General features: G+C 42.9%; 1 protein-coding gene across 1 annotated transcript; it reads right to left on the bottom strand.

Annotated features, from left to right (window-relative positions):
• Positions 1–61,374: 61,374 nt before the first annotated feature.
• On the bottom strand, positions 61,375–121,032 carry LOC126252402 (uncharacterized). The gene is made up of 3 exons (XM_049953293.1): positions 120,742–121,032; positions 64,110–64,509; positions 61,375–61,421 (listed from the first exon to the last, which is right to left on the bottom strand). Exons 1-3 carry the CDS (start codon positions 121,030–121,032, stop codon positions 61,375–61,377), a joined length of 738 nt encoding a protein of 245 aa, XP_049809250.1.
• Between the last annotated feature and the right edge of the window lie 11,615 nt (positions 121,033–132,647).

The following is a 132,647-nucleotide window of genomic DNA, read 5'->3' as shown; positions in this document are numbered from 1 at the left end:
TGAAGTAGGACATCGAAAAGACATCTTAGCACATTGTGATTGAGGATGTAGAGCTAGGATCATCAGTTAATAAAAACTGACGCCTAGGCAGTCGTAACGCTGAAATGGTGGTCATATTGTTTCGTAATTAATGTATTCCATTTGGACATGAAATTGTATAGAATGCAATGTGAACATGTATAACAGTATGGAACTGTCGATCTATATGTAACAAAATTAGCTCTTTGAAATGGTAGCGAAACCCAAACGTTCAACTCTGGTAAGATTTTTCCTTTTCTTTCTTTTTTATTGTTATTTCGTCCCCCAAACCTCTTATGGGGTGGGTGGTGGGCTGTCAATGGTACAATACTCCGCTCTTCAGCTAAGAGTATTTATAAAGAGATATCAAAGACGACAGAAAAATAAAAATATGAGGACTGTTTACATTTTAAGTTAAAATGATGAAGACGAAATATAACATACAATTTAAAAATACAGTCGTGATGAGGTGATATTCTTCTACATAAAACACCACAGAGGTTGCAGGTGGGTGGTTGTGAGTAAAGAGATGGAGATGACGGGTATAAGGTGAAGCAGATAGTGGAGATTCAGACAGTTGGAAGGACAGAGGATGAAAAGGAGTAATGGTTTGAGAGTAGGGTAGTGGTACGAGAAGAAAGGGATAGGGGTGGTTGTAGAGGGAATGTAGAGAGAAGCCCTGATGTAGAGTGGTATAGGTGGAGAAGGGTTAAAGTTGGTAGGAGGGATAAATATCTGGGCAGATGTTATTGACTGAGAGAAGAAGTTGGATGAAGTTGCAGTGAGATAGGGTATGTAGGTGTATGGATGGATGAATGTGTTCGTGAAGCACGGCAGCATACCAGGGTCAGTGATCAGAGGCGAGACACTGGGGTCATTGGAGTATAGTTTACGGACAGTATAGGAGATGCAGAAGTGTTTGATGTGGGTGACAATGGGTGGGAATTTGGTAAGATGATAGAGGATCCTTGGAAGGTAAGCAGATGCAGAAAGCGAGACAGAGTGCATGGCGTTCGAGGATCTGGAGGGACTGATAGTACTTTGGCAGGGCAGATATTCATGCAACATTGGCATAACCAAGTATGGGCTGGATCAGGATGAGTGTAATCCCCAAGTTTGGCCTGTTAGTAGTTTTAGTAGTTCTAGTCTATTGGAGGCTTTCTGTTGGATGGTTAGTAGATCAGGTTTCCATGTTAGTTACAAGTCAGTGACTAGTGCAAGGTAGGATAGGGCAGTTGAAAATGGGAAGCTAGAAGTTATGGAGGTGGAAGATGTGGGTGGCTGATCCTATAATTATTGCCAGGGTTTTGGAGGGGTTGGTCTTCAGGAACCATTGGTTACACCAGGAGGTAAACTGACTGAGATGGATTTGCGGAGATCATTGGGATTTCTAGGGTGTAGGATCGAGGGAAGGAAAGCGGTATCATCATACTGAAGGAGATGGACTGGTGGGAGTGGTTTGGGAATATCAGAAGTGTAGAGGAGATAAAGTAGAGGAGAGAGAACGGAGCCTTGGGGCATCCCTCCAGTGGGATGCAAGGTATTGTTAATAATGACAAAGGATGGGAGATTAGATAGGAAAGATGCAATAAGGTGGACATAGTTAATCGGAAGTGCGCATGTCTGGAGTCTGAAAATGAGACCAGAATGCCATACATGGTCAAAGGCTTTCCACGCACCTTCTGTAGTTACAGGAGCTACATAATGAGGCAGGTACAACGTGATGGCAGAATGTGAGAACAGTGGTTCCATCTAATGAGGTCGAGCGAATTTGTAAAAGAAGATTGGCAAGATAGACAAATCATATCGGCCCACGAAAATGTTGGCACCATCTAACAGGGTGGAAGATACTAATACACATGCAGCTATAATGGTTGCATCATATATAGCTCAAGAATTCCAGATGAGTATGGCTAATCTAAGCAGTTTTAGAGCAGTTGGGTCATATCTGAGATACATTTTATATAGTGTCTTGAAATAGATCTGAATGGTCGCCTGCCTTTACCATAGATGTATTTCTCCATCACGGATATTTTGGCTAAACACAACCAAGTTGTTGAGAAGAATGCCACTAAAGTTCACGACGCGGAATTGACTAAAAAGTGACGGAATCGATAGATAATTCAAAATTGATCATTTTAGTCACATTTATGGGGTCAATAAATGCATATCCATAAAAATTATAGAAATAGATGTATGTATATATGTAAGATATACGACATGATAAACGTTAATCTGTGTGAAAATATTGGGCGAAATTCGCTGGACTTACAGGTAAATATCTGTGCAGATACTTGTGAAATACATTAAATACGAGTGAAATATATTTGACATATGCTTATGCGAGCTAGGTCATGCGTAAAACGCTCACTCCAAACACATGCAACGATTTCAATCAAACTGGTTCATACTTTAGTTAAAATCTCAAAAAAATGCTGTAATGGTAGTAACCACCAACATCCTTTAAAGTGAGCGTGATAACATGGAGAGAGAAGGGAGGACTAGGAGATGGTCGGACAGCGAGGGGGAAAGAGCAGACAGGCTCCGGGAAATGGACAGATAAAGGAAAAAGATTAACAGCGAGAAGCAAGATGAGGAGATGGACGCAGAAAAGAATAGGGAGGAGATGTAAAGGGAGGGGGGAGGAGGAGATAGACAGAAGAAGGGGGAACAGGAGATGGACGGATAGAGGGGCAGGAGGAGCTGGAGGAGGTGGACTGAGAGAGGGTGTAGTGGAGATGGACAGAGAGGGGGAGGGTTGGAGGTGATGGACAAGGACAGAGGGGATGGTTAGAGAGAGGAGGTGGGAGGGGTGCAGAGAAAAGAGAGGGGATTTGTGGAGAGAGGAGGAGGAGGAGGAGGAGGAGGAGGAGGAGGAGGAATAGGATGGACACATAGAGGCGGCAAGAGCAGAAGAACCGATTGAGACGGGAGGCAGGAGAAGATGGACTAATAGAAGATTGGAAAAAAAATACGCGGACAATGCCGGGTTTTTCAGCTAGTTTTCCTATAAATCAAGGAAAGAAACATTTATGACTGCCCCTTATGTTCCTGTAAGGTAAGCGTCATTCAACATGAGAGACGCTGTTGTAGCGACCAGAGCATCTGGCTGGGGAGCAGACGACCCGTGTTCATGTACTACATGGATTCTGCAATTTTTATTTCATTTGTATTTTTAGTCGTTTCGAAATTGGTAGTAATAGAGGGGTTAATTAGGTAGGTATTCAGTGAGAAATACAAGGTAAAGGGATAAATTTCTCAAACGACTTGAATTTGTAGAGAATAAAAAATTCAACCATAACCCCATTACAATGGCTCCTTCACTCGCTCTTTTACGTGGTCACGGTGTTCTTCGGACAGCAAGATGCGTCGTACTTGCACATAAACATTCGAACTAATCACGAAACACAACACCAAGTACATCTAATGAATACAATCTTCGTGCAACTAGATCATTCTTTCCAAAGATTGGGCAGGAAGTAGAGTGTGTTTACTTTTCCTGATAATTAATTTTGATGTGTATCACACATAAGATGACATTGCCTGGAAAATCGGAGGTGAAAGTTGATCATGAATTATACTGCGAATCGTTATTGCATCCGTGCGGGTTTGCAATTCCCGCTGGGTTTCCGGAATCAGACAGCAATTTTAAAGTCCCTAAATGAAGTTTTAAACTTGATGATAAAAATAAATGTCACGTGGCTGGCATCTGCTGTTCAGTTTGGCGGTTCTGCTTCTACCGTGCAAGTCAGCTGACCCTCGCCACCTCATAAGCATACTGTCATAAACGACAGTGTTAGATTGTTCACTCGAGGAACCTAATATCAGATAAAACTCGTTATCAGCAACTTTGGGTTTACGATGTCCTCAAGATATGTTTGGTACATAACAGAATTCGTCGATTTCCCTGATTTGGTGAAGGTGACGTAAACATTTTAACGATTCGATTATACGATTGATCTACTCTATACGCTGGGAGCCAAATTAATCATTAGTTCATGATAATCACGGGAAAACTGCAAATAAAAATTTTTCAGATGCTGTGAATTACTGTTGAGCCATGTACGATTGCGTTATTTTATTTTGCTACCAACAGCGACAAGCGTTCGTTTTCTCCCTTATGTTATAGCGCTCAAAGAACGTTCGTCTTCGCAGCAGTGTTACTCGGAATTGTTTTCATGTAGCAAGGCTTAAAATTTCAATTATTTACTAATCCAAGCCGTTTGATAAATTTATTTGTCTACTTTGTTATTATTCAAAAATGGTTCAAATGGCTCTGAGCACTATGGGACTTAACACCTAAGGTAATCACACACATCCATACCGGAGGCAGGATTCGAACCTGCGACCCTAGCGACCGCGTGGTTCCAGACTGAAGCGCCTAGAACCGCTCGACCACTGCGGCCGGCGTGTTATTATTCATTAGTGCTTTTGTTACATTATCAATCTCCCTCCCCCATGAACCATGGACCTTGCCGTTGATGGGGAGGCTTGCGTGCCTCAGCGCCACAGATAGCCGTACCGTAGGTGCAACCACAACGGAGGGGTGAGAAGCCAGACAAACGTGTGGTTCCTGAAGAGGATCAGCAGCCTTTTCAGTAATTGCAGAGGCAACAGTCTGAATGACTGACTGATCTGGCCTTGTAACACTAACCAAAACAGCCTTGCTGTGCTGGTACTGCGAACGGCTGAAAGCAAGGGGAAACTACAGCCGTAATTTTTCCCGAGGGCATGCAGCTCTCTATGGTTTAATGATGATGGCGTCCTCTTGGCTAAAATATTCCGGAGGTAAAATAGTCCCCCATTCGGATCTCCGGGCGGGGACTACTCAAGAGGATGTCATTATCAGGAGAATGGAAACTGGCGTTCTACGGATCGGAGCGTGGAATGTCAGATCCCTTAATCGGGCAGGTAGGTTGGAAAATTTAAAAAGGGAAATGGATAGGTTAAAGTTAGATATAGTGGGAATTAGTGAAGTTCGGTGGCAGGAGGAACAAGACTTCTGGTAATGTGACTACAGGGTTATAAACACAAAATCAAATAGGGGTAATGCAGGAGTAGGTTTAATAATGAATAGCAAAATAGGAATGCGGGTAAGCTACTACAAACAGCACAGTGAACGCATTATTGTGGCCAAGATAGATACGAAGTCCACGCCTACCACAGTAGTGCAAGTTTATATGCCGACTAGCTCTGCAGATGACGAAGAAATTGAAGATATGTATGATGAAATAAAAGAAATTATTCAGATAGTGAAGGGAGACAAAAATTTAATAGTCATGGGTGACTGGAATTCGTCAGTAGGAAAAGGGAGAGAAGTAAACGTAGTAGGTGAATATGGATTGGGGGTAAGAAATGAAAGAGGAAGCCGTTTGGTAGAATTTTGCACAGAGCACAACTTAATCATAGCTAACACTTGGTTCAAGAATCATGAAAGAAGGTTGTATACATGGAAGAAGCCTGGAGATACTGACAGGTTTCAGATAGATTACATAATGGTAAGACAGAGGTGTAGGAACTAGGTTTTAAATTGTAAGACATTTCCAGCGGCAGATGTGGACTCTGACCACAATCTATTGGTTATGAACTGTAGATCAAAACTGAAGAAACTGCAAAAAGGTGGGAAATCAAGGAGATAGGACCTTGATGAACTGACTAAACCAGAGGTTGTACAGTGTTTCAGGTAGAGCATAAGGGAAAAATTGACAAGAATGGTGGAAATAAATACAGTAGAAGAAGAATGGGTAGCTTTGAGGGATGAAGTAGTGAAGGCAGCAGAGGATCAAGTAGGTAAAAAGATGATGGCTAGTAGAAATCCTTGAGTGACAGAAGAAATATTGAACTTAATTGACGAAAGGAGAAAATATAAAAATGCAGTAAATGAAGCAGGAAAAAAGGAATACAAACTTCTCAAAAATGAGATCGACAGGAAGTGCAAAATGGCTAAGCAGGCATGGCTAGAAGACAAATGTATGACTTTAGAGGATTATCTCACGAGGGGTAAGATAGATACTGCCTACAGGAAAATTAAAGATACCTTTGGAGAAAAGAGAACTACTTGTACGAATATCAAGAGCTCAGATGGAAACCCAGTTCTAAGCAAAGAAGGGAAAGCAGAAAGGTGGAAGAAGTATGTAGAGGGTCTATACAAGGGCGATGTACTTGAGGACAATATTATGGAAATGGAAGAGGATGTAGACGAAGATGAAATGGGAGATATGATACTGCGTGAAGAGTTTGACAGAGCACTGAAACACCTGAGTCGAAAAAAGAGCCCCGGGAGTAGACAACATTCCATTAGAACTACTGACAGCCTTGGGAGAGCCAGTCCTGACAAAATTCTACCATCTGGTGAGCAAGATGTATGAGACAGGCGAAATACCCTCAGACCCTCAAGAAGAATATAATAATTCTAATCCCAAAGAAAGCAGGTGTTGACAGATGTGAAAATTACCGAACTATCAGTTTAATAAGTCACGGCTGCAAAGTACTTACGCGAATTCTTTACAGACGAATGGAAAAACTGGTAGAAGCCGACCTCGGGGAAGATCAGTTTGGATTCCGTAGAAATATCGGAACACGTGAGGCAATACTCACCCTACGACTTATCTTAGAAGAAAGATTAAGGAAAGGCAAACCTACATTTCTAGCATTTGTAGCCTTACAGAAAGCTTTTGAAAATGTTGAGTGGAATACTCTCTTGCAAATTCTAAAGAAGGCAGGGGTAAAATACAGGGAGCGAAAAGCTATTTACAATTTGTACAGAAACCAGATGGCATTTATAAGAGTCGAGGGACACGAAAGGGAAGCAGTGGTTGGGAAGGGAGTGAGACAGGGTTGTAGCCTCTCCCCGATGTTATTCAATCTCTATATTGACCAAGCAGTGAAGGAAACAAAAGAAAAATTCGGAGTAGGTAATAAAATCCATGGAGAAGAAATAAGAACTTTGAGGTTCACCGATGACATTGTAATTCTGTCAGAGACAGTAAAGGACTTCGCAGAGCAGTTGAACTGAATGGGTAGTGTCTTGAATGGAGGATATAAGATGAACTTCAACTAAAGCAAAACAATGATAATGGAATGTAATCGAATTAAGTCGGGTGATGCTGAGGGAATTAGATTAGGAAATGAGACACTTATAGTAGTAAAGGAGTTTTGCTATTTGGGGAGCCAAATAAATGATTGTCGATGTAGAGAGGATATAAAATGTAGACTGGCAATGGCAAGGAAATCATTTCTGAAGAAGACAAATTTGTTAACATCGAGTATACATTTAAGTGTCAGGAAGTCGTTTCTGAAAGTATTTGTATGGAGTGTAGCCATGTATGGAAGTGAAACATGGACGATAAATGGTTTGGACAAGAAGAGAATAGAAGCTTTCGAAATGTGGAGCTACAGAAGAATGCTGAAGATTAGATGGGTAGATCACATAACTAATGAGGAAGTACTGAATAGGATTGGGGAGAAGAGAAGTTTGTGGCACAACTTGACTAGAAGAAGGGATCGGTTGGTAGGACATGTTCTGAGACATCAGGGGATCACAAATTTAGCACTGGAGGGTAGCGTGGGGGTAAAAATCGTAGAGGGAGACCAAAAGATTAATACACTAAACAGATTCAGAAGGATGTAGGTTGCAGTAGGCACTGGGCGATGAAGAAGCTTGCACAGGATAGAGTAGCATGGAGAGCTTCATCAAACCAGTCTCAGGACTGAAGACCACAACAACAACAACAACAACATTATCAGCACTCTTTGTTGTTGTTATGTGATCTACCCATCTAATCTTCAGCATTCTTCTGTAGCACCACATTTCGAAAGCTTCTATTCTCTTCTTGTCTAAACTATTTATCGTCCATGTTTCACTTCCAGACAAGGCTACACTCCATACAAATACTTTCAGAAACGACTTCCTGACACTTAAAACTATACTCGATGTTAACAAATTTTTCTTCTTCACAAACACTTTCCTTGCCATTGCCAGTCTACATTTTATATCCTCTCTACTTCGACCATCATAGCAAAAGTCATTTACTACTTTAAGCGTCTCATTTCCTAATATAATTCCCTCAGCATTACCCGATTTAATTCGACTACATTCCGTTATCAGCACTATTACGACAAATTTCGATACGGAAAAATACAAATGAAACAATGAAGCTGCTAAATACATTTGGGAACTGAACACAGATTCTCTGCTCCCCGGCCGGTGGCGCTTTCCTTGAACGTTGTATTCCTCATGCGTAAATGGGCGACAGTCATAGTACTTTCTTTTCTCGATTTTTAGGACCTTCAGTATGATGTTGAGGAAGGTTCAGTTTTTAATTCTCAATCTATCGCAAGGGGAGGGCAGGATAACGATCTTAAAAATGGAAGACTGTTCAGAAAAAAAAATCTTAGCGTCTTTCATTTCAGGCTGTACGAAAGCGCTCAACCAAATTTGAGCCACATCGTTTTACCAAGTCTGAGACCTTCCCCTTGTTAGTGAAAGACAGCGCTTCCGAAACTCAGTCATGCCTGTACCACTTTCCGAAAAAATAGCTCTTGTGAGTTGCCAGCTCATTTAAAAACGTTGTGGCGGTATGTAATAAAATTCGTACAGATATTGTCGTTCCTTAATAAGAGTTATTCTGGGACCAAACAGAAACGCACAAAATTCAGTTGAGGCAGCGAAGACAGGCCATCTCAAATATATCCATAACGAGTAGTCGAAATATATCTGCAGGCGTTTCTTCCCTAAGTTGTAGCGGACGATGTATCAAATTTTCTGACCACACAATAAACTTTTTACGTTTGTAAATGTAGAATTACGACACCGACAGGTTTTAAAAGAAATGGACCCATATACTTTCCTCTGTGCCACTGTAAACAGCATTCGAAAAGAACTTCATCCCATAACGTGTCTGGAACTTCATCGAACAGTAAAAATAGAACACCGCAAATCATTGTCCCGCTGAATGAAAAAGCTAAGCCTCAAACTTTTTTACTAATGACTTCTATCTTACTGTAGGCTACCGAATGTAAGCGAACATTCAAATCAGGTACGGATACCGTTATGACTCTCATATCAATGTCTCAAATTGTTGATCTCGAGCACTGATAAATGCTGTAAAGTTTTCCCGGACAGAGAATACGGCCCTTAGAATATCATCTGGACTTATGACAGCACAGTCACATCTTATTCAGCATTCTGGAGTTTTCTGTGTTTCTTGCAGGATACCTTGTGGCGTGTGGTGTAATTGTGTGTGTTTTGTGTTGTACAATTTCACTTAGATTACAGTAAAACTAGTTTCTTATTATTAATGTGACATGAGATTGTATTTAATCACTGCTTTTCCCAGGGAACGTGTAGCAATGTTGTCTGTCAAGCAGTGAAAATGTCACTAGGTTCATTCACAAGACTGATCATTTATAACCAACAAACAAGCTAAATACACTCCTGGAAACTGAAATAAGAACACCGTGAATTCATTGTCCCAGGAAGGGGAAACTTTATTGACACATTCCTGGGGTCAGATACATCACATGATCACACTGACAGAACCACAGGCACATAGACACAGGCAACAGAGCATGCACAATGTCGGCACTAGTACAGTGTATATCCACCTTTCGCAGCAATGCAGGCTGCTATTCTCCCATGGAGACGATCGTAGAGATGCTGGATGTAGTCCTGTGGAACGGCTTGCCATGCCATTTCCACCTGGCGCCTCAGTTGGACCAGCGTTCGTGCTGGACGTGCAGACCGCGTGAGACGACGCTTCATCCAGTCCCAAACATGCTCAATGGGGGACAGATCCGGAGATCTTGCTGGCCAGGGTAGTTGACTTACACCTTATAGAGCACGTTGGGTGGCACAGGATACATGCGGACGTGCATTGTCCTGTTGGAACAGCAAGTTCCCTTGCCGTCTAGGAATGGTAGAACGATGTGTTCGATGACGGTTTGGATGTACCGTGCACTATTCAGTGTCCCCTCGACGATCACCAGTGGTGTACGGCCAGTATAGGAGATCGCTCCCCACACCATGATGCCGGGTGTTGGCCCTGTGTGCCTCGGTCGTATGCAGTCCTGATTGTGGCGCTCACCTGCACGGCGCCAAACACGCATACGACCATCATTGGCACCAAGGCAGAAGCGACTCTCATCGCTGAAGACGACACGTCTCCATTCGTCCCTCCATTCACGCCTGTCGCGACACCACTGGAGGCGGGCTGCACGATGTTGGGGCGTGAGCGGAAGACGGCCTAACGGTGTGCGGGACCGTGGCCCAGCTTCATGGAGACGGTTGCGAATGGTCCTCGCCGATACCCCAGGAGCAACAGTGTCCCTAACTTGCTGGGAAGTGGCGGTGCGGTCCCCTACGGCACTGCGTAGGATCCTACGGTCTTGGCGTGCATCCGTGCGTCGCTGCGGTCCGGTCCCAGGTCGACGGGCACGTGCACCTTCCGCCGACCACTGGCGACAACATCGATGTACTGTGGAGACCTCACGCCCCACGTGTTGAGCAATTCGGCGGTACGTCCACCCGGCCTCCCGCATGCCCACTATACGCCCTCGCTCAAAGTCCGTCAACTGCACATACGGTTCACGTCCACGCTGTCGCGGCATGCTACCAGTGTTAAAGACTGCGATGGAGCTCCGTATGCCACGGCAAACTGGCTGACACTGACGGCGGCGGTGCACAAATGCTGCGCAGCTAGCGCCATTCGACGGCCAACACCGCGGTTCCTGGTGTGTCCGCTGTGCCGTGCGTGTGATCATTGCTTGTACAGCCCTCTCGCAGTGTCCGGAGCAAGTATGGTGGGTCTGACACACCGGTTTCAATGTGTTCTTTTTTCCATTTCCAGGAGTGTATATCATAAGTAATCTGAACTAAACAAGAGTAACGATTTTTAGTAATTTCAGTGCTGTTGTTTAAAAGACTCTTTGCTAGTTACAGATCGCTTGTCTCGAGGTGGTAACACTTTTCTTTACGCAAAATGAACAGTTTTGTCACACTGTACCACACGTCCACAGCACTAATGTATTTTCCCGTCGAAATATTTCATAAAAGTTGTTAGGAAATTACCAGGCTTCATACATCAGCAGAAAAGAATGTATATCACGTAAGATGCTGTCTGCATTCATAGAGGTTCGATATGTTCACGGTCCAGCTGGAATTTATTATCTCAGAGTGGGTCCTCGGCCACTAGTACACAATTGTTATTGCAATTATAACCAACAACATTTAAGTCTGTATAGAAAATCATTTTAAAACTGCCGCTGCAATATTTCACTAAGATGGACTAACGTAAGACAATCCCTTATCGATTCTGATTCAGGCTGTATTTCACTCGTAAAAAATACTATATATTAAATATTTTTCAACTTATCACTATATGCATTAACAATGAAAATATTTCTCAATGTTTCGTGACACATTAATATTCACTGTTAACCAATATAATGCGCTGTAGATCAATAGCGCTTATGGCTGCGCTCTTTGGTAGCTGAGCCGAATACTTAGCATTTATATAGGACAATAATTACAAGGAAATAAAGTTCCAAACAAAGAAAACTCATTTCGATAACACATAATCTCTATTTTCAAATATCAGTTATCAGCATAACAATACTTTAGTACAGTTTTTTACTGACGTCTGTGTTACGAGACAGCCGGCCGGTGTGGCCGTGCGGTTAAAGGCGCTTCAGTCTGGAACCGCGTGACCGCTACGGTCGCAGGTTCGAATCCTGCCTCGGGCATGGATGTGTGTGAAGTTCTTAGGTTAGTTAGGTTTAATTAGTTCTAAGTTCTAGGCGACTGATGACCTCAGAAGTTAAGTCGCATAGTGCTCAGAGCCATTTGAACCATTTTTTTGTTACGAGACATCAGTCACATCCTATCAGTACAACAGTTCGCACAAGAAGAAAGATTTTCTACAAAAATCATGGATAGCAAAACATTTAGATTTTCAGTACCTTTTTACATCGGTATTGTCTGAGATTTAATTTTTCAAAATAAAAAATGATGTTGTTGACAATTACTTATTATTTTATAAACGATGAGGTCCCTTTTATCAGTATCACGAGAATACTATCAAAGTTTAGTCGCAGTCACATACAATGCTGTCGTAAATATTATTTTGAAGAAAATATAGGGGTGGATATTACAACCTCTTTTAATTTTTCCTATAGACCAAAGTCCTGAGGTTTTAACTCTGGAGAGCATGCAGCCCAAAAGATAAATCCAGTGACCACCACATGTTCTGTTGGGAAGGCCTAAAATTATGTTCTGTTACTCAAAAACCAAAGCAATTAGTAAGCCAGTTTGACATAATCTTTGCTTTTTCTGTATTGCTGACGTAATTTGCAGACATTTTAGATGCGGAAACAACATTGCGATACTTAAGAACCATCATAGAACAACTTAGACGAGAAAAATATTTAATTTAAGGTCTCTCGTGCCTTACACCAACTGTGGTACAGTAATCAAACTTTGGACGTTCAAAAATACTCCATAAACATTGTATATACACTCCTGGAAATGGAAAAAAGAACACATTGACACCGGTGTGTCAGACCCACCATACTTGCTCCGGACACTGCGAGAGGGCTGTAAAAGCAATGATCACACGCACGGCACAGCGGACACACCAGGAACCGCGGTGTTGGCCATCGAATGGCGCTAGCTGCGCAGCATTTGTGCACCGCCGCCGTCAATGTCAGCCAAATTGCCGTGGCATACGGAGCTCCATCGCAGTCTTTAACACTGGTAGCATGCCGCGACAGCGTGGACGTGAACCGTATGTGCAGTTGACGGACTTTGAGCGAGGGCGTATAGTGGGCATGCGGGAGGCCGGGTGGACGTACCGCCGAATTGCTCAACACGTGGGGCGTGAGGTCTCCACAGTACATCGATGTTGTCGCCAGTGGTCGGCGGAAGGTGCACGTGCCCGTCGACCTGGGACCGGACCGCAGCGACGCACGGATGCACGCCAAGACCGTAGGATCCTACGCAGTGCCGTAGGGGACCGCACCGCCACTTCCCAGCAAATTAGGGACACTGTTGCTCCTGGGGTATCGGCGAGGACCATTCGCAACTGTCTCCATGAAGCTGGGCTACGGTCCCGCACACCGTTAGGCCGTCTTCCGCTCACGCCCCAACATCGTGCAGCCCGCCTCCAGTGGTGTCGCGACAGGCGTGAATGGAGGGACGAATGGAGACGTGTCGTCTTCAGCGATGAGAGTCGCTTCTGCCTTGGTGCCAATGATGGTCGTATGCGTGTTTGGCGCCGTGCAGGTGAGCGCCACAATCAGGACTGCATACGACCGAGGCACACAGGGCCAACACCCAGCATCATGGTGTGGGGAGCGATCTCCTACACTGGCCGTACACCACTGGTGATCGTCGAGGGGACACTGAATAGTGCACGGTACATCCAAACCGTCATCGAACACATCGTTCTACCATTCCTAGACCGGCAAGGGAACTTGCTGTTCCAACAGGACAATGCACGTCCGCATGTATCCCGTGCCACCCAACGTGCTCTAGAAGGTGTAAGTCAACTACCCTGGCCAGCAAGATCTCCGGATCTGTCCCCCATTGAGCATGTTTGGGACTGGATGAAGCGTCGTCTCACGCGGTCTGCACGTCCAGCACGAACGCTGGTCCAACTGAGGCGCCAGGTGGAAATGGCATGGCAAGCCGTTCCACAGGACTACATCCAGCATCTCTACGATCGTCTCCATGGGAGAATAGCAGCGTGCATTGCTGCGAAAGGTGGATATACACTGTACTAGTGCCGACATTGTGCATGCTCTGTTGCCTGTGTCTATGTGCCTGTGGTTCTGTCAGTGTGATCATGTGATGTATCTGACCCCAGGAATGTGTCAATAAAGTTTCCCCTTCCTGGGACAATGAATTCACGGTGTTCTTATTTCAATTTCCAGGAATATGTGTGTGTGTGTGTGTTTCGCTGATAAAGATTTATCTGTGGAAATGTGTAATTTTTTGGATAATTAACTCTGAAAATGATGAAAAAAGTTCAGATCGTTCAGAGCCGTTTTAGCACGGCCAAGATGGCTGCACTGAAGCTGCATTGTGTTCTGACTGTTTCATTTTCATGGCCGTTAAAATATTACCCTGTGTTCAGCTGTTTCGTTTTAGTACTGGAGGGGAAAAGGAGAGGAGGAGTGTGATGGGAGGGAAGCGAATCATGGGAGAGGTGGTGAGAGATGATGATGAAGACAGTTTCATTGATAAAGAGAAAAACGTCACCAATAAAAGTGATTTCATGGGTGGGGCACTGACCCGTTCAAGTGCCGTCACAAGTGTATACAAAGTGTGCAGGAGAGTATCTTGCTATATTGTTGTTACTGTACTATCTTCTTCGCTCCAACAGACTCATTGCAGTGCTGACATGAATGTCCACTGCACCATTACCAGACATCTCTACAAAAGAGTACTGTTACGCTGTTACGTCGTTCAGTCGTTAAACACCCACCATCAGTAGTTCTAATAGCGTCACATCACGAAGTCGGACTATCAGAGTGAGGTGTCCAGATGCAACAGCAGGTGACAAGCGAACCCTTTCCTCGAACAACGAAAATGTTTATTAAAGGCACATGCTGATAATAAGATTCGATGATGACAGTGCTGTGTTCAGTGAACGTGAAGAAGAATTGCAAAATCTGTTGAATGCAGTGGAACTTGTAATGAACACAAAATAGGAAGCGATTATGGGAGTAAACCCTAGGAAGATCAAAGTAATGAAATGAAATGTCGTGTGGCGAGGGCCTCCCTGCGGGTAACCCTGATCGTCTGGTGCAAGTCTTTCGAGGTGACACCACTTCGGAAACTTGCGCGGCGATGAGGTTGAAATGATGATGATGAATACGACACAAACACCCAGTTCCTGAGCGGAGAAAATCTCCAACCCAGTCGGTAATCGAACCTGGGGTCCCCGGCATAACAAGCCGCCACGCTGAACACTCAGGTACGGTGGCGGACATCAAAGTAATGAGGAGCAGTGGAAACGTGACTAACGATAAACTTAACATCGATATTGTACTAGAAGTGAAAGAATTCTAGCTTGGAAGCAAAATAAAGTACGCGAATGAAGCATGGAGGCTGTAAGAGGCTGACTACCATGAGCAAAGATGGTATTCATCGCTTTACAGAGGTCTAGTAGGATCAAACTTAGGTCTCGTTTGGAGAAATAATTTTCTGAAATGTACGTCCACAGGGCAACGTTCTGTGGCAATGACTAAAACAAAATCAAAAAATAAGGGAATAGAAGCATCTTAGATGTGGCATTACAAACGAATGCTGAACATTAAATACACTGCTGAGACAAGAAATGAAGTTCTTCATAGAGTCGGTGAGGAGAAAAATGTTTATGAAAACACTGACTGCCGGCCGGAGTGGCCGAGCGCTTCTAGGCGCTACAGTCTGACACCGCGCGACTGCGACGGTCGCAGGTTCGAATCCTGCCTCGGGCATGGATGTGTGTGATGTCCTTAGGTTAGTTAGGTTTAAGTAGTCCTAAGTTCTAGGGGACTGATGACCTCAGAAGTTAAGTCCCATAGTGCTCAGAGCCATTTGAACCATTTTGAAAACACTGACTAGAAGAACGGACTGGATCACAGGAAATGTGTTAAGAAATCGGGTAACAGCTTCAATGGCACTAGACGGAGTGTAGCGGCAAAAAGCTATAGGTGAAGGATAAGACTGGAATATAAGCTACAAAAATAGCGGCCGTTGGTTGTAAGTGTTTCTCCGAAGTACAGCGTCTGGCACAATGGAGAAACTCATTGTCGGCCTCAATAATACCATTCAGAAAACTGATGACTCATGAAAAGAATTCTCATAATATGGTAAGTTTGCTCAAATCGTACGCCTTAAGGAAGAATTACTGAATTTGGTAGGGTAATTCAAATAACCAATTCGTCTTGCGTAGACTGAAATTTTTTTATAATGCATCAACCAACTTTCTCACAGATACAAAAATCTTATCGCAGAATCCTTTTTCAACATTTTTCAGATATGTACATTCAGTACGATTAAGCGTCCGCAGCTCGTGGTCGTGCGGTAGCGTTCTCGCTTCCCACGCCCGGGTTCCCGGGTTCGATTCCCGGCGGGGTCAGGGATTTTCTCTACCTCGTGATGACTGGGTGTTGTGTGATGTAGTTAGGTTTAAGTAGTTCTAAGTTCTAGGGGACTGATGACCATAGCTGTTAAGTCCCATAGTGCTCAGAGCCAAGTACGATTAAGCGCCTGATTTCATAATCCATACTCCCTATGGTCTAAGTCGTACTTACGGTAAGAAGTCAATGATGAATAATGGAACAAAATGTGACAATAAGAAATTATAAACCACAAACGTAACGTTATTTCCATATTTACGCGTAATGAAATTACACGTAGGAAACAAATTACAAATTCGTAACAAATTAAATCGGTTAAATTAGTATATCGAAAATCAGTAATCTGAATATATTTATCACAGAAATAATTGTTAATTTTACTTTCAATGGCAGCGAATATTTCATGCACTCAACCTTTATATCTCAAACGCTGAATCATGTAGTCAGCTCGATCTTCATTTCACATTTGTCATAACTAATTCACGTTGTCATGTGTTTTGATATGTTTGTGCATAGGTTTTTCTTTTCTTTACCTTTTCTTTGGGTCTGCTTCCTTTCTGTAAGACTCTGATAGTTAATTCCATTGTCGGTTCAGGTCGTTTCGTATTTGTCTTTATAACTGTCACTATACAAGGTATACGAGATACAGTATTCAAGTTAGACTTTATTCGTAGACTGTTAATTTCGGCAACTGCTGCAATATTGTTTAGCGATCCACATTCTTGAGACATCGTAGAACGTCCAGGCCGAGCATTGAGTGATATTGCAACGTTGGGCGGCCTTCCAGATTTTCGCGTAGTTGCTTCAGTTCAATCATCCGATTCTTGATCTAACTAATCAGCAATACGTGTAGTAGTAGCTACGAAGTACTCTTTTTTGACGCCATTTCTGTCACATGGCCATAGGCCTGTTGCCTTAAGGCCGTTCAGTGCTTTTTGTTTTCATACTAACTGATCTAGGGTATTCATTACAAGGGAGTTCTGTGATGTTAGCTTCATTTATGACACTCAGGATTTGAATGTAGCTACGAAGGAATCTCTTCATTATAGCTGCTTTCTAGAGTTTTAAAGGACTATCTGTCCTACGGCTGTAGACGATGATTCGTATGTACAGGAAATAATAACATGATTATACCATAATCACGAATCAGCTGAACTGTCTCTAAATTTTTTGTGTGTATGCTGAGTCCATCCAGTAAAAACAAAATCTGTGACTGGTTTCTTTTTTGTACTTTTAAGAAATTTTCTAGCCATCGGACAAACTGTTTTCGTAATATCCGTCCATTTGTGGAGCATCCAAGAGCTGTGCCTGCTGGAGCTCCCCTTTTTAAGGCATCACACATTACGCTGCATTCATTGCACATACACATATCGTTGTAAGATCACTTTCTTCACTTGTGATTGCGCCCACTTCCTTTTTGTCTTTTCGTGCAGTTACGTTAGTTGGTTTGTGAACTGTGGATAATACGGTTTCATCAAAGTTATGTATTTGGTAAGTACTAAATTTACGTTCATCTAGCATTTTTTCTTATTTAGCAAAACACTAATACCCTCCTTGTCAGGCTCCTTCTTTCGTGCCATCGATATTGCTTCGGGAACTTGCACGATCAAAATGAGACGGTCTTTCATAAACCCGTAATACAATATCGTTTCTTTGTTATTGAAACGTTAGGTGCTATTTCTGGAATTGTTGGTAGGCAAGTTTAGGTACTTTAGTAATAGTTACCCTAAGAAACTAGACTCTAAATTAATTATATGTAGTGCTAATCCACCTTGCATGTCTGCTGTCATGTCACTATGTCTTCAAAGTTATGATATTGCATTGAAACCCGTCAAACGACAACCCAGCATAGGCTACGGCATATCTTCTACACTCTTCGTTAAATCCAATGTCATTATTCCTATGTTTCAGTAAAGCTTCGTCCATATCCTCCTGCTTCCACTTACTATGCGCTTCCTTGCCATATTTATTAGCTGAAACAATTTCAATCAACGCCTGTGTCGTACCGGTACGATTAACGAATTCTCGACCGGTACGACTTAGGCCTTAGGCAGTAAGACCTCTACAGTTTCAAACCAGAACCACAGGCATAATCACGACGTTTCCTACCGTTTTATTATGCTTAAATGAATGGAAAAGTACCACCAAAAGAGACGTGATACAAAAAAATTACTTTATCATCATATTGTGATTCTTGAGTTTCTCCCGGCGTATTTGATAATCAAAATATCCACGGGTGTACTGCCGGTCTACAGTGTCCAACGGGCACAATATTTCGGCGATCATACATGTCGCCATCATCAGGTGAACTGGCGGACTGAGCTCCTGTGAACGTGCCGGCACGGAGATCCGTACACTATGGCTGCTCAGGGTGAACTGGGTTCGGTCGCGGCGGCTGCCGATTTAAATACCCTCCGCCCGCGGCGCGCTCACTCCGCCGTCCGCGACCCGCGCCACGGTCGCGCGGTGGAACAGATTGCGACGGCGTCTGAGATGACGTCGGTGTGATGGCTCTGTCCGCCGTGGTCGTCACAACTATACATTTGCTCGATCTACTCCTGATTAACCCAATCGCTGGTTCCCAAGCCTTGCTAAGATTATAGCCACAGTCACGGTTTATGAGGTCGTCATTGGTGCGAATTTCGATTGCCTCTCTAACAACGCTGTCCCAGTATCTCGACGTCTGTACCAGAATCCTCGTGCGTTCATACTCCATAGCGTGATTTTCCTACAAACAATGTTCAGCGACCGCCGACTTGTTCGGATACATCAGTCGAGTGTGCCTCTGGTGTTCACGGCATCGATCCTCGATGGTACGCATCGTCTGACCAATATACGACTTGCCACATTGACACGGAATCTGGTAGACGCCGGCCTTCCTCAAACCGAGGTCATCTTTGGCGCTCCCCACCAGTGCACGAGTTTTATTCGGAGGACAAAACACAGTTCCGACCCGGTGTTTCTTCAAAATGCGGGCGATTTTCCCCGAGAGTGCGCCTGTATATGGGATAAACGCAGTGCCTACCTCCTCCCTCGTGATTTCATCCATCTCCACAGGTTGTGCTGTAGTGGTTGGGCGGAGAGCACGTTGAATCTGCCACTCTGAGTACCCATTTTTTTCAAAATACAGTTCTCAGATGTTCCAATTCCTGGGGTAGACTCTCTGCGTCAGAGATAGTGCGCGCCCTATGTACTAGAGTTTTAAGTGCCCCATTCCTCTGTGAAGGGTGGTGGCAGCTGTCTGCGTGCAAATACAGATCAGTGTGCGTTGTCTTCCGATACACATCATGACCTAGGGTGCCGTCAGGCCTTCTCTTGACCAAGACGTCAAGGAAAGGTAGTTTACCCTCCGTTTCAGTCTCCATAGTGAATTTGATGTTGGGGTGTATGGAGTTTAGATGTGTAAGGAAGTCAAGGAGTTTATCCATACCATGTGGCCAGATGACGAACGTGTCGTCCACGTAACGGAAAAAGCAAGTAGGTTTCCATTCGGATGACGACAGGGATTCCTCCTCGAAGTTCTCCATGTACAAATTCTCTACCACCGGTGAGAGTAGGCTACCCATGGCGACTCCCTCCGTTTGTTCGTAGTATTCTCCATTAAAAAGAAAATACGTGGAAGTCAAGACATGCTTAAAAAGTTCAGTGGTCTTCTCGTCAAACTTCTGACTAATCAATTCTAGTGACTCTCGCTGGGGTACCCTCGTGAACAAGGAAACGACGTCAAAACTCACCATGATATCTGGCTCACCCAACGTGAAGCTATCAAGGCGTTTAACAAAATCCACGGAATTACGGATATGATGAGGACATTTACCCACATAAGGACTTAATATTCCCGTCAGGTATTTGGCCAACAGATATGTAGGTGCCCTGATGTTGCTGACAATGGGGCGTAATGGTACCCCCTCTTTGTGAACCTTCGGGAGTCCATATAGTCTAGGCGGTACCGGACCTTGAGGTAACAATTTCTTAGCGTCACCCTCCGGTAAATCTGCGTCCTTGAGAAGCGACCTCGTCTTGTTGTCCACCTTCTTTGTAGGGTCAACGCTGATCTTCCGGTAGGAATCGTCATTTAGCAGGCTGTGCATCTTATCAGAGTAGTCCTTACGGGAGACAACAACTGTAGCATTGCCTTTGTCAGCCGGTAAGACAACAATTTCAGAGCGCTCCCTCAGATCACGAATGGCCGCCCTCTCTTTACTGCTGATATTTGAATTCATCAGCTTGGATTTCGTCAACGCACGACAAGTTTCACGACGTATTTCCTCAGCTGATTCAGGCGGAAGTCGAGCTGCAACCTGTTCAACAGCACTAACAATTTCTGCGACCGGAGTGAACTTGGGGGTGGAAGCGAAGTTGAGACCTTTCTGCGAAACCGAGACCGCATCAGCACTCAACACCATGCCACTCAAACTGATGACAGTCTTGCCCGGAACCTGCAGTGATGGTTTGTCAAGGAGACGTGAGAACTTAGCTGTTTTACGTCCCATTGCCTTCTTATGGGCGGAATCAGCTGCAACCCAGGTGACACCATCAATCCAATCCCAGGAAAAAGAGGTGAAATTACTAGCCAGTTGCAAATGTAGTTTGACTAATTCCTGTGAGATAAACTCAAGGCTCCGGCGGGTGAATTGCACTCTCTCACGTACCAATGCGAGGCTGGCTCGTTTCTTGATTCTCTTAGCTGCTGCAGCATCGATGTGATGCATAACCTTAGCAAAATTTGGAACAACATTCTCGGAACGACATCTCTTTAGAAAGGCAAGAGTACTTAGCAAACGACATCTACGGTGGCGCAACTTTTCAAATTTCTTCATGCTGCGGTACATCTCCTCCCCGTAAAGTTGTATGATGTGATTCTTGAGTTTCTCCCGGCGTATTTGATAATCAAAATATCCACGGGTGTACTGCCGGTCTACAGTGTCCAACGGGCACAATATTTCGGCAATCATACATGTCGCCATCATCAGGTGAACTGACGCACTGAGCTCCTGTGAACGTGCCGGCACGGAGATCCGTACACTATGGCTGCTCAGGGGAAACTCCGCCGTCCGCGCCCCGCGCCACGGTCGCGCGGTGGAAAAGATTGCGACGGCGTCTGAGATGACGTCGGTGTGATGGCTCTGTCCGCCGTGGTGCATGAATGCAGATGATAAACGGGTATTCATTGGACAAATATATTATAATAGAACTGACATGTGATTACATTTTCACGCAATTTGGGTGCACAGATCCTGAGAAAGTACCCAAACCAACCACCTCTGGCCGTATAAGGGCCTTGATAGGCCTGGTTCTCTGCCTCGTGATGACTGGGTGTTGTGTGATGTCATTGGGTTAGTTAGGTTTAAGTAGTTCTAAGTTCTATGGGACTGATGACCATAGATGTTAAGTCCCATAGTGCTCAGAGCCATTTCAACCATTTTTGATAGGCCTGGGCACTGAGTCAAACAGAGCTTGGATGGCGTGTACAGGTACAGCTGCCATGCAGCTTCAACACGATACCACAGTACATCAAAAGAAGTGACTGGCGTATTGTGACGAGCCAGTTGCTCGGCCACCATTGACCAGACGTTCTCATTTGGTAGGAGATCTGGAGAATGTTCTGGCCAGGGCAGCAGTCGAACATTTTCGGTATCCAGAAAGGCCGGTGCAGGACCTGCAACATGCTGTCGTGCATTATCCTGCTGAAATGTAGGGTTTCGGAGGGATCGAATGAAGGGTAGAGCCACGGGTCGTAACACATCTGAAATGTTACGTCCACTGTTCAAAGTGACGTCACTGCGAACAAGAGGTGACCGAGACGTGTAACCAATGGCACACTATACCATCAAGCTGTGTGATACGCCAGTATGGCGATGCCGAATACATGCTTCCAATGTGCGTTCAGCGCGATGTCGCCAAACACGGATGCGACCATCATGATGCTGTAAACAGAACCTGGATTCATCCGAAAAAGTGAAGTTTTCCCATTTGTGCACCCACCATCGCAGGCGCTCCTGTCTGTGATGCAGCGTCAAGGGTAACCGCAGCCATGGTCTCCGAGCTGATAGTCCATGCTGCTGCAAACTTCGTCGAACTGTTCGTGCAGATCGTTGTTGTCTTGCAAACGTCCCCATCTGTTGACTCAGGGATCGAGACGTGGCTGCACGATCCGTTACAGCCATGCGGATAAGATGCCTGTCATCTCGACTACTAGTGATACGAGGCCGTTGGGATCCAGCACGGCGTTCCGTATTACCTTCCTGAACCCACCAATTCCATATTCTGCTAACGGTCATTGGATCTCGACCAACGTGAGCAGAAATGTCGCGATACGATAAACCGCAATCGCGATAGGCTACAATCCGACCTTTATCAACGTAGGAAACGTGATGGTACGCATTTTTCGTCCTTACACGATGCATCACAACGACGTTTCACCAGGCAATGTCGGTCAACTGCTGTTGGTGTATGAGAAATCGATTGGAAACTTTCCTCATTTCATCACGTTGTAGGTGTCGCCACCGGCGCCAACCTTGTGTGAAAACTCTGAAAAGCTAATCATTTGCATATCACAGCATCTTCTTCCTGTCGGTTAAATTTCGCGTCTGTAGCACGTCATCTTCGTGGTTTAGCAAGTTTAATGGCCAGTAGTGTACATATGCAGGGTGTCCCGGCTAAACTTCCTCCACTTCATACATTTCCGAACGAAAAAAAAAATGTGAAAAATGCAGTTCATAATGGATGTCAGGGCCTCGCACAATGGGTAGGAATGAATAATCCATAAATGAAACACACTACTTTCAACACAAAGTTCAGATTCTTTAGGGCACATCTATGTTTTTTCTACAGAAACGTAAACTAAAGGCATAAATAGTGCTCGCAGACTTCTATTCATTTTTCTAAACGTCACATCTTCTAAAATACGTGGACCTTAAAGGGTGACAAAGGCGCACAGTATTTGCAGCAACGCACAGAGTGTTATCGTTTCTGTAGGAAAACATACATATATCTTTAAAGAAATGATAGAATTAAATTTGTCTTGGAAGTGATATTGGTTTACTCATAGGGAGTGTGCATTCCGGCCCATTTTGTGAGTTCCTGACATTGTGCATCTCGAGTAATTTCTATTTTTCACATTTTGTTTCATTTCGGAATATATATGAGGTGACAACGTTAGGTGGGACTCCCTATACAATGCTTTACAAACAAGAACAGAGAAAATTCTTAGGTTTTCTAACCAAGATGCCAAGGAACTAATATTTTTATTAATATACACTCCTGGAAATGGAAAAAAGAACACATTGATACCGGTGTGTCAGACCCACCATACTTGCTCCGGACACTGCGAGAGGGCTGTACAAGCAATGATCACACGCACGGCACAGCGGACACACCAGGAACCGCGGTGTTGGCCGTCGAATGGCGCTAGCTGCGCAGCATTTGTGCACCGCCGCCGTCAGTGTCAGCCAGTTTGCCGTGGCATACGGAGCTCCATCGCAGTCTTTAACACTGGTAGCATGCCGCGACAGCGTGGACGTGAACCGTATGTGCAGTTGACGGACTTTGAGCGAGGGCGTATAGTGGGCATGCGGGAGGCCGGGTGGACGTACCGCCGAATTGCTCAACACGTGGGGCGTGAGGTCTCCACAGTACATCGATGTTGTCGCCAGTGGTCGGCGGAAGGTGCACTTGCCCGTCGACCTGGGACCGGACCGCAGCGACGCACGGATGCACACCAAGACCGTAGGATCCTACGCAGTGCCGTAGGGGACCGCACCGCCACTTCCCAGCAAATTAGGGACACTGTTGCTCCTGGGGTATCGGCGAGGACCATTCGCAACTGTCTCCATGAAGCTGGGCTACGGTCCCGCACACCGTTAGGCCGTCTTCCGCTCACGCCCCAACATCGTGCAGCCCGTCTCCAGTGGTGTCGCGACAGGCGTGAATGGAGGGACGAATGGAGACGTGTCGTCTTCAGCGATGAGAGTCGCTTCTGCCTTGGTGCCAATGATGGTCGTATGCGTGTTTGGCTCCGTGCAGGTGAGTGCCACAATCAGGACTGCATACGACCGAGGCACACAGGGCCAACACCCAGCATCATGGTGTGGGGAGCGATCTCCTACACTGGCCGTACACCACTGGTGATCGTCGAGGGGACACTGAATAGTGCACGGTACATCCAAACCGTCATCGAACCCATCGTTCTACCATTCCTAGACCGGCAAGGGAACTTGCTGTTCCAACAGGACAATGCACGTCCGCATGTATCCCGTGCCACCCAACGTGCTCTAGAAGGTGTAAGTCAACTGCCCTGGCCAGCAAGATCTCCGGATCTGTCCCCCATTGAGCATGTTTGGGACTGGATGAAGCGTCGTCTCACGCGGTCTGCACGTCCAGCACGAACGCTGGTCCAACTGAGGTGCCAGGTGGAAACGGCATGGCAAGCCGTTCCACAGGACTACATCCAGCATCTCTACGATCGTCTCCATGGGAGAATAGCAGCGTGCATTGCTGCGAAAGGTGGATATACACTGTACTAGTGCCGACATTGTGCATGCTCTGTTGCCTGTGTCTATGTGCCTGTGGTTCTGTCAGTGTGATCATGTGATGTATCTGACCCCAGGAATGTGTCAATAAAGTTTCCCCTTCCTGGGACAATGAATTCACGGTGTTCTTATTTCAATTTCCAGGAGTGTATTTCGTTAGTTTCCTTCCGTTATTTTATAAGAATAATTTTTATTTTTTGTAATGAATGCACGAATACAAGAAAATCGCCACAGTAATGAAAGAAAGCATTACAGACAGAAAAATCATTCAGTTCGTCAAAAAAGAAGTCCATCCATAATTGGCCAGGAAAATTCCATTGCATTGTTACTTAATGATTCTCTGAAATCGTGACTGTACTGGAATTCGAAGCCTGTGTCTCCCACACCCGAGTTCAGCGCATTATCCTTTGCCTAGCATCACCAATTACGATTTCGAAATTGGCTGGTGTACCGTATTGCGCTTCAGTAGGTAGATATGACACCCGGCTATTACGTCTCACTTCCGAGTATCTGCACATCAGAAAGCTGAGTGGAATGCTAATTACTCAATGAAAATCACTAAAGGACTTCGGTTATAGATTTTTATGAAACCTGACTGCAGAAGTGCTATAGTTTTACCAGTACTACTGCAGACTTAAGTGACATGTAATGTTGATAGTAATTGCAGTGTATTTACTTCATATCCCAGAAATAAATACAAATAGATTATTCAGTTTGAGGGAAAAAGAAAGAACCGCCAAAGGACGATCAAAATCGCCAGCAGCTGTGCTGCTCTGTGGAACTATCTAGTTTTAGATGGGCCCCTGATGGCACCCAGCGTCACTCCACGAAGCAATATGGCGGGGTATGAGACAAAAAGTGGTGGTCAGCCCTCTGCTCGCGGGACCGTTATTAAAGCCGCGACCCAAGCTCCACGCAAGGCGGCGGAAGTGAAATTCTTACCAGCATCTCGAAGGCAGTTGTTTATACGTCGGCTGTCTGCAACGGAAAAATCACAAAACACAAGATGTTGATGATTACATTTTGCGTGAATGTAGCGCACTTATGCACTACATATTTGTAGAGTTAATTGCCGGCCGCTGGTGGCCGATTGGTTTTGGCGCTACAGTCTGGAACCGCGCGACCGCTACGGTCGCAGGTTCGAATCCTGCCTCGGGCATGGATGTGTGTGTTATCCTTAGGTTAGTTAGGTTGAAGTAGTTCTAAGTTCTAGGGGAATTATGACCTCAGCAGTTGAGTCATATAGTGCTCAGAGCTATTTGAACCATTTGTAGAGTTAATTATTAAGATTGGGTACACCAGGTTCGAAAATGAACCTGTGAGATTTGAAAGTAGTTGGCTAATATAAAGACAGCAACTGTTGACAGATTCGTTAATAAACAGTTTATGAAATTTGAGTTGCTGATTCCCCATCAACAAAATGTTGGAACTGAAAAAAAGTATTCACATGTTACTTTCTTCACCGATTCTACAGTGAACCTCCTCATTCCGTATCAGTTATCCTAATTTTCAACATTCATCGGTAGCACTACGTCTTATATGCTTCGATTCTCTTCTGGTCCGGTTTTCCCACCGTCCGATATTCGCTACAAAACAACGCTATGCCCCAAACTTACATTGTCAGGAATTTCTCCCTCAAATTAAGTCCTTTGTTTGATACCAATAGACTTCTCTTGGCCAGGAGTGGCCTCTTCACCTGTGCTAGTTTGCTTTTTATGTCCTCCTTGCTTCGTCCGATATGGGTTATTTTGCTTCCAAGGTAGCAGAATTTCTTAACTTCGTCCAATTCATGGTCACCAGTTTTGATGTTAAGTTTCTCACTACGCTCACATCTACCGCTTTTCATCACTTTCGTCTTTTCCCATTTTACTATCAATTCATATTCTGTACTAATTAAACTGTTGATTTCAACCAACAGATTCTTCTGTACTTTCACTGACGGTAGCACTCATCAGTGATTCTTGATTGACATACTTTCACCCTGAATTTTGTTCCACTCTTGAACCTTTCTTCTTATTTTCTTCATTGCTTCTTCAGTGTACATGTTGAACAGCAGGTGTGAAAGTTTGCATCCCTGTGTTACACCCTTTTGAATCTGAAGACTTCGTTCCTGGTCATCAAATCTTATTGTTCCCTCTTGGTTCTTGTACCTACTGTACATTTCCCATTTTCCCCTACAGTTTAATCCTGTTTTTCTCAGAATTTCATTTATGTTGCCCATTTCACATTATTCTTTCAAGAAACGTAAACTCAGTTAAATAACTATGCATGACATGTCTTGACAGCATCACCCTTATGCATGTCACACTCTAATCTGTACATAACATGACAATCAGGCTGTAGCTCTGACATGACATTCACAATTTGTTGGCCGACATTATGGCCAAAAGACCGGTAAGAAGTATTAGCCTACTACAGTACAGGATTTGAAACACTTACCAGCATCGGCATTCGTCAAATGGCGGAGAAACGAAATCGCTCTATTGTAAAGATGTAAGCAAGAATATTTTGCTGCTACAAGAAATAGCAATCAAAATCTGGCAGGCAGGGTAGCAGAGATAGAGGCATACAGTGTTCGATCTAAAGTTCAGAAAAAAATCACCTTACTTTAAAGAGCATTATCTCTGTAGTGTCTTACGAATTTAGGCCGACCGCGATGGCCACGCGGTTCTAGGCGCTGTAGTCCGGAACCGCGCGACTGCTACGGTCGCAGGTTCGAATTTTGCCTCGGGCATGGATGTGGGTGATGTCCTTAGGTTAGTTAGGTTTAAGTAGTTCTAAGTTATAGGGGACTGATGACCTCAGATGTTAAGTCCCATAGTGCTCAGAGCCATTTCTTCCGAATTTAAAGCTGAAAATACGACTGACATCATTCAGAAGTCAAGAGACAGAATCACCCAGGCTGCTTGACTGATGCATTTGGCAATGGCTCCCAAAGCTTCTCTTACCTCGTTCCATATTCATCCAATCAACACAAGCACAATATTTCACTATATTGCTTTCTCTATTATGTTATCCATCTGATACGATAATACAGGGCGGCTATTTGGTGTTCACAGAAAATCATTCAACGTATATATCATACTGACATAAACTGACAAGTTTTCATCCATTTTACTCCCAAACCAGTACTTGACGACCTGTCACTTATTTTGTGTGGCTCACAAACAAAAATTCGCTACACATCGCTATGTAAAATGCTCATCTTGTAGAGAGTGTTCCGAAATTCACATTACAAACTTCTCTTTCTCGTGTAGAGGAGAGAGTACATAATATTTTAATAAGAACTCAGGTCCATAAACGTCATCCAACGATGATACTTAGCGTCAAAGTTATAGACGCCGGTGCCTGTAAATGTACGTAGATACAGTCTGGTTCCATGAAGACGTTGCAAACTTTCTAGGGTGATGGAGACGGATAAATGTATCAATTTGAGATAATGCTCCCTGGCTCAAAACGAAATAGTTAAAAGTAAACAACCGAAAATCGTTCTGATTCCTCTAACAGTGTGGAGTGATCTAGCTACACACAGCCAACAAAATAAAGACTTAACCTGCTACGTTATCTAGTTCAGTTACGAATCAAGTCATTGGTACTGATCGTGACTCAGCCCTACCACAAAATTTTCACCAATCTACTATAAAACACTTAGTCAATGCTGTTCGTTGCAGATCTGATGCAGTCTGAAAAAAAACACTGATTTCTACTGACAAAAGTTTGACCGTTTTCCTTAACATTACTCTCTTCATACACAGTTAAAGTATGGTACAGCTGCAGGCGTATGTGGTTATGATGATGTGGCAATAGGACATTTACTTCCAAGTGAACATACATTGCTCAGTCTGACACTTGGTATCATGTTTTATTCCATCTGCGTACATTGCGTCAATCGGTTATAAGCAACTCTGCTGTCGTTGACTGTAGAATTCATCTTAATGGTGGACACCACAATTCGAACAAATACAATGCCTTAATAACTGCACATTAAACTACTCACAGAAATTACGGTGCTGCAGATGAATAATCTCATGTGGAAGTTCTACTTTCCACTCGGCGACGACTTCATCAATGGCGTATTATAGGCCACTGGATAGTTCGACGTTTTTACAGTTGCTGCCAACATTCAGCTTTGTGCGAGCGATTTGTTGTGTCTCTCATGCACCACGCTGAAGTAACACAGTTCAGTAGAGGGTTTTAAATTCATTTGGATCGCTGAATTACAGTCTGTTCGTTTACCTTGCGAATAACGCCGCCGCTAACTCACCACTGATGCACACTCATAATAAATAATTTCTGTTTGCGTGTGGCACCATTAACTGTTCATGCACATGGTAGTCAGCGAAGGCGCGAATATGCATTGAAATTATAAAGTGTTTAAAATGCACATGCTTCAATCACGGCGAACACAATTCCCTGCAGAACACCGTAACTACAGTGTCGTCTGTCCATAGCTATACTGTCGTAATTACGTAACACAATAGTTAAGCCGTTTTACGCAGTCCAACTTCTCTGTCAATTTTAATCGTTTTTACATTCCATTATAGGAAGGAGCAGAAATGTATCTCGTCGTTAGTCAGTTTCGTTCGCACCTACTGTTTCACGACACGACATAGTCAGCCCACTTTTTAAACAGGTACAAACATGCATGCAACACACGCTCTACTCACACTGTTAGACTCTCACATCGATATTCTGATCGCTCTCGCTCTGCTTGTACAATATGTCAGTACATATTTAACTTAACGAAGTCATTTCATTCAAAATTAATGCAAGTGTAAAAGTCGTGTGACTAGGGCCTCCCGTCGGGTAGACCGGTCGCCGGGTGCGAGTCTTTCGATATAACGAGACTTCGGCGACTTGAACGTCGATGGGGATGGAATGATGATGATTAGGACAACACAACACCCAGTCCCTCAGCGGAGAAAGTCTCCAACCCAGCCAGGAATCGAACCCTCGCTCTTAGGACTGACATTCTGTCGCGCTGGCCACTCAGCTACCAGGGGCCGACAAAATTAATGCAATAAATGATAAACGAAGAACCAAAATATTTTTCATCTTCAATAGACAAGAAAATGTAATTACTTATTTCCGAAAGGGAAATAATACAGTTGCATATTTTTTGTTTTCAACGAACAGTTACTCATTACATTAAAGATCAAAATAAACACTATGCTATATCAGCAGAAATTCATGTACAACTACGAAAACAGAAACAAAGCAAGAAAGAAAGCAGAGAAAAACCTCTTGTATAGGTCACAACTAGCGAAGTGTCAAAGTTCCAGTAAACATCGGCTCTAAAGAGCATACCTGAGGAGCTATGAGCACATACTCATATTCACTACAGTGAATACCGTGAAACACATCGCCTCTGTTGAATAAATGCTCGTAGCTCTTAAGGTATACATTTTAGAGTCCATGTTCACTAGACGTTGTTTCTTATTTTTCTCCGTAACGGCACATTCTTATCAACAGCTGTAGCGGAACATCTAAACCACTGTCAAAGGTATCAGAACGATATTAGCTTGGGACTTTCAACTCGTTGGTTTCCGAACCAGGGACCCTTACCTCAAACAGATACATTTATCCTTTCCCATGGTCATAGTAAGTTTGTAACATCATCACGGAATCATCCTAGCTGCTTCGTTTAAATGTAGTTCTTCGGTCGCGGAATACACCAAAAGCTGTCAGTGAACCGAGCCAAAAGGGGGGTCGTTATTTTTGAATACTGTACGAATGTCGGCATGTTGTCAGTTTCTTCTTTCGGCGTGTCCATGCATACAATTATGATCTGGTTTTCGGAGAGTAGTACAAGTCATTTGATGACCTGCAGCTGTCTAGAATAAAATTAGAGTTATATACTAACACCATCAGCTGCTGAAGGGGGTTGATATAAATCAACGGAGACAGATGAAAATGTGTGCACGGACCGGGACACGAACCCGGGGTCTACGGCCTACGTGGCAGACATTCTATCCATCTGAGGTACCGAGGACACAGAGGATAGCTCGACTACAGGGACTATCTTGCGCACGCCTCCCGCGAGACCCGCATTCTCACCTTGTATGTCCACACACTACAATCGTACTGTCCCATCTCAACACACAAATTACTCGTGGAAGACATTCTTTCCAAGTCCCGTAAGAGTTCGGGAAATACACTACTGGCCATTAAAATTGCTAAACCACAAAGATGACGTTCTACAGACGCGAAATTTAACCGACAGGAAGAAGATGCTGTGGTATGCAAACGATAAGCTTTTCAGAGCATTCACACAAGGCTGGCGCCGGTGGCGACGCCTACAACGTGCTGACATGAGGAAAGTTTCCAATCGATTTCTCATACACAAACAGCAGTTGACCGGCATTGCCTGGTGAAAAGTTGTTGTGATGCCTCGTGTAAGGATGAGAAAAAAGTACCATCACGTTTCCGACTTTATAAAAGGTCGGATTGTAGCCTATCGCGATTGCGGTTAATCGGAGCGCGACATTGCTGCTCGCGTTGGTGGAGGCCCAATGACCGTTAGCAGAATATGGAATCGGTGGGTTCAGGAGGGTAATACGGAACGCCGTGCTGGATCCCAACGGCCTCGTATCACTAGCAGTCCAGATGACAGGCATCTTATCCGCATTGCTGTAACGGATCGTGCAGCCACGTCTCGATCCCTGAGTCAACAGATGCGGACGTTTGCAAGACAACAACGATCTGCACGAACAGTTCGACGAAGTTTGCAGCAGCATGGACTATCAGCTTGGAGACCATGGCTGCGGTTACCCTTGACGCTGCATCACAGACACGAGCGCCTGCATGGTGTACTCAACGACGACCCTGGGTGCAGGAATGCCAAAACGTCATTTTTCCGGATGAATCCAGGTTCTGTTTACAGCATCATGATGGTCGCATCCGTATTTGGCGACATTGCGCTGAACGCACATTGGAAGAGTGTATTCGTCATCGCCATACTGGTGTAGCATCCGGCGTGATGGTATGGGGTGCCATTGGTTACACGTCTCGGTCACCTCTTGTTCGCACTGACGGCACTTTGAACAGTGGACGTTACATTTCAGATGTGTTACGACCCGTGGCTCTACCCTTCATTTGTTCCCAGCGAAACCCTACATTTCAGCAGGATAATGCACGACCGCATGTTGCAGGTCCTGTACGGGCCTTTCTGGATACCGAAAATGTTAGACTGCTGCCCTGGCCAGCACATTCTCCCGATCTCTCACCAACTGAAAACGTCTGTTCAATGGTGGCCGATCAACTGGCTCGTCACAATACGCCGATCACTACCCTTGATGAACCGTGGTATCGTGTTGAAGCTGCATGGGCAGCTGTACTTGTACACGCCATCCAAGCGCTGTTTGACTCAATGCCCAGGCGTACCAAGGCCGTTATTACGGCCAGAGGTGGTTGTTCTGGGTACTGATTTCTCAGGACCTATGCACCCAAATTGCGTGAAAATGTAATCACATGTCAGTTCTAGTATAATTTATTTGTCCAATGAATATTTCTTTGTGTAGCAATTTTAATGGCCAGTAGTGTACGTGTGCATCTACACAGAAGATGAAGTTCATGGTCGGTATTGCCAGAACTATATACTTATATGGACATGGTGTCTGTTATTTCGGACATGCCGTCAGTGGCTCAGATGGATAGAGCGTCTCCCATGTAAGCAGGAGACCCTGGGTTCGAGTCCCGCGCGGGGTACACATTTTCACTTGTCCCCGTTGATATATATCAACGCCCTTCAGCAGCTGAAGGTATTATTATATAATCATGAAGAAAATGTGTCAAATGGATTACGTCTGAAAACAAAATGTAACTGCCTGACAAAAAAAGTGATGCAGGCAGAAGACATCGTCGGATGTCAATGTAACATCGTACACGTAACCACCATTGGCGAGTATGTAAATGACGAGACTTTCAATTCTCTGCGACACGTAGAACAGCCATCAGAGTGAATTAGCGCTGTTCTTGTTTAGTGTCGTTACAGGGACTGATAAGATGTACACTGAGGTGACAAAAGCCATGGGATACATCCTGATATCGTGTCGGACTTCCTTTAGGCCATCGTAGTGCAGCAACTCATAGTGGCATCGACTCAACAAGTCATTGGATGTCCCCTGCAGAAATATTGAGCCACGATGCCTCTATCCCGAAAAAGGTTCGTGTGAAAATTTTTGTACTCGAACTGATCTCTCAATTATGTCCCATAAATGTTCGATGGGATTCATGTCGGGCGGTGTGGATGGCGAAATTATTCGCATGAATCGTCCAGAATGTTCTTCAAACCAATCGAGAACCATCTTGGTCCAGTGACATGGAGCATTGTCGTCTATAAAAATCCCATCGTTGTTAGGGAACATGAAGTTCATTAATGTCTGAAAATGATCTCCAAGTAGCCGAACATAACCATTTCCAGTCATTCGTCGGTTCAGTTGGATCAGAGAACCCAATACGTTCCATGTAAACAGAGCCTACACCATTATGGAACTACCACTAGCCTGCACAGGGCCTTGTTGACAACTTGGTCCATGGCGTCGTGCGGTTTGAACCACACTCTATACGTACAATCAGCTCTTACCAACTAAAACCCGGAATCATCTGACTAGGCCATGGTTTTCCAGTCGTCAAGACTCCAACCGATATGGTCACGAACCCAGGAGAGGCTCTGCAGGCGATGCTGTGCTGTTGGTAAAGCAGTCGTCTGCTGCCATAGCCCATTAATGCCAAATTTCGAAGTACTCTCCTAACTTTCGTCGTACATTATACATTGCTTTCTACGGTTATTTCAAGCAGTTTTATTTGTCCGTTACCACTGACAACTCTAAGCAAACACCGATGCTCTTGGCCGTTGGCAGCTGAATGAAGGTTGTCAGCCACTGTGTTGTCCGTGGTGACAGGTAATGCCTGAAATTTGGTATTCTCGGCACACTCTTGACACTGTGGATCTCGCAATACTTAATTTCCTAACGATTTCCGAAATGGAAGGTCCCATGACTCTAGCTCCAACCACTATTCCGCTTTCAAAGTCGATTAATTCCTGAAGTGCGGCCATAATCACGTCGGAAATCTTTTCACTTGAATCATCTGCGTACAAATGACAGCTCTGCCATTGGACTGGCGTGTTATATCTTGTGCTCGCGATACTACCGTCCTCTGTATATCTGCATCTCTCTATCCCATGACTTTTGTCACCTCAGTGTGGAAGGTGCGTGAACAACTCTGGTGTTGAGTGGTGACACTGAAAGCATGGAAATGCTGCCTGTTCTAGCAGACAGCGTTACTAGCTCCTGACTGATTTTGACAGGTGTCTCAGTCTGGGTCTTTCATTGACCCGTGGGTCGAATCGTTGAGTACTAAGATTTGTGGCGCATTTGGATTTGACAGTGGCCCGGTGTTCGACTGCATGGGGACGTGACGGCAGCAACACACGTCGTCAACGTTTTGAACGACCAAGTCTCAGAACCTCAAGATTTCCATATTGAGCATGCGGGCCCTCAAACAGCTACGCACCCTCCGACTCAGAGTTGAGGTATTAAATGTTTTGGCTTTTTTCGTTGTCTAGGGGCTGGGATACGTAGTTGCCGCGTTACAGGCCAAATACTGCTGAGTCTACAGTATACAATATGAATATACACGTGAATCGAATGATCGAAGGTTCCTATCACTCGGCAATTGTGAATTTAGAACGTAACAATGACGTTTATAAATAAAAGATTACAATTAAATAAAATCTGCAGGTACTATCATAACGACTTTAAATGATGAGTACGACAGTAGAAGTACTTTTGAGAATGCGGCATATTTCTGCAGAACACTTATTGGTGTAGGTGGTCCAGCAATTAAATAAAATATAAGTTTAATAACAGGGAAACTATAGATTCCTACTGCACGTAATTAGTTATGAACAACATAGCTCGCGAGACATTCACTTCTAAACGCATACTGTGTCTCCACTGTAGAAACCTCAGAAATTTATCAAGTCCACACCCCGAAGTATTTCTATGTCTCGCGACCACGCGCAGACCGCTCCACACACCCAAGTCTTTCGCATACTGTGCGTCCGTCGCGCCGTCACGTCCAGCCCTCTCCGTGTCCTGTGCCGTCCTCCTGGCACTCTTCACCCGAACTACCTCTTGTGTCCTCTCTCGAAACGATCCTCCTCCCCTACTTCCATACAGTGTCACCATTAACGAGAGCGCCGGCCGCGGTGGTCTAGCGGTTCTAGGCGCGCAGTCCGGAACCGCGCGACTGCTACGGTCGCAGGTTCGAATCCTGCCTCGGGCGTGGGTGTGTGTGATGTCCTTAGGTTAGTTAGGTTTAAGTAGTTCTAAGTTCTAGGGGACTGATGACCACAGATGTTAAGTCCCATAGTGCTCAGAGCCATTTGACCCATTAACGAGAGCTGTGATTGGCTAGAGCGCTCCCTCCATGTCTCCAAGCGAACGTACACTCACAAACATATTTAAGCACATACCAAATACTGGATTTACATTTAAATATCTGAAATGAAATAAATATTCCTACGGCTGGACCATAAACACGCTCTAACACACATTATTAAATACATAAAGTAATAGAAAAAGAGTCGAAGGCTTCCATCCGGTCACTCACTGATCAGTCTGGCCTGGCAACGGAAGACAGCAAAACGAAAACTGAAATTTTAAATTTAGCATTTGAGAAATATTTCACGCAGGAGGATGGTACAAACATACCGCCGTTTGAGTCTCGTACAGATTCCAGTATGGAGGACATAGTGATAGACATCCCCTGGGGTTGTGAAGCAGCTGAATGGGTTGAAAATAAATAAATCGCCAGTCCTGATGGGATTCCAATTCGGTTTTACAGAGAGTACTCTAATGCATTGGCTCCTTACTTAGCTTGCATTTATCGCGAATCTCTTGCCCAACGTAAAATCCCGAGTGACTGGAAAAAGCGCATGTGGTGCCTGTATATAAGAAGGGTAGAAGGATGGATCCTCAAAATTACAGACCAATATCCTTAACATCGGTTTGTTGCAGGATTCTCGAACATATTCTCAGTTCGAATATAATGAATTTCCTTGATACAGAGAAGCTGCTGTCCATGCATCAGCACGGCTTTAGAAAGCATCGCTCCTGCGAAACGCAACTCGCCCTTTTCCCACATGATATCTTGCGAACCATGGATGAAGGGTACCAGACGGATGCCATATTCCTTGACTTCCGGAAAGCGTTTGACTCGGTTCCGCACTGCAGACTCCTAATTAAGGTACGAGCATATGGGATTGGCTCCCAAATATGTGAGTGGCTCGAAGACTTATTAAGTAATAGAACCCAGTGCGTTGTCCTCGATGGCTAGTGTTCATCGGAGGTGAGGGTATCATCTGGAGTGCCCCAGGGAAGTGTGGTAGGTCCGCTGTTGTTTTTTATCTACATAAATGATCTTTTGGATAGGTTGCATAGCAATGTGCGGCTGTTTTCTGATGATGCTATGGTGTACGGGAAGGTGTCGTCGTTGAGTGGCTGTAGGAGGATACAAGATGACTTGGACAGGATTTGTGATTGGTGTAAAGAATGGCAGCTAACTCTAAATATAGATAAATGTAAATAAATGCAGATGAATAGGAAAAAGAATCCCGTAATATTTGAATACTCCATTAGTAGTGTAGCGCTTGACAGTCACGTCGATTAAATATTGGGGCGTAACATTGCAGAGCTATATGAAGTGGGACAAGCATGTAATGGCAGTTGTGGGGAAGGCGGATAGTCGTCTTCGGTTCATTGGTAGAATTTTGGGAAGATGTGGTTCATCTGTAAAGGAGACCGCTTATAAAACACTAATACGACCTGTTCTTGTGTAGTGCTCGAGCATTTTGGAGGGAGCACATAGAAGCAATTCAGAGGCGGGCTACTGGATTTGTTACTGGTAGGTTTGATCATCACGCGAGTGTTACGGAAATGCTTCAGGAACTCGGGTGTGAGTCTCTGGAGGAAAGGAGGCGCTCTTTTCACTGAAATTTAGAGCGCAGGTAATTTGAGTTTTTATAGCATTAGCATTAACATGTAATATTATGTTCATTTTGGCAGATCTCTGTGTAAATGTATTTTTCGTAAAAATAAACTTTAAATTTTATTTTGATACATTATTTGTGTGGTATTGATGCAACCTGAAGTGTTTCACTGAAATTGCTGACTGAAATTCTTATGACTATTTAAATATGGCGTCCTGTCAGACCGCATCTGAGAAAGAGGGTGACAAATAATCTGAGAAGCTATGGATGAAAAATCTATGAAAATTTTGTACGAATTCACCTACTAAGATTGCAACATTAGTGGTGATATTATTAGGAAACTGTTGATTTAACGCCATACCACTTACAACATATTAATAGATGAGCCGTTAGTGTCCGTTCATGTTCTACAGCGTTCCGTTGTTAGAGAGACGCCATGTTCTCCGCATGTACCTAAACAGACATCACATTCGTGCAGACTGACAGCCTTGCACTTGCCACTAACATAGGAAACAAATTACCTGTGCCGCGACTACTACTATGGACCTGTAACTATTCAGCTGCCAACCGCACAGGGGCGTGTACTGCAGACGGTCGCCAGTCATCTGTCATGCGACGGCCAGCGCCGCCGCGGTACACGCAACATGGCTTCCGTGCGTGACTGGTCCGTGTTATGTGGCGTAAATTGCGCCCCGAGAGATGCACTTAATTAAAAGGGCTGCCCGTAAAACAGGACCGCACCTGCCCTTCCCCACTCCTGTGGCGCTGCGCGGAAGGGGCTCGCAAGCGCGCTGCGACTGCCGGAACAAGTGGAAACCTCGTCAACACGAACTCCCAGGAAATGTGTTTAGAACGCGACTCTAGTGTAAGGTTTCCGGGATTTCAGTGAGGATTAACCCCGAAGCACCGTAGGCAAAGATCAATGTGCATATCTCACCATCCCCTTTATATTCAGAGCCAACCTGTTGGCGGCGGCCGAAGTGGCCGTGCGGTTAAAGGCGCTGCAGTCTGGAACCGCAAGACCGCTACGGTCGCAGGTTCGAATCCTGCCTCGGGCATGGATGTTTGTGATGTCCTTAGGTTAGTTAGGTTTAACTAGTTGTAAGTTCTAGGGGACTAATGACCTCAGCAGTTGAGTCCCATAGTGCTCAGAGCCATTTGAACCATTTTGAACCAACCTGTTGGCGCAGAATCTGTTTGACTCTTTCACCGAACACCTCTCCCACCCCCCTCCACCCCCGCCCTCTCTCTCTCTCTCTCTGTGTGTGTGTGTGTGTGTGTGTGTGTGTGTGTGCGCGCGTGTGCATTGTTTTCCTTCAGTTTAATAAGAAAAGCATGGGCCATGGAGTGAGGTGTGGAAGCAGAACGTCGTATGACCTATTTCAGGAAAATTTTCGTGTTTATTAAAATAAGCTTAGCATAAAAATTCTCTGTCGCTGTAAACGACATGTTTGTATGCACTAGTAATTTTTGTATGAAATTTCTCCTGTTAAAGAGGAGATTTTATCATGGTACCAAATAAAATATCTAAGGGTGAACCACACTAGAACGAAAATGTTGACCGTGGTGTCGTTTTAATTCAAATTCTGTCTGACGTGGTAATGGAATAATTCTACTGAAATTACTAGCCTATTAGTAATTTTTAGTAATACAAGATGAGCGAGTGCAAAGCTTGTTACTGTCACAAGATAACAAGTAAAACCAAATCGTACTGAGCGAATGCATTCCTCGTCACTTTCACCAAATAATAAGTACATTATATTTGTTGTTGACAACTGTACACAGTGAGAACACAGTGACGCGAACGAGTCGGCTGTACAATAGGATATATATTTATTTTTTTAATGGGTCGCCTGTGCTGGACAAGTTGGGTGACAAGTTAAAGGATCTTGAAATATAAGGCAACAGTGACATTAACATTGATTTATTTGCTCTGATGATTGACAAGAGTGAGATTAACAGTTATTTATTTGCTGTGATGATTAACATTAATCACGGTGACATGAACAAAGGTCAATGTTCTACACAACTCAGATCAAATTACAAAATAAGGATAACATGGTACGAAGGTGCCAAAAATTGTGTAAGACTGTATAGAGTAAGGACAACAAGATCTGCTTATCTTGAAAGCTGGCCAACTCGAAGTTAACGTTGCAACAAGAACCCATAAATTATAACCAAGCTAAGCAATACAAATTGGGTGGCAAAGTAAGCAAAAAACGTGTTGCACAGAATATGGATCATGCTACCACATTTGGGAACTTAATTCTCTTAAACAGCTAGCGTGCTACTCAGCAAGCTGTTGCCAATGTGACATGCATGAACTGTTGCTAAGTTAACGAAAAAGCACAGGAAGACACCTGTAACTCCCCTCCTCTCCCTCTTTTTGCATACAAGATAGACATTTTTAAACAATAAGTTGGTACTGGGATGAAGCAGTGTCTTCATGACTGGTCAACCTTATGCGTCAAGAACACTGTCCAGACTGACACAATACTGTAAACTGAAACAAATCTTACTACCCAACGGTGGAATGATGGTGCCACGGCGTCTCTTGACCTAATAAGAGTCACAGACCTTCTTCTGCCGACAAAAGAGGCCATAGAGACGTTTGTAGCATCGCACCACCGCAGCATACCGATCTCAAGGCTGCGTATCCAAACATACCACTCCAGTATCCTTATTAACATAACCACAAAATAGCAAGGAGAAGAAGCCTCCAAAAAGGCAGCGTGCAACTCTCTTCTGGGAACTTTTGAAACATAGCTGTTAGGTTGCAGCAGTCTGCTGGAGGTGTTCATCGTGGACGGCGGCTATTTTTCGTATAGTGGTTATTTGTTGTTATAACTTCACTGTGGTGTACAATAATTCGAAAGGCAACTTCCCATGTCGATAGCCTTTCTGGCCGTATAAGGTCAGTGCGCACATGGTCTAACAATGTGATCACACGACACTCGGATTTTTGTGGTTTTTAATTTCGATGGCACATGAAGCTGAGAACACGAATACCAGTTTCTCAAAGCAGTTCGATGATGCCTCAAAAATTTTGGAGAAATTCGACTTTGACGTTTCCCCAATGTCTTTAATACCCTAAGAACGACGATTTTGCGACAGGTTGTGTAACTTTGCGATAGAATTGTCGTCTACCACATGGCCGGCTTCTGTCCTATTCCAGGTCGATAAAAACTTTGAAACAAAGATGCATTTTCTATGAGCATCTACGTGAAGTGCAAAACACATAAAGGCAAAAATAAAAATCAGTAGAGCTCAAGACTGGTAAACAGTAGTTCAGGTCTCATTTCGGACATTATTTCTTTTTCTTTTGTTTGTCCTTAGGTTCGGTTCGAATACCTACTTAATTTAAATATAAAATTAATCATACATATGCTAATTAACACTATCAGGAGTCTTTTTCATTAAATATGCACATCTTCCACTTTCTAACAACATATTTCATGCAAAAATCCAGTCACCATTGTTAATATAAGTCCTTAATTACCAATTTTTATAAAATATTATTAATAAAGATAGTTTCAATTAAAAACCTACTTCACAAATTAATTTTTTTTACTTTATGGCAATACTCATAGAACATGTACCTTTGTTTAAAACTTTAGCGAAGTTGAGTATCGAACTCGGATCAACCATGTGGCAGATGAACTGTCTACCACAGAGCCACGAAACCCAAAGAAAAAATTCAGTGCGACTTTACAGACACGGACAGCCTTTGGTGACCCTTGGGTCTGATTCACGTTCTCACTTAAGGCAGCGGGCCATTTCGACGCTTGGAACTACAGCAGCGCTCGTAGCACCTAAAGTCCAAACTGTAGAGTACATGATATAAATGCTTATGGGGTAACGCACCTACATCAAAGGCATCCCTTTCCCGATAAGTCATGCTAGAAAATTATGCGTCAAACACATGTTTTGAAAGTACATTCATTTTGCGTTCACCCTGTCTTCAAATGCTTGTAATTATTTACGCATCTTCAACTTTGTACCTTTACTTACGACATTCTAGAACAGCTATCTTAAAATCTTCCTTTGCACAATTCTGTAACTCTGTTAGTAAAGAATTAGCTATCACGATGAGTAAATAAATGTAAACACCTGAAGCCTGGTACCCAGGCGTCCTGAAATGTCATGGAAAAATAAACGCCTACAAAAGCAACTGGCTGCAGACACTTTATTATGAATTACCTTCAGTTTCAACGGTTTCAGTGTTCCATTACATCCACAATTCCGTCCTATGAGGCCTCGGAAGGCCCTACGGGACCGACCGACCGCAGTGTCATCCTCGACCGAAGGCGTCACCGGATACGGATATGGAGTGTCATATGGTCAGCATACCACTGTCATAGCTGTTGTCCATTCTCGTCACCGAGGCCGCTACCTCTCCCCATCAAGTAGTTCCTCGATTGGCATCTCAAATGCTGGGTGCACCCGCTTGTCAACAGCGCTTGGCAGGCCTCAACGGTCACCCATCCAAGTGCTAGCCGAGACTGACAGCGCCTAACTTCGGTGATCTGAAGGGAACCAGCGTTACTACTGAGGCAAGGCCGTTGGCACGTCCAAAACCGGATCGGATCTCCGGGCAGTCGGTAACCCACCCGTACTTTAGCGTATTAACGATCCTGAAGAAATTTTAAAGTCGACTTTCTCGAGAATATTTGAGAGTCGCATCGGAGTGCCTTGGCAAATTGATATTCGCCTTTTGAACTTCTCGTAACGTCAACACACACACACGCACACGCACACACACACACACACACACACACACACACACACACACACACACACACACACACACACACACACACACACACCGCAACACCTATATATAAGAAGACAGGTGTCTGGAGCAGTTATTAGGTCGGTTACTGCTGCTACAATGACAGATTTAAGTGAATTTGAACGTGGCATTGTAGTCGGCGCACGAGCGATGCCACACAGCCTTTCCGACGTAGCGAGGAAATGGGGATTTTCCCGTACGACCATTTCACGAGTGTGACATGAATATCAGGAGTCCGGTAAAACATCAAATCTCCGACGTCGCTGCAACCGGAGAAAGATCCTGCAAGATGACGACTGAAAGGAATCGTTCAACGTGACAGAAGTGCAACCCTTCTGCAAATTGCCGTAGATTTCAATGACGGATAAGTGTCAGCGTGCGAACCATTCAACGAAACATCATCGATACAGGCTTTCGGAGCCGAAGGCCGACTCGTGTACCCTTGATGACTGCACGCCTCACCTGGGTCCGTCAACACCGACATTGAACTGTTGATGACTGGAAACACGTTGCCTGGTAGAATGGGTTTCGTTTCCAATTGTATTGAGCGGATGGAAGTGTACGGGTATGGAGACAACCTCATGAATCCATGGACCCTGTATGTCAGCAGCGGACTGTATAAGATGGTGGTGGCTCTGTACTGACGTGGAGCTTGTGTAGGTTGGAGTGATGTGGGACCCCTGATACGTCTAGATACGACTCTGACAGGTGACACGTAAGTAAACATCCTTTCATGTCCATTATGCATTCCGACTGACTTGGGCAATTCCAGCACGACAATGCGACACCCCACGCGTCCAGAATTGCTACAGAGTGGCTTCAGGAACACTCTTCTGAGCTTAAACACATCCGCTGGCCACCAGACTCCCCAGACATGAGCCTTATTGAGCATATCTTTGATGCCTTGCAACGTGCTTTTCAGAAGAGATCGGCACACCCTCATACTCTCACGGATTTATCTAGAGCCGTGCAGGATTCGTGGGATCAATTCCCTTCTCCACAACAGTCGAGACCATGCCACGCCGTGTTGCACAACTTCTGGGTGCTCGCTGGGACCCTACACCATATTGGGCAGGTGTACCAGTTTCTTTAGCTCTTCAATGTATATCCGATTGCCGTGTGGTCTCCTTGTAAGCTTGAAATGGCCCAGTCGTATCGGCTCGTTCATGGTTAGAGACAGCGCACTACACGCATGTACACTAAGAATGTACGTTTGCTTTTGCCTCGGTTCTACAGTAAGATTAACCATCGATTTGCTGTGGTCAAAAATAAATAAATAAATAAATAAAAATAAAGAAATAAAAATATAAACCTCATGTAAGTCAGGAAACGGTGTAAAACTTTTTGAGTCGTTTACTTTGTTCCATCTGCAGTGACATACCTCTGTGAAAGGGTAAAACTGGGCTCTGGTGTGGGATTCGAACCTGGATGTATTCCTTTTATGGGCAGTACGGCATCATTTGCCATATCCTACCACGCCTCGCGAACCGTCTGATACCTTCATCTTGTCATCAGCTCGTCTCCGATACGCAAGTTTAATTTTGTCACAAATATTCATCTCAGTATGCACTCCGCTGAAGAGAGAGAAAGAGGGAGAGAGAGAGAGAGAAAGAGAGAGAAGAAAATGTCTAATATGCTTGGAGCGCTGGTTAGGTCAATCCCTTCATTTTGCCCTATTCCCATGGAACAGCGTCACTCAGATAATTGCCAGAGCCTCTGTAGAGTTTGGGAGATACGGTGGTGAACGGCTTCCAAGTTAGGGCTAGCTATGGGGAAGGCTTGGATGGTGGAACAGGTAGGCACTGCCTGCAACCGCAGTCTTCAGCATGGGTTGAGTCCAGGTTTAACTTGCGAAAGGTATTCGTTACTACATGTATTCCTCCTCTGAAGTACGTGGCATCCCAGTGATGCACTCTGCCTGAAAAAAGCCCTGCGTCTTGAATGGGAGGAGTAAACGAAATGGAACTTTACTGGTACAGTAGGTACGCGCTGTTGTTTCAGTCATTACAAACTCGAATCAAATTTCTAAAGGACTTGGCAGTATGTGTCCACTTATCAGTATGAGAGTGAATCCCCTCTGTCCTGGATGCACCTACTGGCTCGGCTGGGAGGAGAGTCGTAAACCCCTTCTACTTCTCATGAGGCAAAGTGTTGTAACTTGTCCTTGATATCCTAAGTACTGGCACTGAAATGGAATTGACGTCGCAACTGGCTCCCCACGTTTCGTTGGGACAGATGTGGCCTCGTGAGTACCTCAACAGGACGCCGAGAGTTCATAGAGACACGTTCCTTGTGTTCACGAGTATTGCATAGTTTAATAATGCCACCACGACCCTATCGTATGGGAAGTGGCACATGAGATTGTGGTGTGAGTGCGACATCGCTGCTTTACCGTCAGGGTTCCATCAATCATTAACAGCAATGACCTGAAGTTACACCGTGATCCCAGGAGTATCATCGCTATTTCAGAAATAGGAAGAATGAGAGCACGGCTCAGGTCGCCTATTTATTTGCCGACGATTGTCATCTGCTGTAATGCGACTCGTCGGTGGACACAATGCTACCCTATTCATTAAAAGTATGTGCTTCCCGTTCACGGCAATATCACAAACGCAGCTGTTGGCGTTACGGCGTTCACGGCAGCCTACACATGGGGCGGTAGTGCCTACTTCGACTGCTCCTCATCTCCGTCCAACGGGGCGAAGTGACACAAAATGTTGCAAAGAGTCCGTTACATTTTCTCTAATAGCAGGCACAGACGTGAAGGGGTGCTGATGTACGTATACTTGGTGCACAGTCTGGCAGGCCTCCTTGGTAGTCATCATGTGTTGTCGACAACAAACCTTACGACGAGTACGCCTGTCAACACGTTTTCATGCAGCCCTACATCGAGCCACTGTCACGTCCGAATGCCACAGAAATCGAGATACCGCGTGATTCGACGTTCCTGCCAAATGGAGAACCATAAAGGTGCCTCTTTAGAAATCTGTCAGCTGCTGATAACGCTGTCTCAGACCAATACATGGTATTTCCGTGTCCTTTACAGTGCTCATTCAACATCTGATGCTTTGCACTCCCGTTACATGCCCTATCAGGGCTGGTAACAACACTAAAAGCACAGTTCGCGCGGCTGCCCCCTCGTGGGTTCGAGTTCTCCCTTGGGCATGAGTGTGTCTGTTGTCCTAAGCGTAACTTAGTTAGATTAAGTAGTGTGTAAACTTAGGGACCGATGACCTCAGCAGTTTGATGCCGTAAGATCTTACCACAAATTTACAAAAACAGCACTAAACAAGAACAACACTGAAGCACTCTGGCAGCCGTGCTACCAGAGAATGAAAGCTCTAATTATTCATATACCCACCGATGGCGTGTATGTGTACGAACTTACATTAACATCCAAACGTCTTCTCTATCTTTTTTTATCGATAGTGTAATACTGCCTTCTCTTTATTGTGTATTAGTGCTCTCTACTATGATAGTTGTACAGGATAATACTAGCTTCCCTTTGGCATCTGACACAGTTACTCTCGCCCAAAGTAGGGCTTAAGTGTTACGAGATTACTCCGGGATTACGTGCTACCCACTCTGCAGGGCTCTTTAGGAAAACGCTGCCCCAGAGTTGCGTGATGCGAGTACACAACTTGGTTAACACGTGCCGCCGTAAGAGCGCGTTTAAAATTAAATCGTTAATGCCATTAGCTCACGTAACCCGGGCACAATCACGCGGCCCATTTAATTAGCCGCTCGGTGCTCCGCTGTGCGTTATGGGCCAGGTTATCTTAAGCAGCGGCTCCCATATAGGCTGACCTACGAGATATCTGCTCCGGTTACAGAGTGCCGTAACAAAGCTGCGTCCCAAAAAAATTCTTGCGTCCGCCCATGAGACAAAAACGTCCTCCGGCAATCATGAGATGTACATGCGTGTAACGTTGTAACATGGTATCTCCGCCTAGACGTGATTCTCAATTAGTATTACTGATAAACCGATAAGCGAAAAAACATTGACAGCTTATGTTAGAAAATTTGCTGTTTCGGACATGGCCGGTTTTTATTTTTAACGACACTTTCAAGTGTTGGAAGTGGGCTTCATCAACGACAATAAGTAGTGCAACCTTTATTCTGGGTGATTTCCCTAAATCGCTTCAGGCAAATTCCGGGATGTTTCCTTTGAAATCGCCGGCCGACTTCCTTAACTAATCTGATGGGACCGATGACCTCGCTGTTTGGTCCCCCTCCCCCCCCCCCCTAGACCAACCAATTGGTAATGAGTATAGGAATATAAGAGTGTTTAATTCACATTGGTCAACCCTTCCGTTGTTTCATTCATCTATTTCACCTGCCTGACAACTGTATCACCGCTGCTCCGACCCTATCATGTGGATTAATCTAACCTGTCATACGGATATACTGCTAAGTCAAAACATTATGACTGCCTTTTAAATAGGGCAGTGCACAAGCTTTGGAACGGTACACAGCAGCGATTTGTCCTGCCATGGATTCCAGAAATCCTTGGTATAACGAAATTTTGTCTAAATTGAGAATATTTTTGATGTCTTCCTGCTTATCGCGAGTGCTCACCTTAACTGCTTCGGCTATCCGTGCACAACTCCCTCCCCCCCCCCCACCCCCCCCACCCCCCGACCGATATAAACCTTCATATGTCACAGTGACCACGTTCCTTAGTGCTCCCACAGATTAGGTAATTCTCGCACAGAGAGAGACAATATTACTGTCGCCATCTGAGTCTGCCTCAGCATGAAATACAAGGTCGCAATTTCTGTATTTTCCAGTGTCTGTATGGTACTGTGCAAGGTCCTTCCTTCTAACGTAAGATACAGACACGGTATAAACATAGTATATATGCCTCGAAGAGCTAAAATGACAATAATAGCCGGCCGGAGTGGCTTAGCGGTTCTAGGCGCTACAGTTTGGAACCGCGCGACCGCTACGGTAGCAGGTTCGAATCCAGCGTCGGGCATGGATATGTGATGTCTTTAGGTTAGTTAAGTTTAAGTAGTTCTAAGTTCTAGCGGACTGATGACCACAGCAGTGCACAGAGCCGTTTTTTTTTTTTTTTTTTTTTGTCAATAATTAATTTGTCTCTCCCAGTGTGGGAACGACAAAGTGCGAGCATAAGGTATATGGAGAGTTCGACATATGTAAGTTAGGATCGGTCTTGGAGGCGTGCACGGATAGCCGAAGTCGTTATATGGTGACTGCTATAAGTAAGCGGGGAATGCGGGTTCGAGCCCGATCCGGAACAATTTTGTCGAGTGTCACCAATAGGTCTGATTTGCAGGTATTGTAGTAATAAGTATTACAACCTAGTTGGACGAAACGTGAATGACACTAAGACACTAGTGTTGAACACGATTTCCTTAGTAATACTCTTCTGGAACATGGGTAAGCTGCGAGCGGTGGGGACGTAGATACTAGGCATCTGGAGATTTGGATCGGTCCTGAAACCGTGCATGGATAGCCGAGATGGTTAATGCGACCAATCACGATAAGCGGAAAATCTGAGTTAGAGTTTTGGCCCAGCACACATTCCCATGTGTCACCAATAGGTACGATTTCCACGCCTAATTCAGCTGATGTCAAAAATATTCTCAACTGCGACAAAATTTCGTAATATTACTACGGCAGCAGTTCGTCACCACTGTCTGTTCCTACAGACACGGATGTCTGAGGGAACAGACATTGTAATAATACGCTCTTGGTAGCTTTTCGGAGCTAGAGCTATGCGGCATTAGCAAGCATATATTACTGGTTCTAAGATCTTATTAATTGAGTGGCGAGGGACGAGGAGCCTCCTGGAAATTGTGTTCCTCCGGTCGATACTTAACGGTGTCACAGTCCGATCGCTAATTCAAAAGAAGGCTTAACTGTTTATTCGTTTGGCTTCTGTTATTAAAAACATTTTATGTAATTTTGGTAGCTCCTCAGACTTGAAACAAGCGTATTACCGTTATTAAGTTACTGCCAAGATTTTGTCACCCACTCATTTTCTTTTTAATTAATAAAAAGAAAACGATTTCCATTTTTTACATGGCTGTATCTCATTTTATTATTCTGACTACTTGTAACACAGTTTAGCTACAGAATAGTTTTTATTTATTTAATTGTACGGTTTTTACTTAATGGTACATATATTTATAAATATGTGAACGTAAATGACACCTGACCGGTTTACGCCTCAACACGTATTTTGCAATGCAATTGCACCACAGTGGAAACGCCGTTTTTATGACGATTCTCCAGGCACTGTTCGACGTCAAACTTATTTTGTTTGCATATTTTGACGATGCCGTTTTGGCTTAATCATGTTAGAATAATAAAATGTTTCTTCTGTTTTAATCAGATATGCTTCATCACATTTTAAGTTTATGTTTTCTATACGTATGAAATTAGTACCTTTTCATTATTCAATAATGTAGATAGTCTAACAGCTGTATTTGGTTTCCCTTTTGCTGACAAATCTGAAGGTTAACATTATAAACCGAAATCGATAGTCCAACGACAATGTGTTTACGATCATTGACTGGAATTATAGAAAGTAATTCTATAGTTCCTGTGTAGCTATTCAGTGGCAGCTTGTATACCTTCGGCATTGAAAAAAATAAATAAAAAAAGGTATCAAAACACTTTTCGAATACCTTATCCCATGTGCGCCAATGTACTCGTAGGGACAAGACTTCAGTAACTGAAAGTAAAATACCATAATGTAGGCTTCAAACTAAATTTTACGTAATATACAGACTGTTTGACAATTATGGCTGCAAACGAAAATATCGAGTAGAGAGCAATGAAACAAGCATAATTCCAGAAAGCAATTATTTCCTCAGTACGCCAGTGTTACAGCACTGTTAATGCCTAAAGCTATGTTTATGTTGCAGCTTCGTTGATGACACTTCGCTGTCGGTTGGTTGAGTCCGTTACTTTCATTTGTGTGAAGTGAAGGGATACCTGGGACCAACCAACAACAGCTCAAGTTTCGTGTTGTGCTGCAGATATTCGAGCATCGAGGCTGTAGCATAAAATACGGCATTGTATTGCAAGTACCAGTTGCCACAGAGAATAGCAAACTAATTTTACACGTCTAGGATTTGAAGCGATTGCCATCACTTCAAACACGTTTTCAAATGAATAAGTGATTGACATCCACTTCACGTACGGGCGTGCTAATAGCAATGCACGTGAGGCAGCACGATTCTATCACGAAGAACATCTTCAGAGCAGACAGCCAGACGGCAGAATGGTCACTAGGCCCCTCAGCGTCAGCCATTTAAATCAGACCTGCAGGTACGTCAAGAACAATGTGGTCGCGACGAACCAGAAGCGTGTATTAGGTTAGGTTAGTGTTGTTTAACGTCCCGCCGACAACGAGGCCATTAGAGACGGAGCGCAAGCTCGGGTTAGGGAAGGATGGGGAAGGAAATCGGCCGTGCCCTTTCAATGGAACCATCCCGGCATTTGCCTGAAACGATTTAGGTAAATCACGGAAAACCTAAATCAGGATGGCTGGAGACGGTATTGAACCGTCGTCCTCCCGAATGCGAGTCCAGTGTGCTAACCACTGCGCCACCTCACTCGGTCGAAGCGTGTATTACAACTACTAGATGCCATGCCAGACACAAGAACTAGGACTATTGCACCAGAAAGCGTTTCGTCCTCCAGCACATGGCGAATACTACACGAGTGCCAATTGTACCCATACCATGTACAAAGCGTACAAGCCCTGGCCGCACCTGACTTTCTGGTCTATGTTGTCTTCTGTCAATGGATCCTTACACAATGTGGAAATGAACCAGTTTTTCGTGTAAGTGTCATATAAAGATGAAACGTGCTTTACCCGGGATAGTATTGTGAACATCCACAACACCCACGTGTGGGCTAGTGGGAAACTACGTGCTGACCGCGGAACCGACATGCCAGCGAAAATTTTCCGTTAATTTCTGAATATGCGTCGTTGATGATCAATTGATAAGGCCACATTTCCTACCTGCCCGAAATACTGGTCATATGTGCCTTCGATTCCTACAACAACAGCTAATGTACTATTGGATAATGTTCCTTGGAAGGGTGCGTATATGGTACACGCCTGTTGTTGCATCGATACGCTTTCATGCTGCTGTTCGTGAATAAGTAGCACGAATGTTCAACAGCAAATGTTTCGGTCTTGGTTCACCAATACTGTTGCCTCTCAGGTCCCCCGACTTAAATCTTTCCACTTTTTTATGTGTGTGAAGATATTTAATAGCTGTGATATGTTCCAGCGCTGCCGAAAATGCCGATGAACTCTGGGATGTCGTCTATGCGTTTTGAACACGCTTAGGAATTCTGAAAGTGTTTGGCCGTCGATGAGAAGACGCGCTGAATCCTACCTTCACAGGAATTGTGGTCTTGTGGAACACTTGCTGTAAAGCGCTTGTGCTCAGGTGCATTCCTGCAGTTTGGATCAATGGGGACTCCGTTGTAAGGTGTTCTTGGCCGCAGTCTTTAGTCATATATTCGTCTTGAAATGGTAGATTCTTATAAAAACAATTTAAATCTTCAATTTCTTGGAAATTAAGACATCTTTTTGTTGTGTTATCATCCTCAGTTTGTTGTTGCTCATCGGATTTCATCGATAATAGTATTTTAGAATATTTATCACTCAAAATTCGTTTTAAGTGTTCTTTTAAATAACGCTTAGAAATACATTGTAGACATACACAGAGAAATCATTTATTATTATGCATTGTTTTGTGATAGCCATGTATACATTGTCTATAGCCACGCGGGATAGACGCGTGGTCTGGGGCGCCTTGCCACGGTTCACACGGCTCCTCCTGTCGGAGGTTCGAGTGTTCCCACTGGTATGGGTGTGTGTGTGTGTCGCCCTTAGCGTAAGTTAGTTTAAGTTAGATTAAGTAGTGTATAAGCCTGGGACCGATGACCTCAGCAGTTTGGCCCCATAGGAACTTACCACCACCATTGTCTACACATTGTCCTATAACCATCTTTTGTCAATTTCTTTGTTGGGGAAGTTATTGGTTGCCGGACCTGTGTTTATTAAGATTATTTAGTTGTTTCATTATCCCCTAATCGCACTTTTCGTTCTTCCTATAATGCACTGTATAGGTTTCCACGATTTTTTTTCCAGATTGGAGCGAGGTTATTTCAAGTGGGTGAACAACGCAATAGACATGTTACTCGAGCAGACGTATATTCAACATTACTAGGGAAAGATATAGGTGGTGATCAAGAAGTTTCCATTTGAAGGCGTTGCTGCAGCGTACATGCAACGCAGCTCATCTTCAGTGCGGGAATAAAAGCACTGAAATGTCGGCAACGGATTAGTGTGATGTACGTGAACTGTGGCGACAAAATGCGTCCAAACGGGACAAACTTGCTGCTATTCTTTTCTTGGTTGCCGAAGGACAAACACAGACAGACGTCAGTAGTAAAATGAAGAATGGCTATGAAGCCACCTTTGTGGAATGATGCTGGTTACGATTCGTCACAAGGCGACGGTCGTTCTAGGTCAGCTTCATCCATATTGACTGAATTTTCTGGTTTTTAGAAGACCGAAAGAGCGATCTGTATTACTTGCTAAAAACATTCTACAGACAAATTCACCATCTTCAGGTCTTAAAAACTTTTTTGTTATGAAAAGTGTTCATTTTACGCTGGTCTTCACGCCAAATTGTCATGTGGATAAAAATTATCACATTATAAAAGGTTTGTCATATTTTAATTATGGCAAACTTTTTATAATATTTAAAAATGTTATATTATACGTTGGATATTTTTATAATGATCGATTGTAAATTAGGTTTGTTTCTTGAACTGCAATATGTTTGACAGTTCATACTTTGATGCGGCGCCATACGTTCACTGTGTTCCTACGAGTATCGTTGCTCCTCATCTTCTGTATCTCAGTTGAATGAGTCACAATGTTTCCCTGATAACTGTTGACTTGTATCATAATATGACCTAGTATATTTACCTGTAGCATGATATATGAAATGTAAAAGTCGTATTGGTTTTGGCTTTATAGGTACTTCTTTTCGAATATCTTTGAGCATGATATTCAGTACTTAACGACTATGGATTGTGGATATATTCGTTAATAGCATGTATTGTTCATTTCTGTCTATTTGTTATAGTCCGTGAATGATGGCTGACAACCGAAACCGGTCGGTATACATGCGTAAAATTCAATACATCAAAGTTAACATGCATATTCTAAGGTTAACTCACCAAGTCCGATCTCAAAGGTAACTGACGCTCACGACCGTTACAGCGTGTGTTAGGATATTTTTTTTTCTTCAGTGCGTTATTCTCGTGGTTCTGTTGAGAGAAAGCTTTCTGTAGGAAGCGTGAAAAGATGTCCATGTAAACCTCTCATCAACTTGAAAGTTTGGTTGGACATCACAGTGCTTCACAATGCTTTACTAGACACGTTCCGATGATAGGTAGTCTACCGTTGTCTTCTTCCGACCTTCGAGCTGACTTACCGCTTACAGGGGGCTTACAGTTTAACGTGGACACCAGCGACGGTGACTCTCTGCTTTTTTTCACATCAACAAATGTTGTCAGAAGTGAAAGAAGTGATAGAGATAATATGACTAATCGAGGATCGAAACTAAGTCTCTGAATTTGTAATCTGGCACTTTACCAGTCAGCCACTAACAAGCTAAAAATGTTGTTAGAAATCGTCAAGCACATCCTACATAAAATAAATGTCTTCTGCGCAATAACGTAACGAGGATGAAGTATTTACGACAAGAATTTAACAATTTCAGATCGTTACTCTAAGGATGATTATAAAACTAACGGAACTACCTATACTGTATTTAGAGAGGCACCATCATCCTGTGGTAGCAACATTCGTAAGCTGCTTCTATCTTTCTGTAATTGAGGCTGTAAGCTAGAGTGTGTGCTGTATATTTGTTTGTCTCTAGACATGGTTGAGGCCATTCGTCAGTTTGAGGCCTGTAGATCTCGAGAATCTGTTCACTCACGGCATTAGTTCATCTGACATGGTAAGGATTGCTAAATTCTGATCAAAACTCCCACTTTACCCTTTCATACCACTACTCTTTCTCTCTCCTACTTTCAGAATACTGGCCTTTTTCCTTTTCATGTTTCATACTTCAAGATTCTATTAAGATTCTATTGGGGTTTTAAGTTTCTAATTTCTTTGTAAACTACTAGCTGAGTACCCGGCGTTTCCAGCGTATGTACTTATTCCAATCTTCTATTATCCCATCTCCCCCTTCCTCCTCCCTCTGTCCAACTTCTCCACCCCCATTCTCTGTCCATATCCTCTTTCTTACTCTCTGTCTGTCCATCTCCTCCCTTGCCATTTCCTCCTTTCCCTCTTTCTACCCATTTCCTCCGTCTTTCTCTCAATCCATCTCCTCCTCCTCCTCCCCCCCCCCCTTCATCCAGCACCCCACAGTCTCTCTCTCTCTCTTACTTTACCTTTGTCTGCCCATCTCCCCCTCTCGCCTTCTGTCCATCTCCTTCTTCTCCCCCTCTCTGTCCGTCTCCTCCTCGCCTCTCTCTGTTCATCTCCTCCTCCTTCATATCTGTGTCCATGTCCTGCTTCCCTCTCTCTGTCTGTCCGAATCTTTCCACCCCTTCTATCTCCATGTATCACCACCACCCCAATGGGAGGTGGCTGGTTCTTACATTCGCAGTATTTCTTTCCATTATTAGTAAGTAACATATGACACAAGTTCGTTTGTACTGAACCTAAGGGTTCAGGAGTTGTTTGCCGGCCGAAGTGGCAGTGCGGTTTAAGGCGCTGCAGTCTGGAGCCGCGAGACCACTACGGTCGCAGGTTCGAATCCTGCCTCGGGCACGGATGTGTGTGATGTCCATAGGTTAGTTAGGTTTAACTAGTTCTAAGTTCTAGGGGACTAATGACCTCAGCAGTTGAGTCCCATAGTACTCAGAGCCATTTGAACCATTTGGTTTAGGAGTTGTTTACCTTCGGTTTTGTCAAAATGTTCAAATGGTTCCACAAGCACTATGGGACTTGACATCTGAGGTCAACAGTCCCCTAGACTTAGAACTACTTAAACCTAACTAACCTAAGGACACCATACACATCCATGCCCAAGGCAGGATCGGAACCTGCGACCGTAGCAGCCGCGGCGGCTTTGTCCTCATACACTTTGTCACATATATTTCACATATACATTGTATATTGAAAGTATATTTGTACACATATTTCATCTGTATCTCTGGCGGATATCGCCCTGTAATTTAGTTTTCAAGCAGCTCGGCGTCTATGGCGTCTATTATGGATCTCGGTGTTTATGATGTCAGATCTCCTGAAACGTGTGTTGTTCAACGATAAAACTTTTGTAGGTAGATTCAGCGACGTATGGGAATACTGTCGGAATGCGTGGCGAATAGGATTAGTAACAAAGAAGAGATAAATTTAAACGTCGTGCAAGGTGCGGTAGTTTTTCATCCATCAGTTTTCACTCATCTCAGCGTTTATGATGTCATACCTCCTGAAGTATGTGTCGTGGAATGATATAATTTTGTAGGTTCATTCAGCGCGATATGTGGATACCGTAGCACAATGTGTTTCGATTATTATTAGTAGCAAATAAGTAATGAATTTTAGCGTCATTTACGATGCAGGTGTTTATGACGTCATATCTGCTGAACAGTATGCCGTACTACGATAAAATTTTGTATGTACATTCGGTGGCGTATGTGAATACCGTCTGCCAAATGAGTCATGAATACAGTTAGCAGTTAGCAGCAAGGAAGGAATAAATTACAACATCATGTCTGCTGTAGCAGTTTTGCTGTAGGAACAACTAAAATGTAATAAGCGACAAACTTTTTCTCTTTCACGATTGTTTGGGGGTTGTCAGCGAGAAAAAAAATTCGTAAAGGATTGTAATTAGGTGTAAAGTTTGTTCCAAGTCACTAAGTGCTCTCATTTTCAAATACTGGATGAATAAACTCTGGATTTTCGAGCGTCACTGGCTATATTTTTCACCCCAACTCTTACCCCATCTCTTTTGTGGGAAGGTGGTTCTTACTCTCACAGCAGTTCTTTCCACTTTCCAGGCAGTAAGTGATATGTGCACCAAGTTTGGCCGAAATCGGACCAATGGTTTAGGAGAAGATGTGAATATACTTACATCCATACGCACACACACACACACACACACACACACACACACACACACACACACACACACACACACTCACATATGAGTAAATTTTTGTTATGTGTATAGATACTGAAAATCGTAGCTCCATAAATACGGCGTTTCCGAAGGTTAAATAATAATTTACTATTCGCTGTTATAGCTGTGGTTGTTTTCCTGTCAGTCTATAGGCTTTCTTCCATTAATTTTCTCAAGGAGTGAATGCAAATATCTCAGTACAAATAAAAGAAAAATTTCTACATTTCTTCTGTTCGACTTGGCTCTTCGCGACAGCCAGTCCTTTGACGATTTTCAGCTGCTGTGCTGCAGCTACTGTGTGGCGTGCCGTAGGACGTATCTGTGTACGGTTGCAAAGACGAGAGCAGCCCTGCCTTCAGAAAAGACGCCCTCTGGGAGAGAACCAGCGCCCTGTTATCTCGCACTTTCTCTCTGGAGCTGAGCTGAGCCAACTTTTACACAGGCAGACTGGATCTGCCAAGGAAGTTGGGTGCCCGCGAGAGTAATTAACTCTGCTGCTGAAATGATGTCCCGCAGTCCATCTCGCAGAATTTCCTCTCTCGGTTTCTTTTATCCATGTCTTAATTCTCCTTCCACTCATAAACGAACTCCCCTTTGCAGAGAGCTCAGTGGCCGAGACCGTCCTATCGCCAGCGATGAAGGCTTCCGCTTGCGAGCCTCCGCTTACGTTTTACGAAAGTCGACAAGAGCTTTGCACCCAACTTCATCATTTTGTTATTTCCCTCCTGGTTCCACTTCTCTTTTGACAAGAACTTTTAGCAGGTTGAGCGTTTGATAGCAATACATAGAATATATTATGGCTTCTACACTCAAGCGCCAAAGAAATACAGAGATCTGTAAACAGGCAGAATACGGCACTGCTGTCGGCAACGCCTATATAACACAACAAATGTCTGGCGCAGTTGTTAGATCGGTTACTGCTGCTACAATGGCAGGTTATCAATATTTCAGTGAAATTGAACGTGGTGCTATAGTCCGCACGCGAGAGATGTGACACAGCATCTCCAAGGTAGCGATGAAATGGGGATTTTCCTGTACGACCATTTCACGAGTGTACAGTGAACATCGGGAATACTGTAAAACATCAAATCTCCGAAATCGCCGCGGCCGGAAAAAGATCCTGCAAGAACGGGACCAACGATGACTGAAGAGAATCTTTCAACGTGACAGAAGTACAACCCTTCCGCAAATTGCTGCAGACTTCAATGATGGGCCATCAACTAGTGTCAGCGTGCGAACCATTCACCGAAACATCATCGATATGGGCTTTCGGAGCCGAAGGCCCACTCGTGTACGCTTGATGACTGCACGACACAAAGTTTTACACCTCGCCTTGGCCCGTCAACACCTACATTGGACTGTTGATGATTGTAAACATGTTTGCTGGTCAGACGATTCTCGTTTCAGGTTGTATCGAGCGGATGGGCGTGTATGGGTATGGAGACAACCTCATGAATCCATGGACCCTGCATGTCAGCAGGGGACTGTTCAAGCTGGTGGAGGCTCTGTTCTGACGTGGGGCGCGTGCAGTTGGAGTGATATGGGAACCTGATACTTCTAGATAAGACTCTGATTGGTGGCAGATATGTAAGAATCCTGTCTGATCACCTGCTTCCATTCATGTCCACTGTGCATTCCAACGGAGTCGGACAATTACAGCAGGACAATGTGACGCCCCACACGTCCAAAATTGCTACAGAGTAGCTCCAGGAGCACTTGATTGAGTTCTTCCGCTGCCCAGCAAACTCCCCAGACGCGAACATTATTGAGCATATCTGGGATGCCTTTCAACGTGCTGTTCAGAAGTGATCTCTACCCCGTCTTACTTTTACGGATTTATGGACAGTCCCGCAGGATTCATGGTGTCATTTCTCTCCAGCACTACTTCAGACATTAGTCGAGTCCATGCCACGTCGTGTTGCGGCACTTCTGCGTTCTCGCGTGAGCCCTACACGATATTAGGCACGTGTATCAATTTCTTTGGTTCTTCGGAATATATAGCAAAAGTCGCGCCAATCTGAATATCGCTACTCGCTGCAAGCTCTTTTCAGTGTATCAAGTTTATGAATTATTAGCGGAGTACAGGTTTAGCAATGAAAAAGGAGGCTGATGATTAGGATACAATGTCGCGTCATGGATGAGGTCGTAACAGGTAATTTATACTCTAGGACTTGGGGGCGCTAGGGCAAGAAATCGATCGTGACTATTTCGAACGAATCATCCCAGCTTTTCTTTAAGCTATTCAGGGAAAGTACGGAATGTGTAAATTTGGACCCCTAGTTATGTCCCTGAATTGCCGCTCGTTCCAAATTCGAGTGCAGTGTCTAGAGAATTCCACCACTTTTATAACTATTCCTGTTGACGTTAATTGTCAAAACCACGATGCTAGAAACTTTTTAACAAAACTTAATACCTCCCTTCAGAGACCAATGTACGAGAAGGTGCGATAAATGGCAACGCTAAGGAAACCTGAATTTTTACCAACTGTGATTGTTGATAGATGCTTGCCGCTTACATATTTTGAATCTACATATAAGGTATAACAATGAAATCTTACGAGTAAAATATATGTAATGAATGTGCTCTATTATAATTTTTGTGAAGCCTTACATAGTGGCCACTTTTCCCAACGTAACTGGGTACACTGGCTGGTGAGAACATACGTACAAGTTGGACAGTAACCATCATTCTGCTGAAGTAGCGCCGCCTGCTTGGAGTCTTCCGTCAGGTGCACCCACTTTGCTGTTCTTGGAATGTGCTGTCAGCGGTTCCACCCACATTACAGATGTAGTGATAAGAATTAGATGGTTTTTCTTGCACTGTTTTAAGGATATCAAAAACTTGTTTATGCTGATATTGTCCTCTAGCTATCGAGATAGGTTTCCTAAAACTAATATTAAGTTGTTGTCTTTGCTTGCCATCTCCCACTCTTTGTTAAAACCATCCAGAATTTTGTTCCACTCTTCCAGCTGGTATTCTAATCTCCGTAAATCGTTCACGACAATCCATGAACTCTCTTTTCCGTTTCAAAACCATGATGAAGGATTTCTATTTCTTTGTCGAACACATTCAACATTTTCTCATTCTCCTTTTTACCACCTACTGTTTTTCTCTAGAACGCTTCTTCCCATTTTTCTTCAGCGTTCCTCCCTGGGAGATAGCCGTTTTCGACTTTCGCAGGTCTGTTTCGTTCCAGTCATCCGTCTTCCATTGCTTACAGTTTGTATTTTTCCCTTTTAATCTCTGAGCTTTCTTTCCTTCCTCTTCCTGGCGGCTCCCAATGTAAAATCTTCTTAGGCCACCTGTGGTTAGGCATCGTCTATACGTGCCTGTGAGAATGAAGCGCTCTATTCTCCAATCTTTTCTTTTCTGTACGAGATTATCTCGCCTTTTTCAATTAACTAATTCAAAACCGTAACAAAGGGATAAAATTATGGATGATAGCTTAATATATAAAGGGATTTAGAAGTAAATCGTTAGTATTACGTTTGATGTTGTGTTGTCCTTGTCCTCAGTCCTGTGCAAGCCTCTTTCTCTGTAATAACTACTGCAACTTACATCCTTCTGAATCTGCTTACTGTATTCACATCTTGGTCTCCCTCTTTGTTTTCCCCCCTCCCCCTACCCCCCATTCATCAATCCATAACTAAATTGGTGGTCCCTTGATGTCTCAGAGTGTATCCTGTCAACGAACCCTATTTTTAGTCAAGTTGTGCCACAAATTTCTTGTCACCCCAATTTTATTCAGTACCTCCTCATCAGTTATGTGAGCTACCCATCTAATCTTCAGCATCCTTCTATTGCACCTCATTTCAAAAGCGTCTATTCTCTTCTTGTCCGAACTGTTTATTGTCAAGGTTACATTCCCATAAGAGGTAACACTACAGACTAATACCTTCAGCAATGACTTCCTAACGCTTCAATCTATATTCGATGTTAACAAATTACTCTTCTTCAGAAACGCTTTTCTTCCTGTTGCCGGTCTACATTTTATATCCTCTGTTCCTCGGCCAACATCAGTTATTTTACTGTGTGGTACATAGTAAGAACTACATCTTAATGGGCTGAACAATTTGGCCAATTTTCCCTACAAGTAGTATGGTTCCTTCTCCCGATCGGACGCCATGCCAACGTTAGTGGTTCATGGATGAAACTATCAAATCCAAAGAAAGAACAGGGAACTATATTTTACGCCCAAAGAAATTGTTCTAACATTGCTACTGAAAAAAAAGTATTACTCCACGTTTAACTGAGATAACAAGAACATCAAGACTTACCTCAATGTGGCCCCTGAAAAACAAAAAAAAAAAAAAAATATTACTACACAACAACAGAACGGACTTCCTATATCAGACTCACTGACAATAATAATGGTGTATATTAGAACTAATTGGACCACTTCTCGGCAGGCAGCAGCACTGTTCATAGAAAAATATATGCAATGGTCATTTTCTCGCCCTGGTCACTTCACCCCACCTTCCCCTACTTACAACTTCATGGCTAAAAGGAAACAGTAAATATAAGGTTTTAATGTATTATTTACAATTAACTAATTGACTGTGATCCTGTACTTAAACAGCTTTCATCTATATGATAGTGCTGAAAATCAGTTGTTTATTATATGATTATTAGAAACTTGCAAATATTTTTCACTTCACCTCCATACAGATTTCCTTGTGGAAGACGACTGAGTTGATTTTCTAACAAAGTAGCAAACAATCAAGTTTTCATCAAATTTCGACCTCTTATTGACCTGTATTGCGATGAACGACCGAGAATCATATAAACACTCATGCTACGTCAGATTAAAGATCAATGAAATTGTTTTACTCTCTGGGTCGATACGCTATCATTGGTTTGCTTCTAGTTTTATTTCGGTTAACAGCGTATTCTAAACTGAAGCGGTGTCTAGTAAGATTGAAAGTTATTAGTTTTTTCTGAAGCAATACGGATTGGTATGCTCAAAGTACCTACACTAATGATTGGACTGATTCGACGCAATTCTTTAAAGTCGGTGAAATATTCAGAAATTTGGATCTGTATGCAACAGGGTAAAAGTAATACTAGGAAAACTTCGGAAATTTGTGATGAGCTCCTATGGGACCAAACTGCTGAGGTTATAGGTCCCCAGGCTTACATACTACTTAACCTAACTTACGCTAAGGACAACACACACACACACACATGCACAAGGGAGAACTCGAACCTCCGGGTGGGGGGGGCAGCCGCGTAAACCGTGAGAAGGCGCCCAAGTCCGCGCGGGTATCCCGCGTGGAAAAATAAGTGGCACGTGTGAGGTTTGAACACGACTCGTCCGCTTCAACATTCTAACATCGTGACCACTTCAGCACGACACCGTGTAATACATAGGACTGCGTAGAGATACCATTCAGCATGCAGTACCATTTACTATGTGACTGGGGTCGTCAGTGTTACGTAGGCTAAATTCATGAAGAGCCGTAAAACGATTTGGAAACGTGAAGGCAAATTCCAGTGAATCTCTTCAGTGTCAAACGACGGAGTATTAAAGGAGACCTGCAGAATAACCAAAATTTGATGGGGAGGCAATGGCAAGAAGGAGAGCGGGGAAGGTGTTAATTCATTCAGTTGCAGAGACGAGAATAAATAGAATAAAATCACAAACACCTTGCCGATGAGAAATGATAAAGAATTTTATAGTGTTGGTAAATACATGGGTAGAGATGTGAAATGGAGTGCCAAAATTCAAATTCATTTAAAAGGAATTCTTAGCTGCTGTGAATGCAGTACTGGTTTATATATTCTTTGCAGCAGAGTAAAAATACTTACTGTAAACGTAGCAAGGAAACGACGCCGTTAACTGAGCACTGATTTCCCAAAAATCCACTGCGATTTGAAAAGCGAAAGGAAGTAAATGCAGCCGGCCGGTGTGGTCGAGCGGTTCTAGGCGCTACAGTCTGGAACCACGCAACCGCTACGGTCGCAGGTTCAAACCCTGCCTCGGGCATGGATGTGTGTGATGTCCTTAGGTTAGTTAGGTTTAAGTAGTTCTAAGTTCTAGGGGACTGATGACCTCAGAAGTTAAGTCCCATAGTGCTCAGAGCCATTTTGAAGTAAATGCACAACAAGTTTCAAAATATTATCACTGAGCGATTTCCACCTCCCACCAACACGATAGTGTTCACCCATTAGTGAATCTTCTTTCATACTCCCTACTAAAACCGTTTATCTTTGTTAGAGTGATTAACTGGTTATAAACTTGTAGAAATGAATCTGCAGTTACTTGCTCTTCTATTTCGTTTATCCTGAGCCTCAGAGACTTTTCACTCCATGTGTATACAAATAAGTAAGAGCTGAGGACCGAAACTGAAGTGTGTAGGAATGCGTACCACGTGACGGTCCTCGAAGAACTCAGTCTGTCATAGAATGAATGGGTTAGGCTTTATTTTTCTTTAAGTTTGATTCTGAATCATTATATTACTTTTTCAGTGAACATCGTCTTCAAAAATAAAATTAACGACATAGATGTAAAAGAACTTTATTTCAAAGTAATGTGAATAAGACATGGAATTTCTTTCATTGGTGTCAAGGAAAATGCTGTAACAATTTCATACGTTGTCCATTCTTCACAGACCGAAGTCTGAGTATATTCTGTGACAGTTGGAAATCCACATCTTAGCAGTGTTTAAGTCCTTTGGTGTAGGGACGTGAGTTTTGATCAATGTCTCAGAAGTTCCTGAATTGATTGAAACCAGCGAATCCTTGAGGGAAACCTGAAAAAGAGAAGTGAGTAAATACAATATTGCCGCGCATATATCTAGTGTTACTTCTACCGTAAAGCACTTAAACAGTGTTACTGGCATTTTTGAGCTGTTAGGTACATGTCTAGAAGCACATTTAAAAATATCTGCGACTATCAAATGAAAGCTTCAGTTAGTTATGACTTTTTGTTTGTATAGCAGTCCAGAATTTTTGATACTCAGAACTTATCGATTTGCCGCATCATCCAATTAACATGTGTCATGAATGAAAATTAGTTACCAAAGGGACCCAACTTTTGTAAGTAACGACAGCGATGTACGTTGTGAATTATCAGAACTCAGAAATCTAAATTTACATGAATACAGAATCAGTAATAAACTGTTCTCATTGTGCTTAAGTCACAGTTTTCTGCCCGGAAACCAGTTTTTAGCTTTCTGAAAACAATCACACTGCGAACTAGAGAAGACATTGATTACTGAGGCTCTAAATTCTAGTATATGTGCCGCCGAATCGATTATGTCACTAGACCACGAGCTGGGACTGTTACTAGAAGGAGTATAGAGAAAAATCTAAGGACAGGCAGCACGTTTCGTGAAAGGTTCATTTAATAAGCACGAAAGCGTCTCGGAGATTCTCAGTCAACTCCAGTGGCAACCGTTGCAAGAGAGGCGTTCTGTATCACATCCTGGCTTTCTATTTAAGTTCCACATGCGTACATTCCTACAATGATGAACCACTGTATTACTTCGACCTACATATACCTTGCGAACAGACCATCAAAATAAAATTAGAGATTCGAGCCCAAACGGAGGCTTACCAGAAATCGTTCTTCCCGCGAACCATACGCGACTGGAACAGGAAAACGGGAAAGTGACACTGGTACAGAAAATAGCTTCTGCAAAACATCACAAAGTGGCTTGCGGAGTGTAGATGTAGATGTGTACTGCTGAGTGTTCATTACTGTGCGATACAAACAGTACCTTTTTCTTTACAGCGAGAGAACTTAATAAGAAAAAGGCAATCGCTGAGTCAATGAAAATGTGAATAGTGTGCTTTTGCATGTACCCTGAGTGGACTTCAGGTCGACATCACGAGCTTTTCATGAACTCAAGACATAATGAACCTAATATCAAATTGTTTAATTTCATGATCCCTTTTCATCGTAGTATTTTCATTGAATTAGTGGCATTTCGGAACGGCAGTAGTGCACTGAGATGACGCATGGTCGTGGAAGTTACCACAACGATATGTGTACTTCGAGAATAAGTTGTCCGATGTCAGGTGGCAGTTGACGCTAAATAACGAAAAGTGTGAGGTGATCCATATGAGTTCCAAAAGAAATCCGTTGGAATTCTATTACTCGATAAATAGTACAATTCTCAAGGCTGTCAATTCAACTAAGTACCTGGGTGTTAAAATTACGAACAACTTCAGTTGGAAAGACCACATAGATAATATTGTGGGGAAGGCGAGCTAAAGGTTGCGTTTCATTGGCAGGACACTTAGAAGATGCAACAAGTCCACTAAAGAGACAGGTTACACTACACTCTTTCGTCCTCTGTTAGAATATTGCTGCGCGGTGTGGGACCCTTACCAGGTGGGATTGACGGAGGACATCGAAAGGGTGCAAAAAAGGGCAGCTCGTTTTGTATTATCACGTAATAGGGGAGAGAGTGTGGCAGATATAATACGCGAGTTGGGATGGAAGTCATTAAAGCAAAGACGTTTTTCGTCGCGGCGAGATCTGTTTACGAAATCTCCGTCACCAACTTTCTCTTCCGAATGCGAAAATGTTTTGTTGAGCCCAACCTACATAGGTAGGAATGATCATCAAAACAAAATAAGAGAAACCAGAGCTCGAACAGAAAGGTTTAGGCGTTCGTTTTTCCCGCGGGCTGTTCGGGAGTGGAATGGTAGAGAGATAGTATGATTGTGGTTCGACGAACCCTCTGCCAAGCACTTAAATGTGAATTGCATAGTAATCATGTAGATGTAGATGCGGAGTCAATAGGACAGCATACAACACCTCATAAGTGTTGAGGAGCCAATGAACATTCCATAAAAGCGTCAAACGATCTGGAAATTTACAAACACGATAACATGATGATGAAAACAATGAAGGATGTATGAGAGGCACAGAAGGCGTCAGTGCTCGCATCAGACTCAATAGGATCGCCAGTGAAGCGAGTTGTTTTAGGTGGCAGTTATAACTGTTCAACTGTGTGTGAATTCCTTAGGGACCAAACTGCTGAGGTCATCAGTCCCTAGACTTACATACTGCTTAATCTAACTTAAAATTATGCTAAGAACAACACACACACCCCTGCCGCCGAGCGAGGTGGCGCAGTGGTTAGCATACTCGACTCGCATTCGGGAGGACGTCGGTTCAATCCCGCATCCGGCCATCTTGATTTAAGTTTTCCGTGATTTCCCTAAATCACTCCAGGCAAATTCCGGGATGATTCCTTTGAAAGGGCAATGCCGACTTCCTTCCTCATCCTTCCCTAATCCGATGAGACCGATGACCTCGCAGTTTGGTCTCTTCCCCCCACACAACCCAACACCCATGCCCGAGGGAGGACTCGATTCTCCGGCGGGAGGGGCCGCGCAGTCCGTGACACGGTGCCTCATACCGCGCGGCCACTCAGCGTGGCGCAGTTCCAGTACAACGCGTTGCTTCGGAGCCGGCGTGGACTCACCTTGTCCGAAGGCGCCTCCCGGTCCCGCTGCCGCCCCCGGCCTGAAGCCGGCGAATCCCCCAGGAAAGCCCTGTCCCTGTCCCTGTCCGAGCCCGAGGGCTCCGCCGGCCGCAGGTCCACCTCCAAAGCCGCCGAAGCCTGGCGCTCCGCCGAATGGAGAGCCGAACGGCGAGCCGCCACCGAAGCCGGCGCCCTGGCCGAACGGCGAGCCCACGCCGAAGCCCTGCTGGGCGGCGGGGAAGCGCGGCTGGAAGGCAGCCGGCGGCGCCTGCGAGAAGCCCCCAGGACTCGGCAGCTGCCTTTGCTGCTGCTGCTGCTGCTGCTGCTGCTGCGGGGGAGCCGAAGAGCCCTGCTGCGCCGCCACCATGCCCAGCAGTGTCATCGCCATCACCACCACAACCTGCTGGCGACAAAAGAGAATGGACGCTGTGAAACGTAGAATTAGCTGGACGGTCCTGTGTATGCCACAACTACACGGTCCAGTCATACTAATGTGACCACCGCATGTGGTCGACATCAACGTGAAATAATCAATCACAAACATCAAGTGGCAGCACCAACACTCGATGGTGTATAAAGCGTGCTGGTGAGACGCCAAAACCAGTGCAGTCGTTGTTATAATGCAGAAACAGAGCAATTTACATGAAGTTCAAATGGTTGAAATGGCTCTGAGCACTATGGGACTTAACATCTGATCAGTCCCCTAGTACTTCGAACTATTTAAACCTAACATAAGGACATCACACACATCCATGCCCGAGGCAGGATTCTAACCTGCGACCGTAGCAGTCGCGCGGCTCCGGACTGAAGCGTCTAGAACCGCTCGGCCACCGTGCCCGGCTGACCAGAAGTCCAGAAGGGCCAAGGACGGAAGCAGTTTGCAAACTGTTCACATGACACCGTGGATACAGTACACCGATCACGGCGAAGTGGTGCTATATAACACCGTCGTCGATGCCAAGCTGTGGTGAAATGCGAGACATAGATGAGAAAAGTTAATGACGGCTGTGGAAGTGTGTACAGGTGAATAGACTTGCAACTGTTGAGCAACTTATCCCTCAGAAGAACCAATGGGCTACGAGCATTGTCTCCTCCACGACCATTCACAGAATGTTGCTGCGCATGAGCCTCCGCAGAATGCACCTGTAACGTGCACCCATGCTGACTCCTGGTCACTGACGACGAAGGCAGGAATCTGCACGCCGGTACCGCAATTGAACGTCCATTGAATAGCGATCGGTGGCCTTTTCACATGAACCACGTTTTATGCTCCATCGTACAGATTGCCGTTAGCGTGATCGCGTGAAACACCTGAAGGCAAATACCCTGCAACAATCCTCGGAAGTGTCCATCCCGGAGGAGGGAGTGTTGTGGTCCGGATAATGTTTCCTTTGCCTTTCCTGGGTGATCTCGGCATTCTGAGAGCCACAATTCATCGACACAAGTACGCATCTATCCTTAGGAACTATATCCAGCCATACATGCAGTCTGCTTTTCCTCTGCACGATGGCATCTACCAGATCGACAATGCGACGTGTCACGCTCCTCGCAGAGTACGTGCCTGGTTCGAAGAGCACCAGGATGAATTTACCGTACTCCCCTGGCCATCAAAGTCCTCGTATTTGAACCTAGTCGAGAATCTGTGGGACCATCTCGGCCGGGCTTTTCGAGCCATGGATCATTACAGAGAAGTCAGGTGCAACTGGCGACAGGAGTGGAGTTGGCATGGCCCCACATCCCTGTCGGTATCATCCAGAACCTCATCTGCTCTCTTTCTGCACATCTTACAATGGTCTGTGCTGCAAAAGTTGGTTATTCAGGGTTTCACAGGTGGGTACATTGTAACTGGACAGTGTAGTTTCCTATATTCAGACCAAGCCAGCTTTCACAGCTTGCAGATTATGGACCAGTGTTGTATCTTAACTAATCAAACATTATTTAAGATAGAACATCCTGGAGTAGACAACAGTATAAGAACAAATTAGATGGACCATATAATAAGTTTACATTTGTGCATTCTCTAGACTCTGCGCTCCTCGCGCTAGTGAGTACTCCCTACAAGGTGTTTGACAGTAACAGCTTTACCAACAAAGTTCACAGTTGGCATAAAAAATAGAAATATCGCACGTGAAGAACGATTACACAACTTTTACTTCTCGTGAAACGTGCTCCCAGAGTACTGTTGCTACTTCTAGTACGATATGTCTCTACGTGGGCGCAGATTTGTTACTGTTTTGCGTAGATCCTCTGTAGCCTGAGACCAACCACATTATGTTGTTTGAACATGAAGCTGCGCAGTGATTAAGTGAACTGATGGAGTGCTTTTGAATAATGAAATATTTATTTATGAAAGACCAGTGATAATAATAGAATAGGCTGCCTGATGGCATTACTCCTCCACGAAGTCTGGTACATTCACGCAATTTGATATGGTACTCTTACGCTGGATTACTGTTGTACTAGAATTTCCTGTTATCATAAATGCTAATAAAAACTACCATATCTTTAACGATTTTTTTTATCTTTTACATTAGCCAGCCTTGGGGACACGAAATGATCGAGATTATTTCTTTCCATTATGAAAATCTTATTTCTTTTTATCTGCCTCCTGGCTGTGGCTGTCAATCTCCAACTATACGCTGTTAAATGTCTGAATTGCAGTCCTTGGGCTCGGTATCATGTATGGACGTTCTAGTGGACAGCATCCATGCATGCATCTGAAAATAGCTTCACAGTTGAAAGTGTACGTTAATGTCAAAAACATGGACCATTTCGCTTTATCTAGCGACAGTGTGGTAAAATGTTATCACCCGGACTGAATGACATTTGCGGGCCCTGTTGCATCAAAACTAACAGAGAAACGTTACTCGTGTAGCAACTCGGTTATTTTCGAAATGTAATGGGACGAAACGATTCGTTGTGGTGAGAGCAGTCGGGCTCACTAGAACGCCCCCCGCCCTCCCCCCTGCAGCTGCTTACGTTGCTACCGGATGACGTCTAGAAAAACAGAACACGGTTTCACTGCGTAGCAGCGTTCCGACAGCGTTCCGAGCGGAAATAAAAAGACCTCAGGAAGCTGTCCCGTCCAGAAGGCGTAATTAATTCAGAGGGGCCACAGGTGCGCTAGTGGGTGTGCACCGCCGGGGCTGGTGGAAAATAACGCCTGAATTACGGAATTCATGGAGGAGAAGTAAACGGGTAGCAGATGTCTGGAAAAGAGAGCGACACCTGCAGAGAAGATGGAAAGGCTGGCTTGAGTGGAGGGTCGTCCGCTGTCTTGCTATCTGTGAAAGCTGAGGCACCGCTACTGACACTCTGTGGAAAAATATGAAGAATTAGAAAGATGTTGGTTTTGAATAGAAGTAAAATATCAGGATTGCGATGCAGTCGAGATACTATTAGCTTTACATCAGATTTCTGGAAGTTGTACAAATAGCAGTTGCTGTTAACGTTTTTTGTTGGCAAACAAAAAGAAATACATTCTAGGCACCAGAAAAAGTATGAAGCAACAGTTCTATTAAACATTATTTGGGAGTAGATTATGTTTTTATATAAATCCATCAGGAGTTCAACACGCTGCCTGATTGACAGTTAATAACTAAGATACATCATGAGGAGTGTGTTCATGAAACTGGCTTGATGAATTTTTAACTGGTAGAATGCAGTTTGTTGTACTGGACGAAAAAACGGAAGTAACATTGCACGCTCTGCGCGAAATCCTAATAGGGCAGCTGATGATCTTACTATACACACACAAGGTGGTTAGTAACAGTCTGAAAAGCTTATAAGGATGTTCCAGGATAGGCTGTCCTGAGAAATAACGTTAATTAACAAATTGGATACGTTGAGCCGTTTGCGATTTAATTAGAATTAAAGTTAGCCAGTCAGGTCGTTCCGCGAGCAAATTCAGGCTGCCTGTCAGAGACAGTGTCCGCAATCATGTCCTTCGTTTGTTTTCTCGAACCGAACATATGTAGCTTTTGCTCACCGTGTTCAAATTTATCACGTCCGAAAAAGACACACTTTAATTAGTGAGAAACAGACAAAGTGGTAATTCGGGGACCTACAGCTGTCTGTGTATTGCGGCATTTTAGCACGTGCAAGTGGTTGAATTTGGGCGCAACGACTAAATTAGCTAACGCCTCTGCTAATAAAATCGCAAACGGCGCAACGTTTGGAATCTTTGTTAACAGTTGCTTCTCAGCACGACCTGCCCTGGAACACTCTCGCAAGCTTATCAGACTGTTTCTGACCATCCAATATAATTTAGTAGGTACGTGTATGTGGCATTCTTATATGATTGATTCAGAGAGATGTTGCCTGCACGAAATTATCGTCAATGATTGATTGCAATGGAATGCAGATCGATTTGGACGCTATTTTCTCTTAATGCACTGACTATCCGCTTTCTGTAAACTGATATAAATTCAAGACAGTGTCGATAAAAACGAGAAAGATTAAAAGTTCTGATTGCAGCTTTGTTAATATAAAACTTGAGGTTGTCAGACTATTTAAATTCGTAGAGGATATACTGTGAAATTGCATAAAATAGGAGTATGAAATACTTATGTCAAAGTGTAAGGAATGTATTTCTAAGGAAACCACACGCAAGTCTTTAGTATGATCTACTCTAAAAAAACTGCTTTGTTGTCTAAATCAAATTATTTTGATGAAAGAAACGCAAAGAACCAGTACTGGAGGGAAATTTTTCAGCGTTCTCCAACTTCATGAGAATATAAGAGCGATTCTTCCTCCACATCTACATATACCGGGTGCCTCTCCAAAGAGTCGTCAGGCGTATTTTCTCTGATGTTTCGACGGATATTTGCAATCAGTTTCTTGTTATGTAGCTGGAGACAGCGCAGGCAAACGCTGCGCATCACGTGTTCCATGCGATGCCTAGTGTCGACGGAAAGCGTCGGTTTGTTGCCCGTTGCAAACAAAATGATGCATCAAAATTTTACGTACCCATTCGATAGAGGGATCCCAAATTAGTCTAGTGCGATATTCGTTTTATCTACACACATCAAAAAAAGTTTTGCATTACCATGGTTCCCAGAACTTCTGAAGATAGACGTTGACTATGGATATTGTATCACAGACACAGTCCTTTTGACTCTTCAGAGATGTCACTAAAACCGCCCAAAGATGTAAACAACGATCCATGAGCAGCGCCTATTAGGAGGAGGGGGTGCGGCAGGCGATCAGTTCCAGTCATTCCACCAGGAAGGAGGTACACGGCTCGTGCCATCTGTAGTTCAACCATGCCTAGACGGTCAGTACCGTGGTTCGATCGCGTCCGCATTGTTACTTAGTGCCAGGAAGGGCTCTCAACAAAGAAAGTGTTCAGGAGTCTCGGAGTGAACCAAAGCGACGTTGTTCGGACATGAATGAGATACAGGGAGACAGGAACTGTCGATGACATGCCTTGCTTGGGCCGCCCAAGGGCTATTACTGCAGCGGATGACCGCTACCTACGGTTATGGCTTGGAGGAACCCTGACAGTAACGTCACCACGTTGAATAATGCGCTTATGCAGTCACAGGACGTCGTGTTACGACTCAAACTGTGCGCAGTGGGTTACATGATGCGCAACTTTACTCCCGACGTCCATGGCGAGGTCCATCTTTGCAAACCAAAAAAATGGTTCAAATGGCTCTGAGCACTATGGGACTCAACTGCTGTGGTCATCAGTCCCCTACAACTTAGAACTACTTAAACCGAACTAACCTAAGGACATCACACACATCCATGCCCGAGGCAGGATTCGAACCTGCGACCGTAGCAGTCGCACGGTTCCGGACTGCGCGCCTAGAACCGCGAGACCACCGCGGCCGGCCTTTGCAAACCACGACACCATGCAGCGCGGTACAGATGGGCCCAACAACATGCCTAATGAAACACTCATGATTGGCATCCCGTTCTCTTCACCGATGAGTGTCGCATATGTCTTTAACCAGACAATCGTTAGAGACGTGTTTGGGGGAAACCTGGACAGGCTGAACGCCTTAGACACACTGTCTAGCGAGTGCAGCAAGGTGGACGTTCCCTGCAGTTTTGGGGTGGCATTATGTGGCGCCGACTTACGCAGCTGGTGGTCATGGATACGTGAATGCCATCCTCCGACCGATAGTCCAACCATATCGGCAACATATTGGCAAGGCATTCGTCTTTATGGACGACAATTCGTGCTCCCGTCGTGCACATCTTGTGAATGACTTCCTTCAGGATAACGACATCGCTCGACTAGAGTGGCCATCATGTTCTCCAGACATGAATCCTATCGAACATCCCTGGGATGGATTGAAAAGGGCTGTTTATGGACGACGTGACCTCCCAACCTCTCTCAGGGATCTGCGCCGAATCGCCTTTGAGAAGTGGGACAATCTGGACCAACAGTGCCTTGATGAAGTTGTGGATAGTATGGCACGACGAATACAGGCATGCATCAGTGCAAGAGGACGTGCCACTGGGTATTAGAGGTACCGGTGTGTACAGCAATCTGGACCACCACCTCTGAACGTCTCGCTGTATGGTGGTACAACATGCAATGCGTGCTTCTCATGAGCAATTAAAAGAGCGGAAATGATGTTTATGTTGATCTCTATTTCAATTTTCTGTACAAGTTCCGGAACTCTCGGAACTGGTGTGATGCAAAAATTTTTTTGATGTGTTTATATGTGTGAACAGGGACAGTAAAACACATAAAATAACCAGTACTCCAGCAGCAACAGCACCGCCCTGGCCCGCCATGCAGAGGCGCTGGCCAATCGCTGTGGGAATGCTATTTATTCTTCGAGTTCTGTCCGTGTTAATTCACAGCGATAAAAAGAATATTGCATTAGATTAATCTGGGAGCGCCCTGTCGAAAGGGCATGCAAAATTTCGATTTAAAATTAATTTTGTTTGTAACGAGAAACGAACCGACGCTTTCCGTCGACAGTGGGAGTCGCATGAAAAACGTGAGGAGCAGTACTTGTTTGCACTGACTCCAACTACGCAGTGCAAAAGCGAAGTTGCAAATATCTGTCGAAACACCAGAGAAAATGCGCCTGACGGCTCTTAGGTGATACAACCGGTATACTCCTCGAACCAGCATACCGTGTATGGTGGAGGGTACTTTGTACCACTACTAGTTCCCAGTTCCACTCGCAAATGGCACACGTATGCGCTGCTTTTACGAATTTAAAAGGACAGAGAATGGCTCAGGTTATTTCGAAGTACTCTTCTCATTCACTTTCCAGAGACATAGCACATACAGGTAATTATTGGATACCGGAACCCTGTCCTCTGAAACAATGGTAAGTAAAACTAATCACTCGACTAAGGAAACTGAGCAAAGGCAAGATAAAATAATTAAAATATCATGTACTTTGCTCTTCTTGTTTGATTAAACTGGAGTCGCGAGGGTCATCGTGGAGTATTTTTCGTTTATATTTCATTCAGTATAATCCTGAGGGAGTTAGATTAGGAAACGACACACTTGACGTAGTAAAGGAGTTTTGCTATTTGGGGAGCAAAATAACTGATGATGGTCGAAGTAGAGAGGATATAAAATGTAGACTGGCAATGGGAAGGAAAGGGTTTCTGAAGAAGAGAAATTTGTTAACATCGAGTATTCATTTAAGTGTCAGGAAGTCGTTTCTGAAAGTGTATGGAGTGAAGCCATGTATGGAAGTGAAACATGGATGATAAATAGTTTAGACAAGAAGAGAATAGAAGCTTTCGAAATGTGGTGCTACAGGAGACTGCTAAAGATTAGATGGGTAGATCACATAACTAATGATGAGGTATTGAATATAATTGTTGAGAAGAGGAGTTTGTGGCACAACTTGACTAGAAGGAGGGATCGGTTGGTAGGACATGATCTGAGGCATCAAGGGATCACCAATTTAGTACTGGAGGGCAGCGTGGAGGGTAAAAATCGTAGAGGGACACCAAGAGATGAATACACTAAACAGATTCAGAAGGATGTAGGTTGCAGTAGGTACTGGGAGATGAAGAAGCTTGCACAGGATAGAGTAGCATGGAGACCAGTCTCAGGACTGAAGGCCACAAAACAACAACATAAACTGTTACACAACATCTTTGCAAATTTTTTTTCAAAACCTGTGACAAAAGCGTATGAAAGATTCTGTCTGAAGCAGTTGTAAATTACTGATATAGCCTCAGTAAATTTGATACGCAAATCAGTGCAAACGCGAAGAACTACTCACACATTGTAACTTTTTTATTTAAGTGAATCTGCAGTTGTTGTAGACTATCACTGAGCTCATACAGAATAGTGTCACCACTTCTGATCATTATTCTGCAGAGTTTCGGATTCTTAAAACGTTACCTTTCTTAATTAATCTCCATCAGCAAATGCATGTGATCTCTATTGCAGATATGGTCGTGAAGCTAACGGCTTTGGCCGTACTGTGTACCTCATTTGCTATATACGCCAAGTATTTATCTGACGTGGGGCTGGCTGCGTCACTTGGTGTAGGGCAATTTGCGTTTACTTCTAAACGCGTATTCACAATTATGCGACGGCGTCTGTCGTAAAAATCTCACGTTTTTTGTGATACGAAGAGTGTAACAAATAGTTGTAGTTCTGACTAGATTTAAAGTTCTAGCATCGTGCTTCCAAATCACACGATCCATCACCGATGCCAAAATTTTTCGCGACACACTACGGCACATATTTCGTTGGTCTTCGTCCCCATGGCGGCTGCACAATTCAATTGCTTCCTCCCGGGAGACGCGGCCGCAGCCTTCCAGGAAAGAAATATCTCTAAGCCGGCTTCGCGTAAGATGGCTCACCCATCTGAGTCCTCTTTCTTCGCGTAGCGCACGCTTCAGTAACAAGAGGCCAAACGCCATATGGTAACAACCCATCCGTACTTATCTGCTTTCAAATGGTTCAAATGGCTCTGAGCACTATGGGACTTAACTCTATGGTCATCAGTCCCGTAGAACTTAGAACTACTTAAACCTAACTAACCTAAGGACAGCACACAACACCCAGCCGTCACGAGGCAGAGAAAATCCCTGACCCCGCCGGGAATCGAACCCGGGAACCCGGGCGTGGGAAGCGAGAACGCTACCGCACGACCACGAGATGCGGGCACTTATCTGCTTTCTGCGTAGCATATAAGATTGTGACTGCGGCATGCAAAGGGTTCAGTTTTATTTAGTAAGAAAACATTTTCCACATAAGTAGTGACATAATTACAAATTAGGACCTTCTATGGGTTCAGTAAGTTGTAACGGAGGGTGATAGCGAGTATAAATGAAAACTTACCATTTTGGAAGCCGAAACTAACGAGCAACAATTGGGAACCCCTTTCCTGCTTCCCAACAACAAAAACTGTTCACAGTTCCTATTTTGTATCACACAACGGCAAGGCAAACGATAAGACTACCCTAAACGATATTTTCTGTTCCAAATGTGTGATTGAATATTGCTGTCACTTTTGATTCACAGCGTGAACTGACAGACGTACGAAGTTAGAAATAAAATCTTATTTGAAATTTCCTTTGAGATTATAACTGTGTACTGGACCCGACTCGAACTCGGAACCTTGCTGGCAAGCGCTCTTCCAACTGAGCTACCCAAGCTTGAATTACGACCCGTCCCCACACCTTCAATTCTGCCAGGACCTCGTCTTCTATCTACCAAACTTCACAGAAGCTCGTCTGAAAAATCATATTTGATAGTGATATATTAGGATGCTCAGTGTCTTTGAAATTTGTCGTTTTCACTCATTTTATTTTATTAGTTTTTATAATCACAGAAACTGTTACAAAGAAATAAATAACGTTATAAGAATTTGTTGTGTCAGTTTCCCCTTGCCTGTACGGTCTCAAAAGACAATGGACTAAAATACTAACACAGAATTCATATATGTTCGACATTTGAAATTATTGTGCTGAAATCGGTTTGTAACTGTCTCAACCCGATAACCTACTTGGAGATGGTAATGAAAAACGATAAATCAATCACTGCAAACTTTACAATTTGATGTTGCAGATAAAGTGAAATTTTTTGTTGCTTCTGAGATTTAAAAAAATGCAACTTTCGTTTGTTAAGAGATGATTATTTTATTAATGTCATGCCAGGTTAAACATATATTACGGCAAAGTTAACAGGAAAAATAGAAACGGCAATAAATCATGAAATGGTGACAAGAAGTTAAATTTTGTAGTATTCTTGCACACTTTTCCAAGAGAAACTTCTAACTTATCAGTCTCCCAAAACCAGCGTATGTAAGACTGAGCGAGTGCGCCGACATTTCGCCTTACCTTGCGTGCCATGACTGCTGTGAATGAAGAACCACTGTGCCTCTGAAGCATTTGCAAACGCCCCTTTATACCTACGTGGCCGTTACTGTGGGTGGACTTTCACAGACAACTGTTTGACAATAGGCGTGTTTCTCTTAATGATTACGGCCGGTGGTTCGGCTTTCTTCGCGCTGTCGACAGGACTCATTACGGAACGGTCTCTAAACTGAATACGGGAACTCCTGGAGTCCAAAGGAACGTTTACAATAAGTAAATCCTGCCCCATGAATGCTTAACTACGAACTTTTCCTTTTCGGAGGCCTCTGAAATTGCTGTATTGATACCAAAACGCCATGTAGGACAAATGTCACAAAGTGTAACCAAGACACTAAAATTTTGTAGTTGCAATACTACTTACAGTGTTTGGAACACCACAGCAGAGTATATTTTCAAGATCAAAGATAAGGCTCGATTACTACCCAACTGTGGTTTATGTAAAATTACTTGCCTCGATCTTGATAAGTTGTATATGCTTAGTCAGACAGAGACATATCAGCTAGACTGGATGATCATGAACGCTGCTGGAGGTTGCAGAATTTTGACTCCACAATAGCCGAGTATATGCTGATTTAAGATCGAAGCTACCAGACACAGTCTCATGTTTTCCATTTAATAAAGGCCAGAACTTAATATCCTGGAAGCCCTGAAAATCAATAATTCCTCGTTTAATGTTAACTGACAAAACACAACTCAGTGCCTCCGCTCTCCTAAGTTTCACTTAAGCCTTACATTCCTTTAATTCTTCCCACACTGGTCCATTCTGTTCCTCTATTTTTCGTGTTTTTTTTTTTCTTATTCTCTGCGTAATCCATACATTCTGCTGTATTATTCTGTGTTCATCTTCGTTACAGTAAGAGTAATTCATCATACCACTGATAAATAATTTAGCTTATTTTTTCCTGTTACAGCTGCCAATTATGTTTTTTACTGTTTTCCTGCTTGAAATAACTCCTCTTCAAGTTCTTCTACATTGCTCCTGTCTTGTATTTATTTTGTTTAAAGTGATTGAGATGTTAATCTAATTTAAATGGTTGCATAGATCAATAACTTGAATACACACTATTAATGTTTCACAATAACACTTATTTAATAGTTTATGAACCGGCTTAGGCCTTCGTCATCTTGGGTTGTTTCTACTAAATATATCGCCTATTTTGTTCAGTCCAATTCTTTGCTCACGTTGTCCGTCTCATCTCCAACTCGTCCTCGGAAACGAGTGCGAGCGCGCGCGCGCGCACACACACACACACACACACACACACACACACACAAAATCGCGCGCTCGGGCGCTCGCACACACGTACACAACCACGCACAGACTACATTCTCGATGTTTAGTATTAGTATTTTTCTGGCGTGTTCCCTTTATTTTTTATAGGTTAGCTTCAATACTTTGAACTGCGTCACTACTGCACTGTCAAAGACGACATTTACTCTGTAAAGTGTTTTTCAGTGTTGTTGAGCAGTCATGCATCCTCTTTTACGACGATGTGTATAGTTACGTCACAGACTCATCTCTTGCGAGCTCTTGAATCCTTTGTGCCGTCTATATTTTAGCACCGAGAACCTACCACGTTAACTGTACATTTTCCTTAAAAGAATGGTAGGGCTGTACCCTATACTAGCCAGTTAAATGAAGAGTGAAAATGTCAAACGTTCTAACTGCCATGTTTTCACCTCCATTTTGTTCTCGGAATTGTGTTGCATGTCTTTAGACATGTACCAGTTGCCGTATCACGGAGAAATTATTCATTACTAGATGGCGCATGGCCTTTGTAGCAAATAATGCTTCCCTCTGGAGTTCAAAGTGCCACACATCAAAGTCCTCTCCATTTAGTTGATGCACAGCCTGTGTCGCTAGGAGAGTATGTGCAAGTTTTTCTCTGTATCAGTAAAACATCTTCGTAATGAAAAGGAGGTAATTTGTGTTTCAGTAAAAGTAAAACAAAGTTCAAGAAGAAAGTTAAGCAAGGCCGTCGTTCGGAAACATTTACACAAGACCGTAGAAACAGCTGAAGCTATGAATCCATTCCGCGTAATATCAGTGCGTACAACTGACTTCTTTGATTTTAAGATGCTGCTGAAACATTGTTGTTTCAATACAGTATGATCAAAGTGTTCCATTCACATACATCTTAAAGAGCTGGTAAACATTCTTACTTCGAAATAGAAGAATAAAAAGTGTCAGAATACTCGAGAGAGGAAATGCAATGGTTGATGTATGCCATACCGCACTGCAATCGAAAGATACATAGTTACAGAACAGAGACCTGCTGAACATTGCGGGAAATCCACAGTAAACTTCTCATCTGATCCCAATAATGGAGTTGTTTAAAACACAGTAGTCAATACTGCGAGATTTTTTGGTTTTATTCTTTCGCAAAAATTTTAAGATATGAAGTTTTTGCTGACCGCAGTGTTACTACATAAAACGTTACTGATGTATTTCGGTGCTTGTATTATCACAAATAAAACGTAGTGCCTAAATATTAATGTCACTTGAAACAAAAAATTTCTTATTGACACTTGGAGCCAGTCATTTCCTTGGTATGGTAGCTGTTGTAAATAAATTATTTATTTTCTAATCATTATTTTGAGCAGTTATTAGGTGAGTCGCATAATTCTACGGTATCAGAATACCCTCTCATTTTTTTATGTAGATAAATTATGTACGAAAAGAAAAACGGTCCGTCGTTCTATGATCCTTATAACGAATATCAGGTTTGGCGCTTACAACGTTTGAGCTTTCCACTCTTTTAATGCACAAATATGGAAATGTTGTCTGAAAAATGTCAGAAAATTGGATCATTTCAGTGGACTAGGTAAAATGTAGTAATATACGTATGCGCACAGTGAAAATTAGACATATTTCATTTGAAGTTCAAGCTTCTAGTAGTTAATGCCAGTCTCATAAAACACACTCCGTTACTGCTTGGGATATTCTCATCCTGTTTTAAATGCACTAACAGACTGTGGGTCGGGACTAATCAGTGAACGTTGTAGGGTTTCCCAGTGATATCTTTCGGTGTGTGTCATCAGTACATTAGAGGAGTATATTGAAATGTGTGAACGTGTTTATGAATCTGTTGCTGCACTCTCTTACAACATTAATGGAGGCTGTACGTAAGTTACTTTAGTGATGTCACATCCTTCAATGCGAAATATAACGGTAATCTTGTTTCAGTAGTTCTCAAGAGCAGCCTCATTTGTGTACTAGCAACTTTATATCAAACTGTCATCTACAACAGAAAAAACTCGATGGAAATTTGAACTATTTTACTCTTGGCATCATTTTCCACAGCCTTCTGGAAATGGAAAAATAGCCCCCTGCGCTTCAAAATTACAGCCCCCGTTCTCGTTAAGTTTTAAATTTTGTCGGACATTTTTTTCTGAAGCTTAGATAAGTTAAACTTTGTTTTATTTTTTTCCCGGTTTGTTCCTTTCTTCCAAATTTCAAATATTATTGGTAAGTAAATCTGAGGACAACTCCAATCAGAAGATAGCACAGGTTATTATGACATCAAGAAATAGTTAATTTGATGCTAGAAGGAGCCCCTGCGTGTTGCTCTTTCCATTATAAAGTGATTAGTTTATTCACATACCGGAATAAATTAAATTAGTACATCTCTGACCACTGGAGTATAACTAAGTTCTATCCTTATTCTGACTTTACCATGAATGATAAGTGCGAAACAAATAGTTTCCTGCAATTACTGCAGCATCTGTTCATGATCCACAGAGAGAGATTGCTCCCACAAAATCTTCAGGACGCTGTTGTTAACTGATCTCAGTTAAGTACTGTATTCTCCAGGAAACACCTGGAGAGCCACTATGAAGTGATCGAAGGTCTCAAATTTGTGTAAGTCCCATTTTTAATATAATACACAATATTTACTTGTGTATGAAACACACCGAACATTTTGAAAACACTCTCATGTAACTGCTGACCAACGGATATAAACATTTCACACAAGAAAGTGTAAGAAGTTATGATAACGGAAAAAGAAGTGGGATGGCATGTTGTTACATTCGTCGTCAATCATAATGTCGCTATGATGTACTTCCCCATTTCTATCGCTTGTCCGATGTCGTCTCTTATTTCAGCATCGCACCTCCGTCATCGACGACCTTCCTCATATACGGATTCATATGTACCATATCTAGATCTTCGCATGCGGTTATTTCCTTTCATCATCCCCTCAACTATAATTTCATCTAGCACACATATTATAAGTATCCAACGATTCTGTCTCTTTGATCGATTGCAGTCTTTGTTAGGTAAGGCATTTTTACTAGTTCAGTCAGTGTAAAATGTCTTCCTTCTTTACTCAATCGGTTCACCTACTTCTGTCTTTCTAGCATTTTTTATGTCTACAAATGGTGCTGAAAACTGTGTCACATATTCCTACAGCAGTAATATGATCAACACTAATAGAAAAGTTTCCGTAATGATACGTCAGAAAACCAAAACCTGCTGAGGTACGTGCCAATCCGCCCTCTCTTAAAAGTATGCACTATAGGGTGCGTGTGGTTACCACGAATCCCGACAAATCTTTTACCCCTTCTTCACAGTGAATCAAGCTCTTTATCTAATGCTCCTTTCTCCATTCGGATTGCGTCACATTCATTTTCCACAAGCTCCTGTAACGTCTGCACATTGTCGATGGTTTGAGCGTACGTCAATGCCTTTAAATGTCCCAAAACCCTAAATCCAACGGATTCAGGTCCGATGAACTGGTTGGCCATGGTACCAGACCTCCTTGACCGATCCATCGCTGAGAGAATACTGAACTGAGGTACTGTCGCACAGTCCGTAGAAAAAGGGACGGTGCTCTGTTATGGATAACTTAGACTTGCTGTATTTCTGCAAGGGTCACGTTCTTCATACATGCACCGGTGATCTGTGGGTAGCATCTTAAATTAGTAATCAAAACGTCTTGGGTCCCGGGTTCGAATCCAGCCATTGCTTCAATATGAAACAAAAAATCATCAGAAACGGTTGCCGAAGACTGCCGACATATGAAGTCGCCCTCGTTCTGCCAACGGCCTTGTCAAAGAGGGCAGAGGAAAGGGCAGAGTTGCAGGCAACTCTTACCCTTGGAGAGGGAGACTGCCCCCAAAGGTGGAAGAATCAACAATGATCAATGACATGAGGATGCAGAAGGAAATGGAACCCACTGCATTAAAAACAAAAGAGTGTTCAAATGTGTGTGAATTCCTAAGGGACCAAACTGCTTAGTTCATCAATCCCTAGACTTACATACTACTTAAACTAACTTATGCTAAGAACAACAAGCACACCCATGCCCGAGGGAGGACTCGAACCTCCGGCGGGAGGGGCCGCGCAGTCAGCGACGTGGCGCCTCAAACCGCGCGGCCACTCCGCGCGGCTCATTAAAGACACATACTGTGGGTCCACAGGTCATAGCGCCTGTAACCAAAGAAGTACCATGATGATTTTTTCACTGACAAAAGTTTCCGAACTAGTCCCCCATCCGGAGCTCCGGGAGGGAATTGCCAAGGGGGAGGTGACCATGTGAAAAAGATCGATTAACCAACGGGAGCTTAACATCCTGCGACTCGGAGCCTGGAATGCCAGGGTAATATTAACAGCAGCAGAAAATGCTATAATTGGAGTAGAATACGTTATGAATAGGAATGTAGGACAGAGAGTGAGCTACTGAGAACGGTTCAACGGTAGATTGGTTCTTATCAGATTCGACAGCTAACCAGTGTCAACAACGATAGTTCAGATATACCAGCCGACGACTCAGGGAGAAGATGAAGAGATAAAGTATATGAGGATACTGAACGGATAATTCAGTACGTAAAGAGAGACGAAAATCTAATAATCATGAGGGACTAGAACCCAGTTGCAGAGAAAGAAACAGAATATAGGGTTACGGTAGAATACTGACTAGGCGGTAGTATTGAGAAAGAAGAAAGACTAATTCAGTTCTGTAAAAAATATCAGGTATTAATAGCGAGTACTCCGTTTAAGATTCGCAAGAAGAGGAGGTATACTTGGAAAAGACCCGGAGACGTGGGAAGAAAAAATGGGTTCAAATGGCTCTGAGCACTATGGGACTAAAGGGGCTCCGGAAAGGCTCAAAATCATGAAAAGTTCAATTTTTACTTTTTTGCGTTTTCTGAATCTGCAGACTATTACCTTTTAATAGATATATAATGTATTCAATTCCGAAGACTACAACTATTTTTAAATTTTTTTTGAAATGTGTTCTACATGGGCGTGACCTACTGTGGCGCTGTTAAACTGCTGTCAAATGGTGTTATTATTAACGTCCGTGTTCATCAGGTACATTTTAGTGATGTGAGATAAAGTATGTGTTGTGGCTAACCTGTGATGGTTCAATATATATCGCTGGTGTGATTGTCGATTGTTTCATGTTTATTTACTCTGTCGTTATCTCGAAAATATTCGTAATTAATTCTGTTTCTTGAGTCTCTGTTTTGTTGAAGTACAATAATGAGTAAAAGTAAAGTTATTAGAAATCCTCTGAAGGCTTTTAAGAAAAGGAGAAATGTTGGAAAGCCAAAGGTATGTGTTATTACTGTAAACAATAAAGACGATGAAAATCCCCAACATAGCTTGTGTCCCAAAGAAGAAGACAGTTGGTGTAAATATAACAAAGGATTGCTAACTGGTGAAGTGTACACTCATAAGCATAGTCTGCCTCATGCAATAATGGAGATGATAAAACCTATTTTCAGAGACTTAGCAGCACCTGAACTGTTGAAAAAGTGTATTCACGGAAAAACTCAAAACCCCAATGAAAGTGTAAATAGTGTTATATGGTCGAGAATCCCCAAGACTGTATTTGTTGGAATAGAAACACTTCACTTTGGTGTGTATGATGCTGTTGCGACTTTCAATGATGGCAACATTGTAAGGTGCAAGGTATTTAGAAATAAGGGAATGAAGATAGGTTCTAACATGGTACGAGCGATGCTTGCTATAGACAAGGAACGCCTTCGGGCTGCAGACAGGGCTGTAAAGAGTCTAGAAATACAAGCAAGAGTAAACAGGAGGAGGAACAAGAGGAAGCTGGAGGAGGAGTTTGCAGAGGATGAAGATAATCCATCCTATGGACCTGGAATGCACTAAAAAGTTAATCCCATCTTTGTCGCTCGATTCCCAAAACTTTTATTTTCTCATACTAATTACATGTTTTCTAAGGATCTTCCAAACATATTTGTTTCAAACTTTCAGTAAATGTTACACAGTACCTTCTGCATAATTTAACACAGCCTTTTTCCAAAAAACTGTATATTTTTGAATATATAAATAAAAAATTGCAAAAAAATGTTGTGAATTTTCATTACAATTGAAAAAAAAATCATCTTTAATAACTGAACCAAAATTTTGTAAAATCCCTGTGTTAAGTTGTAGCCCATATTCCAATAAATAATCTTTAAAAAGTTCAACTTCCTCCCTCAAATACTCTGTGAGGAAAGATGTAATTTATAAGCGTTATTTTAACATTGCAAGTATAGGGCGTTCCGGAGCCCCTTAACACCTGTGGTCATCAGTCCCCTAGAACCTAACTAACTTAAGGACAGCACACAACACCCAGTCATCACGAGGCAGAGAAAATCCCTGACCCCGCCGGGAATCGAACCCGGGACCCCGGGAACCCGGGCGCGGGAAGCGAGAACGCTACCGCACGACCACGAGATGCGGACACGTGGGAAGATCCCAGCTGGATTACATCATAGTCAAATAGAGATTGCAATATAAGATACTGAATTGTAAGGCTCACCCCGAAGCGGATGTAGATTCATCGTAATTTAATAATGATGGAGAGTAGACTGAAGTTTATGCGAATCTTACGGAAGAATCGGTGTGGAAGGAAGTGGGATACTCAGGTGCTGAGGAATAATCAGACACGTTTTATGTTCGCTAAGGACGTGGATACCGCGGAAAGAAATATCAGAGTAGGCAGTTCAGTTAAAGAGGAGTGGATATCTTTAAAAAATAAATTCACATATGTTGGACTGTCAGACTTAGGTACGAGGAACACAACTCCAAAGAAACCTTGGGTAATAGAAGAAATACTTAAACTGATTGATGTAATAAGGAAATACAATAAAAGTCGGGAATGGAAAAAGATGCAACAATATAAATAACTTAGGAATGAGATAAATAGGAAGTGCAGGGCAGCTAAAGAGAAATGTATACATGAAATATGTGAAAACATCGTAAAATAAATGACCGTCGCAAAGATTCAACATAATGAAAAGTCAAAAGAGTCATAACAACCTTTGGTGAAATTAAAAGCAAGGATGGTAACATCAAGAATGCAACGGGAATTCCTCTGCTGAACGCAGAGGAGAAAGCAGACAGGCGGAAAGACTACGTTGAAGGCCTCTATAAGGGGACGAAATTATCTGATGTCATGATAGAAGAAGAAAGAGGAGTCGACAAGGAAGAGTCTTGAAATCAAACAAAGCGGAAAGGATAGATATCATTCCATCGGAATTTCTAAACTCGTTGGGGGAAATGGTAACCAAACAACTATTGAAGCTGTTGTGTAAAATCTATGAGACTGCCGACGTACCATCAGACTTTCGGAAAAATGTCATCCACACAATTCCGAAGATAGCAAGCGCAGATACGTGCAAAAACTAGTGCCAAATCAGCTTAACATCTGTTGCATCCAAGCCACTAACAAGAATAATAGACAGAATAATGGAAATGAAAATTGAGGATGTTTGGCTTTAGGAATGATAGTCACCAGAGAGGCAGTTCAGACTTTGCACTTGATAATGGATGCATACGAACTAAGGATTTGTCGACGTACAATGAGCGGTCGACAATGTGAAATAGTGCAAGATGTTCGAAGTTCTGAGAAAAACAAAAGGAAGCTATCTGGAGAGACTGGTGATATACAACATATAAAAGAGCCAAGAGGGAACAATAAGAGTGGGAGATAAAGAACGAAGTGCTCGGTTTAAAAAGGGTGTGAGACAGGCACGTAATTTTCACCCCTACTGTTCAATCTATACATCGAAGAAGCAATGACGGAAATAAATGAAATGTTCAAGAACGGAATAATATTCAGGGTGAAAGGGTATCGATGATAAGATTGGCTGACTACTTCGCTGTCCTTAGTGGCAGTGAAGTACACGACCTATTGAACAGAATGAACAATTTAATGAGAACAGAATTGGTACTGAGAGTGAGTGGCAGTAAGACAAAAGTAATGCGAAGTAACAGAGACGAGAATAGCGAGAAATTTAACATAAAAATGTCTGGTCACAAGGTAGACGAGTTGAGGATATCTACTAGCTTGGAAGCAAAATGCACCATGACGACCGAAGCAAGGAGGACATAGAAAGCAGACTTGCACAGGCAAATCGGAAATTCTTGGGCAAGAGAAGTCTATTTGTGTGAAACATAGGACTTAATTTGAGGAAGAACTTTCTGAAAATGTACTTCTGGAGCACAGCATTGTAAGTCAGTGGAAGATGCACTGTGGGGATACTGAAAAAGAAGAGAACTGTAGCATTTGAGATGTGGTACTACTTAAAGGTGTTGAAAATCAGGTGAACTGACAAGAAATGAGGAGGTTCGCTTCAGAATCGGAAAAGCAAGAAACGTATGGAAAACACTGACAAGAAGAAGTGACAGGATGGTAGTACATGTGTTAAGGCACCAGGGGTTAACCTCAATGGTACCAGAGGGGGCTGTAGAAAGTAAAAACTGTATGGGAAGATAGAAACTGGAATACATCCAGCAGACAACTGAGGACGTAGGGTACAAATGCTGCTCTGAGATGAAGAGGTTGACGCAGGAGAGGAATTCGTGGAGGGCCGCATCAACCCAGTCAGAAGACTGAAGTGCTGGTAACCCATCGCGCAAAAATCAGCGTTCCAAGGCACCTGTTAATCTGTTTCGTAAAGTATATCACCCGACCCTATGAGTCAGTCACCCAGAATTCCTGCACTAGTTTGATACCGGAGCGATGCGGATGCCATACCTCAATGATTTCTCAAGGATTTGCATCTGCCCACACGTGCTTATTGCTGTCATTTGCTGTGTCGTCTCTTGTGGCGCCCTACGTCAACACATTCCTTGTCGAAAGTAAAACGGCCCATTTCTAAACAAGTATTGGTTTCAGGACATTTTATTGTACGGATATTTCGTCTAGTTTGGAATAATACTGCCTCCTGTATGTTACACTTTATAAAAAAAACACACTATTTACTACTATTAAGAGAGAAATTTATCCACGACTTCAGGAAACTACTGCCCGAGTGTAACACTACGCCTTCTAGTTTTCTCGCTTGCTGAGCTTATCATTACCCTAGATTACTTTTTTTTTCACAGTATAGATGCTAGCTAGCACAAGTTCCGTTCCATTACGCCCTCCTTTCTCCCTGTTCACTTCTGGCAACTGCTGCTGTGTCATCAGCAAGCAGTATCTTGGTGGTTTTCTGTACATGACAAACAAATCTCAATTCGAGATAGTCTATTCCACTCACCGCCTTTTCAATGCATACAGGAGCAATCTTGCCCCACCATCCTTACCTTTCGTGATTTTGGCCTCTTGGCCTCCTTTGCATAAAGAGAACTGAGTGATCGGTCAGTACGTGTAGATCACAGCTTGAGAAAAGAATACGTTATATTACGTTCCGTACTATAAAAACTCTCGTCTAATGTATCAATTCAATTTACAATTCCTTGTTTTTCCTAAATCCGCCCTAGATTGTTAACCACAACAATAAAATTGGTTCTCCAGTACCCCTAGTTCTCCTAGTATAAAACTTGTCATTTCCTAATTAATTTTGTCTAGTGTTAATTATAAAATACTCTTCTATTGACGGGGCATGCGACAGTAGAATGAAAATAAAGTGATTTTCACACATATTTGCTCTTGTTTTCATAATAATAATAATAATAATAATAATACGGTTATTTTCGAAATCTGATGGAACTTGCCCATTTACGCAAATTTAACTCTCGAACAGCACTTATAATTCTTGCTCCCTAATTTGGTCTTACACCCGTAAAAATGCCGCTATATTTCACAAATAGGAGGACATCTGTTACTTGTGACTTCGTACAAACCTCCTTTGAAATTCAGAGTTCGCATCCTCAAACGGCCTAGTCGCTTTCGCTCAACTAGAAACCTTTTCCAAGTATCGTTCTCATCTTCTCCCTTATATTCTGCTTCCATTATATAATTACGTTTGTCACCTTTAATCATCGCGTTCCTTCACCTATGCTCGCTAAAGTGATTCCTTATTAGTCCGTGTGGAGCATCTACGTTACCGCATTTCAGATATGTATCAATCTCACGGTGGTATGATACAAAGGTTGTAAAATGATTTCAAATAATATTCATTCTTGTCTCTTTTACATCAGTGTACGAGTAAGATGGTGTATTAACTCTTTGTTTCTCTCTCTTAATTCCTGCCTGATGACAGTTTAAGGTGGCGATCATCAGTTCACTGGAAATTAAATACAGCTGAGTTATATCCAAACATGTATGTTTAATTCAAGAGTGATCATACTGCGCAAAGTACTCACGGAAAGTGGAACTAACCTTTATCAAATCCACGTCATTACTCGAGCCCGTTACCTTTTCTTTGTTAACTACAATTTTTTTTCATAGAATAGGCTGAAAAGTTACACGTACTTTCGCAAACAAACATAGCAAACTTCGAACATTAATTACAATATAATTTTAGATAACATTATTTGGAACAGCGATCTATCAGTAAAATTATCAAAAAACTGTCTTGATCGGAATAAATGTCCAGTCGGAGTGGCCGGCGGTTCTAGGCGCTACAGTCTGGAACCCCGCGACAGCTACGGTCGCAGGTTCGAATCCTGCCTCGGGCATGGGTTGTGTGGTGTCCTTAGGTTAGTTACGTTTGAGTAGCTGTAAGTTCTAGGGGACTGATGACCTCAGCAGTTAAGTCCCATAGTGCTCAGAGCCATTTTTCGGAATAAATGACTGTCCGCTTAAGACTGTTTTTTACAAACTTTACTTTAATTACCAGATTATTTTAGCTTCGTAACAGATGCAGAATATTTCCGAAATGCATTAACTGCTCGGATCACGTCAAATGGTTCCGAGACAAACGTGAAAAGGTTCAGATGTTTATTTCCAGCATAAGAATAACCTGATTTCGCCACGGATGAATGTTAATACTTGTTACATGTCGAGTCAGAAACTCGTTTAAGCAGCGTACGGATGATACACGAGTTAAATTTTGCACACTTTTTTCCATAGGTTTTTATTTCAAAATATTTCCATAAGCTTTAAAATTGGGAATCTTGAGCAAAATCGCGTAGGTAATTCTGTATTTTGGACCACGAGTTAATTACTCATGTTCATCCCATAAGTATGCCACACACTGTAGGCGGTCGGTTAATTAAGTTCTAAAATCACAGCGGATACAAGTACTGAAGGAAGCCATCGGTAGTTATTTAACGATAAGACATATTTATAACAGAACTGTGAATGGAAATCTCTGGCGCTATCGTGGTTGTTGACATTCCTGTATCCTCTAAATGTAACGGAATAATCCATTAGTTTCACTTCTCTGCGTGAAGGTGGTGGAAAGCGAAAGTGACGCCAAGAAAGTAGTGACGACCGGATGTACCGTTAATGAGTGAATGGCTTGAATATCAAAAGACAACGAGGCAACACTAGGTTCGGCTAGAGATGTGAGTACAACAAAACGATTGGCAACGATATCCCTTGTTGTCCAGGGACTGGTGTAGTTGTGTATCTCAGCTGGGGGAACGTCTTATTAGTAAGGAAATCTCTTTGGATTCTCCATGCTTCAGTAAAGGATCCTTCTTTTCTTGTAGTTAGCGTAAATCTCAGCGTTAATTTATGCGTATAAAAACGCAGTGTCATTCAGTAGTGCAAATACCAAGCAAACTGTAATAGCCATCATAAGTATTTATGTGCGATGCTTTCAGTTCGTATAAATAAAAAGGCAACTCTTCTGACACTACGATACCTACCAAAGTACACTGATGTTCACATCCTGCTTTACATGGAAGTAGAGGAGATAGACTCGTTCATAAAATTCATTCCTTCCTGTCATGTTGCCAACCTACGCTAAAATGATTTAGTTATCACTAACTATAGACAAGCACTAACTTAGCTGAGGTGCCCGAAGTACACCACTGGGAGGATAATCTACGGTTGCATCGTGAAATTCCAAATTCAGATAAATGATCAAGTAAGCAAGGTGCACAATTTAAATGCCAGACTACCACAAGGTTCCGGATTGGGCTACTACTTTTCAATTTATATGTTGCCAACTTATAAAAAACGAAAGCAAGAACATTTATCTATGCTGATGACATAGCGCTGGTGACGCAATATAATGATTTCACAACTTCGGAAACGACTCTCAGAATTTGCGATCTCTAGACGAGTTTTTTAATGTATGGTGACTCAAGGTAAACGAAACCTAAACTGAACCTCCCATCTTCCATCTGAGTAACAGGCTTGCCGGCTATAAACTGCTAATTGCATTCAGAAATGGGTTGCTGTTATATAACCCATCCCCAAAATACCTTCGCGTGACCCTGGATCGCTGCCTAACATACAGAAAGCAACTAACTGAAACAGCCTTGAAAATGAGAACCTGAAACAACGTATTATACGAACCCTCCGGAACAAGTCGGGCAGTTAAGGCGTCGGTTCTGAAAACTACCGTTTTACTTGTGCATTCCGTTGGTGAAAATTACTGCCCAGTATTACTGAATATCGCTCATACATACACACAACTAAATGTGACCATGGAAAGCATATCTGGCACAATAAAATCCACAACCACAGAATGGCTACCTCTTCTGTCAAAATCGAACCACGGGAAATACGACGTCAAACTGCGTTGAAAAGGGAATAGCAAAAATCTTCCCGAAATCCCGAGCTGCCACTACAACGGGACTGGATGAGTAGTGGTTCACAGCCATTCCTGACTCTGAAGGTCTCATTGTCGACCTTGCATGAGTCCTTCCTGGATTCTACCTGTCTATGAGGTTGTGGACCACACTAAATCTCATACGGATCAAGCAGAGGACATGTATGGACTTGAAGCACAAATGGGGAATCACTGAAAGTGTCAAGTATGACTGCAGACACCAGCGACAAACAGTACATCACATAGTCACAGAATATCCTCTACATAAATGTGATGAAACTCTGTCCAGCATACATGAGGTCTCTGAGGACGCAGACTGCTGGATGTAATCAACTGTTTGCAAACATTTGAAGAAATTACAATCTTAAATTTAGAATACCTATTTCATTTTTTCTTTTATGTGGATAACATCGTATTATCGACTTAATATAAGACTTTCCTAGTCAGGAATAAATGTAATTTATTTTATCTGTACTTTACGCATGTTGTAACACTATTAACACCAGTACTGTTCAACCAAAGTAACGTATCCTTGATGCCATACGAAACAAATAAAAAAAATCATGTCTCTCGAAAACCATCTTTGTGCAATGGTGCGCCAAGTTCCGAGCTGGGCGCAATTCGACTCAAACGCCAGTCGTTTTAGGAAGCCATCCTTGCCTATTACGGACCAATTCAAGTGGGAGAGACTCGGGCACACGCCCTATAATCCTGATCTATCCCTGTGCGATTATCACGCCTTCGGTAGCTTAAAAAAGGCCCTGAAGATCGACGATTCCCATCGGACGAGGATGTGCAGCAGGCAGTTACGGGCTTCTTCACACAGAAGGGCACAGATTTTTACCAAATGGCTATCTTCAACCCGGTGCGTTGATGGGATGAGTACCACAATGCCCACTATAATCCAGCCAATGAGGTATTATGAAGAATGTACCCGAAACCACCACAAATGGGCTTGCTGGTGTACAGAGGTTAATGAAATGAAATGATCGTATGGCATTGTTGGCCGGGAGACCCCATGCGGGGAAATTCGGCCGCCGTATCGCAGGTCCTTTTCAGTTGACGCCACTTCGGCGACTTGCGAGTCAATGATGATGAAATGATGATGAGGAACACACAACACCCAGTCATCACGAGGCAGAGAAAGCCCCCTGACCCCACCGGGAATCGAACCCGGGACCCCGTGCGCGCGAAGCGAGAACGGTACCGCAAGATTACGAGCTGCGGACAGAGGTTAATGGAAGAAGTCGGAGCAAAGGGCGCCGTGAGTTAAACCCCATATCTGTAAGCCGCTTGTTAATGGTTCTTGTGGTCACTGAAACATCAGTTGCACGTCGTATCGATGATAATGATGAATCCAGGGCTCTGAGTGCCTCTCTAAAGATTGCTCTGTCCTCACGTTCTGTCGTCTCTCTAGATCGAACACTTCGTTCATGACGCTGTATTCGGACATTTTTCCCACAGTTCATGCCGGCATCGTGGAATAGTGGCATCGCTTCTATTCAAATGTCGAGCGGTTCGCCGATTACTCCAGCCGGCGTCTTTGAGACCAATTACAAGTCTTCTCCTAGTTGACGACATCTGCGTATATTGTTCACCCACCTGTCTGCAACACATATTTACTCCCGGGCCTTATGGCGGGCGACGGTCATGGTAGTATTCCACAGCTGTCGAGGGCGTCTCCAGATACGTCTTCGTTGCTCACAGGGACCTGGAATCTCAATGAAATTTCTTCAGTGACGAATCCCGCTTCGAAGTGTGCCGCAGTTATTTTCTTTTTGCATTTTCTTTCAAAATATTATTTTCTCATATTTCCTGTAGTTTGAAAGGGAAGAATAATAATATTAAAGTGTCAGACTATTGATTGAAATGTCTGGGGTTCGATCCCCTGTCAACCCTAGGATTTTTACCTGTCACTGGTGGTCAGCGCGGCTGACTGCCATGCGGTGGACCTGAGTTCGACTTCCGGTAATGCCAGAGTTTGGAATAGGCTGCACTCAGCTTCATGTGGCCAGTTGAAAAGCTATTTGATTGAGAAGCAAAGACTCAAGCATAAAAAAAGCCGACAACGGGTCTTTTGACCACATGACCCTCCATTCCATATCCAAGACGCCACTGAGAGAGGATGACATGGCGGTCGTTCGGTACCGACTATCTCGCCAGAGCGGAGTTAGAGAGTAAATCAATTGAAAAGTCGCAACAAGGCCATGATATAACAAATCCAATTGGACCATGTCTAGCACAGCATTGTGAAATTTATATCAATTTGCGGGTTAGTAATTACTTTATTGCCCTACATTTTTAATTTAAATTTTGGCGTAGCGCAGACGCTGCTACATCGTGCATTTGCAATTGGAAGAAATATTACGTCATAGCAGACCAGCCTAATAAGCGACAAGAAAGATTAGAACCATACTGAAGTTACTCCGTACTGCGCATTAGAAAGAGCCGCGTGATGTGGGTAATCTGCTGGACCGTGGCTCATATCGTCAATTCCCGTGTAGGAATTTTTTTTTAACTGCGCGTTCCGGCGGCAAACATTTATCACAGATTAAAACTGATTGAATCCAGTGTTTACACTCTTCCCTCGTATTTTTCTTTGTGTACTTACACTTCCGAAAATGTATCACACACGTTATCTATTACTGGCATTTAAATGTTGGGTATTTGTCTGCTCGTAACGATAACACGTTATACACGAATGGATTTGTAACGGCACACGTACTGTGCCATTTACAATGTTCGCGGCAAAACTGAGCGTAAACCGAAACAAGTATTATACGCCACAAATTTGCGGTGAAAATAATTTGTCGTAGAGGATTTATGTTGTTTTGTCCTTATCCCAATGGAAGGGATTTTTCATTGTTAAGCTATGTGTGATAATGAGACAACGTTCTGTAATTTAATACATTAAATCTCTCGATAATATAGTCGATGTTACTGCCAAACAGCTATTGATTAATTTTCATACATTTACCAAATTCACCGCGAATTTAATTGATTGTTAACGGTTTCTTCCCTAATTACTACAGCATTATGTCCTTGTTATTAAAAGTTTTCACGTTATAGTTCCTGAAAAAACTCTCGCGCTCGAAAACGTACTTCAACAATCGTAACGGAGTATACTTTTTTTTACTATCAAAATGACATTATGGGACTGGATAATGGTTAACTCTTCTGCTGCCGATATAGTTACTGTTATCACCAAACGAAAGAGTGGTTTGATGCGACTCGCTATGTTAGGCTGCCTTGAGTAAATATTTTAACATCTACACGACTAGAGAATCCCACTTACAACCGAAATTGTTCACTGCATTCAAGCCTTACCTCCATTTGCAGTTTTTGCGACCTTACACTTCTCTCCATAACGAGATGAAGAATAATTTGATGGCTAAGAAGGGGCCCTGTGAAAGTATCCAATGTTTTAGACAAATCGTGCATTTAAATTCTTTTCTCCTCTATTCGATTCAACAGCTCTTCAATCGATGTATCTATCTTATATTTAGTGTTCTCCTGGAACAAACTTGAAAAGTTTACATTCTTTTGTTCTCTACATTGTTTATCGTCCACATTTCAATTCCGTGTAAAGCTGCACTCCAGTCATGTCTTTTATTCGATGTTAAGGCAGTTCTCTGGTTTCGGATAGCTTTTCTTGCTATTGCCTGTATACATTTTACATTCTCTTTAATTCTACAGGTGTATGTTGTTCTGATACCTAAATAGCAAAACTTGATAACACCTAACATTGTGTCACATTTTGTCATATATTTTCTTCACCATCTCCTGCATAATTTTACTACACTCCACTACCCTTGTTTTAATGTCATTTATGCTTATCTTCTAAATTCTTTTGAAGTGCGAGCACAATCCGTTCAAGTGGTCTTCAAAGACCTTTGTTCCAGGTGGAATTATGACGTCAATGACAAACCTAAAATTTTTCATTTCTTGTATTTGAACTTAACACATACTCCAAATTTCTCCTTGGTTTCCTTTACTTCTTGCTCTGTGCACAGATTGTACAATATTTGGGTAGGTTACAACCATGTCTCACTGCTTTCTCAAATACTGTCGCCCTCTTAAGGTCCTTCTACTCTTAGACCTGAAATGTGGTTTATGTACAAGTTGTAGATAACTTTTCATCCCTGTACTGCACCCAGTGCTAACTCGTGCAAAATTTTACAAAAGTGGTACTAATGCGTGACCTATATATTTTTTACTTGTAAGGCTAGTAATCGAAACTAAATTGAATGAATTAATCATATGTATACAAACCGAACTTTTTGAATGTATTTATATTTTATAATTTATCATTTAATATTGTAAGGAATAATGTAAACGAGAAAACTCAGTTACTAACAGTTGGAATCGAAACCAAGCCGACAAACGGCCATTCTTTGTGTCTGACCACTAGGCTACCGTGCCATTGCGAGAACTGCCGATCAAAAATCCCATATACTCTACACTCAAATCTTTAAAGAGTGCTTCACCTTTCCTACGGGCTTCTCAGGCGAAATATTCTGGTAACTTGAAAGGGGCATCTAGCTGCTTCTACTCACATATTCTGAGCCAGATCTGTGTGCATCGACCCACGCCCTCTTGTGAGATTTACGTTTGAGATAATGCCACCTAACTCTTTAAATGTCACTTTCGCCCCAAATATGTTATGAAAAACGGGCCTCTTTGGCAGATCATACAAAATTTCCTCGTATACTCGTTCTCTTGCCAACATTTATAGCCTTTTGATTTACAGGGGTAGAAGTCATAACTAAATTGAATATTTTAATTTTTCATATATGATTTTAAGTGTTTAAATGTACGTAATTTTTATAATTAGTAAATTCTGAGGAATAAAATAAAATTTAAGAAATATTGGTAGCACGGGAATCGAGCCAAAGCTGACAAATTGCCAGTCAGTGCACTTCACTACTCGCCCATAGTGCCATTATGATAACTGCTCTTCTAAAATTCGTTATACTTCAGTCCTGCACAAAACGTTACACGCGGTTTGAAAGAAAAATACTGACCTCGTGCTGTGAGAAACATAGCACTCATAGGTGTATAGGAATAATTTAACACCACGGCATGCACAGTCAAAACCCGACAGCTTCGTCCTTTCTCTGAGTTGGTCATGGTGCTTCTGACCTTCATTTCAACACTCAATACTGCTTTCTAGTTACCGTGGACAGAGCGCTGCAATACATGTTTTCAATCATTTTAGTTGCATACCAGCACACATTCTAAGTGAAATGGTGTAATTTGAGTGTCAGTTCTGGCTCGCATTCGGAGATAAACGGTGTAATCTTAGTACGGTTTCAAGATAGTTTTCAGAGATAAATGGTACCATTACAGAGTGATTTTTACAGTGTTCTGTAACACATCAGTACATGATAAACAGCTACCATTGATTTTACCCTTGAAAATCTCATAAATCCAAACAGTGTATTCCAAGCAACGTTGTGAAACCTCTTTTCTAAAAAAAAAGAAAAAAAAGTATTCGCAGTTGCGAATATGGGCAACCAGCAGCTGTACTATGGAATGACAACAGTGAAAATTAGTGCCTGGCCGGGAGACCAACCCAGATTTCCCACTTATCGCGAGCGATCGCCTTACCATCTGGCTATCCGACCCCCACTCAAGGCCAGCCCAAACTTCCATATATCATCAACCACGTGTCTACATCATGTACTCGTACATCCAGTATGCATATTCCCGTACAGGGGAGACATTTTACTTGAACGTTGTTTGCCTGGCGTCGACGGATAAATATGATATTGCAATGTGTGTGTCATTCCGAATTACAATGCAAAATTCATTCGGACATGCACGCATGCATGTACGAAGGAAAACTGCATCGCACTTTTAAACAATAAAGATCATGCAATATCGTTTTTTATGCGCAAACAGAAAACGTGCAGGGGATAACTTACTTTTCCCTCCAGGCTGAAACTTGCTCTGCTGACGTATCAGATGTTAAAATAACTTCGAGAACTCAACCAGGCAGCGTCCTCTACCACCGCCGGTATGTCGAGAAGTGAACGCCCCATTTTGAAGGCACAAGCGACATGAAAGATGGCTGCGCATTGCAAGCCAATGCTTTTTAAACCTGTAGAAAAATTGCCAAAATATCTAGTTTTTACTCGGAGCGGTGGGGGGAGGGGGGGGGGAAGGTGGGGGAGGAGAGACGAAGCTTGGACGGTACTGTAGCTCGGTATGGCTCTGTTTCCGCTTCAGAACTGTTCACGCGTTAGAGTGCAGCGTGAACTTTTCTTACGAGATTCAAGACTTTAGATGTCCCGTGACAGTATTATCCAGCGCTGAGAAAGGTAAAGATTGTTGTCTCAGCTGCTCCACGTACAAACCCTACCAGAGAAGGTTGCTGTTTCCGCTCTGTAAGTAGTAGCACTGAGCCCCTAATCTCAAGTCCCTTATTAAATACTTGTTGTCTTCACCGTAACTCTTGCAAGATACCCTTACGATTAAGTACCAGCCGGACCAGTTGGATCAATGTTCCTTAACGAGGTGTTACACCTCCATTACCTCCCTTCATCCTGCACTGGTGACAGACAGAGCCTAGCCTGTTCAAGACAAATTCAGTTGCTAGAATTTCAAAAAACATAAGGTATTCCAAGTTGCGTGATTACAGAGCCAATTCACAGACAAGCAAAAGGTTTCATGTATCTGACGGCCGTGTACGACATGTTTATAAGACTTTTTAAATTGTTTCGTTCAGCTGTTATGACGGGGAATGAGCGGTAATTAATCACCGAAACATTCGATTTTATGACCTGGTTTAAAAAACAGAAAAGACAATTCATAAAAAATGAGAGAGATCATACAGAGATGCAGAATAGAATAAGTTTATTCCGCATCTCTCACATTTATTATACATTAATTTGTCGTATCTGAAAGACAATAATATTGTCAAGTCTCTGTATGTCCATCTTTTCAGAGATGGTTGCAGGATTCGGCTGCTCGATACAGGATGTCAAATCAAATACCTTTCAGCAGTCTAGTTTCAAAAATTATTTTATTTGGCTACCAGTTTCGGCAATTTACTACGCCATCTTCAGGCACTGTGAATAGACAATTGTGGTACCAGTATGAAATAGATAACCTAAAGAAAGGGGCGTGATGCAAGTCTTATACACAGTGGTAATATGTATAAACATAACAATATCAATCGGTACAGGAAGTTCCGTAAAGTTACTGATAAATTAAGGAATAAAATAAGAGAACAACTACACACTGTAGTGAGCAAAGTGTATACGTCATATAATCGTAGAAAAGGAACCTACTAAACGGAGGTCAATGTTTCATGTTATGCATAGATAGTCACGGTATAATGCTAATGCAATGCCCGTGGAACAATTGGAGTAAATGAGTATAGTCATATACTTACGGGTACAGACTGAACACAACACATATACTAGTAAAACATATACTACTTACTGGAGCCGGGGTGGCCGAGCGGTTCTAGGCGCTAGTCTGGAACCGCGCGACCGCTACGGTCGCAGGTTCAAAACCTGCCTCGGGCATGGATGTGTGTGATGTCCTTAGGTTAGTTAGGTTTAAGTACTTCTAATTTCTAGGGGATTGATGACCTCAGAAGTTAAGTCCCATAGAGCTCAGAGCCATTTGAACTACTTACTGGAGGTCAGCGCTATAACTATCTGCACCATCATGTTCCATATACCACTAATAACTAATAAAAGGAGAATATAAAAATACATCAGTGCAGTTTATCGATCACAAACTCGTAAGATGCAACGTATTAAATAAGTATTAAAATATGTGGAAAAGGTAAACTTAATGCTTAGTGGGAGTTCGTTACGGTAAAATTCATTATATTTACACTTTGGTTCACTAGAAACGTTTTATTAAATAAGTTGCATCTTTCGAGCTTGCGATCGATAAACTGCACTGATGTATTTTTATATTATCATTTTATTAGTTATTGCTAGTATATGGAATATGTTGGTACAGGTATTTATGGGGCTTACCTCCAGTGAGTGGTATATGTTTTACTAGTATATGACAGCGTGTAACCAAATATTTTATGTTCACTCTGTACGTGTCAGTATATGACCATATTGCTTTACTCCAGTTGTTTCCGGACATTGCATTAGCATCATACCGTGATTGTTTATTCCTGACACTAAATATTGACCTTCGTTTTGAAGGTTCCATTTTTACGATAATATGACGTATATACTTCGTCACTACTTTAAGTTAATGTGCTACTATTCTCTTATTTTATTCCTTAATTTATCTTTATGTAACTTCCTATAGTGGCTGATATTGTTATGTTAGTACATATTACCACTGTATATAAGACTTGCACTACGCTCCCTTTTTTGATTATCTATTTTATACTGGTACCATTGTTGTCTGTACTCAAAGCCTGAAGATGACGTAGTAAATCGCCGAAACTGGTAGCCAAATGAAATAAGTTTGGAAACTAGACGACTGAAGGTGTTTGATTTGACATCTCAAAATATGGTCAATTTTCCTCTTGTGTCGGTCTAGCAGTTATCATTAACGGTTGTTTCTTTCACAGGTGTGAAGGAGGGACCGGAGTGGTCGGTTGAAGGCAGCATGTAGAAACAGCTGCAGTTCTGCCACTGGTGAGTACTCAAGGAACTCTACTGTTTCAATTTACCAATGATATGATGTGATGGACTGTTTTTCATCAGATTTATTATGTAATGCTTTCAGTATAATGCGATGATCCTTATAACCAAGAGCTAAGAAATAGCGACTATGCAAGAGAGATACCTGAAAGAAACATTGTGATAATAATTATATAACGGTGTGCATGACTACTCGAAAAAGTATAATTCTGGAGCGACGATCTCAATACAGTGCCTGACTAAAAAAAGAGAAGCGCCCAGAATACATTGTCGGATGTCAGTGTAATTCGTGCACGTAGACACCATCGGAGGATACGTAAATAATTAAAATCGAAATTCTCCCTGACAGGTGGCTCGGCCATCAGAGAACATTAATGATGTAGGTGTTTAGTGCTATTACTAGGCCTGGTAAGGTGTATAACGGCCGTGACAGCGTCAGATGTCGAGTAAAATTCAAATGCCGTGTGGCTAGGGCCTCCCGCCGCGTAGACCGTTCGCCTGGTGCAAGCCTTGCGTGTCGACGAGGATGAAGTGATAATGGTAAGGACACACACAAAACCCAGTCCCTGAGCGGAGAAAAACTCTGACACAGCAGGGAATCGAACCGAGGCCGTTAGGTATGACATTCCGTCTCGCTGACCACTCAACTACCAGGGGCGAACGATGTTGAGTGATAACTGTGAAGGGCACGCGTGTGAGACAACACCTGTCATAGTTTAAAAGGGGTCTTTTTGTGAGTCTAAATTTGGCCAACTGATAGAATCGTACAATAACCACATTTGTGTGGCATTCTGAAGTGGCAGTGGCCCGATACTGGACTGCATGGGAACGTGATGACCAATACACTCGTCGTCAGCGTTCTGGTCGACCATATCTAATAATCGAAACAGAGGAAAGCCGTATTGTACACCAAACACATCGTGAAGCCTTCACATCTCTGCCTGCTATCCGAGATAAAAAAAAGTGGACTCTCTTCAACATTCTGTGTCATCCTGCAAGACTGATTAGAGACCAGAAGCAGCCGGACAAGGAATTAGCGTCCCGTGCTTAGTCTATCATTAGCACCACAACACAAACAGCTCCGTTTGGAGTATTGGCGTGTCCTGGAAGCAAGGACTACTAACGAAGCGCACTGCGGTGTGTTCAACGATGAATCGCGGTTCGGCATTACCGAGAATGACGAACGTCAACGAGTATGGCTGCTTCCTGGAAAGATTTCCCATTGTTTTGTAGAGAGATAACTGTGTAACTCCTGGTGTGAGGAACTGTCAGGTATGACATCAGACCACGGATAGGAGTACGTTACGGACGTTCTTCATCCTCGTGTGTTAACTCTCGTGCGACAGTGTTGTGGCGTCATTTTTCGACAGTACAATGCTCGTCGACACATGGCACGTATCTCAATAAACTGACTCCGTGATGCTGGAGTACTCCCGCGGTGAGCGAGATCACCACATCCGTCTCACATAGAACAGGTGTGTGACCAGCTTGGACGCCAACTCCGTCCCAGTGCCAGTATGCTGAATATCAACGATCAGTTAGGACAGTTGGTTGCCAACTTGCCTCAGGAGAGGAAACAACGGCTTTGCGGCACACATCCCAACCGAATCAGTGCATGCGACCTGATCAGAGGGGGTGACACGTCGTAATAACAAGCGGGCTCCTAGTGCCAAGTTCAGTTTTATTCGATTTTGTAAACTCCGAAATAACTTTGTATACACTCTCAACTCGTGAAATTTCATTTCGTTTTCGCCTCCTCTTCTGGGTGTTTCACTTTTTTTCTTTTTGCTAGGCATAGTATAAATATTGTGCGTAAACTTTCCCAGTATTGCACCCGCGTATCAAATCCGCGTCAATACTAACCAACCTGTAAATTGACACAGAGCAAATGTCAGTAGAGGGATCACGGCCGAGAATGAAAGTTGCAAGCTCTCGAGGGAGATTAAAGAAACTTTTATTTACTTTGTGTGGCATTCATTGGAACATTTCGTATTCCATCAGTTACGGAACATCTTAGTAATTTGTGTGTGTGTTAAAACTCTTCTTGATCCCATGAAATGACTGTAACACATAGCAACGAATGGAGTGCTGCTTGTGCTTATGCAACGCTTGATAGGCAATCTGAGACCACAGTAAGATCAATTACGTTCTCTCGGCAGGATGATCGTTGAATATAAAGTGGAACTTAAAACTTTTCTGGAGGAAACAAGTGTACATATGATCGCAGATTGACGATCCAAGGGAAACGTTCCAGTAAGACTGTAGCCGTTATACTTCAATCCAAAAAGTGTGCAGTAACGCAATCCTAGTACATAATGAGAATAATGTTAAAAAAACTGTGGATGTGCAAATGTCACCGTTCGACTCACATATTGTTTTCTTCGCCAGACGCCTCATACAGTAACAGCATATCCGTTTTCGTATTGCAGGTGAGGGCTTTATACCTAGAGGATTCTGTCCGTAGGAACAGATAGTGAGTTTTGGTCGGTACTTCAGTTTAGTGACTGATGTTGGAATCAGATGAAGGACGAGGAAACGCCATAAGCAGTTTCCGTCATTTTCTCCAATTTTGTTGTCAGACATGAGATTCTGTTTGGTGCTACATTTGTCAATAATTCTAGCTCTTCATATTTAAGTGCTATATAATATACTAAGGCTACTTCGAATATATGGTTAGTTCTTCAATTATAGATTATTATGTCACGGGCAATTGAAGTCGCGTCCTACCGCCCGCCTGTGTGTGCAGTTAACTCAGGAACTAAGGATTTAGATCCGGTTTTCACTAACAGATACACTGTTTCACGAGGAAGGTTTTGTGTATAGTTTATAAAACTGTCGTACAAAATGCCTGAATTCGATTAATTAAATTTTAGTTGCTCGACCTACAGAACAGCGGCCGTAGCTCGAGAGTGCAGCAGTGCGTTCAGTTAGCAAACAGCGTGACCAATTTCGCATCTGCTGTGATTGAGTGGTTTGCAGGCATGATAGCTCAGCGTGTTCGGTGAAAAAACTAAGTGAAATATTCAGGGATCAGCTTGAATGGGTGTCCTCTGGCGTCCGCCCAGACCAAATGGTTAGGAAAATGACGAACAAAATCGAAAGAAAGGAAGAAGTGGTGGTGGAGCGTTAGACAGGGGCCCGAAAGGTTGCAGGATCGGATCTCGGAATGGTCAGTTACCTTTCATACTGCCTTTCATTCACCTCTCAGTGATGTGAAGATTCGCCAGAACCGAAACGTGGCTTGGATTCCTCAGTCGCAATCTGCCCTCTTAATTCACCGCAAATCTTCGAACAACGGGCTGTCAGTTACTCAACTTTGCGTGTTATATGACCAGTAACGAAAAGATAACTACCTCATCATCAGGCTGTGACATGAGACTTATAATTTGGAATAATCAAATATGTGTAACCAATAGTTTCCATGGAATCATTTTTAGAACAACTGCATAGCGAAAAAAAATGCAAATCCAAAGTATATAGCTTTCTATTTTTTTCTATTTTTTAAGCTTCAAGTAAAACGTTTGCCGAAAACGCTCTTCAGTAACTTTTCTTCCTTTACGTACAATATCTTCTTTCAGCAGCACAACTTATCTTGCACCAGATCTACATGTGGACGTGATTCTTAGTGTGGTACGGCGAAGAAGTCTGCCATAAAGAGTCCACGTCGACGAATTACGGCAGTGAGTCGCAACAGTGGATCCCACTGCGTACTAAGGTTCACAAGAATAATGCTGTTAACATGAGCTAAACATGTACATCCTGCGTGTTTTGTTTTATTTTATCTTTTAATGTGCCGCATCAGCCAGCCTTCGATACATAATCAGCCACACACACACACACACACACACACACACACACACACACACACACACACACACATTCACCCATGATTCACATGTAACATTTACATTGATTGTAAACGTATTACATACACCACGATGAGCTTCCATCATTGCCATAAGACGTCAGTCACTATAAACGCCACTTCAATATGGAATACGTAACGTTAGTGCCATCAGACAACTTGCCTGGCCTGCACTGCTTGCATATCATAAGTCATATGAAAGTGACGATATTAACTTACTTAACGTTGTTCTCTTCATTTTAATCGTGGCCTCGAACAAAATACGCTACACCAGTCAAACCGTGTGGCGTAGAGGTACTTAATGTTACCCGTGCGAAGTCGGGCCGGGTCGTTAGTGCCCTATATTTTTAAGACCAGTTATGCAACGCGTGGATGATTTAAGCACGTTTCGTTGGTCGTGAACCATCTTGTCCCTTGAGAGGAGCCTTTAGGGAAACTTTTGTATCTGTTATTAGCTCAATTTGCATAAAAATGCATGTTACATACACTCCTGGAAATGGAAAAAAGAACACATTGACACCGGTGTGTCAGACCCACCATACTTGCTCCGGACACTGCGAGAGGGCTGTACAAGCAATGATCACACGCACGGCACAGCGGACACACCAGGAACCGCGGCGTTGGCCGTCGAATGGCGCTAGCTGCGCAGCATTTGTGCACCGCCGCCGTCAGTGTCAGCAAGTTTGCCGTGGCATACGGAGCTCCAGCGCAGTCTTTAACACTGGTAGCATGCCGCGACAGCGTGGACGTGAACCGTATGTGCAGTTGACGGACTTTGAGCGAGGGCGTATAGTGGGCATGCGGGAGGCCGGGTGGACGTACCGCCGAATTGCTCAACACGTGGGGCGTGAGGTCTCCACAGTACATCGATGTTGTCGCCAGTGGTCAGCGGAAGGTGCACGTGCCCGTCGACCTGGGACCGGACCGCAGCGACGCACGGATGCACGCCAAGACCGTAGGATCCTACGCAGTGCCGTAGGGGACAGCACCGCCACTTCCCAGCAAATTAGGGACACTGTTGCTCCTGGGGTATCGGCGAGGACCATTCGCAACCGTCTCCATGAAGCTGGGCTACGGTCCCGCACACCGTTAGGCCGTCTTCCGCTCACGCCCCAACGTCATGCAGCCCGCCTCCAGTGGTGTCGCGACAGGCGTGAATGGAGGGACGAATGGAGACGTGTCGTCTTCAGCGATGAGAGTCGCTTCTGCCTTGGTGCCAATGATGGTCGTATGCGTGTTTGGCGCCGTGCAGGTGAGCGCCACAATCAGGACTGCATACGACCGAGGCACACAGGGCCAACACCCGGCATCATGGTGTGGGGAGCGATCTCCTACACTGGCCGTACACCACTGGTGATCGTCGAGGGGACACTGAATAGTGCACGGTACATCCAAACCGTCATCGAACCCATCGTTCTACCATTCCTAGACTGGCAAGGGAACTTGCTGTTCCAACAGGACAATGCACGTCCGCATGTATCCCGTGCCACCCAACGTGCTCTAGAAGGTGTAAGTCAACTACCCTGGCCAGCAAGATCTCCGGATCTGTCCCCCATTGAGCATGTTTGGGACTGGATGAAGCGTCATCTCACGCGGTCTGCACGTCCAGCACGAACGCTGGTCCAACTGAGGCGCCAGGTGGAAATGGCATGGCAAGCCGTTCCACAGGACTACATCCAGCATCTCTACGATCGTCTCCATGGGAGAATAGCAGCCTGCATTGCTGCGAAAGGTGGATATACACTGTACTAGTGCCGACATTGTGCATGCTCTGTTGCCTGTGTCTATGTGCCTGTGGTTCTGTCAGTGTGATCATGTGATGTATCTGACCCCAGGAATGTGTCAATAAAGTTTCCCCTTCCTGGGACAATGAATTCACGGTGTTCTTATTTCAATTTCCAGGAGTGTATTTTTGATGTCGCCGAACACAAAACTGAAGTTAGATTTCCAAAATTGAAAATGGCTAATCAAATACGGAGGACCAAAAATTATTTTTTGCCCAATTTTGACCAAAATTTGACAAAAAAGTGTTTTCGTTACTTACGTTTAGTCTGCAATTCCAGGACCGTGTATCAACCCTTTCTCTAACTCGAATTGTTCCTGGAGAGCAATTCCTTCGTTCCACTTGGCGAGAAAAGGCGATCTGGGTGAGCTGGATATGCTGCATTCGGCAGCCTGCAAACGTTGTTCGTCACATTTTTCGGGGAATGTGTTTGCATGAATACTGCAATATAAAACATTTTGTGCAGGTGCGTCGCGGCACGACAAGTTTTCTACCTGAGCCGGGCGACTCCGGTTGAGAGCGTCTCACGGCGGCCGTGACACCGCTTCGAACAGTGGGCTGTAGAAACTTCTCTAACGCACGGGTTAAGAAACCTATTCGTCCCAACGTTCTAGACACATATACCTAATCAAAAAATTCAGTAATGTAAAAGGTAGACGACTAAATACAGTGTTGACAAGATTTTCTCCATTGTTACGCTTTTAAATTTCAGTGGGATGCTTGTTCCTAGGTAACGGACCCTGATGTGCAGTGGAACGCGTTCTCAGATTTGGAAAACTTTAAATTTCCGGAGTAACTTTCGTAATTACAGGAAAAGACTGAAACACATAAAATGTGAATACCATCATCGAAAATTGAATAAGACAGTCAATTAAATTTCCATTTTACAGAGACCAAAGTCTGAAAATTGTGGGAATTCTTCCCTGATTCATTTTGCATCAGTTAATCGTTATTTCTTTTAACTGTCTGGAAAATAAGAATATATGTTGTACTGATTGCATCTGCTACTTTGAATGCTGCTTGTATTCCGTGTTACCCTTCTTAACCACCCTGAACGATCTTCAGCTTATGAATCCAGAATAACTCCTTCATTATCGCTTCCATCTACTGTTTTTCTCTCTGTCTGTCTCTCTCTCTCTCTCTCTCTCTCTCTCTCTCTCTCTCTCTCTGGGTTATTAGCAATTAACGTCAGACAAATGCCGGCTATGATCACTCCTGGCTCTCAGTAACGATGTCGGCCCGTTTCAGTTATAACTCCAGCAGTTAAAGCTTTTATGTAGTGTTTAACGGTTTTTTGTGAAAACAGAATTACTGCTGCCGCTCTCAGTGTTCATTAGCGCACTCAATTCACAGCGCGCTTCAGCAAGGCATTATGACCGTAACGTGCATTATCTCGTTTCACCGACAATCTACCAGTGCTCGGGCCACTGTAGTTTTGAAACACGTTTAAATTCGTCCGACCGTGAATTCCTCAGTCCCCTGATAAAAAATTCGACAGGTGTTAGATAACCTGCTAAATAGCACCGTGTACGTACGAGGACGCAATGAAAAGTAATGGCTTCGAATTTGCTATGTGAAAACTCTTACTGCTTTTTATGTAAAACAATCAATCTTAACACTCTGTAGCTTTATTCTTCAGGTCAACTTGTTTAGTTCTCAAGCTAATCACTCTGGCGACGAACACATGTCTCCCAATGAGAGACAAGTTCTTTCACACCGTCACTGTAGCATGTTTGGCTTTGTTGACGGAGCTTCAACCTCACCTCTGCTTGATCGCTTCATCATTGTAAAAGTGATGTCCTCGAAGACGTTCTTTAATCTTTCGAAACAGGTGATAATCGGATGCGGGGGTGTGTGGAGGATGTTTGGCGGATGATGAATGATAGTGAACACAAAGCGTCAGATTGTTACAAATGTCGCAACCCTCGTGTGTGGTCTGACACTGTCATGCTTATACAGAGGATGCTCCATGTCTGAACGAACTCTTCAAATTCGAAAATCGATTGCAGCATGCTGTTTCTCACACACCGACACAGCTACGTTGCACACCAACATTTTACATTCTACAAGTAGAAGCCCTTTTTGCGGAAGAGAGCTGTAAATATGTATACGTGAATAATAAAGATGTCGAATGTTAATAACGTTTGTTTTATTTAAAAAGATTTACGCGCTTTCAAAGAAAACATTCAGAGGCAGTACTTTTCATCTCACGCTCATATTTACGACGGGCGTTCAATAAGTAAAGTAACACATCTTTTTCTGAAAGCATCTTTTTTTTTATTAAGGATTGCAATACATCTTATTACTCCACACCCTTTTGGCTACCACATCCTATGTTTCAACATAGTCTCTATTCAGAGTGACGGTCTTAAGATACCTTACTGGGAGGGCCGGTATGCCAGCATGGTTTCACTCTATTGTTCGACATCGGAGGCAACCTCTTACTGCATCAGTAAACTCCACATCACCCACGTACCGTTGCTCGCGAAGTGCATCCTTCATTCGGCCAAGCACGTGGAAGTCAGAAGCTGTGAGATCCGGGCTGTAGGGTGGATGAGGTAGAAGAGTCCAGTGAAGAATTTTTGAGCTCCTCCCGGGTGCGCAGACTTTTGTGGGGTTTCACGTTGTCGTGGAGAAGAATAATTTGGCTCCGAGCCATCGATCACCTCTAATGAGAGTGTCCGCACGTTCCAATATTGCAGGAGACACAGGTGTTTGCGGCCAACCGGCTCGCGGGAGATCGGACAGGTTTGCGTGACATTGTTACGATGACGACACACCCTTCCCCTACGACTCAGCGTGCTTTTATACATTGTCAGGTCTCCGTAGACGTTCACCGAGCGAGGTGGCGCAGTGGTTAGACACTGGACTCGCATTCGGGAGGACGACGGTTCAATCCCGCGTCCGGCCATCCTGATTTAGGTTTTCCGTGATTTCCCTAAATCGCTCCAGGCAAATGCCGGGATGGTTCCTTTCAAAGGGCACGGCCGACTTCCTTCCCCGTCATTCCCTAATCCGATGAGACCGATGACCTCGCTGTCTGGTCTCCTTCCCCCAAAACCAACCAACCGTAGACGTTCCGCAAGGGCCCATGAATATCGGAGATGCTCTGGTTTTCCGCCAAAAAACAAACTCAGTGTTACCTCTCCCCTTGGTACACACCTCCGTTATTTTGAAGGCTACGTATAGCGCCGCGAGCTATTTAAACTCCATGAAAATATAGGGACTCAAGCGGGAATATGGCACTATGTCCCACAACAAATTCCGCATTTTTTCAACCTAAATTCGCGGAAAAAATGTGTTGTTTTACTTACTGAACGACCCTCGTACACTGATGAGTCAAAATTTTAAGACAACCTGCTTGATAGCGTATTGGTCCACCTTCCGTCGGGGAGCGTCCCGGATGTTCTTCGCCGAGTTCAGATAAGCTGTATTTGATGGCCAAGACATCAACATGAATTCATTATAATAATCCTCAAACCATTGCAGCACCATTATGGCCTCGTAACCTGGACAGTGATCCTGGAGGAAGATACCTCTGCTGCCAGGCGAGAACCAAATGGTTCAAATGACTCTGAGCACTATGGGACTCAACTGCTGAGGTCATAAGTCCCCTAGAACTTAGAACTACTTAAACCTAACTAACCTAAGGACAACACACACATCCATGCCCGAGGCAGGATTCGAACCTGTGAGAACCAAAGATGAACGATAATCAACTCATAAAAATCAACAAGGATTCCGCCAATTGAGACATTGCGAAACTCAGCACGCTCTTTTCCACCATGAAACCCATAGCGCTGTAGACAAAGGTCCTTAGGTTAATGCGTTTTCCTTGACATCTGGAAGGCATTAGACTTCGTCGCACACTGTCGCTTAGTGAAAAAAAGTGCTAGCTTACCGAGTACTGGACCAGATTTACGACTGGACTCCAGGCTTCCTTGAAGACAGAACTCAATACGTCGCTCTTAACGAAATAAAATGATGTGATTGTTTTTTAAGAAATCATCAACGCCTGAAGACAGTATCTATTTGCAGAATGACCTATAGAGGACTGATGAATGGTGCAGGCTCTGGCAATTGAGCCTGTACGTCTATAAATGTAACATATTGCGCGCACACACACGAAAACAAATCCACTAACGTGTAACTACACTACGAATAGCAAATTGCTGGAAAAATTATGTAGGAGTAACTATCCAGAGTGACTTAAGGCGCTTCTTGGTCCTATTCTTGAGTACTGTTGATGCATCTAGGATCCTTTTCGGGTAGGACTGATAGAAGAGATGTAGGAGCTCCGATGAAGAGCGGCGGCGCCTTCCGTCACGGGGTCGTTTAGACGCCTGAGTGCTTTACGGAAGTCATCGAATTTTCTCTTGGTGACAAATGAGAAAAAGCAATCTCTTTTACATGGTAAAAACTTGTTTATAGCCAAACTTGCATAAATACTTCTTTATTTTCGACAACCGGTTTCGACAGACCTTGCTGTCATGTTCTGGTCTTAATTTTTTTTTTTTTTTGTTACGGCATGTTTTCATTGTGAGTTGGAAGTTGATGCTAAGTTATATATATATATATATATATATATATATATATATATATATATATATATATATATATATATATATATATATATATATATATATATATACTCCTGGAAATGGAAAAAAGAACACATTGACACCGGTGTGTCAGACCCACCATACTTGCTCCGGACACTGCGAGAGGGCTGTACAAGCAATTATCACACGCACGGCACAGCGGACACACCAGGAACCGCGGTGTTGGCCGTCGAATGGCGCTAGCTGCGCAGCATTTGTGCACCGCCGCCGTCAGTGTCAGCCAGTTTGCCGTGGCATACGGAGCTCCATCGCAGTCTTTAACACTGGTAGCATGCCGCGACAGCGTGGACGTGAACCGTATGTGCAGTTGACGGACTTTGAGCGAGGGCGTATAGTGGGCATGCGAGAGGCCGGGTGGACGTACCGCCGAATTGCTCAACACGTGGGGCGTGAGGTCTCCACAGTACATCGATGTTGTCGCCAGTGGTCAGCGGAAGGTGCACGTGCCCGTCGACCTGGGACCGGACCGCAGCGACGCACGGATGCACGCCAAGACCGTAGGATCCTACGCAGTGCCGTAGGGGACCGCACCGCCACTTCCCAGCAAATTAGGGACATTGTTGCTCCTGGGGTATCGGCGAGGACCATTCGCAACCGTCTCCATGAAGCTGGGCTACGGTCCCGCACACCGTTAGGCCGTCTTCCGCTCACGCCCCAACATCGTGCAGCCCGCCTCCAGTGGTGTCGCGACAGGCGTGAATGGAGGGACGAATGGAGACGTGTCGTCTTCAGCGATGAGAGTCGCTTCTGCCTTGGTGCCAATGATGGTCGTATGCGTGTTTGGCGCCGTGCAGGTGAGCGCCACAATCAGGACTGCATACGACCGAGGCACACAGGGCCAACACCCGGCATCATGGTGTGGGGAGCGATCTCCTACACTGGCCGTACACCACTGGTGATCGTCGAGGGGACACTGAATAGTGCACGGTACATCCAAACCGTCATCGAACCCATCGTTCTACCATTCCTAGACCGGCAAGGGAACTTGCTGTTCCAACAGGACAATGCACGTCCGCATGTATCCCGTGCCACCCAACGTGCTCTAGAAGGTGTAAGTCAACTACCCTGGCCAGCAAGATCTCCGGATCTGTCCCCCATTGAGCATGTTTGGGACTGGATGAAGCGTCATCTCACGCGGTCTGCACGTCCAGCACGAACGCTGGTCCAACTGAGGCGCCAGGTGGAAATGGCATGGCAAGCCGTTCCACAGGACTACATCCAGCATCTCTACGATCGTCTCCATGGGAGAATAGCAGCCTGCATTGCTGCGAAAGGTGGATATACACTGTACTAGTGCCGACATTGTACATGCTCTGTTGCCTGTGTCTATGTGCCTGTGGTTCTGTCAGTGTGATCATGTGATGTATCTTTCCCCAGGAATGTGTCAATAAAGTTTCCCCTTCCTGGGACAATGAATTCACGGTGTTCTTATTTCAATTTCCAGGAGTGTATATATTTGAAAAATGTCGAAAAAGTGAATATTTTGGTGGGTCACTTGGCAACAGAATCAGTGATTGATTACACTATTATTATAACATACGTTGAGCAGTAAATACCTGAATAAGAGCAGCATATTGATTTATTTGCGATCGATCGGAAGAAACATTATCATTTCTGTGCATTTTTATGGTCGCGATGTAGTCATGCCCGGAACAACACTAAGGGACCAGAAGATTTATAGACTTTAAAAGAAATGCAACACTACACAATTTTTAAAAAATGTTGGTTCAGAAATAATAGGAAAACGATAATGTTCCTTCTGTCTTTTGAATAAATAAATTATTGTTTTCATAAATAATGGTCTTGCCGTTACTTGTTACCCAGCATTAGCACAATAGACAAAGTGTGGATCCTGTTATACTATTAATATGCACTTCCAATACACAAGAGAGATAAACACTTAGCAATCATGAACATATAACTTTCTACTATTGCAGTTTTCCACTTTTACTACAGTGAAACACAATTTTGACAAATTTGCAAGAAACTGACTCCCCTTTTAAAATTTACTACAGGCAGCACTATGATCATTAACTAAGCAACACTCTATAAGCCTCAGTTTTAAGAACTTTTAAACTTTAAAAGAAACAGAAAATTGTCTTTATTACCACAGTCTTCAACTTTCAAGTAAATGATTAAATAAGTGACTTTGAAACTTCACAAAACTACATTTATTACCTCCCACAATTTCACAAAATCCACAGAAAATCTGAATATTCCCTTCTCACCAAAGATCAAACAACATTCTATTTGGCTTTGAGGCTTTCAATTTTTCCACAAACTAGGACACTCGGTAATCATAGTTCAAATGGAGAGGAACCTGAGAGGTGTTGTGATAGGGAAAAACTCAAGGTAGGTACATGAATTCAATTATAAGTTACCTTATATTTGAGTACACTAACACGTGCAATCAGCTGATCCTTCACTGTACATTATTATAGTATTCCGTTACAGTGATTGCACAGTGTGGTGGCAATTGCATGTTGGAAGGTGGATTTGCAGGCAGAATTGCTGGACTCTGTCCCTCCATGGTGGCGATGATGGATACCAATTCCAGAATCGTTCCAGCTATTTATCCATCCATCCGAGGCACTGGAAAGTGGCAGAAAAAGCCTCTCTCGGAACCAGCACAATATACAACTTTTACATGGCAGTGCACCGTTTGGTAGCTCGTCCCCGACTGACTCTTGGTTCCATCTTTTCTACCTAGGCCAACCACAATTTGCGCGCGCTACTAAGTTCCGTTCCCGAGGAGAACCACACTAACGTTTCCATACAGAATAACTAAGAATCCTAAGTGAAGGTCAGCAGTTTACATAACAGCAACCAAACATTTTAAATAAAACAGAACATTTGCACATACTAGTATTTCTACAAAAAATTATTTACCCAAATTCCAAATGTATACAGTAAGTTTTGTCTCCCTCAAATTGAGACAAAGAATTTAAATGACAGATATACTACATTGCATAGAATCGACTATGACATCAAAGTTTTTACAAAGAAAGGAGTACACAATTTTGTGCTATCGATTCAATCAAACATCATTTACAGAAGCTCAACGATGTAACATTAAATGAAACAAAAGCAAAATAAATCAGTAGAGCATTAGAGTTACGGTGTTACAAGGCCAATACTCCAGTCACACGCATGCACCACAGTCTTCACCTTTTTACTTTATGCATGCCTACTAATCATTCCTAGATATCTTGCTTTTTCAAACGTTCCACATTACTGTTCATATTTCGTACTAACTGGGATACCAAAGAAAGTTTCTTTTTGTGTGAATTAGGAAATTTACCTATAGAAGACAAACTATGATTCATGTCTTACACTAGGTACAACTGTTATTGAAATTGCGCCTATTTACACCTAGCCTTAATGAAGTCTCCTTAATGCGTTCCATACGATAGTCATGAGACAGTAACATGATGCAGGATTTTTGTCACGCTGCAGATATTCGTAGACATCTGCCTCCACGGCCAGATGAAAACAATTTACAAAACAGCGCAGCTTGCGAACCGTAGCACGTCTTACCGGATCGGTGTGCACAGACGTGACACTTCAAGCAATGCCGGGATCTGGTGCCTCCCCAGTTACGACGCAGAAGCACGAATTCACAGCAAAATCTATAAAGATTTTTTACTAAGCTCCCGTATGTATGCAACATCCTTGAAATAAAAACGCCGGCCTTCGAAAACAGACAGCTGCAGAGAATCAGAGGCAGTGTCATGAGGAAAATGAGAGACAAATATAATTCTGAGATACTGCAACAATTTTCTAATGTAGTAGCTATGTTGGGTGCTGATATTTTTACTGCATTTTGTTGCAGTAAATTTATGTTCTTGCTTTTTTTTCGTTATTAATACATTTTGACGAATTCGTACATATTGCTTACTAAATTTACCATGACTGGTTTATTTAATTCCTTGCAGTCAGGTAAATACTTGCACAAATAATGAACGGACAGTTATATACCAAGTACAGTGCACTCAAATAAATAAACTAAGTAATTTAGCCTCCTAATCTTTATATCCAATCGACAGAAATACTGAAACACTTGACAGAAAACTAATTTTGTGTTGCAAACAACGGAAATATGTATATGAAAGCATTTATTAAAATAGGTACCGTCAACGGAATGATAGATTTTTGATGAATGAGATTTCATATACTGATCACTTAGAATTATAATGAGGTACTGCCCCGTCACTTCCTTTCTCTTTTACTGGATGTCGAAAATAACAGTAGGTACAAAAAGATGATATGAAACAGCAGGCAAATCAAATAAGGTACGGAAAAGTATGTAGAACGCTACACTATTTCGCATTGTAACGTGGGATGTGAGAACTACCTTTCTCTGACGCACTGACAACAACGAAAAAAGAAAGTGGTTTGGAAAATGGCTATCGTCGATCGGAAATTTCTGCATGTGTATGTTGATACTACATGCCTGCAGAAGGCGCCCTGATAAAGATTTTATAAGAGAAAGTAGGTGAACGCTATTTATACAAGGAAAATGCCGGTACTTAGCCGAGGCAGCACGGTGACTGTTTTGTGCTTAAGACTACATCATCAACTCTACGCCATAACCCGGAAGACTGTTGCTGTATAATTCGAGAAAGGTGATGGTATTACCGACAACGCCAAGCAGTTGGTTCGTTGAGCCGGGCACGTCTTGACTGTGTGCCATTCAGAACAAAGTAACAGCGAAGCCGTTCATGCCCTCACATACACGGCAGTTATTAAAGAGCTAGACTCAACAAATGTTGAGAAACTTAGCAAATCTATGACTACCTGGGTACTGGTAAGCCCCAGGTGAGTATGACTGAAATATTAAAAATGTGTAAAACCCGAATTTGCCAGAATTTCTTTGCCTCTTTTGAAAGGAGGGATAATTTTAATATATATTTTCAACAGCTGACGACGAATCTTTCTGCTGACAAGGAAAAGTCAAAAACAGAACAAGAATCAAGCAGGACAACAGGAAGAATGTGTATTGAACTGTAAAAAAAATAAAGAAAAATAGAAACAGTGAACGATCCAAGGGCAAAATGTGCAATACAAAACAATTAGAGAGAGCAACGGCGTGTTGGTTAAGTGCAAAAGGAGTTGGACTGCCAAGCAGAGGAGCCGTGTTAAAGCCTCCTTCATGCCACTTCTTTCTTTTTTTCCCGCTGTTCGCTTCATTTGATGATTATGCGAAAGTCAACCGAATCCTCCACCTAAAAACACATTTGGTGTGTCATACACGGCATTTGTGACCGTACGTGTATCATATGGTAGGAATCTCTTACCGATGCACCTAATTTGCACGCACGCCTAGTAAGTGAGAGAGATACGCCTCCCTGCCCGATTTGGGTGTTCGTATGAATGCGAATGTGATCACTCCCAAGAAAATGATGAAAACATAATTGTTTGTCACATAAGCTGCAATAAATGAAAGCAACAGTTTCACAATCACGTAGCTTCTCTGTGCTCTGTCAAAACATGTGTTTTAATTTATTTGAAATTGCGTTCCGTTTCGGAAGTTTTGATTCTTGAATTCCTTTCTTGTAAATAGTTATCACTCGTTTATTTGTAGTTTTCATTTCTGTGATGTGTCTACTTAGTATCTCGCCTGCTCCAGCTATTCATTACGTTAACTTGCGATGGTAACGTATTCTTACCATATGACTCACATTATAGACCCAATGCATAGTATGACAGCTGCCAAGACTACAGAACGAGAACAAACATTTCAGTGACCGGACGGAAGTTCATAATGCTATGAATAAAAAATGAAAATAAATGTTAGGAGGTATTTTTGAACACTGCTCGTTCACTTTACAGTTCAACACCGTGACCACTTTACCACGTCATCGCGGCAGTTTTTTTTTTTTTTCACTATACATTGCACTTGTTAAGCATGGACCGTTCACTGCTTCAGTTTTGCTGTTTTTTCGCAGTTCAGTACACCTTCTTTCTGTTTTCGTGCTTCATCTGTGTTCAGTTTTTGACGAGCTATCCACTGGGTCATCTTAGCACTAAACCTGAGGGGGGTGCGATGCGGAGTTTCCCATGTGACTACTGTTGGAAAGGTCTTTGCACGAGTCTCTGCACTTATACGATCTTCCTCCAGCACGCTGAACTACTATGGACGTGATCTTTTCCCTTTGTCAGCTTTACGAAAAGTTTCACGAACAACAGAAGCCATCTTTTATCGCATTGATCCATTTGGCAACAGCTTCTGACTACCCCAAAGCTTAGTCTCCAGGGGGCATCATAAGATAGGTTATCTTCCTAATCTCCTGTTTATTATCACATATTACAGAACATTCAACTTACCATATGTTTCAACAGCAAATTGTCACCCACTAAGAGAGGTGTTACACAAAGCTGTGTACTCGCTTCTTGCTGTTTTCTTGGAATATTCTTCTTCTTTCTTGTTAAAAGTGTTTTCTGAGGTTGTAGTAGCGCTGTGTGTTTGCCCATTAGAGCCAATGGGAAGCTTTTCGGTGCTCCTTGTCTTGAAATAAAAGCAAAAGTGACGCAGCTACTTACACCTGAGCTCTTACAGGCTGCCGGTGCTACTTTGGTAACTCGCTTCGAAGTGCAGCTGCAGAAACTAAATGAAGCACTGAGAAACATAACGACCCAAAGCACAGGCACAAACTTTTCAGAAAAACAGATGTTTGTGAAAATCAGATTTGTAGGCAAACCATCAGTGATGTAGACACTAATTTATGTCGGAAATCCTAGATAACAGTGAGCAGCGCAAAGCAACAAAATTATTCTTTGTGGTTTGGACTAACGTGGAAGTTGCCCCCTCGGTTAGCCGCGCGGTCTAACACTCTTCTTCCCGGTCGGGAAGGCACGCCGGTCCGCAGCACGAATACGCCCCGCGGATTAGTGTCGAGGTCCGGTGCGCCGGCAAGCCTGTGGTTGGGTTTTAAGGCGGTTTTCCGTCTACCTAAGCGTGACGGCGGTTACTGCCCAGACACCGTTTCCACGTAAGAGTACACCATAATTATTCCACCACACAAACATTTGGGGCTACCCCGGAGGGGTCCACTGGGGACCGAAACGCACAATAACCCTGGGTTCGGTGTGGGGCGGCGGTGGGGTGGGTCGACTGCTGTGGCCTGTTGTGGGTTTGTGCACCACTGAGGGTACGGCGGGGCGAAGCCTCTCAGTCTTTTCTAGGTCCCCGGCTTCATACAATACAATACAACGTGGAAGTGAATGTAACAAAAGCAGACAGATTTTCGTGGATCTCCACACATAAAACTTCAGCTACAGCGCAGATAAATCTGGTCCCCCATAAGATCAAAAGATGTAACGAGTGTGCATGCATGCTAAAATCTGAAAATTGATGATGGTCTTCTTTACGCCCTTATGGTTCTCAGTGCCTCATCGGCTGTCAGATGCCTGCAGAGAATTTGGTTTTGCAAACAGCTTGAAGAAAACCACGTCATGGTGAGAGACGCAGCATTCAGCTATCCATTGTCATCAGTGGGTATTACCTGGAGGTAAGAGACAGTTTCAAATATTTACTCCTTTTTTAATTTGTATGCATCTCCGGTCGTCCTTCGTTCATATTATTCTGTCGTGGTTCTTTCCCTCGAAAATTTTAAATATTCTGCTTTAACCATTACAAAACATAGCTTCGTATTTTATTTTCCATTTTTCTGTGTTGTATACTTGTCAGAAACTTGGTTACATAAGCTGATAAGCTCATTGTGCAAGTTCCCACATTTATGTTCCTTTGATATCATTGGGTTTGTATGAATGATGTTCTTTCGAAAATCCTTTGGTGTTCTCACACAACACTGTCTTCTGTTTATTTCCTCTCCACAGCTTTACAATCTTCCTTGATGATTCAGTTTTTCTCTCGCTTTATGTGCTGATTTTCTGTCAAGTTTGTCAGACCCGTTTAAATGATATCGATATGTGGCGAGCTACGAGTGTGTTACCTTTGACTGTTTCTACATCTTCGTTCCTACATGCTGTTCTGTTCACTTCCGTTTCGTCCGTATTCACTGTGTGTGTGCTAACATGCAGTAAAGTGTAACAATGTGAAATGTTATAAAAAATCACCGAATCTGTACATATTTGTCATGTTCTCAATATCCACGAAACCTCAACGGGTTATGGACCCAGGTACCCAGATAACCGATCGTTAAAAGCATCAGGAATCGCTGATTAAAACCCACGCGTTGTAATTCATAGTCCAGTGTGTGCTGCTGTTCACAAAGAAGAATTGTTCGATTCGACAAATATGGCGATAAATTATCCAATTAATGTGCAGAAGCTGAAATGACATCAGAACTGCGGAGATTGGGCGTTCGCTATCGAAAATGTGCTTATTCTCGAAGAACTAGCGAAATGTGTCTCAGAAGTAGTTTAATCGGAAGATTCGAAGGCCAAAGCAAAGATAATTCTTATGATTGATCCATCTTTATATGTGCACATAAGAGAAGCAAGAACAACAGTGCACTTGAGGAAGAAACTGAAATCAGTATTTGACGATTCTGGTTTTGCGAGGAAAATCAATTTATTGAGAACACTCATATCAACACGTCTAGTAAAATGTGATTAAGTGACGAGTTATGGGAACCAGATAGTAGATAATGATCAGAAATTACGTGGAACAGGTTTTGCTATTAAAGATGAATGGTTTGGTTATTTATTGCTACCAGGATTGCCAGAAATATATTCTCCCATAATGGCAATTGAGCATTCAGCAATTCCAGTCACAATGGACGCAATCAAAAGTAAGATTCTTGACATGGAATAAGATGTCACCACGGCTGGTAGTGCTCTTATGGCCAAAAGTTGGCAGAGTAAACCAAAGTTATCTCACCGAAATGGAAATACAGTGGGAAATCAAAACAGGAAGGACGTAGCTTGCTATAAATGCAAGAAACGAGGACATTTTAAAAGTATTTGTCGTAACAGTGAAATTCAAACAAGACGAAACAAAACTTCAAATGTTTTCCGTGCAATGTTTATAAGTGACTTTTTTGACGGAAGTCACTGGTATGTTGATTCAGGTGCTAGTGTGCATCTCACAGCAAGTGAACAATGGCTGAAAAGCAAAATAAATGATGTTAAGATGCAAAAAATGATGACTGCAAACCAGACAGAAATCCCACTGTTGTGCTCTGGAGAAGCTGATTTAACAACAGTAGTCAGAAAGAACTTGTGCTGCAGAACTAACTACAAATTTTCTGTCTGTGAGCAGGTTGACTGAGCAAGGAAATTTTGTTGATTTTAATAGTGATCAGTGCAATATTTGTAACAAATATAATGAATTAGTTGCAACTGCAGATCTGATTAAAGGTGTGTACAAGCTAAACATTGACAGAGGAAGTCTTTTTTGGGAATGGCATAGACGATTAGGTCACCCAAATGCAAAGGATCTTATTAAAATGGTAAATGGTGCTGTAGAAGGAATGGTATGTGAAGACGTTAACATTAACACTAGGAAGCAAAATTGTGTAGTATGCAATGAAGGCAAACAAACAAGACACCTTTTTCCACGTGGATGCACTAGAGCCTCTAAACCACTTGAAGTAGTACATGCAGACCTGTGTGGACAAATTGAAGTTATGTCGTTAGGTGGTGCAAAGTATTTTCTCATTTTGGAAGATGATTACACCCGAATGGGGTTTGTGTATTTTCTGAAGACAAAGAATAAAACTTCTGAAAAATTTCAAGGAAATCATAAAATTGTGGAGAATCAGCAAGAAAGAAAAATTAAAACATTAAGAACAGATAATGGAAAAGAATTCTGTTGTGTGAATTTTGACAGTTTGTTGAAAAAACATGGTATTATCCTCAGTTATCCAACAGCTATACACGAGAACAAAACGATTTGGCAGAAAGGCTGAACAGAACTGTTGTAGAAAAGACAAGATGTTTACTATTTGATAGTAAACTTGATAAAAGATTTTGGGCTGAAGCTGTTAAAAATGCAGTCTATTTGCAAAATAGGTGAGTGAGTTAAAAAAATGGTTAAAATGGCTCTGAACACTATGGGACTCAACTGCTGTGGTCATAAGTCCCCTAGAACTTAGAACTACTTAAACCTAACTAACCTAAGGACATCACACACATCCATGCCCGAGGCAGGATTCGAACCTGCGACCGTAGCGGTCGTGCGGTTCCAGACTGTAGCGCCTTTAACCGCTCGGCCACTCCGGCCGGCTGAGTGAGTTAAAGTTTAGGGAATAATACACTTCTGAACTATGGACTGGCAAGAAACCCAACATTAGTCATCTCAGAATAATTGGAAGCAAGGTCGTGGTGCATGTTCCCAAAGTCAAGAGGAGAAAATGGGATAAAAAGGCAAAAGAAATGATCTTAGTAGGATATAGCAATACTACAAAAGGCTATAGACTCTATGACCCTGAGACAAATGATGTAGTGATAAGCCGAGATGCGACGATAATGGAAAATATTAATGATGATGGAACTGAAATACAGAATAATGAAGAAATCACTACTTCAATGGGGGACGATGAAGAAAATGAGAAGTCTGATGTATTAAGAGAGGACTTACATGATGTCTCAAAAGGAGCAGTTATATCAGCGAAAGAAACTGATATTAACAATGTGTTACACAAGAACACAAAGGCAGCTGAAACCCAATAGAAGATTTGTTGATTATAAGATTTATTTTTCTGCTGGAACTTCAGATCAGCTTGAGGATCCAACAACCGTGCAGGAGGCCATCAGCAGAACTGATGCAGGAGAATGGAAAGGTGCTATGGATGACGAGATACAAGCTTTTGAAGACAACGATGCGTGGGAAGTGGTAAATCTTCCAGTAAGTGCAAGTGTTGTGCAGTGTAAGTGAGTCTAAAAGAAAAAAAAGTCAACAGTGAAGGTGAAGTGCAGCATTGTGCTAGACTAGTGGCAAGAGGATTCACTCAGGAACCTGGAGTTGATTATGATTGGACCTCTCCTCTGTGGAAAGGCATTCAACACTTACACTTCTAATGGCTTTATCCGTTGAACTAGATCTGAACATCACACATCCTGATGTTACGACTGCTTTTTTAAATGGTATTCTCAAAGAAGATATTTTCCTACAACAACCCAAAGGATTAAATATTTGTAATGATAAAAAGAAAGATTTGAAGTTAAAAAGGGCTATGTACGGTTTAAAACAAATCATCCAGAGTGTGGAATAAAAGAACAAATGATGTCTTGAGCTGCCTATGTTACAAGAGATCTGATTTATAACCTTGTTTGTTTACAAAACATAAAGATAAAGGCTTAGTTACTATGATAGCTTAATATGTTGCTGACTTTTATATTTTTTCAAATGACTCAAGTGAGACTGAATTTTTGAAAAGTAAGTTACGTAGAGAGTTTGAAGTGAAGGATTTAGGAATGGCTAAAAATTGTTAGGAAATGGAAATCAAATATGACAAAGCTAAAGGAGTGCTAGCCTTAAGTCAAGAAAACTATATTGATCAATTATTGAGAAGGTTCTCTATGATAGACTGTAAAACCGTAAAGACTCCTATTGAAAATAAACTTGATTTCTATATGAAAAAGATACTAATGTACCTTATCAAGCCCTAATAGGTACCTTAACGTATTTGCCAGTACTTACAAAACCAGACAACACTTTCAGTGTGAGCTATTTAAGCCAGTTCAATAATTCTTATAATAAAAAACATTGGATATGTGCTAAGCGAATTCTGAAATATCTAAAGAAAATCATGAATTAAGGCCGGCTGGAGTGGCCGAGCGGTTCTAGGCGCCACAGTCTGGAACCTCGCGATCGCTGCGGTCGCAGGTTCGAATCCTGCCTAGGGCATGGATGTGTGTGATGTCCTTAGGTTAATTAGGTTTAAGTAGTTCTAAGTTCTAGGGGAATGATGACCACAGCAGTTAAGTCCCATAGTGCTCAGAGCCATTTGAACCATTTTTTAACCCTTTCAGACCTGATTTTTTATTTACTTATGAAAAAATATCTGACATTTTTACATTCAGGTGATTCTCCTGACAACATTTTTCTAAGAAAAAAATTTCATATGATCTCTAGTTTTCTAGATATTTAATGTACACAATTGTGTTCATCAGGTCTCGAGCTTCATGTCATACATTACGGAAGTTAACACTATGGATCAAGTATGCCACTCTTTATTTCACTTTAAAACAGAAGAAACAATAAAAATAATTCCAAATTACAGTTCTTATTTAAACAACAATGGTCAAAAAACTGATTTTAAAGTTTCACATGAAACTGCAAAATAAATTTCTGTCCTTTTGGAGACATACATGTACTTTACATTTTCTGCACTGAATTCTAGAACGCCCTGTACATTTTGGAAATGTGCAGATACTTGGAGCTCCTGCATCATGCAAAGGCAAATGGTCAATGGAATGAAACTGTATCTCTGTAGCTGGTCATAATTCTCCTCTTCTTTTTGGTATGACTCATGTCTTCTCACTATTTCAGGTCTTTCTACTTTCACATATTTATGGTGTTTTTTTGTTCCAACACTCAACTTTATCCACTGAGCCTTTACCAACAAAGTTTGAACACAATACATTTGGCCTACAGTCTAACCAATTACAAATGGTAATGTCATCAGCACTAGTGGTTTCTTCCCAGTATCCTCAGGTTTGTTTCATTATTGTTTTATCATCTGAAAAAGGCAAGTTCTTTCCAGATCTCGTTTGATGGGCAGTACCTGCTGCATTGATGCCTTGAGATTTCAGAACTTGAAACACACGATACGGTAAAAAGAAGTTGTAAAAGTATAATTTATGACCTTTACCTTTTGAGAGCCGAACAGAAAATTCTAAACCAACAGCAGGACCTAATCCAAATTTTTTACAGTATGCTGTATTTAGTTCAGTTGTAGCACCTTGATACAAAAGGAAATCATGGACTATTCCACTCTTTTCACATGAAGACTTTGATTCCCCATGGACTTGGTTTCCCCTTGACATACTGCTTTGCAGAAAACTTCCTAATGAAAGGAATAATTCCTTCACTGACACAAACATTCTCTTCTATAGGAAGTTCACTGCAGCATTTTCGAATGGCTGAGTAAATAGGCCTGACTTTGTAAAATTTATCTTTATGATCAGGTGGCTTTTCCGGATTGTTCACCAAATGTAAATTTGTTCGTAATTCTAAAAATCTGTCTCGTGACATGTTTTCCCAAAACACATTTACCTTTAGGCTTGTATCCCAATACATTCATAATCTGGGAAATTTCAAGGTGCCAGTCAATATATGCAAACCAAATAGCATCTCTTGTGCTTGTGGAGTTGTCTGCTTGAATGAGGATTTGCCTCGTTGTAATGCATAGATATGAGTATGTGCTGCAATGCTAGTGAACAAATCATTTGGTATATATCTTTTGAAGTATTGCATTGAACAACACAAGAGAGATTCTTCAAAATTTGGAGCTTTGTATGTTTCTGCAATGGTACTTAGAGGCTTGCGTTTCCATTTTATGGATTCTTTAGGTGTTACCATCATGTTGTCACACTGGTTATTCAATTCTGGGTTGTTTTCATTGCATAAAAACTTCATTTCAGCATCCACCACCTCTCCAACATCTTCATCTTCGGATATGGTGTCACTACACACATCATTCACGCCCACATTATCTGCTCCAACACGTTTTACTATTTGTGGAGCTTGCCTTTCAGTAAGTGGTACACTGTCATACTCATCTCCTCTCAAACTAATGTTAGAAACGCCACCATTTTCAATTATGTCCGTACTCAAGTCCCAGTTTTTCCTCACAGAAAGATAATCCATATTTCTAAGCCAAAAGCCAGCAATATGCAATAAAATCATATGTACAGGTCAATTATTCTCCTTTCTTGCTGCTGGTACTGAAATTAATGGAAAAATTGCCATACATAACTACCATAGCCATGCAAATGTTGCTGACACACATTTTAGGTTATTTTTTCCTATTTTACACCATTAAGGACTTGTTGTACACAAATGTGTACATTAATCTTACCTGATACATAACACAAATATGAACTGAATTAAATTGCTGAAAATTCCACTGAAAGAATGTCTAATGTTTCCAAAAGAAGGAAACCACACAAAACATTCAAAAACGAAACCCACAACGTGACTATTACAGCAATAAAGTCAACGTGTAATGGCTTCCCACAGAGAGAGAACACCAGAGAGTATATTTTGCTCTGTGGTTCACAGACTGCTCACAAGAGAGCAGCAGCAGCTGGAGCATAGCTAAAAGAAACATACACAAATGTGCAAAGTGAATTTGGATGCACCTCACATTTCTTGTCAGCGAAATATTAGTGAACAAACTTTATGTACACAATTGTGACCACCAGGTCTGAAAGAGTTAAAAGAGTTATTTACTAAAATTTAGCAAAGGAGATTTGGAGTTATGTGGTTACGTAGATGCAGATTGGGAAAATTGTCCTTTAGACATAAAATCATAAACTGGTTTTATTCTATGTGATTCTGTAGTGTCACGGCAGAGTGCAAAACAAAAGACTGTTGCTCTTTCTAGCACAGAAACCATTTATTTAATGAATTTGTTACATGAACTGATAAGTTACAATTAGTGTGTCACATTATTTAATGATAATCAGAGTGCCCTGAATTTGTCTATTGATCATTCAAATCATGAAAGGTCGAAGCACATTGATGTTAGAGATCATTATATAAGGGAAGCTGTGTCCAGTAAAGCTGTAAAAACTCTTTACTTATAAACAGCTGATATGCCTGCAGCTATAATGACAAAATGATTGAGAAAAGAAAAACATGATTTCCTTAACTATTTAGGGTCTGCGTATTTTTTAAGAAAATCATTTAAATGTGTTGAAGTGGGGGTGTAAGGTTTTTCAAGGCCATTTAAATGATATCGATATGAGGCGAGCTGTGCATGTGTTATCTTTGGCTGTGTCAACATTTTTCTTCCTAAATGCTGTTCTGTTCACTTCCGTTTCGTCCATATTCATTGTATGTGTGCTAACATGTAGTATACAGTACCAATGTGAAATGTTGTAATAAATCACCGAATGTGTACATGTTTATCATTTTCTCAATATCCTAGGAACCTCAACAGTTTCTTATTCATTGACGACGCGAATTAGCCATAATATTTGAGGCGCCATGTCACTGATTGCGCTGCCCCTTCCTCGGGCATGGGTGTCTGTGTTGTTCTTAGCCTAATTTAGCTTAAGTTAGTTTATACAGTGTGTAAATCTAGGGACCGATGATCTCAGCAGTTTGGTCCCTTAGGAATTCACACACATATGAACATTTTTTCTTATTCAATGCCGTCGTATATTCGAAGTCCTCATCTTGGAGTTGTGATTTCGTCATATGTACCTGGACTATTGTTATTGACATTGGTTTGCTGTTGATTCCGATAGGAATAATCCTATTACTGAGTGTTTGGGCGACTGATAGTAAATCGCACTTAGCGCTACCTTCCTATTCACGACCGCTACGGTCGCAGGTTCGAATCCTGTCTCGGGCTGGAAGTTTGTGCTGTCCTTAAGTTAGTTAGGTTTAAGTAGTTCTAAGTTCTAGGGGACTGATGACCTCAGAAGTTAAATCCCATAGTGCCGAGAGCCATTTGAACCTACTTCCGTTATACAATTTTCTGCTGCTATTGATATTGTTCTACAGTCGTCTGACCAGGAATCCTTATCTTCTTTCCATTTCCCTTTGCTCACTTCTACTACATCTAGAGTTAGCCTTTTCAATTCATTTCCCACATTTTTCGTCGTCCCAATCACTTTCAGACTTTTGGCATTCCACGACCAGACTAGTAGAATGGCGCCGTACCGTTCTTCTGTTTTTTTTTTTTTTTTTCGAACAACAGAAGCTCGGACTAATTTGTTAATGGAGAGTTCTACATGGTAATTTTTCAATTACAGCCAGCATTTCCTTTGCATACAACTTATGCGTCTTTAATTCTGTGGTTTCCGTTGTCTTCTACATCCTCACGCTATTTATCATCACTGATTCTTCCTCCTTTAGTAACAGATCCCATCACAATGGCAAGACAGTATCAAGAAATGCATTCCACAGTTCTGTCCTCTCTGACAAGACTGACTGCAATACAGGCGTATACAAACTGAGTAGCGAATTCACTATAAAGGGAGCTAGCCAGAAGACGAGAATAGATTCCGTCAAAGTGCCTTCAACCTTCACTTTTCTGAATGTGCAAGAGTTTGACACTCTTGATTGTGTGTAAGTAGCCACTGTCCGAAATGTAACAAATCGGAATCGTAATCCATCTTCCTTCGAGGAAGGATGTATACACTATCCGGTCGAAAGTATCCGTTCACCTACTAGCGGACGTTAATCAACGTGTGTCCATTCTTCGCGTTTGTAACGCCTAAAACTCTGCTGCAGACACTTTCAATGACAGTGATGTTTGTGGAACAATGGCAGCCCATTCTTCCTCAAGAGCAAGTACTCATGGTGGACGCTGCATTCTTGAGCGAAGTCGACCCTGTATCTTATTCCATGGGTGTTCCATTGGGTTCCAGTCGGGACTGTGGGGAGGCCAGTGCATTTCAGGAATATTATTGCTCACAAACCGTTGCCTCACAGAGTGCACTGTCATGCTGACGCAAACAGTTGCCGCCTTCGAACTGTTTCTCTGCTGTACGCAGTACACAATGTTGTCAAATGTGTTCATATTAAGCACAATCCTAACGACGAAAAACACCCCCATATAGCAACAACACCACCCCCTCCATACATATACATCACCGTTTGCAGCACACGTGATGGCAGATAACGGTGGCCTCTTGTACCGATAAAGATGAAAACCATAATACCACGGCCCAGCCACATTAATGTGACAACCATCTGTGTTTGACGCCAACCATGCAATAACCATTCACAGAAGGTATGTGGAAGAACTAACAGTGGAGGGTATATAAACGGGGACGCGGAAAACAGTACGATCGTTGTCGAAATGCGAAAACGGAGCAATTTATCTGATCAAAAAGGCCGTGATCATTGGCTTTTGGACAAAGGGTGGAAGCATTTCTGAAATGGCTAAGAATGTAACCTGTTTGCGTGCCACCGTCGTTACAGTATACCGTGCGTGGCAAACTGGCCAAATACAAAACCGGCGCCGAGACAAATGTGGTGCACTACGGGCCATAGATTACAGGATTAAATGGCGGTTGCGGAAATGTGTAAGACGAATAGACGTGCAATTTTTGAGCATCTGCCCTCCCAGAGGAACCAAGGAGATATCAGCAGTGTCTCCTCAACGAACGTTCATCGAACGCTGCTGCGTATGGGCCTCCGCAACAGGAGCCTGATTCATTTGCCATGCTGACTGCTGTTCGTCGTCGACAATGGCTGGCATTTGCATGGAGTACCACAACTGGACGTCCGCTGAATGGCGACAGCTGACCTTTTTAGGTGAATCACATTTTACGCTCCATTGAGAACACGGCCTTTGGAGTGTACGGCGTTGCAACAATCGTCGGAAGGAACCAGGCCGCAGTAGTTCTGGGACATGTTTTCGTGGCATCCCCTGGGTGATTTCATCATTGTGGAAGGCACATTGGATCAACAGAAGTATGCATTTATCCTTGCGTGCAACGTCCACCACTACATGCAGTATGTTCCTCGTCGGTACGATGGCATCTACAAGCAGTACAATGCAGCGCACATGCCTAGGCTAAAGAACATCAGAATGAGTTTACTGCACTCCACTGGGCCACTTAACCACCCAAATTTAGTCACAATCGAGAGTTTGTGCGATCACCTCGATTGGGCTTTTCTTGACATGGATCCGCAACCGTGGAACAACGCTGTTGGCCACGGTAGTGCAGTCTGCATGGTTCCACATTCCTTCCAGAACGTCATTGACTCTCTTCCTGCACGTCCACTCTGCAAAAGGTAGTTATTTTGGCTTTTGATAGGTCATCAGATTAATGGACTGGACAGCGTATGGTTTGATAGATCGCCAAGTGAACATTAAAGGCAAGTATTGACGATAGGAAATATTTTTGATCTTCTAATTCAGTAAGAATTTCGTCTACACGCAGCAATGAGGATTATATATATTTTCATGGATTTACTTCATGTTTGCACTGGATAATTTGTCTTTTTATTGCAACTAATGGCAAGCTTCGGTTTCTAGTAGTTACAGGCTCTGAAATGTCTGCGTTGAGGGTGATTAAATAGAAGATTGATAAATGAGGACATACATTGCCTCAGATCTGAGCGTGATGTGTGCCTTTGAAGTTGAACGCACAGCCAAGACCTAGCAATAGAAATAACTGAGAGTTTTTAATGTAAGTCATTTCAGATAAAAAGAAAACACTAGGTAAGATTATATTGACAGTGACTTGACTCATAAGCAAAAGCATTACACTATATTGTCTAGCCTTTGCAGATGATAATACTGCTAGTTGCCAAACACAAGACTAATGGCAAAAAGAACTTGAAATATTACAGAAATGTGTAAGAAAACAGGATTACAAATTTCGACTGAAAAATAAAATAAACTGATGACTAATATGGTAACAACACGAGGTGCGCTCAAAATTTGCAATGACAAAGCATCCTCTGTCAGAGAATTTAAGTACCTAGTTCAATGGCTCACAAAACACTGCTACGGAAATAAGGCCATAGAATCCAGAAGCGAGAAAACATAAATCTCGTTTTACTTAATAAAAATTGTTTGTTTCAAACTGTCTTTCCTGGAACTGTAAAATCAACCATCATGTAACAGTGAATAAACTAGAAGTACTCTACGTGTTACAGTCACTTACTCTCTAACACAAGCCAGTAAAACAACAATCATAAGCAAGAGAACGTATAATTATGAGAAAAATGTTAGAGTTAAGAATAGAAGACACATCACCCAAAACCCAGTAACAAAATATAGAGATGTATAATTTCTAGTATCACGGTTCCAAAGCGTATGCGACGAAGCCATTTGATGGGACGCTTAGAAAGAATAGACACAAACACCAATCATATCTGGCTAAGGCAAGCCACTTTAAGCAATTAAGACCGCCAAATTTACAGGAGCGAGATCCAGTCATGGAAATACCACAACCATGGGGTTTCGAGGAATAAGAAGGAAGGACCAAACACCAGCCATGGGTGACACTCACTTGTTATACATGGGCTAGTAGAAAGCCCAAAGAATGTTAATTTTGCGTGGCCGTCAGCGACTGATTCACTACAGAAAATGAAAATATTTGTTGCGTGAGCAAAGTGGCAACTGAAGTGGATCGGCGGAAACCTTCTTTGCATGTGGTCCCTGCAGAAATTCGAACCTGATACAAACTTTTTGGATTATAAAAGAGTTTACTCTACGATGGTTAGCAAGTAGTACTGATGATGCTTGTAATTGACAGTAACCGTTGCTTCGTTAAGTTGGAAAATTTACCCCATTCAAGTCATTCATAGGATAACAATGAGTACATAGCGAATGTACCGTGCGTATCAGAGTCACTTACTCTCCAGCACAAACCATTAAAATGGAAGCTACAACGAAGATGACGGAGAATTAAGCGAAACGTGATAGAACAAAGAATGGGTCCTGTAGCTAATGTTAGTCCATGCACAAGTCTACGTAATGCACCTAGTCGCGTTCCAGATTTTTGAAACAATCTGATAGGAAGAATTCAGGGAATTGCATTAAGGTTCGTTTCGAACGCGATAGCCGGCCTTTACTTGTCGCGTGACGCCCGTTACGATACCGGTTACGACTTCACAAACCGGACTGAGAGACGAGAGTCGTAAATACTGAATGGCTACTACTCCATAAATCATCTCCTTACCATATTCCGGCCCAACAGATAAACGTGCGAATCAATTCTGCATTGTCTGAGGCACTCCCGTACTGTCATAGTTATCCGTTCATAAAACAGCATGTAAAACGTTTTTTTCAGTGAATATGTGGACCAGTTTCAGCAATTTGGATCGATATAGATGTTTCTTCCACTTTTCATTGGAGCTATTCAGTGCTGAGCATATTCACTCCTCAGCATAACTTTTTATCAAAACGTACGTGAGATTAACTCCAAAAAAATTCTAAGTACCAAAGAACTTTAGACTGTGGGCGATACTAGCTAAGGCGGCTGATACGTCGCCAGAACCTCTGTACGAAACTGCCGCTGCTGTCGCATCCACCAACAAACACTGCTACCTCCGCAAGATTCCCTCTCTACTGTTCCGCAGAGCCAGCTGCCCTCATTCCGCGTAGCTTCCTGCGTATAAGCTGTCCTCCCTGGTTTATGATGTCACAAATCTGCGTTAGAGCACGTATTAGCTCTGCAATGCAAATTATTTGAATAAAGTATCATTCACAATAGTTGTAAATGGTACTATATGCACGGTATCAAAAGAAAGAAGCGTGACTAACTGGTAGATCCTGCGTCAGTTGGTACATGAGATCGTTTTTTAATGTTATCAATAACTACGTAAATTGATCATATAGAAGAAACTTTCTACGTAAGTCATTTGATACATAAGTTTGTCTAGTGTCTTTCTTGTAGGAAATTGTCTCCTTCTTCCGCAGAAGCACTTTGATCTGCGATATCTCCCAACAGCCCAACGTAATTTACATATTTAGCTTTAATCTTATTATTTATCAATTTTTTCTGTGTCATTGTAGTGGTATTAGGTCTTTTTAAAGGGTGTTGTGATACTATAATGCTTCTAGCTTGACATTCTGTTGGGTATTAGCAAGTTTTGTTATGCTACTTCATTACGAACTAGTTAATACCGTAACCATAACACTTCGCGGATTTGCGCCAGTTTGGTAAGTTGTTTTGCAGTTCTGAGTAGCTGAATTGAAAGCTTCTATCACCAGCTATTCAACGATATCTTGGTTCTTCAAATGTGATAATTACTTTCCTGCCTTCCATTACGAATACCATTTGACACAGTTGTCGCATCGGGAAGCCGTTGTCAGTGGTCATTCTATTACTGCATTGTCTAACAGCCATTTAAATTGATTACTATGTACCACATGTTTTCAATGTCCTCCTGTAATATTATTTCACGTTTTCGCAGTACTGCCTGTGACGGAGGCCATTATCCACCCACGACTACTACTGCACGACGAGTTTTCCGTTACGTCATTGTTACTGCATTTTTCTTACTTTCGGCCAATGCAGATGGTTACAGGACAGATGTGGCCTGAGTGCGTCCTATATCACACTGATATTCACCAGCCTTAGCGCTGGGCAGATGGCGCCTACGATCGGCAAATTCAACTCCTTCGCACGGAAAGAGTCCGTTAATTTACACGAAGCCCCTTATGGAACTTAGTTTCGTAACAGCCGTGAAGGCGGCCCGTTTAAGACGTTAATGTACAATTTTCAGATATCTGCAGACCGTGGCATCAACACAAAAGGCGCAACCGGTTGTGAACTAAAATGAAACTCCTTTAGCAAAAGGAGTGGATGTTAATAAATTCAGTACAGTGTTGGAGAGCAGCGGCATTTTCCAGTCATGGAGAAATTGCTAATTAGCTTCGTTAGCTACCAGAGGTGGTGCAGTAAGGTTTTTCAGGGCTCCCACTCACATTTCGAGAAACGAAGATTCTCTCACCGTTTTCCAACTCCGTCGAGATATTAATAAATTGTACTCTAATAATAATAACAAAACAAAAAGCTTTGTTGGAATCCTACGTCGTTTACTTAACACATGCTACCAGTTTCGAGGCGAAATGGTGTCATCTTCAGGCCCCTTTATATGGAAATACACATAGCATGACAGAAGAACGTGAGAACACAGACAACAAAAATCATACTTTGTCACTAAAAAGATAGATAAATCACATCATAAAATTACATAATAAAAATATACACCGAAGAGCCAAAGAAACTGGTACACCTGCCTAATATATTGTAGGGCCCCCGCGAGCACGAAGAGTGTCACAACACGACACGGCACGTCTGAAGTAGTGCTGTGAGGAATTGACACCATGAATCCTACAGGGCTGTCCATAAATCCGTAAGAGTACGAGGGGGGTGGAGATCTCTTCTGAACAGCAGCTTGCAAGGCATCCCAGATATGCTCAATAATGTTCAAGTCTGGTGAGTTTGGTGGCCAGCGGAAGTGTTTAAACTCAGAAGACTCTTCCTGGAGCCACTTTGCAGCAATTCTGGACGTGTGGGGTGCCGCATCGTCCTGCTGGAATTGCCCAATGGACATGAATGGGTGAAGGTGATCAGACAGGATGCGTAAGTACGTGTCACCTTTCAGAGTCGTATCTAGACGTATCAGGGGACCCATATCGATCCATCTGCACCCGCCCCACATCACTGCAGAGCCTCCACCAGCTTGGACAGTCCCCTGCTGACATGCAAGGTCCTTGGATTCATGAGGTTGTCTCCATACCCGTACACATCGATCCGCTCGATACAATTTGAAACGAGACTCGTTCGATCAGGCAACATATTTCCAGTCATCAACAGTCCGATGTCGATGTTCACGGGTCCAGGTGAGGCGTACTGCTTCGTGACGTGCAGTCATCAAGGGTACACGAGTGGGCCTGCGGCTCCGAAAGCCCATATCGATGATTTTTCGTTGAATGCTTCGCACGCTGACACTTGCTGATGGCCCAGCATTGAAGTATGCAGAAATTTGCGGAAGAGTTGCACTTCTGTCACGTTGAACGATTTTCTTTATTCGTCGTTGGTCCCGTTCTTGCAGGATCTTTTTCTAGCCGCAGTGATATCGGAGATTTGATGTTTTACCGGATTCCTGATATTCACGGTACACTCGTGAAATGGTCGTGCGGTAAAATCCCCACTTCATCGCTATCTCGGAGGTGTTGTGTCCCATCGCTCATGCGCCAACTATAACACCACGTTCAAACTCACTTAAATCGTGATGACCTGCCATAGTAGCAGCAGTAACCGATCTAACAACTGCACCAGACACCTATTGTCTTATATAGGCGTTGCCGTGCACAGCGCCGTATTCTGCGTGTTTACATATTTCTGTATTTGAATACGCACGCCTATACTAGTTTCTTTGGCGCTTAGGTGTACTATTGTTATGCACACAAAACAAAATGCAGTTTCTAACTTATATTGCAGTTTTTCTTATCCACTAAAAACATACAATAATGACTTTATGAAAGAAAAATGCAATATAAGTTAGATGCTGACTTTTGTTTAGTATGAATAACAAACTGGTAGAACGTGTCAACTAAACGACGTCGGATTCCAATACAGTTGTTGATTTTGTTGTCATTATTCAAGCACTTTATGTCGAGCTGCTGCCACACTTTCCTTGATGGACTACCAGAGACCGTAATAAACAGAGTGCCGGACCCCGAGCGTTATTTAAATTGAAACAGCCGTCGCTGTTTATTAGGTTTTCTGAATTTATAATTTCGATGGACTCCTTATTATGCTACCCCAGAAGTTTGGCGTTTGCACCGTGATATTGGTCCCATAGTATTTCATTTCATGATTGTATTCGAGACATGCTCGGCGGCAGCTGATCCGCTTAGTTCTTTTAGCCGGGAGTGTCGGTGCTGTTCCTCGCATTTCTCCTGGACTGTCCCCATAGACTGCCCCACGTAAGGCATGTCGCATTCGTATGGAAGGCGTTTAAGACCCGGAAACAAAGATCGTGTTTAACATCAAAAAGAATACTTTTTAGCTGGAGTAAAATACACGGCATTCACGCTTACGTAGGAGCCTACGGGTCCTTCCAGATATTGGACCAGCGTAAGGTAGAAAAGCGCTTTTGGCTTATCTTCCTCGGTCTTAGTCTCTGCCTCTTCCCTAGGCGTCCCTGACTTTTACTGCACTGCTCTTTCACTTCGATGACCTGAGTACATATGTCTTTGGAACACTATACGTAGGTGTTGTAAAATTCTTCGGAGAGGCTTCGCTTGCAGAAAGTGTTCGTGGTTCTGTTGATCAATGGCTTAAGCATTCTTTTGTGACGGTTGGCGGTGCCTCGAGGCGTAGAGATAGTGTGGATAGGCTTTTTTGTACACTCAGTGACCCAGTGATCCGTTTGTTGTTCGTTAACTAGCAAGAGGGAATATAGCTGGCCATCTTTCTCAAGCTCCATCGTGAATTTGTATTAGAATGGATGGAGTTTAAATGTCCCACGTCTTTAAGCTTTTCCGCTCCCTCTGAAGAGAATCGAACTCGGCTATCAATAAAAGTGTGAAACTAGAAACACACTGAGTAACAAAGGGCATGAGATACCTCCTAACATAGTGTCGGACGTACAGCAGCAGCTCGATATGGCATGGACTCAACAAGTCGTTGGAAGTCCTCTGTAGAAATACTGAGCATTGCTGTGTGTAAAGCGGTCCATAATTGTGAAAGTGTTACTGGTTCAGGATTTTTGCACAACTGGTAACGAAAGTGTTGTCAGTGCAGAATGTTTGCACTACTGGTCTCACAGTCGCGTCCTGTAAATGTTTGATGTGATTCATTCGGCCAACCTGGGTGGCCACATCATTCGCTCGAGCTGTCTCGAATGCTCTTCAAACCAGTCGCGAACAATTGTGGCACTGTGACATGGCGCATTGTGAAACATAAAAATTCCATCTTTGCTTGGGAACATGAACTCCATGTGTGGTTGAAAATGGTCTCCAAGTAGCTGAAGATAACCATTCACAGTCAATGATGGGTTTGATTGGACCAAAGAACCCAGTCCATCCAATGTAAACACAATCCAAATCATTACGGAGTCTCCACTAGCTTGCACAGTGCCTTGTTTACAAATTGGGTTCATGGCTTCGTAGGGTCTGCAGCAAACTCAAACCCTCCCTTCTGCTCCAACCAACTCAAATCGAGACTCATCTGACCAGGCAATGGTTTCCCAGTTGTCTACAGTCCAACCGATATGGTCACAAGCGCAAGAGAGGCGCTACAGACGACGTGCTCTTACCAAAGGCACTTAAGTCGGTCATCACTTGCCATGGCCCATTACCATCAAATTTCGCGGCATTGATCTAACGGATACGTTCGTCGTACGTCCTACATTGATTTCTGCGGTAAGTTCACGCAGAGTTGCTTGATTGTTAGGACTGACAATTCTACTCCCACGCCGCTGGTCTCGATCTTTAAGTGAAGGCAGTCGGCCGGTGGGTTGTCAGTGTGAGAGGTAACGCCTGAAATTCGCTATTCTCGGCATGCTTTTGACACTGTGAATCATGGAATATGGCATTCCCTAATGATTTCCGAAATCGAATGCTCCATGGGTCTAGCTCCAACTATCACTACGCGCTCTGTGTACGTTCCTGTCGTGCGGTCATAACCAAGTTATAAACCTTTTCACATGAAACACCTAAGTACAAGGGTTGCCTAGAAAAAAATGCACCGCACTTTTTTTCTCAGCCGAAAACAATGCTACGAATGCGAGACGTTGCTTATGTATTGTCTGAAGTTTCCTGAGTGAGC

This window comes from Schistocerca nitens, chromosome 4, assembly GCF_023898315.1.
Source record: "Schistocerca nitens isolate TAMUIC-IGC-003100 chromosome 4, iqSchNite1.1, whole genome shotgun sequence".
In the NCBI taxonomy this organism is placed as follows: Eukaryota; Metazoa; Arthropoda; class Insecta; order Orthoptera; family Acrididae; genus Schistocerca; species Schistocerca nitens.
Note: the sequence above shows the minus strand (reverse complement) of the source record. Positions and strands in the feature narration are given on the sequence as shown.

What these genes read in the sequence shown, in the direction of transcription:
- LOC126252402 (XM_049953293.1), bottom strand. Translation starts at nt 121,032, where the DNA reads ATGGATTATCTTTCTGTGAGGAAAAACTGGGACTTGAGTACGGACATA. An exon ending in ACCAGTGTGACAACATGATG is followed by an intron (nt 64,510 to 120,741) that starts GTAACACCTAAA and finishes TGTCGCCAGCAG; the next exon opens with GTTGTGGTGGTGATGGCGAT. An exon ending in GGGAGGCGCCTTCGGACAAG is followed by an intron (nt 61,422 to 64,109) that starts GTGAGTCCACGC and finishes TCTCTTTTTCAG; the next exon opens with GTTTCCCTCAAGGATTCGCT.